The sequence below is a fragment of the Neofelis nebulosa genome, chromosome 2, assembly GCF_028018385.1.
Source record: "Neofelis nebulosa isolate mNeoNeb1 chromosome 2, mNeoNeb1.pri, whole genome shotgun sequence".
Taxonomy (NCBI): Eukaryota; Metazoa; Chordata; class Mammalia; order Carnivora; family Felidae; genus Neofelis; species Neofelis nebulosa.
This window is the reverse complement of record NC_080783.1, coordinates 59,582,313-59,726,491: the sequence shown is the minus strand read 5'-3', so window position 1 is coordinate 59,726,491 and position 144,179 is coordinate 59,582,313. Positions and strand designations below refer to the sequence as shown.

At 40.2% G+C, this 144,179-nt stretch overlaps 1 protein-coding gene and 1 long non-coding RNA gene across 2 annotated transcripts; both read right to left on the bottom strand.

Moving 5' to 3' along the window:
- Positions 1 to 35,517: 35,517 nt before the first annotated feature.
- LOC131502762 (uncharacterized) lies at positions 35,518 to 38,337 on the bottom strand. Its single transcript, XR_009257169.1, has 3 exons — positions 38,230 to 38,337; positions 36,538 to 36,826; positions 35,518 to 36,439 (listed from the first exon to the last, which is right to left on the bottom strand). It is a non-coding gene; the product is annotated as an uncharacterized LOC131502762 (long non-coding RNA).
- A 22,780-nt stretch (positions 38,338 to 61,117) lies between these two features.
- On the bottom strand, positions 61,118 to 120,674 carry SP3 (Sp3 transcription factor). The gene is made up of 7 exons (XM_058713715.1): positions 120,536 to 120,674; positions 119,758 to 119,912; positions 119,090 to 119,212; positions 110,014 to 111,373; positions 71,209 to 71,401; positions 65,584 to 65,780; positions 61,118 to 62,879 (listed from the first exon to the last, which is right to left on the bottom strand). The coding sequence occupies exons 1-7, from the start codon at positions 120,540 to 120,542 to the stop codon at positions 62,563 to 62,565; spliced, it is 2,352 nt and encodes a 783-aa protein (XP_058569698.1). The 5' UTR covers positions 120,543 to 120,674; the 3' UTR covers positions 61,118 to 62,562.
- Positions 120,675 to 144,179: the final 23,505 nt, after the last annotated feature.

The window sequence follows — 144,179 nt, the reverse complement described above, 5'->3', positions numbered from 1 at the left end:
AAGGAAAGAGGGAGAGGGTGGGGCAAGGCAAAGAACATGAGCTAACCAAAATAAAAATAATTGAGCCCAAACACGCCCCGACAGTAGGTTAGGTTACATTTCACCGAAGTATCAAGTGGATTAAAACAAACAAACAAACAAACAAAAAAACAGTGATGGGGCACCTGGGTAGCTCAGTCAGTTGAGCGTCTGCCTCTTGATTTCAGCTCAGGTCATGATCTCACGGCTCATGAGATCAAACCCCGTGTCGAGCTCTGCTCTGGCAAAGCCTGCTTGGGATTCTCTCTCTGCCCCTCCCCTGCTCTAAATAAATAAATAAATAAAAACAAGCAAACTAAAAAAAAAAAAAAAAAAAGACCCAGTGCTGCTAAAGCAGAAGAGGCAAGTATGGCGAGCCCGCTTACCAATCCCCCCACTCCCTTTCTCCTTCAGGTTCCACTGCTAAGAGAAGAACCCCTTTCCACAGCTCTGGCAGTCTGCTCTGTGCCTCACTGTGTTGAGTTCAATACTGTGTGCAATCAGCAGATGCTTACCACCTGGAAATCGTAGACCCATAGGTTTGCCAAGCTGGAAAAGCCCAGGCTAGGTTGCAATTCTAAACCTCATGTCCAGTGTCCCCTTCCAAAATAGAGAAGACCCTCTGGAAGCGGTATGAAAAATCTAGTATAAGCCATGTTAACTTTGCTGAGAAAATGTGTAAATTTCATCAGATTCTTAAAGGGGTCATGCTGTCAAAAAGTCACAGATCACCACCCTGGCCTAAGTTACAGACCAGGAAGCTCTGACCCAGAAAAGGTCAGCAAATACCCCCAAGGAAATAGAGCCAAGGTGGTAAAAGAACCTGAATTACAACCCAATTCTCCTGACTTCTGGCTGCCACTTTTTCTCCTGTACTTACTCTCTTCCTTTTTTCGTTATAAAGAGATTTCCTTTGTGACACTATTTGCTCTAACAGGATTTGACCTGTGGTATTCTGGATGCTTCACTCTGTTACATTTTAAGCACTTTCTATTTGCCTGCTTTCCTTCACCCTAATGATGCCCACAGAGATGTAATTTTCTCACTTCTCTTTTTCTATTATCACCTTATCTGGCCTTTGCCCACTCTCTTTTCTGCTACACATGGCATGTCTCTGGGTGCCCTTTTGTCCTCCCATCTTGATTTTATGAGAAGTATTTATTTCCATGTTTTCTGTATTTGCCTGGATGTATTCTTACAGAGCTGATAGTAAGACTCTTCTGTCTCAGCAGGAAACGATTGCTCATGGCAATTACGCCTGCTGTCTTCCTTTTCATTTTCCTCCAGCTCTTGATGAAATTGTGTTTCCAGAAACCCTATGAATTCTTTCTCAGACTCTTACATAACTCAGTATATTCAGCCATTTCTTTCTCATCCACATTTTTTGTTTGTTTGGTCGGTTGGGTATTTGGCTCAAATTCTCTCCAAATAATTTGGTACCTATTGTATCTTCGGTTTCTCTCACACTGTAGATGGTCTCCTGCATCTGAATGGACGGCTCGAGACTCAGGCACATTCGGTTGGTATTTGTATCATTAACTGCAGAATGAGTCTGTGAACCTGACAGTTGCTGTGCTGCTTGTGACTCTGTTTTATTGATTTGTTGTTTGGGGGGACTGTTTGTTCGCTCTTCTGTGGGGAAGGGACGTTCATTTTGGGCCCAGTCTTAGGGCTAAAGTTTAGAATGTGTTCCTTTGTTCGAAGTTTATGTTCTTTATATCTTTATAGAGTTTGCCCCTTAGGCAAAGCTCAGTGTGTGTGTGTGTGTGTGTGTGTTCTGGGAATAATTCTAGAGGATATTTCATTGGATTTGAAACAGAGGCTCCAACATCTTCTCCATGAATCGATCAACACTTGAGGATAACTTCTCAATTCCACTTCCCCCAACCCCACCCGACCCAGTCCCATCCCCTTGCCCTGCTGCACTCTCAAGATTAGGGTTCCATCCCGGGAAAGAACGCCAGCAAAGTTAAGGCAGAAACCCCTGACAGGCCCTTACACACCACTCTGGGGTTCAGAGGAAGCCAGTAGCATCATGGGAAGGGGCTAGGGATGAGGCAGGAGGTAACACAAGAGAAGATAATCCAAAAGCAACTCGGATTCCTGGGATCCTTTCTTTGGGCCATGAGGTTCACTGATAGTGAATGTTACTTAGGAACAAACAAAACTGATGGCCTCTATCTGTTGAGACAGGGAAGGAGAAAATTCATCCCAAACCCCACCGAATAAGCAAGGGAGTGGAGGAGAGGTGGGTAATACTGAACCTTGGCTGCATTTCCTGGTTAGTTCAGAAGAGAGGGCAGCACAGGTTCTGCGAGGAGGGCATGATGATCCCTTGGAAAGGAGTTGGGAGAGGCAGAGGCAGCGAGGCGGGGCCTAACATCCTCAGAGCTTTCATTATGACAACTGCTCCCATCCACCTCATTCCCCTCCATGCATGGTACCCCCGTGAACTTTGAACCCTGCTAGGGGTGCCATCAAAGTTTGATCGATGTGTAAACTATATTTTTGCTGTAATAGGGAATACATACTGGCAATGTCTGCCCGATAAAATCTTGAGCTGAATGGGTCACAGTATGCAGCCTGGGGTCTGGTACAAGTTCCTGCCAATAGAAGGAAACAGGTTTAGTGTGATGTCAAGCCAGCCTGAAAAAGAGACTCCACATTCAATGCAGCTCACTAAACCTTTGCCCTTATGAATTTATAAGATCGTGTACCCTGCCGGTTAGCAATTCTATGCAAACAGAGTCAGCAAATAAATGATGTGATGACTATTGAAAACTTTTTTCAATGTTCTTATTTTTTTCCTTTGAAGAGGTGTTGACCTTCAAATGCACTGACAAAAAAAAAAAAATTCAAGTATTCAGAAGGCTGCCAGGCATTCAGAAAGAATCGGTGAAAAAAATGATCTGATTTCAGAAAGCTAGAAATTAAAAAATAAAAATAATACCTATACATTCTCTTCCTCCCTCTGAAGATACCCAAAATGTCACCAATAGAAATTTGAGAGGCAGTATAATGGAACAAACACTGGCATCAGAAAATGAAGACTTTGACCCAAGTCTGCCTTTCACATGGCCTATGTCCCTCCCTGGACAAGTCACTGAAATCAGGTTTTCAGCTACTTTTTCCATACAATGGAAAAGTTGAACCTCATCGTTAGCAAGGCCCAATTCAAGAAAACTAAACACATCAACGGACTAAATGTGTTCCTTTGTTCACTCAAAATGCAAATTACTTTACTGATCCCCATGGCAAAAAAATAAAAAGAATCTTCTATCAATTACTTTATGGGTAGGAGACTATGCATGATAATATAACTATGCCTTTATTTAAAAAGTTGGTATCTGGGCGCCTGGGTGGCGCAGTCGGTTAAGCGTCCGACTTCAGCCAGGTCACGATCTCGCGGTCCGTGAGTTCGAGCCCCGCGTCAGGCTCTGGGCTGATGGCTCGGAGCCTGGAGCCTGTTTCCGATTCTGTGTCTCCCTCTCTCTCTGCCCCTCCCCCGTTCATGCTCTGTCTCTCTCTGTCCCAAAAATAAGTAAAAAACGTTGAAAAAAAAAATTTTTTTTTTAAAAAATAAAAAAATAAAAAGTTGATATCTGGACACTTTTAAAGAAGAGACAATAAAGACACTATTTTCTAATCTTTCAATCCTTACAGCTGTCCAAATTACATCAGAACATTCACAAAATGCGTTCACAACCACTATCAAATTTCTTCCTCCAAGACACTGTGAGAGAAAAGTATAATTATCACCTCCATTTTACACGCGGGAAAACTAAAGCTCAAAATAACTTTCTAAGGACAGTGAATTGGAAGCAGAGTTGAAGCTAGAGTTAGTTCATTACAAGGGTGCCTGGTTTGGCTCAGTCGGTTAAGTGCCCAACTTCAGCTCGGGTTACGATCTCACGGTTCGTGAGTTCAAGCCCTGCATTGGGTTCTGTGCTGACAGCTCAGAGCCTGGAGCCTGCTTCAGATTCTGTGTCTCCCTCTCTCTCTCTCTCTCTCTCTCTGCCCCTCCCCTACTTGTGCTCTCTCTCTCTCTCTCTCAAAAAACATTTTTAGAGTTAGTTCATTACATACAATGCACAGTACAATGTGATTTTCTTATACTGTATAATGAAATGTGTCAACATTTAGAAGATCTACAGAGCTCGGTGAACCATTATGGTCCAAATGAACAATGAATAACATAAAGCCATGCATGGGTAAGTGATCCATGCAAAGTACAAGATAGATCAACGGGTTACAATATAACAGAATATGAAAATTTCATCGATCTGTTTTCAAACTTCATATTGGAATTAACCATCTAGAACTACCACTTGTTGAGCTTGAGAGTAGTATCAAGAATGAATTTCCACAATTATCTGAAACAGTTATGACAGTTCTGCTTCCTTTTCCAACCGTATCTGTGGGAAGCTGGGTTTTTTGTCTATACGTCAACTTCGAACAAAACAACACACCCCAGCAGATTAGATGCCAAAACAGATGTGAGAATCCAGTGGTCTTCTAATAAATTAGATATTTAAGACATCTATAAAAATATAAAGTGATGGCACTCTTCTATGTTTTGTTTCCGAAAATAGAACTTTAAAAAAATTTAGAATGTTACTTGTGTTAACAGGCAATGAGACTGTTGCTCTTATTTTTTCATGAATTATTAAATAAATATTTTAATCTTTTCTCAGTTTTAACTTCTAGCATGGCAAATGTGAGTAGATATAATCTCTACAGACAAAATCTCTCTGGGGTTCTCAATAACTTTTAATAATATAAAGGGATCCTGAGACCAAAAAGTACAGAGAAGGAAGGCCACTATATGATGATAGAAGAATCATTTCACCAGGAAGATACAACAATCTCAAACCTGCATGGACTTAAAAAAAAAAGGCCTCAAAATACATAAAGCATAGAGATTGGCAAATCTACCATCATAAAGGAAGATCTAATTGTATCTCTCTCAATTATTGTTAGGTCAAGCAAGCAAAAATGGGTCCAGAGATTGCGTCAGTTGGGTCCTGGCAGCAAGATGATGCCATATTGATATGAAATGAAGAGAGAGAGTTTAATTAAATATTCACCAGGTATGGGCAAGGTCCACCAAAGATGGACGGAGAAGCACATCCAGGGCTAGCCACAGGGCGACAGGGGCTAAACGGCCGAGAAGAAGACTTGGTCACCAACACCAGTGAGAGCTGTGGCTGAAGGAGACGGTGTCTGACAAGCTCTGAGACCTCTGACAGAGGACTGTGTCTTTGCCAAAATGGCTCAGCAGGAGGAAGCTGGAAGAGTTATTATTCTGACCTTTCTCTCTGCATCTTCCCACTCTCCTCCCCATATCTCGACTGGCTGAGCCCAAAGAAGCCCAGGGTGGGGAGTTTTTGATAGAGTTCATACAGGTCAGCCTCCCACAGCACAAATCAGGGTGAGGAAACGTAGAAAGTAAATCCGAAGGGGCAAAAGGAGAAGATTCAACACGGAGATCACTGACCTGAACATCATGTACAGGTCAGTGTGCCAGATGACAGCAGAACCCAGGCTCCAACATTTAGAGAATATGTACTCTTCCAAAGCACAAAACATGGACCGTTTACAAAAACTGACCACAATTCTAGGCCAACAAGCAAGTCTCAGCAAATTTCAAAAAAATCCATGTCAAATAGAACCTGTCCTTAACCACAAAACAATTCAATGGGGTGGGGGGTGGGGGGTGGGGATGAGAAGCCAATAACAAAAAGATGAGGAGGAAACCCACATATTTGGAAATTTTAAGAAGAAACATTTAGAAACTCAAGAAAAAAATCATGGACATTTAGACATATTCAAAAATTGACGATAACCAATTTATGTAAAGAAGCCAAATGTCCATCGATGGATAAATGGATAAAGAAGATGTGGTGTGTGTGTGTGTGTGTGTGTACATATATATATATATATATATATATATATGTGGAGTATTATTCAGCAATCCATATATATATGGATATATACTCAGCGATGTATATACATATATATATACATATATAGAGTATTATTCAGCAATCAAAAAGAATGAAATCTTGCCATTTGCAACAACCTGGATGGAACTAGAGGGTATTATGCTAAGTGAAATAAGTCAGAGAAAGACAAATATCATGATTTCACTCATATGTGGAATTTAAGAAACAGAACAGATAAACATAAGGGAAGGGAAGCAAAAATAAGATAAAAAAAGAGAGGGAGGCAAACCATAAGAGATTCTTAAATACAGAGAACTGAAGGTTGCTAGAGGGACCGGGGGGATGGGTTAAATGGACGAGGGGCATTAAGGAGGGCACTTGTCAGGATGAGCACCTGGCTGTTGTATGTAAGTGATGGATCACTAAATCCTACTCCTGAAGACATTATTGAACTATATATTAACTGACTTGGATTTAAATTAAAAAAAAAAAAGAAAAGAAATATGATAGTGTCACAAATACAGACCACATATCTAATTTAAAAATTGCAGTAGCCATATTATAAAAGTAAAAAGAAACAGATGAAGTGAATTTTATTTTACCCAACATATCCAAAATATCATTTAAACATGAAATATTAGAATTATTAATAAGGTGCTTCTAAAAAAATTAATGATAATGAAAATACTACACACCAAACCTTGCAGATATAGCAAAAATTGTACTCAGAGAGAAATGTATATCCTAAAATGCATAAGCTAGATAATTTAGAAACTAAGAACTAATGAGCTAAGCATCCAATTCAGGGCATTAAAAGAAAAACCAAAAAAGATGATAAAAATATAAACACACAAGTGAATGAAATAGAAAACAAAAGTAAAAGGCGGACGATCCACAAAGCCAAGTGTTGGTGGTATGATAAGATTGAAAAGCAACAAAACAAACTCTTTGTGAAATCGGGCTCTTACAAAAGATGAGCAAGCAAGATCACACAAATAAAATCTCATCCCTGCGTCCCCCTTGGTGGCCTCAGTCCGCACATCTCTAACCTGCAGCCATCAGGTGCTGTGCTTTCTGTGCGCTGGAAGGGTGGGTGGGTGTATTTGAAGTCGCAGCCTAAACCAGCCAAGGACACAACCGATCGGGCCTGTGGAGTTTCCACCCGCCGTGTCCAGGCTGAGCCATAGCTGCTCCGGGTCCGCAGGAGCTGCTTGCCAGCTGAAAGAGCCGGCGAAGAGCCAAGGGGCTGCCGAGCACCTGAAGCGGAAGCAGACAGGGAGCGAAGCTGCTGGGGGAAAGACACAGGCTGCCGACTGGGGAGGCTCAACAAGCAAAAGGCAAATCAGAGGCGAGTCAGTATTTCACCGTCGGCCAGCGCTGCCTTTGCTACTCGTGAGGCGTGTGAACACCCCCATTCGGGGGGATGTGGGGTCCTGGAGGGCTCTCCGTGGCTACAGGAAATCTTTTGTTCATGCTGGTTGTGGAATTGTCTTTTGGTGTTCGTATTCTCCGTTTTTCCTCCCCTGTCTTCTAATACCTTTTCTGCAGGGACCGCAGAATCTCGCGGGCCCCGGTCATGTGTATAACAGAGGCCCATCCACGCGTGCTAAGTCAAGATGTGTAGGTCAGAAAGAAAACACTCACCCAAATCGGCCAAACCCAAAATTTTATAGGCATGGAAGGAAAAAGAATTGCGAGTCAGGTACACAGAGTCATTTGCAGCTCCATGATCTCTGAAGGGAAGCGGCATTTCTAAACCGTAGGTGTGGAACTGAGGTTGGCTAGGACAGGTGCTGTTACACAGGGTACATTATCGCCAACTGGTCACCCATTGTAAATGAGTAATATCAACACTGCCTTGGAAATCTATTTGTTGTTAATGTACCTCAAACCACGGCCAAATAAACTCTTAAAATGGCAATACGGTGATTCATTTTCTCACACCCAAAGCCAGTTCAAGTCCTTTTGACTCTTGAAATGATCAGTCATTAATCTGCTAAAATGTTCCATGTAGTTGGAGAGAAAGCCCTGAATTCCAGTTTATCGGAAATTCAATTTGGAGTTCAATTAAAAATATCAATATTCTTCATTCAGAGAAACATCCCCCAAATAACGCTTTCATTTCCAATTTTAGTTAAAGGAACAGTCTGAGAAATTGCATGTTTTGTTGCTTTACACACCCATTAAAAAGCAGAAATAGGGGCGCCTGGGTGGCTCAGTCGGTTAAGCTTCCAACTTCAGCTCAGGTCATGATCTCATGGTTCGTGAGTTCCAGCACCACGACCGGCTCTGTGCTGACAGCCTGGAGCCTGCTTTGGATTCTGGGTCTCCCTCTCTCTTTCTCTCTGCTCCTCCCTGCCTCACACTCTCTCTCCGGCCCTCAAAAATAAATAAAATTAAAAAAAAAAAAAGAACAGAAATAGACTACAAGTGATTGATACCATTACCTCTGGCGATGACTTTACAATTCTCGCCCTGTTTATTTATAATCACCGTAAGTAAGTGAAATACGCGTCTTTGTTTATTTAATCTTTAAGGAAAGAGACCTCGTTTGTTACCCAGTCATTTCTTCAACCTGATAGAGCTCAGACTTGAAAAAGAATTTTCTGGTTTCAGTATCTGGGTATGATGAGATTTCCATGGACCATTATAGTCTTTCCTATATTTTTTGATCTTTCATCTGGATTGTTTCTGTATATATGTAATGCCATCTCCTTGCTTTTTAATTCTATGACGTGGGAATCAGAAACAATCTTTATAATCTCGAAGTGTCCAGTGAATATACTGCATAATGGTTTGACCGACTGCTCCAAGGTCTGTATTATACAGGCAGTTGTACTCCTACTATCTATCAAACCAAGGATGTAGATAAGGTAATAAACCTCCAGCTAAAGCTTATTACACAGGACTGTAATTCTTCTCAATTCTTCTTAAGAATTACCGTAAGCAAAATACGAATGTTTCCTTGTTTCAGCCTATTTTTCCTCCTTTGCAAACTGAGCATTATTTTCATTAAAAATTGCCATGTAATTCCGTGATAAGGCTTACTGCAAATAGTTTAGAAATACACGTGCAGGCCTGCACTTAGGGTACCTGGGGCTCATCTTATTTAAATAAAAACATGGCCTCTGTGCAAGAGCAATGCTGAATTTTCACCCAAAATTGCATAAGCCTAGCATGTAAATGATGTGTAAATGAAGTGCTCCCTGAACAGGCATTAAGCGAGCATTAAGAGGGAAGACCATAACAGTCCATCATTTCAATGGTCCCAGCCCAGAGGTGCTTGAGTCGCTTTGACACAACAGAGTGTGACAGCTTCATAGGCATTGTTTCAGGCCGCTGAGTCCAAACTCAGTGGAAAAGAGGGAATAAAACTAAGCCCAACGAGTCACTGATGGCTGGACCCCAGCTCTTCGCCCCAGCCAGCACAGTCCATCAGTTTTCTAGATTGGGCTCACCAACTTGATCCATGGGAAGGAGGATTTTATGTAGCTTTGCTTTAAGTAAACGATGACCAGTTGTTGTAGAAATAACCCAATCAGCTAACTTTTTATTTGAATCCAAACTCTGGGCAGTGCTTGTGGGGTGCTCCCCAAAAGGATAAGAAGTGTTCCCTGGAACAGCTTGGAGGGTGCAGTCTCTCAGGAGTCCCTGCTCCAGTCTTTGCCTCACAGGTTGACGGTGTGAAGGGTGAAAGCCTAATGATCATATTTTGCTATGAGTGTTCAGGATAAAAACAGGCTGCCTTTTGCCAGCCAAGGATTAATAGTCATACATCTTTCCCCATTAAAAGAATCCCCATACGACAATCCAACCTCAGTAATAATGCATCCATTCATACAGGAAAATAGATCCAATGCCGTCATCATAGGATCACCACACATCCCAGTACCTACTACTAAGCCTTGAACATGGTAGGTACTCAAATCTATATTACTCAAGTCAACCTTGGGTTATTTCTCAATTATCAAGGATGAGTATTTAGCCTTCATCCACCAACTTTCATCCAACCCCCAAGACCCACATTTGCCCCATGTCCAGCTGGAGGTGGGTGTGAAATCTGTGTCATAGAACCCAGTATCATCAGTCAGTTTGTGAGAAAATTACCCATCATTTGACCTCATTAGTATCATTCTCCACTCCTATCAACAACCCACAGAATAGTTTATTTCTCAGTTATATTGCTGAAGGAATATGTTTTAGGTCTAATAAGGAAATTAAATATCTAGGTATCCACATCAAAGAATATATACCCAGAAAATAAAGGAATAAATATATGTATATGCCTACACAGCATTCACACACACACACACACACACACACACACACATATATATATAAAACACACACAGCATAGCAATCCAACCTCATATATTATTTTCCAAATCATCTTTTCAAGAGCAAATCTTAATTTTCATCATTTTTATGACATTTCTTTTTAATGCATGACTACGATAATGTAATTTAACCTTTTCTTAATATTTAGGATTGACTTTAGAAATTCAAGTTAATGTTCTGTCCTGTAACACAGTGGTGCTCTCAGGGCCTATTAATGTACCTAGGACTCCCTTTTTTGCTAGACTGAAAGGCTTCAATTTGGGGAGAGGGGTGTCTATTTGGGGTTACTTCTTTACCTGCTCAAAGATCTCTGTCTCCTCAGACCAGAGAACCAGAGGTGATCACTTCTCCTTGCTGTCAGGTGTCTGCCTCCAACACTTTTCTTTCCTCCTCATTCCCACCCCCACCACTTTCTGCTTCTAAAATGCCTGTGAGAATGGTTCATTCACTCATTTCTTCATTCTACAAGTATTTATTGAAGTTCTACAATGTGCCAGGCAACGTCCTAGGGATAGCATAGAACCTGGTTCTTGTAGAACCCACAGCCTATGAGTGCACAGAGACATTAGTCAAAGGATCACAGAAATAAATGCAGCATCACCTCTTAGGAATGAGGGAGCGATGGTGCAAGAGGCCCTGAGAGTACCAGGGAGGCCAGAGAAGGCTTCCTTGAGCAAGTGATGGTTGAGCTGATCTGAAGAGTTAATGTCACAAGGAAGGGAGCATTCCTAGCAGAGGGAACACATGCAAAGCTCTGTGGTCGAAGAGAATGAAGACAGCCCATGACACAGGACCCCCGTGGCTACACCCAGGCCTTTTGGTATCCATTCTACGAGCAAAGGATGTATAAGTGGGCGGGGGTGGGGGGCAGGTGACAACCAATTTTGCAATTTGAAAACACTACTTTGGCTGCAGAGGGAGGACAGTTTGGATGTGGGCAATCGTGTGTAGTATATCCAACAGGAGAGTGTGGCACCGTCCAGGGATGGTGGCTTGGACAGAAGCGGGGGCTCTCAGTGAGGGTGCTGGAGACATCCGTGGACTTGGGTGGGAAAACAAGCAACTTCGGAGTGAAATGCAGTACTTCCTTCCACGATGAACGTCAACGCCAAACCACAGCAGTGTCAGCAGCACCTGTGACTCCAGCCAAGAGGAACCTCGGGCACTTTCAGATCACATCACAGTTGCTGCAGACAAATGGAGCTATCCCTTACGCACATCACGACTGGAAAATTACTGTGGCTCTTGGGCTTGCCACGAGATCGGAGGACCCAAGGCATTTATAAAGAAGCCCATATATGATTGTGACTCAACTTTTAAACATATTTTGATAACAATATTTTTAAGATGATTGGTTTCCTTTGTAATCCTCTGTATTTTATTTAATGAACTTAAGTCTCATTCTGAAAAGGAGCCCAGAGGCTTTACCAGACTGCCAAAGGTTTCCGGTGCACAAAGTAAGTGAAGAGCTCCCGTGGGTGAAGGGGCTAGACCGTCTGAGAGCTATTTAGGAGGTCAGTGTGGCATGGCCCGGATGGGTTGAGCGAGGATGGAGAAAGGCACCTGACCGTTCCTAGCGGTCTGGTTCCCGCGAAGGGGTGGGCGGTGAAGGTCTAGTGTTTCACTCAAGACAGAAGATACCAGGAGCTCGCAAGGACATCTGTGGATAAAGTGCAAGGGATTTTGTTAATGGGCTTGAGGGACATCTAGTTTGGCCACCTTTCTCACTTTGCAAGTCTCAGCAGACTCACAGCTAACTGAGAAATATTGGTAAATTGGGTAGGTGTCACCATACATACAAATATAAAAATATAAATAGGAATAGTTATCAAGAAAATTATAAGTTTCACAAACCACAAGAGACTCTTAAATATAGAGAACAAACTGAGGGTTGCTGGCGGGGTATTGGGTGGGGAGATGGGCTAAATGGGTGATGGGCATTAAGGGGGACACTTGGGATGAGCACTGGGTGTTACAAGTAAGTGATGAACCACTAAATTCTATTCCTGAAATCATTATTACAGTATATGTTAACTAACTTGGATTTAAATTTAAAAAAAGGAGAAGAAAATAACAAGTTTCTATTCAAGCAAAACACTTTCCAGTTACAAAGTATTTTTAATACTCACAAATGAAACAGTTACCAAAAAATCTGCCAATTCCTCTCTAACACTGTTTTCCAGAGGATTGACTCTCTTTTTCCTGGAAGACAGTTTTCATTAAAACCTATAGTCAAGCAATGGATGCTGTCTCCCAACATCTTCCTTCCTTGGATCCCAATCTCCATTCTGTTTGTTTAAGACCCAAACTTCTATCGCAGCTCCTTCAAAAAAAATCAGAAACAGCATCAACCCAAATATCCTCATTATTTCTATTTCTACACATGAGCAACATATTGGCTTTGCCAAAACAATTAAACAAACTTAAATTATGACTCACTAGCGAGAGAGTTCTCTGATGACTTCATCCAAGCCTCCTGCCAGCTATCCCATCAGGCGTCTGTTGAATCCTGGACAAGAGGAGGGTTGCAAACAGAGGAGTTTCAATTTGGCGTCCGTCTCCATTCCTGTTTACCTTCAAAATCGCGTACACCTTCTAAACACTAATGCACTCAGATAGAGTTTTAAATACGAAAGTCAGACCGTGCCAGTCTGATTTGCCCTTGGCTCTGCAGAACTTGAGAGGGGTGTTCTCATTGTCTACTCTTTTCCCTTTCACCCGTGGAAAGAACATGTCAGGCAAGAATCCCTTCAAAAGCCTGTAGACAGGGCTTGAGAAAAAGTGGTTTTCTTGCCCTTGTCATTCTCAGGTGTCCATGGACACCGTGCCAGGGTTAAGGCACTTCGTTTTTTCTCTTCGTTTTCTTTTACCCACGTACCAGGCCACAACTCTTTCCCGCAGAAGAATCTCAAAGAAATCAAAACCGTGGGGATTTTACGTCCCCTTCCCCAACAAGCACACTGTGACTATGATTCACCCTATGCTGAATGAGATCCATTTCAGTCGTCCTGCTCTCAAATTTCCAGACCTTCATACAAAATGTAAAGATTTGATTTGATTTGATTAGTGCACCTTCTTAGCGTTCAATCATTACCTTTGATCATGGGCTTGAGACAAAAAACAATTATTTTCAAAGGCATTAACTGCTACTCTAGGCTGCTTCTTGAGAGACCCAGTTCTTCTCTGTACTATAGAGCATTTCGACAAAAACTTTTGCATCAAACTGGTGAGTTTTTAAAGAAAATTCTAGATTAAAGTCTGCTTGGAAGACTGGACTTCCTGGCAGTTGGCTGAGGTTAGGCAGGTGGCTGGCCACATTTCTCAAACTTTATTTTTCCAATTTCCTATTACACAAATGATATAGAGTAAATAAATGTTTAAAGAAGAGAGAAGTTCGAAGAAAATAATGTAGTGAGCTTGTAAGTATCTTCCTCACACAGAGACTGTGACCTACGTTCTAGGGTAGAGGAGGCATATTTGTTCAGTTTGTTTATCTAAGAAAGCAAAACGAAATCTACATGTGTTAGAACTTTTTGAATGGTTCACTGCAAAGCTTGGAAACACAAACCAGCGAAAAAGAAAAAGTATCTCTCGTCTGATACCAGACCCCAAGAAGAGGGCCTCACCAATAATTGAATCAGGACCCCAACACTGTCAAAGATCTCTTTCTCTTCCTTCTCTCCTCCTTTCTATCTGCTTCTCTCTGCTGGCTCACATCATTCTCACAAATCACCTTTACCTTCCAGGCTAGAACCAGAGGTACTTCGGTTCATATATATATATATGATGCTGGGAGTTTGCATATATATATATATATATATATATATATATATATGCATCCCAGCATCAAAGCAAGACAGTGAAGAGCCTCTTCTTCCCTCTGACCGGCTTCTGTTTTCATAAATGCTGCAGAAAGACACCGGTCAGTCTAGTCCTGGACACAAGCCCCTTGTCAGACCAATCATGTTGCCAGGGAATATGGTCTTGTGATTGGCCCAGCTCCCGCCAGCTTCCTGTCCGGTGACAAGCACAATGCCAGGGAGGTGAGGTCAAATTTAAAAAGTGCAACTCCCTTTCAAATCATATATTAGACTAGGAACTTCCCGAAATACAGTCTCAGAAGGAAAGGAAAATGTTAAGTAAACAAAATAATGCCGTTTATGCGGCAATCGTGACTCTAGAGTCTTTACCAGGAAGACTTTGCCCTGGGGTGACACTTAAGATGCCAGAGATCGACGTAAGTTATTTTATACCAAAGCCCTTATTTCCCCCAAAATAAAATTATAATTGTGTGAGTCATTAATAATGATGCAACATGGAAAAGAATAATTCTAGGGCATAAGGAAATGGGGAGATGTTGGTCAGAGGGGACAGAGTTTCAGTTATGCAGTTTCAATTATGAATAAGTTCCAGAGAGCTAATGTACAGCATGGTGACTAGTTAACAATACTGTACCGTGTACCTGAAATTTGCTAAGAGAGTAGATCTTAAATGTTCTCACCATGCACACACACAAAGGTAACTATGTGAGGTGATGGATGTGTTAATTAGCTTGATTATGGTGATCATTTTATAATGTATGCATATATCAAAACATCATGTTGTACACCTTAACTGTATTCAGTTTTATTTATCAATTATACCTCAAGAAATCTAGAAAAAAATCAATTAATTTAATTCCTTTTTAGGTTTTTACACATACACACACACACAGAGGAATAAATTCTATAGTAACATTAGGTGAAGATTTTTTTTTTTAATTTCTAGCATTCTCTGATATTCAAGTAGGTCTCTCGAAAGGTAAAACAAAACATTGAAGGGTTCTTTTTCTCATCATTTACAACAGGCTACATTAATAATTTTAGAGTGCCATTAATAATCTTTCCACATAAAAATAAATGTTCTAAAATTGTCCTAATTCAGCAACGTCAGCAGTGCCCAGGACACGAAATGAAAGTACCATAAACAAGTGTTATTAGTGGAAATGGCTATTTCCTTCAGCTCACAGACATAACAGGGCAACAGCAGGAGGCAGCGGGAAGGCGATTTTTCCACTCGGTGTCGACACCACAACCAACAGACGCACAGGACTCTGAACCGGAGGAACAGGAGGCTAGTGGCCATTGGCACCAGCCAGTGACCTCAGCCCTCCGGACCATCCTCTCCCCGGCTACACAAATGATAGGATTGGGGCAGACAAACTTTAAGATGCTTTCCGGTTCTGAAATATTATAATTCCAACCGAATCAGTTAGCATAAGTGGGATGTAAAGGAGCCATTTGTTTAATGGCTTGGAGGAAAGCCAGCTGTCAGCCTCTCCTTTCCGAAATGTTTATGCCCCTTGCCACCGTCTGGGCACAAGGCACGCACATTGCAGTCCTTGTCCTCAGGGAGTCCGCAGTCTTGGGATGCAGAGGGGAGCCCGGTGTGTACACAGATCACTAGAACGCAATGTCCCGAGGGCTCTGGGGGAGTAGCAGGCAAGGCGCGGGGGAGGAAGTGACTAACCCACCCTGGGAGATGCCTAACAGAGGAGATGCTGTTCAACATGAGCCTGGAAAGGTGAGTTCAATAGATCGTCTGTGCAGATGGCCACGTTTGAGGGAAGAAAATCTGGGCAGGGGAGAAAGCAAGTGCCCAAGGAGCCCAGAATGTTCTGAGAAAGGAAATCTGGAGAGTAGACAGGTAGGGGGACCTCCCTTGTCGATGGGAAGACCCTCCTGGGCTTCCCCGCAGGAGTTAGGCACGTTCAGATCTGCCTCACAGAAAGCTCCCTGGTAGCAATGTGGAGGGTGAGTTAAGGAAAAGGAGCCTGAGGACAGGGACACCGGGCTATTGGGGATGTCCTGCATCAACAGCTGAGCCAGCTGAGAGGATCTGGGTTAAGGCAGTGGCAGGGATGGCTTTGGGGGGTGCGGTGGGGCAGGGAGAGACAGGACAGGTGCTGCCTAGGAAGGACAAGCTTCCCCGGGGCCCATGAACTACCTAATTTTTACCATGTTGGGGAAGAAAAATTTTTCTTGGACCTTCTTAATTTTACTACACAGGGGCCCCTGAATTGAACTAACAAAGGACAAATTAACAGGAGAAAAGTCACAGGACTTTTGTTAGGATTTACGTGCACAGGAGAGAAGAACTGAAACTCAAAAAAGCAGTCAGACCCAGAGATCATGTGCCACTTTAACAAAGGCAAGCGGGGTTGTGCTTCAGAGGCAGATACATCATGGGGGAGTAACCAGAAAACATATAGGTGAACTAATGGGAGATAAGTTATTCTCCTAAGTTCTGTTTATGCAAACTTAATTCAGTGTCAGCTCCCCGTCTTGCTCTTCCTTTCCTGGTGGGAGGAGAGGGTACCTTCAAAAAGGGAAATTTATGCCCTGCTTTTAGGCAGATTTTAAAGGAAGGCAGAGAATTCTTCCCGCCATCTGTTGATTCTCAACTGCCTCCAGCTCAGAATAATCCTTACACCGAATCGGCACATTTTGGGGTGGCATTTTCTGCTCCCTTTCAACTGCATGTGTGGCTCAGAGTTTAACCTCACTGAGCCTCACTTTCCTCACCTCCAAAATGAGGATAAAACTTTGCTGATTTGCAGCTAAAATAAAATGACACAATCCACTTGAACCACTCAAGATAACACTAAGTGTTCAGCAAGCATAAATCATCATCATTTTTGTTATCACACACCGCTATCCGGTTCTCCGGGATGGCACGGGGCCAGGATGGCTGGGCCCACCCAACCTTGCCGTGAGATCAGTGCAGGCTGGGGCTCAGTGGACAGGGGAACCCAGAGTCATCAAAAGTAGAAAAAGCCAGAAAATGAGGGAATAAGTATGTTTGGGGTACCAAGGGTCAAAGCTACAAAAGCCAGAATCCGTCATCTAGGTTAAAACCTGGCCCTAGCGTGGAGGCAGAATGGAGAACCAAAGGCAAGAAAGGCAGGAAGATGTGGGGACTAAGTAGGAAGCCGAAAGCAAGGTTTCGAGAAAGGAAAGAAGGTCCAGAACAGGACTGAAGAGCCCAGAGCCCAGAGCCCAGAGCCCAGGGTGTGGGTGGCCCAGATGGGTCAGAATGGCTTAAAAGACAGGCTGGATGGGAGCAGACATCCCTGACCACCACCCACTAATGACCTTGAGGATACCTCCCAACAAAAGAACAACCTTGTTGTGAAGAATCTCTCCACTCTCCAGAAAAAGAACAATTAAACCTTCCCCCGAAACCTTCCAGGTAAAAGGAAAAACATTCCGTCCTCATTGCCCTTCCCACCCAACACTGACACTATGAGGGAAGAGATCATTGAACAAAATAGGAACTTTTCATTGATTTGCAAAGCCTTGTTCATAATGTTTTTCCTGTTTTAATCCTTTCCCCTGACACTGAGGTAAACACAGTCATCGTGTCCGTTTTACAGAGGAGTAAGGTGAGGCTTAGAGTTGGTGAGTGACCGGGGTGAGGTCATCCAGCCAGTGAGATCCTGGCTGTGCAGTGTAGGAGCACCCCCTGAACCACCTGCCCCCCCTGGGGCAAAATGCCAGGTTGTGGAGAAGCAAGGGGCAGTGACGGAGAGGAGATAAAAGCCCAAGTCTCTTCCTCTGAGACTGGAGGGAATGTGGGGAAGGTTAAATAATGGGCTAAGGAAGTTAACAGCCTATATTTTCTCTGAATAGCCAGGCTTGGTTTGTGTAGAAAAGTTGGGAGTGGAGTGATGGTGGGGGAGCATGAGGCCTTCTGGAAGGAGCCCATTGTGGTGTGGCCTGTGGAGAAGGCATATACTAGAACCTTGCTATTTATCATGTGACCCCGATTCAGCAGCAGGAGCACCTGGGAGGGGACTCTGCCCCCACCCCCACCCCACACACACACACACTCAGATTTACTGAGAATCTGCATGTTAACCGGACCCCCCTGGTGACTCATATGCACCTTAAAGGGCAAGAAATACTGTACTGGAAGGCAAAATACCCAAGCCCAAAGCTTCAGTTTGAGCCCCAAAGTCAAGGGTCTATGGCCGCAATACTGTTTTGATTCTCCTCAAAACATAAATCTCTGGAAGAGACAGAAATGTTTGAGCCTGGGTCAGCAATTCCGGGCATGGTCTAGGTATCAAAGTCCAGAAGACAGGTGGAATGGGATGATTCCACAATGTTCCCTGACAGGAGCAGAAAGCAGAACTGAATGCATAGCCTTGTGCAGGAGAGTGTTCCTGTCACATATTCTGTGGCCTAGGGGGCAGTGTGTCCCATCCCACCCCCACCATCCATCCAGTCATTATTGAACGGCCCCTGTGAGCCAAGCACTATCCCAGCTGCAGGGAAAAACCACAGCAAATAAAATAGGCAAAGATCACTGCTTCCAAGAAGCTTTCATTCTACTAGGAAAAGAAAATAAATTAAGTGAAAATACACTGCATGCTAGATGGTGTAAGTACTACAGAGGACGATAAGCAGAAAAGGATGTGGATGATATCAGTGCTAGTTTGCACTTTTAGGTAGTGGGGCACAGGTAGATCCCCCTGAGAATGTGACATTAAGACCCAAAGAAGATGAGTGTGCAAGCTAGACAGTTATCTGGGGGAGGAGCATTGCAGACAGAATAAACAGCCAGTGCAAGGGTCCTGGGGCAGGAGTGTGCTTGGTTTGCTTAAGAAACAACGAGCCATCTGTGGTCGGAGAGGAATAAACAAGACCAGTAGGAGAACTTCTCAGAGAATCAGCACAGAAGCAGATCCTGTAAACCCTACGGAACCCAAAAGTTTTGCTTTTGCCACTGGTGACATGGCACCTCACAGTGAGGCGTGATGTGGCCTGACTTATGCTGTAGGATCGCTCTGGTGGCTGTATTGAGGAGAGGCAGAAGCAGGGAGAGCAGTGAGGAGGCTGCTGATAGAGTCAAGCCGAGAGAGGACGGGGACCCGGAGTCAGGTGGCAGCTGTGGCAGGGACGAGGAGAGGCTGGGTTCTGGATATTGAGAGAAGGTAGAGCCAAGAGGATTTCCTGTGGGAGGACTCCAGGGTGTTTGGCCCGAGTAACTGGAAAGACGCAGTTGCCCTCATCTGAAACGGGGAAGGCTACAGGCAGAGCAGGCCAAACAAAAAAATCTGGAGCAATAGAGCACGGTTCGCAGCGCTCGGGGAAAACATGTGTCATGTCCTCATCTCGCATGTTCTAAGAGCAAGTGGTGTTTTAGCTTTAGTTGGAAAAAGTGGTTAGGTGGTCCCTCCTCCCCCACTTAAAAGGATAAACGAAAATATCAAATTACCAAGACTTTGCCAAATGTCAACAGTGAGCTGGCACCAAACGCATCTGGGCCAGTACATCGCCCTGAGCACAAACAGTGAAGATCCAGCTCATTGCGATGGAAACCGAGGGCTGGACGTAACCACGAAATCTGGTTACCACTAGCGGCCATGCTTCCTGGCCCGCCCCTGGCTTCCATCTAGATTCTCTCAGAATGAACCCTTTAATGAATGCTACTTGGTTCTCGGCTTCTTCAGTCACCACTGAGCAGGGCCTTTCTCTGCCTAAGGGCCACCAGCAGGGCCAGGAGAAGACCTGTCACCTTGTGGTCACCATGTGTCACCATGTGGTCACACACCAGACAGGTCACCGTGTGGCCATGCCTGATTCACATTTGGAGACCTCTCTTTTCCTTCCAGCTTCGTTGAGATCTAACGGACCTATAACATTGTATAAGTTTAAGGCCTACAATGCGATGATTTCACACGTCTCCATTGTGAAATATTTACCACAATAAGGTTAGTTAACACATCCCTTCACCTAGAACAGTTACCATTTTGTTGTTGCTGTCATTGTGGTAAGAACAGTAAAGTTCTACTCTCGTAGATACATCTCATGCTATACATTGTACATCCCTGGAACTTAGTCGTCTCATAACTTGAAGTTTGTGCCCATTGACCAGCATCTCCCCATGTCCTCCACCTCCTGGCCCCTGGCAACCACCATTCCACTCTGTTTCCGTAGGTTGATGGTTTTAGATCCCGCATACGAAGGAGATCATATATTTGTCTTTCTTTCCCTGTCTGATTTATATCACTCAGCCTCAAGTTCCAGCCATGTGGTAAATAGCAAGATTTCCTTCTTTTCTATGGCTAAATAATATTCTGTTGTATATATATATGCCACACTTTTTTTTTTTAACGTTTTTATTTATTTTTGGGACAGAGAGAGACAGAGCATGAACTGGGGAGGGGCAAAGAGAGAGGGAGACACAGAATCGGAAGCAGGCTCCAGGCTCTGAGCCATCAGCCCAGAGCCCGACGCAGGGCTCGAACTCACGGACCGCGAGATCATGACCTGAGCTGATGTCGGACGCTTAACCGACTGAGCCACCCAGGCGCCCCAATATGCCACACTTTCTTTATCAACTGACCCATCATTGAACCCTCAGGTTGTTTAGATGCCTTTGCTATTGTGAATAACGCTCAGTGGACATGGGAGTGCACACATATCTTCAAGACAGTGAGTTCATCTCCTTTAGATATACACCCAAAAGTGGAATTGCTGGATCACTGGGTAGTTCCATTTTTAATTTTTTGAGGACATGTCATACTATTTACCGTAGCAGCTGCACCGGTTTCCACTTCCACCAACAGAGCGCGCCTGGGTTCTCCCTCTCCACATCCTCGCCAGCATTTGTTATCTCTTATTTTTTTGATAGTAATCATTCTAACAGGTATGTGAGGTGATATTTCATTATGGTTTCAATTTGCATTACCCTGGTGATCAATGACATGGAGCACTTTTTCATGTATTTGTTGGTCATACGTATGTACTCTTTAGGAAAACGTCTATTCAAGTCCTCTGCTCGTTTAAAAAAACTTTTCTAATGCTTATTTATTTTTAAGAGAGACAGAGTGTGAGCGGGGGAGGGGCAGAGAGAGAGAGAGAGAGAGAGAGAGAGACAGAATCCGAAGCAGGCTCCAGGCTCCGAGCTGCCAGCACAGAGCCCGATGCAGTGCTCAAACCCACGAACTGCGAGATCATGACCTGAGCCGAAGGTTGACACTTAAGTGACCGAGTCACCCAGGCGCTCCCTCTGCTCATTTTTAATTGATTGAGTTTTTGTTTTGTTGTCGTTGTCGTTGTTGTTTTGCTGATGTGCTGTTCCTTATATATTTTGGATATTAACCCCTTATCAGATATAAGGTATGCAAATATTTTCTCCCATTCCGTAGGTTGCCTTTTCGTCTTTTTGATTGCTTCCTTTGCTGTGCAGAAGCTTCTTAGATTGATGTGTCACACTTGTTGATTTTTGCTTTTGTGCCTGTGCTTTTGCTGTCCTGTCCAACAAATCACTGCCAAGACTGATGTCAAGGATCTTTTCCCCTATGTTTCCTTCTAGGAATTTTACAGTCTCCATTCTTATGGGTAAATCCTTAATCCATTTTGAGTTAATTTTTGTGAGTGGAGTCAATAGGGGTCCAGTTTCACTCTTTTCCATGTAGATACCCAGTTTTCCCAACACAGGGAAAATTGAAGAGATTATCAATCTCTTTATTAAACATTTATGAAAATCAGAGGCGCCTGGGTGGTTCAGTAGGTTAAGCATCTGACTTCAGCTCAGGTCATGATCTCACAGTTCGTGGGTTCAAGCCCCGCATTGGGCTCTGTGCTGACAGCTCAGAGCCTGGAGCCTGCTTCAGATTCTGTGTCTCCCTCTCTCTCTCTCTGCCCTTCCCCCACTTCCTCTCTGTCTCTCTCTCTCAAAAATAAATAAACATTAAAAATAAATAAATAAAGGGGCACCTGGGTGGCCCAGTCGGTTGAGTGTCTGACTTCGGCTCAGGTCATGATCTTGTGGTCGGTGATCTCGAGCCCCACGTCTGGCTCTGTGCTAACAGCTCAGAGCCTGGAGCCTGCTTCAGATTCTGTGTCTCCCACTCTCTCTGCCCCCTCACCCCCTCTCAAAAATAAATAAACATTAAAAAATATTTTTAAAAATAAGAAGCGATCATGTTCATTGTCAGTTTAACTGAATGTTACAGAGGACTTTCCTTAGTAGAAATGAACAGCAAATGGGTTTATTCAGCAAAAGAAAACAACAAAGATTTGCTAAATGGCTAATTATGTTTTTCAAAACCTCGATTCACTGACACCAAATTCACCAGGTACCAGCAATGCATTACCACTAAAATAGTAGGAGGAAATATATAGACTCTTTGCTGAATAATCCACCAAACAGTGGCACCTGGTAGCTGAGTCGGTTGAGCATCTGATAGCTCACAGTTCATGGGTTCAAGCCCCACGTCAGGCTCTGTGCTGACAGTGTGGAGCCTGCCTTGGATTCTGTGTCTCCCTCTCTCTGACCCTCCCCCACTTGCACATGCTCTCTCTCTCTTTCTCTCTCTCTCAAAAATAAACATAAAAAAATTTTTTAATAATAATCCACCGAACAACCAAAACAACCAAATGATAGAATGTCTCCATCACTGCTTTATTTTTTTATCCAAGGATAATGTAAACTACATTGAAATTACCATAACATTTAAGATTTGTCGAAGCTTTCCGGCTAGAAATACACAACCATAAATTAGATGAACTCACACACTTTGTACTTCCGTGTGTTTTTGTGGGATTTCAGTTGCGCACAGAGTACCTGATTTCTTCGGAGAGTTATCTAGTTCAGGATTTCATCTCTGCTCTTGTACTTAAGTTTCTCCTCTATGTCTTTACTTTGGTGGGGGGAGGGGAAATGAGAGGTCCACAGAGTGTCATGTCATGTGGATATGCAATCAATATTAACCCACGATAATGTAAACGATGTGTTCTTCATACAAACAGGTCTCTGTTACTCTTCATACTCTGAAGAAGCATTCACACACAAAAACACGAAAGACAAATGCTGTAATGCCTTGCAAAATAACTATGCGAGTTTCCAGGAGTATTCACCAAAACAATACCATCTGAATTATTCTAGCCTGGATCCCTGCTGTTTTAACACACAAACACACAACCAGTTTATGTCACCTGCCAAGCAGCCTGTTTGATGCCTGCCAGGGAACGTCTGGGAATACTCTACTGTAGTTGTAAGTGCACATTCCTACTGCTTGCCCATCCCCCCCTTCTCTTCTATATTATCAGACACGATGCTAAGCTGTCCATTGATAGGTCATACCTCCAGCACCCCCAGCAACCGAAGCTGCATGCATGCCTTGCGAAGCCTCACGATTCTTTGCAGTGCACAGAAGACCTCTCAAGTCTCAGTCCCCTTGCAGTTGGGCATGGCCATGTGACTGTCCTGATCGATGGGCTATGAGAAGAAGGGAGTGTCATTTCTGGGATCTTGCAGGGCTATGAGAAAGCAACATTTCCAGATGGCACGGCTACATGGTGGGGGGCCCCTGTTTATCATGGTTTTGAGCCCCCTGCCGACTTGTGGGGAACATGCAGCAGGAGCTAGAAACGAACATTGCTGTGCTGTTTAACACTGAGCTTTGACATCACTTGTTTCTGCGGTCTCCTGATGAACCTAATAACTTTAGCCGGTGTTGCTTCCGAGCCATCTGAACCAGCTATTTCCCTTATCAATGTTCTGCCCATTCTCCAGCAGATCCTACTTCCCCGCCCTGGGGAAGGACACATAAATTGAATTGCACAGATCCAGAATTCCTCCAGGAGGTGACTTCTCCCTCATGAAGCACCCCTTCTTCTGGCCTACCTTAGCACACCTCCCTTGGTCTTCCCAGTCACATTCATGGGCATTCCAGGAAGACAACTGCCGGTAATCCCTGTGCAGCCAGGTCGTACTTGCCAGACCCTGCTCCCAGGAAGCTCCCGTCCAGCCACCAGCTAGCTCCCTCCGGGTACGATCCTGGCCTTCCGGCTCCTCGCCAATCCACTCAAAGAATTCAGTTCACGGCTCGGTTTTTCTTTAAAAAATTTTTTAATGTTTATTGGTGAGAGAGAGAGACAGACAGACAGAGTGTGAGCGGGGGAGGGGCAGAGAGAGAGGGAGACACAGAATCCGAAGCAGGCTCCAGGCTCCGAGCTGTCAGCACAGTGCCCGACGCGGGGCTCAAACTCACAGACCTTGCGATCACGACCTGAGCTGAAGTCGGACGCTCAACCGACTGAGCCACCCAGGCGCCCCATTGGTTTCTCTAAACAGCAGACCAAGAATTGCTTCAGGACTTGCCAGAGATGCTACTTTCTCCCTCTGTTCACAAAGGAACCCTCATATTTCTGCATTTTCTCTCTTTTCTACCATGGAAGGAATCAGCCAGTTTCTACTGAGAGCCAGAAGCCCGAATCTGAAATGTAGGCCTGAGGCCACGGGGATGATCTCATATATCGTATTGTCCATTCCAGCTCAGGCAATTCCCATGCAGATGCTTCCAGCTAGAGCTCCTCTGTGCTCCACTTCTGATTTCCAGGGTTTCCTTGTCTGTTAAGCCTGCCCCCTCCTGTTATTTTTAGATTTGATTTTACTCCTTCAAGAGGGCCAGGGATGGGGAAGGGAGAAACTTTTTTTTTTCTTTTTAATTAAAAGCAGATGACAAAGACAACTCAGTCACGGAAAATAATAGGAGTCACACTGTCTCTCGGGCTCCCAATCGTGCATTTCCGCCATCAGCCTTGACTGAACAGAGCTGCAACAATGCTAATCGAGTCTCCCCTGCCTCTTCTGGAAGATACACATTATCTAAACAGATGTCTGCTGGGATTCCATTAGAAAGCTGCATATGCCATTCTTCTTTTCCATTCCTGCTCACACAATGATTGCATTTTGGAGCTGGAGGGGGACTTCTATGACTACCTCCATATTCCCCAGAAGGAGCCCCGGGCCAAGGGAGGTTAAGGGATGAGACTGGGAAGGTGTGGCGTGCTCAGGTCCCTCCATTCCCACCCTCCAAACACTGAGCCCGTCTGTTGAATCCATGGTTCTCCGCCGCCCTAATAACCAAAATAGACCGAGAGCTCCTTCAGGTGGGACACCTGCTTTCCATATTCTCTTCCTCAGTTCTCAGGTAACTGTACCAGGCAGATCAACGTTCATGGAGAAGCACTGGGTTTTCACACGTTCTTCCATAAACTCTTGTTGTTGCTTACTTCCTTTCCAACGACTGTGCTTTTTTTTCTCTCTCTCTCTCTCTCTCTCAACCGAACGCAGCCTTGTGCATATTCTGTGAGCCTGGACATTTGTTCGCTTGCCTCTTTGCTAACTCAAAACTGTTTGATTCCAGTTTTTCTTAGAAGACTTCATTTGGATTCAGTCTCAAAGTCACATTATCAAATGTGTGCACAGTTAAAATGTTCTATTACCATATACAATAATTCAGTAGTCCTGGTCTCTGTGCTCGGGTAACTTACATAGAACAGAACATAGCACGTGTTCTGGTCATGGCATAGAACTTCGTTTTGCATTGTCAAACTCTTGCCTTTCTTCCTTGTTTCCCAAAGAAGAAGGTCATGGGGTGGGAGTGACCAGATGAAATCACTTACAGGTTATCCATGAGACTAGGCCACAGAAGGTCTGATAAAGACAACTTCTGATCATATCATATGGCAGGGAGGAAAAGCATGTGTTCTAGAATTTCTGTCTACCTCCCTAGGAAAATGAGAACTCTTGACTGTAAAAGATAGAAACCCAAGCTAGCTTGAGCAAAAAGACGAACTTATTTGAAGTGTCCCCTCCCCATCCGGGAAAAGCAAGAATGCCACTGGACATCAGAGACAGCTGGGACCAGGGACTCACAAACTCCCAGCATGCTCTCTTTTCTCTGCATCGGTCTCTGAGGCAGCATTATTTCTGATGTTCCACGCTGATGTTGTCCTCGTCGGGAAACACTGAGCTCTTCCTCATCCTTACCTTAACCATCAGGGAAAGATTAGCTCCCTCTCCCCAGTTCCTGTTGCAAAACTCCCAGGGAATGATTCACTTGGTCTGACGAGGATGAGGTCCTTACTCCCATCCCCGAATATTGGGGGCTTTTCTCAGAAGAGGGGAAATCGTAGAGGGCTCTTCGGTCACCCTAATTCACATTTACCACGATATGCAGCAACGGGCAAGTTTCTTAACATCTCTGAGCCTCGGTTTCTCATTATAAAAGGACAAGTTGGGAGGAGGCACAAAAACAATACCTTCTTCAAAGAGCTGTTGATTTCACATGGATAAGCAGTATTAATGGCTGGTGCAGTGTCTGGTCCATATGAAGCATCAATAAATGTTCATTTTTCCTTCAAGGTGAGTCTTAAAGTCAAGGAAGGAGTGAGCACATTAAAATGGAGAAGAAAAATTTTTGGAGCACAGGGAACCAAATGAGAAATGCGATACAATTCAGAGTAAGAGGCACTATAGGAGTTGTTAAAAGGAGGGTAATTGAGCCTTAAATCATTCCCACCCATAAATCACCCACAAGATCCGTGTTCTAGAAAAAGGGGGAGGTGGGGGGGGGTAACATTAGCTATTGGGAACCTGGAATGTCAAGTTGACCAATGAATCTGTAGCTTGTGAGACATTCTTTGCCATCGAGGGGAAGATTATTTGAGTCAAGTAACATTTTAGGGCCAACATAAAAAGAATTGTAAAAGATTTGGATTTTGATGAACTCTGAGGAGCAAAAGCTGCATTTGCTCATATTCCCTTTATAACTTTCTGGAGTCCAGCCAATGAATATAGCCAGCTGTGCAGTAGGATAACTTGAATTGACTACAAGTTCTACAAAAAGATTCCCTATGTTGTCTTCCCTCATACATTTCATCCTTAAGTTTTATGAGAAGGTAAAATAGACTTCATATTACACATTTCTTCCATAAGATTACTACATCAATGAGGCACTGAAATCAATAGATTGTAAAATTTCCAGTTTTCCCAAAGCTTTCCCAAAGAGTTTAATACATCTCAGATCTGGCTTTTTTTTTTTTTTTTTTTTTTGCATTTGAATCGATTTGACTCCCACAAACATCTGTTCTTGATAAAATAATATGAAACTTAATGTCTTCATGGTGGCACAGAATCAAACTCTACCTCCTCTCCTCACTCCTCATCCTGTTCTTTCATAGTCCCCATGTCATCTGCTCTCCCAGTTTGTAAATGACCATGATGTCTTGCTCTCCAGCATTCACCTGCCCCCGGTTTCCATTTTCCTAGACACACGCGGGCGACCAAAGGTGGTGGCCACAACTCCTCATCACCTGTGGTTCGTGGCGTCTTATACAGCTGAATCTTAACACTTGCCAGGTTCATTCCACTCCCTTGAGTTTGACTCAGCCCAGATCCTGGCTCTAAGACCCACTCCCTCAGTGAAGGCTTCTCTTGACTCTCCCAGCACATGGCACATCCTCCTCTAAGCTCTTACTTACACCCTCAATACTTTATCAGTACTTTAAGCAAAGGCTGCTTAGTATTGCAATTTAATTTTTACGTGCCCATGTCTGGGACCTTGTTGTCTACTTGTTCCCTGGTACCAAGCCCAATGCCGATACATAGAGGCTCCATAAATACATGCATGAATGAATAAATGAATGAATGAGTTGACGGAATGCATTTCTACACAGCTTGGCATTTTTAATCTTTGGGAATTGAGGTCTACGTCAGACTTAAGGCTAAAGACAGCAGATTTTAGCTCAATCTTGTCAGTTACTCTTATCACAAATTATGTTATGGATCTGGGAGACACCAGGATCAGCAGATGGAGGTAGAATTAAACAGGGAGCTGTGGCCAAGCACAGAGATGGGACTGGGGACTAGGGACGGGCAATCATCCCAAACTCTGGTTCAGGAACCGAGTAACCTGCATTCCATCCAGGTCAACCACTGAAAAGCAGGTTCTGTGAACCAGGGCAAGTCATTGATTCTTTCTGAGTTCAAGAAAGTTCATATACATCTACCAATGTGTATACAAAGTCCCCCCCGCGTCAGCAGAACAGATGACTACAGGGCTCAAGAAACATCTAGGTGAAGGCAAGCAAGCCCAAAAAAGAGCTTTCATCATTTGTCTACTATTTCAGAAGAAATGTTCAGGCGCACGGGTGTTTAGGAGACCATCCTTTATGGGCTAAAATGACTAGAAGCAGCCTCCGTAAGTCACTGGAGAATTGGAAATACACTCTCGTCCTCTTGAATGTTCTTCAAGACTCAGTGAGAGGTAGATAGGTCCAAACAGAAAGGATGAAGGCTCTTCCCGTCCCCTCCCCTCGACCCTTCCTGAACACAGTTGAGCACTACTAGCATTTTCATAAATATCTGACTGCTTAACAACCTGGTAAATTGTGGGACTGGGTCCCTGGGCACTGAATGACGGTGACAAAGGACTGAGGAAGAGGAGGAGGGGAGGGAAGGAAGAGGGAGAGGAGAGAAGGAGAGCCAACCTCCTTGAGACGTTCCCATATGCCAAGCTCTGGGCCTCGGTCACTTTCTTACCTCACCTCACAAAGCAGCTCTCTGTTGCAGTGGGCAACCAAAGCCAAGGCCTTAGGAACTTGCCCATGGTCACATCTCTGAGTAGCAGAGGCACTCACCAGTCAAAATGCATAGGCTGCAAGGGACCAAGGGTGTCAAGGGATAGAAAAGAGACCCTGAGAGGGCAGATGGAGGATGCTTGAGGCTTGCTGGGGCCAAATCTGTGGCTTGTGAGACACTTTAAACATCAAGTCACCATCTGGTTTAATCCAGGTGTGACATTGTCCATCATGGGAAAGCAATGGGGGGGGGGGGGGGGAGGTGAGGAGTCATGCTCTGGTGGAGCCCGAGCAGCTGGAGTGAGGGAGAGAGCGTGGCACAGGAGCTTGGGGACAGGGGCGACCTGCCCATGGGCACAGAAGGATTTCCACAATCTGTACACACATTAGTGTGTACCAATAAAACATGAGTCCTAGTTTAACCCCGTGCAGACACAGAGCATAAGGTTTCCTTATGTGTAGAGTAGGAGATTAAAAAAAATTTTTAAGTCCTTTGGCAACCTCTTTAACCCATCTCTAATGAGGTCCCAGATGTCTCAACGGGGCCACAAACCCAGCACATCTAACTGCATCTGTGAGGACATGGTCCCCCCTGTCTCTACCAGAAGGCCATCCTGGGAGCTCTGTTTGGAAGCTAAGGCAATTAATTGTCGTGCATGAACCTGGTGGGTAGAGTGATAGGGAGAGAAGGGGAGAGATTCCTAAAGCATTTCCCAAATTTATCTCAACTTTCACATTTGTGCTGGGAAAAACACACCCAATATATGACCAGCGGGGATAGCTCATTACTTCAATGTTCCAAGTTTTCAATCCGCTAGGCAACTTCTGAGAAAATGTCATCCCCCAGTGAGGGAGGGAGGAAGGGAAGGAGAGGAAGGGCGAGGGAAGGGGAGGGAAGGAGGAGGCCCACAGGAAGGTCTGAGGATTGCTACAGAGCCAGAGTCTCAGGAGAACATGATTGAAAACAAATCACAAGTTTGCCGCTTCAGAGATGTTAACCAAATCATGGAATAAAAATTTGTAATGAAAAATATGGGCTGACATATACATATTGTTTATGCAATACTCTGGCAATCATTCTGCAGAGATGTAAGGAAATCAGAGCACAAAAAGAGGGACATCCATCGCCCACACCTATGCCAGGCGAAAGGGGAAGGGATCTCTGGTTTAAATTTTAAGCCAAACATAGGGCACCTGGGTGGTTCAATCGGTTACGCGTCCGACTTCGGCTCAGGTCATGATCCGGTGGTTTGTGGGTTCGAGCCCTGTGTTGTGCTCTGTGCTGACAGTTCAGAGTCTGAAGCCTGCTTTGGATTCTCTGTGTCTCTCTCTCCATCTCTGCCCCTCCCCTGCTCACTCTCTGTCTCTCTCAAAAATAAAATTGAAAACATTTTTTAATAAAATAAAATAAATAAATTTTAAGCCAAACATCAAACCATTAGTCAATAGTGATAGGGTAACAGTGAAAGGTAACAGTGAAAACGGAGCTGTCTGGATGTAGAATCCACATAAAAGTGAAATGTTAACACTGCAAAGGTCCCAGTCATTGGCCCAGCTTTCACAGTGGTAACAAACAACACCGAGAGAGTTCTTACTATGTGCAGGCACCTGTCCGGATGCTATTTGGTATAACCCACTCAGCAACCCCATATGCAAAGTGCCAACCCCACACCCTGGTCACCAAGGGAGGAATTAAAAGGTCGTGCAAGTATGTGTAAGAGTCAAGGTTTGACTCCAGGCAGCCTGACTCCAGGAGTCCCCTTTGTTTATAATACTATAAACATTTCTTTATGTCCATGTCCCCTATGCTTATAATATTAAACACCAACATTTACTGGGTACTTAGCATGTTCCAGGCACTGTCCTAAGTGGTTATGAGATGGTATTCTCATCCTTTGTTTTTAAATGAAAAAACCGAGGCACAGAGAAGAGCTATAAATGACCCCAGATCTCAGAGTATGTTGTACAACCAGGGCTCAGAACTAAGTAGCCTGGTTCTGGGACTCATGGCCCTGGCCAGTGGATAATTGCCTAAGAAACACACACATCCGGGTTGAGGGAAAGCGTTCACTGAGATCTTAAAAGCATGAGAGAATCCCACTGTCTGAAATCTGATCAAGGTCATGCGTGGGGAAATTTTCCACCTGGCTGCCCACATTAGGGACACAGAATCATGGGAACAAGATGAAAAGCATACCTCTTGATATTTTTGCCACGTGGGCTTGGACCCCAGTTTAACAAACGAGGTACTTTGCCCTCGGTACCACGCTCTTGGCACCCGTGGGATGGTTCTCCACCCAGGTCAGGGCACCCTTGAACTCTTCGTTTTCTCAAAAAGATAGCCCTTCTGTTTAACTTCCCAGGTACATGAATCTGCCCCAACTAGTCCCACACGTAAGTGGATTCCAGCCCTCATCAGTGAACCTATTCACAGACTGACTGCCCGACCTACTCCAGCCCAAACCCCCACTGGATGAAGTCACATTTGTAGAAAGAAAACTTACTCTAGGTTCGGTTCTTGCATTTAGATGGGCCACCAGAAAGCCAAATATCTGGGCTGTGTTATCCTCCCCCACCCCCCTTGCAGAATTTCTTCCCTTGAGTTGCATTTGGATATTTTGCTATCAACATTTACCAAAAATCTTTTGTGAAGCCGTTAAATGAAACTCCTATAGCATCTGCCATAGGAAAAAAATTGAGGATATTGTCTACTGTATCACCCAGTCCCCATAGGAAAGACCCCATAACAAACTTGCTCTTTTTCAAGCTCAAAAAAGCTTTAGTCATCTTGAGGAAATAGTATGTTTTGTCACTTCTGAGCATGAACATTATGTCTTAACTGCCCATCCCTTTTTCTATCTCCCTCTCACTTCTTAAAGCTTCTAGGAAGCTCAGAGTCAAACTTGAAATGGAAGGTATGGACCTTCTTAGTCTCTACAAGAGGCCATAAAACTTGTAATCTTACCATCTCATAGGAAAAAAATTAAGGTATATATTATTTGGTGTAATTAAGGTGTATATTTATTTCCTTATTTATAAGTTCTATGCATGTACCTGATTATATATTATTAGCTGATATTTTATTTTATTTTATTTATTTATTTTTTTTTATAAATTTTTTTTTCAACGTTTTTTATTTATTTTTGGGACAGAGAGAGACAGAGCATGAACAGGGGAGGGGCAGAGAGAGAGGGAGACACAGAATCGGAAACAGGCTCCAGGCTCCCAGCCATCAGCCCAGAGCCTGACGCGGGGCTCGAACTCACGGACCACGAGATCGTGACCTGGCTGAAGTCGGACGCTTAACCGACTGCGCCACCCAGGCGCCCCTATTAGCTGATATTTTAAAGCACAATATACACAGAGGGCAAAGTTCACTGTTTATGACTAAGGATATAAATTCATATTTTAAAATGTCTTCTAATAATTTCAAAATCGTTTTGGCCTTTTCTCTCAGACCTCGCTAGATTGGACTGTCATCACACTTGCTCTTAGTGAAGCTGAGACAGAGCTTGCCCAGGTAGCCCGGGAAGGATCAGCAGATGATACCAGCAAGAAAGGCAAACCAGCAGTTTCTTTGCAGGGATATTTTGAAGATACTATCCTCCTTTTGCGAGGAGATACTTAAGCATGGGTAATAGAAACCAGAATCCGCGGAACTGGACGCAGGTGCACGGCAAGATGCCACAGGTTGCCAACGGCAACCCAGCCAGCCAGCAAGGAGGCTCTGCGGCATCTCTGGGTGTGGAGAGTCTGCCCAGAGCTCCGCAGACACCGTCCGGGAGTGTCACGGGCTGGCCAAGGGAAGCATGTGACAGGCGTGCGTTAAACGGGACGAGATCTCAATGGCTCTCATTTTAAGACGAAAAGTCTCTAACTAAACATTCTGATATGGGTGCTTGCCACACTACAGTTGATCTGATGTACAGATCACGTCCCTTCGGAATCCATCTATCTCTGTCCTCTATCTCGGTTTACCTTATCCTGGTCCTGACCTCCTAGTCATGTGCTCTCCTCTCGGTCACTCTATTTTTAGTCCTACTTACCATTATTTCTGGCCTGGGTCGTCCTGAAATCTTTTATGGAGTGGGAACGTACCTTCCTCCACGTCATGAGCAGGATGGATAGAAGAAACAAAGAGAAGGCTTTTTCTCAGTGTCCATATTGTTCACTTCAGCTAATGGTGTATTTGGGATTCTTTCATGTAAAAGAAGTCTCGGGGGTGAGTCAGGCAGCTCCATGAAATTATCTGGGACTCAGCGGCCTGCAGTCACTCCTAAGAGTGGTCTTCCTGTCTGTCATCTTCCAGCAGCTAGAGCTCCAACCACCACGTCCGTTCTCCAGGCTGACAGCAACAGGACGGAGGGGTGGGGCACCCCCAGCAGAAGGGCTCCATGCCGCTTGCCCTCGCACAGCCTCACCCAGGTAGGAGGTAGAGTGAGAGGGCTGTGAGGGTGGGTGAGAAACAGTAAAAGTCAGGGAGGGGTGCCTCGGTGGCTCAGTCTGCTAAGCTTCCTGCTTCTGGTTTGCGCTCTGGTCACGATCTCATGGTTTGGGAGTTTGAGCCCCGTGTCCAGAATCTCCCCATTTGGGATTCTCTTTCTTTCCTTCTCTCTTTCTGCCCCTCCCCTGTTCATGCTAGCTCTCTCTCTCTCTCTCTCTCTCAAAATAAATAAATAAACTTTAAAGATAATAAGTAAATAGATATGTGTCAGGGAGAATGGAGATTGGGAGAATGATAAGCAGTTTTCGCCACATCTGTTTTAAGATTCGAGATCTTTCAGCGGCTCCTGGGTGGCTCAGTTGGTTGAGTGTCTGACTCTTGATTTGGACTCAGGTCATGATCTAACAGTTCGTGATTTCGAGCCCTGCATTGACAGCACGGAGCTGCTTGGGATTCTGTCTCTCTCTGCCCCTCCCCCGCTTGCTCTCTATATCTCTCAATATCAATTAAAAAAAAAATTTTAAATAAAGTTTAAAAAAATTAAGGTTTTCATTAGCTAAGTAGGACTCAGTATTAGAATGGCATTCAGGAGAATCCTCATTCTAGACCATCACCCTGAACCTAATTTGGATCTTTTTTTGCCCCCCATTCAAAGACCCAGTATCAATTACCACTCAAAGGTATTTAATTTTTTTTTAATGTTTATTTTTGAGACAGAGAGAGACAGAGCATGAATGGCGGAGGGTCAGAGAGAGAGGGAGACACAGAATCTGAAGCAGGCTCCAGGCTCCGAGCTGTCAGCACAGAGCCCGACGCGGGGCTCGAACTCACGGACCGTGAGATCATGACCTGAGCCAAAGTCGGACGCTCAACCGGCTGAGCCACCCAGGCGCCCCGCCACTCAAAGGTATTTAAAGTAAGAATCATCCCAGGAATACATTGTCCACTGTAGAAGCCCTAGAAAGTATGTGAATGCATAGTTAACACAGATGTACAGAAAGGCAAACATTTTTTTGTCTAAGAGAAACCACAATGGGTATCTTCTCAGACACAGTTGCACATCAGGTTTTGCAAACTGGATCCTCCTTCAGTTAACTATTTAGTGAAACTTGCAGTGAATTGGGGTGGGGGAGACCTCCATCTTGTAACATGAATGATCATATTCTAACACGTCTGTGTCTGGATTTGAAACGTTCGCTTAGACTGTTCTAAGTTAGTGCCAGCTCTCCAGACTAAAACGCGGCCTCTGACACAAACCCGAAATGCAAGTGTCACGATGGGCGTCGCCTCCTGTTTGAAGTCTCAGCCACCACGTGTCTCCCAGAGACCCCAGTGGCGAGATGGTCCCTGGGATTTTGCTGCTTTCCCCTCGAACTGACTTCAAGAGCCAGACATATGAGCAGATGCTGAGTGGACAGTCTGCTGTTGTTGAACACGAGTCAGGGACAGAATTCATTGTGCAACGACGCACATCTCTCATCTTTCAGATGCCAAAAGTATAAAAATACCCCAGTGGGTCACTCACCAGAATAACATAGGCAGTGTTCCATTCATGAGCTCACACTGTGCCAGTGACATCACAGGAAGGCCTGTGCAGTTTACAACGAATCAACCAGAGACCCTAAAATAGACAGGCTCTCCCTTCCTGGGCCTCGCCCCTCCCACCAAACCTGGGGTGCTTGCTGGCTCGAGTTTACAGGAAAAGTCCAGGAACCTGGAGAGTTTCACTGAGCTGAAGAGTAAAACATGTTGGGGATGGGGGTTGAATTTAACTGTGTACCTTACGAGTAATGAAATCGCCACAGCAAAAGGTGTGGTTTCCAGAAGGCTGACAGGCCGTGAGCACATTCACTCACCCGCCAGCATTAACTCCAGTGCATGAGGAGGGGAGGGAATCTCTCCCTCTGTTGTGTATTTTCCCCCTCTCCGAACTGCAAGTGAAAAAGGAAAACTATAAAACCAAGAGGCTGCATGTCCCCTGAGACATTTAGATTTAAGCTGGACCAAGCACTGCCCGTGTATCACAGGCCACAATTTCACCCTGGCAGGGAAGTGAACTAAGTGACTTAATGGGTATTTTCCATCTCTAATTTCCATGATTAAAAGAAAGAGGTTGAGAGGGGTACATGTGGAGCCTATTGTGAGTTTGCCAATGAATCCTAATTTAGATCAAAGAGAGTCAATGTGACACTGAACCATAAACACCCTAGTGTGCGTTACTTCAAGGAAGTTGTTAGTGCGTCCCCGATGGCTATTATGTGATATAGTTGCACTCTATAGCCTGCACCCTTTAATTACTAATATAGAAGAAAATCCCATATGAGAGGAAGGAATGTAAATGAGACCTCTGCTCTTTTGAACATTTTATGCATTTGCCAAATGAAAATTTGCTGTGGACTTTGGTTTTCCCTGATCGCTGTTGGTAGTGATCATTTGGCTCATGGGATTAAATCCGAATTTCCAAAAACGATTTCTGATCAGTGCACAGGTTTTAGATCTTTATGGATGCTTTGCACTGAGACATGGATCATCAGAACCAGATTGGGAACGACGTCTTTGAAGTTTTCAAAGGTAGGGAAGAAGCCCTCTTCCGTTCTCATCTTTCCTCACGCTGAGCATTGCTCAGCGCGGGTCGAGGGGTACAGCTGAGAGAGGGACCTGTGGAGGCCAGAGCCTTGGTATCACCCCCAACTCGTGCACTATCCCCAACATGTGCCGGTAGCTCCCGTGTAGAGCGGCTCGTGCTTTAGGGACACGGGTCTCGTTGTTGCGCACGACCACGCCTGCTGACGTGGGGTTTGCTCACGCTAAGATTTAAAAGCACAATTTTAAGAGAAGGATGACCCCAAGGGTGCTCTTGAACAGCGCGATTTTAAAGATATTTCCTTCTCTAGGATTCTTCTACCCTTAGCCTATGGGCACAAAAAGAGGATCGACAACAACTTGGCACTTAAATGAGGGGCTGAGTGTAGGACCAGGCCTTGTACCAAAGCGAAGACACTCATTAGACACAACAGCGACTGAAGATATTAACCATTCCAGGCGATTTGCCGTGACCAACACTGCATCTCGTTCAGTAAAGCAAACTCCTGCTTTGCCATCTGTCTCATACTACAAAGAGATAATAATAATAAAATCGTTGCTTCATGAGTACACCAGGTAGAGGATAATTCTCTGGTAGACCACATCGGTGTTCTTCTCCGAAGGATGCCATATTCTCAATGAGGCAGAGAACACAGGGGAGAGTGCGTGATTATGCACAAACGGGATGCCTAAAATCAAAAACCAGTGCAGCATATGTCAGTATTTAAAGCCCCATCAAAGAAACATCCAACTTTTCAGCTGTAACCCAAATACAAATTTTCCTTACCCTGTCAATTAGCAGATTACACAACTTCTGTAGCAGGAAGACCATTCTGCCAGCAGAGCCGTAGTGTTTGGAATGGGTCCAGGTCAGACAGATGGTGTGGAAAAAGGATGCAATGAGACGTTCCCGATTGGCAGAGTCAACAGTTCTTCCGTGCGGCAAACAGAACCTTTGAAGGGCGGAGCCACAAGGTAAAGTGTGTTTCCCACACCGCGGGAGAAGCATGCAGGCGGCCAGAATCACCAGGGTCATCAGTGACTAGCACAACAATGGGCTGGCTTCAGGGAAGCGTCTAGAGAAGAAAAATAGGCAAAACATTACATAAACGGAAAACTTGTTCTTTGGCATGTAAAAAGCGCCGCCCTCCTCCCCCAACCCTAAGCCAAAGGGGCATAAAAAGCAGAGCTATATCTTCTCCAAAACACAACGGTTAAATTAGTACAAGAAAGCGTTCTTGCTGTCTTTGGAATGCTGGCTATACTATAAACAATCAAATGATGCACCCATGAGGGGAAGACAAAGGATATTTGCTATATTGTTATTAAATTCCACCTGCACATGTCACACTCTGTTTGCAAAACTGGCTCGCTTACCGACAGCACCCATCCAGCTGCACAGAAAAGCTTGATTCAGGAGCTGACTATTGAAGTTACTATGCATAGTAATAACAATAACAGCCCACTGAATTCCAAAAGTGAGCTCTAAAATGTAATCACTCCTTGAGGATTTTTTTTTAATTTTTAAGAATTTAAATTCCCTTTCATTAAGATCAAAGAAGCAAGGCTATTTCATTAACTTAAACATCTTTAGGTCAGTAAAAGTGTCTTTGTAGCTATCTCTTTATTTTTTTATTTTTTTTAAATTTTTTTTTTAATGTTTATTTGTTTTTGAGACAGAGAGAGACACAGCATGAACAGGGGAGGGGCAGAGAGAGAGGGAGACACAGAATCTGAAACAGGCTCCAGGCTCTGAGCGGTCAGCACAGAGCCCGACGCGGGGCTCGAACCCACGGACCGTGAGATCATGACCTGAGCCGAAGTCGGACGCTTAACTGACCGAGCCACCCAGGCGCCCTTGTAGCTATCTCTTTAATAGCAACCGGCCATCGTAAGCACCATCAGTGCACTTAATCCTCTACACAACCCTGCAAAGTGGAATGATTCTCATCATTTTAGAGGTAAGAAATTAAAGACCCAAGAAAGGAGCCTGGACACCCCCTGGCCGTAGCTCGAAGTGCTGCTATTCCAATACCTGGGGTCTGGCTCAAAACCCTGTTTCTCCATTCCCCTATGGTGCCCCCCAAGGAGGAAGTGAATGTTTGTTGCAAGTTCCAAGTCAAACTTCTGTCTCCAAACGGAGAAGTACGGGGCGATGATGTGTGGATGAATTGGCCCAATGCAAAAGAGCCGGTTGGATGTATGTGCTAATTTTTATTCTCGCTACTTCTGGGCCTTCACTAGAAATCACTTCACCGTGAAGTGATTTGTGCCCAAACACAAGTTGGAGTCTTACTTGTAGGCAGCTCTTCCCGAAGGGGATCCTGCATGACCAGGAACCCAATTCCACCCTGCCACCCGTCTTCTGCTAAGAGACAGAAAGATAGGCAACTCATAAGGTGGTCATGGTACGTCTGATCTTCACAGCGCCCTTCTCCACCAAACCCTGATTCTTTTCCTTCTATCTTTGCCCACTCACCTATAGAGGCTCAGGTCTCTATGTTGCAATCGCGTAGAGAGGAAAACACGGAGGTCATTGTCCGAGGCTGCTGGGCTAAGTTCTTTTCAGCTGCACTGGCAAAAGCAGACTCTGGGTTTTCTTTGACATGATCTTTTGCTGGAACAAAATGGGAGAGAACTCGCATGTCATGCTCTGTCTATAATAGCCCCTGATTAGAGAGAATATAGACCTGGCAACACGTTTGATGCTATAGAGACTTCAGAACCAAAGCAAGGTCGACCTGCCAAGCCTGGCATGAAATTTTATGACTAGGACCACTGTTTTACTTCAGAACAACTATAAGAAAGATGATTCAATGATTAAAACAGCAAGTAACTTGGTCGTCAGTTTCAAGTTTTCAACCCAGGTCCCTGCCCTATATCCACACCCTGTGAAGAGAAGGGGGAAAAAAAGCACAAAAGGCTCATAGAAGTAACAATTGCCTATTTTAATGTTGGCAACGGATAAATGACAATTATGTTGTTAATTGATAGTTATTCCAATGAGTTGTCATCCATGTAGATTGTTCAGATTAGCAATGTTGTTTTTGCATTGTGATTAAACCACTGAGTTGCTGCATAAAGGCTGTTGTATTCCATAGTAGACACATTCTAATAACCCAGAAGAGAAAAAGGGCCAAGCCCCTTAAAAGAGGCAGTTGATTTTTTAAAAAGGCTGGGAGATATAAAATCTCGTTAAGATGTGATTTTTAGCCGCATGCTAGATTAATGAAATGCACTGTTTAATTAAGGAAGTTTCTATACAAATGAAGTATTAATAAGACAAAAGGCAGTAAAAAGGGAGCAACACCCGAAGAGGTTTAGAACAAATTCACACCCCAAGACGAAATAGCAGCCACCGACTCTGTACCTTTAAAAAACAAAACAAAACAAAACAAAACAAAACAAACAACAACTCTACATCTTACTTAAATGTTTCTGTGGCTTTCCAGCGTTGCAAACAATTTTGAAGTTTGAAGTTTTTCTACTCTATAGGAGCTTCAAGTATAGCCGCTGATTAGTAACATTAAAAAAAGTGATCTCAAAGTCTGCAGCCAGCCATTCAAGAGGGCTTGACTGATCCCTCCCTGTGGCAGCTGCCCAAATCTTGGGTAGAGAAGCCTGTTGGAATTAAGCAGAACCTAGCAGCCATTTCATGGAATTTCGGCATGAAATTGGACAAAAAGCATCATGTTAAGCAAGCTTCTCTTTATTTCTTCTTAAAGTAGGTCCAGCCAACAAGGCCTGGCAATGACTCTTGCTAAATTGGGGTAATATTCCCCTTCTTATCAACTGTACATACTTTAAAAAAAGGAAAAACCAACTCACCTTTTGGCAGTCATTTGCATCCGTGCAAGTATTCCTACGCTTCAGTCCTCCACCCCTCACCTCTCTCAGTATTGACATTGCTGTACTACTGTCCCACTCGATGGAGCAGTGAACTTCTGTGGTTTTAACCTGCCCAGAATTATTTCCCTTTCTTCTGATAATTGGACTCTAATTTCCGAGAACCACCCCTCATCTACACTAATCCTTATGGTTTAGATGGGACAGTCTCACACAAACACACACACACACACACACACACACACACCCCGTCTCAGGAGTGGACATGTATCTCAGGCCTGACTCATCAGCTTGATCCACTCCTCTGGCCACAGCAAATGGATCAGGGATGAGCACAGAACCCAGCCCGGTAAGAACCAATCTTGGAACTTTTTCTGGAACTCCTAGGAAAGAGAAAGAAGCAATTTGGTCACAACTTTATATGTTTATACCAGGCTTGAGAAAATAGGTAAATATAGTGTAGATAATGAGAGTCCAGCTTCTCACTGTCAGAGAAAAAAGTTAAAAATAAGGAAAGAAAGGGGGCGCCTGGGTGGCTCAGTCGGTTTAGCGTGCGACTCTTCATTTGGGCTCAAGTCATGATCCCAGGGTTGTGGGATCGAGCCCCGTGTTGGGCTTTGCACTGAGTGTGGAACCTGCTTGGGATTCTCTCCCTCCCTCCCTCTCTGCCCCTCCCCTACTTTCACATGAATGCATACTCTCTTGCTCTCTTTCAAAAAATTAAAAAGAAATTAAAAAGAAATAAACTAATTTAAGAAAATAAGGAAAGAAGGGAGGTTAAATGAACCGCAAGATTTTTGGATTGATATTAGAGGTACTAGTATGAATTTGTGGTTTTTAAATATGTACCCAAATGGGGGCACCTGATTGGCTCAGTCAGCTAAGCATCAGACTCTTGATTCGGCTCAGGCCATGAACTCATGATTGGTAAGATCGAGCCCTGCATTGGGCTCTGTGCTATCAGCACAGAGCCTGCTTGGGATTCCCTCTCTCTCTCTCTCTCTCTCTCTCTTCCTCTCTCTCCCCTACTCCTCCGCTCACACTCTCTCTCTCAAAATAGATAGATAGATAGATAGATAGATAGACAGACAGACAAATAAATAAAATACGTGCCCAAATAGATGGATAGGTTTCTGATATACTCAGAAATAAATATGTGTGTGTGTGCATGAGCTAGTGTATTTCATAGCCTTGTTTTTGAGAAGGCCTAGACACAATGACACCCCAGGAATGATAAGCATAACTAAGCACCCAGATCTTGGGTTCCAAATACCATTCTCCAACAAAAGGAACCAGGGCTCCTTGGAGACATGATTGATTCTGGGACTACAAAAGAGAAAACATATGAGTCTGTTGCATCTCAAAGTGCTAGAAAGTTGGGAAGGGTTCAACAACAATGATGGAGGCAGGGTGCCTGGGTGGCTCAGTCAGTTAAGCGTCTGACTTTGGCTAAGGTCATGATCTCATGGTTCTTGAGTTCAAGCCCCGCATGGAGCTATGTGCTGACAGTTCAGAGCCTGGATCTTGCTTTGGATTTTGTGTCTCTCTCTCTTTCTGCCCCTCTCCCCCTCACACATTTTCTCTCTCTCTCTCAAATTAAATAAATGTAAAAAAAAAATAATAATGATGATGGAGGCATATCAAAAAGCATGAAAGAGCTTCCAATAGCCAAAGATAAACCATTTGAAAAACAAAATAAATAATGACATTATTGGATTGTATAATGACAGTATAGAATAAAATAAATGTCCATAAATGTCCACAGAATAAAATAAATGTACAACGTGACTAGTCAGGTTGTAATTTATAGAATAAAATAAAAGTCCATGTCCTGGACATTTATTGGTAATGATACCAATAAGTAATTGAATAAATATATCAATGGAGAAGAGACAGCTTTTTTTACAGAAAACTTCCAGCCAATAAATATAGATGGAATGAGGGAACTAGAAAATTACTATTAGAATAATACAGTAAAAATTGTTGCAGGCAAAATCAATCGATGATTTCCAAAATTAATGGGCAAAAGTTTGAGGAAAAATAAGATATTTGTGTAGTCTCAAAGTATCTCCCCCAAGATATGTATTAATTACAAAGGGAGATATTGTTAACTTTTCATTGGAGAAACCTGGCTGACACCATGTTAAATTAACATTACCAGTAATATGACATCCTGATATCATGTACCCCCAATATGATGGCCTGAGAAGAGTCTATATTATTTCTGAGGTATTCTTTTTTTTTTTTAATTTTTTTTTTTAACATTTATTTATTTTTGAGACAGAGAGAGATAGAGCATGAAGGGGGGAGGGTCAGAGAGAGAGGGAGACACAGAATCTGAAACAGGCTCCAGGCTCCGAGCCATCAGCCCAGAGCCTGACGCGGGGCTCGAACTCACATACCGCGAGATCGTGACCTGAGCCGAAGTCGGACGCTTAACCGACTGAGCCACCAGGCGCCCCTATTTCTGAGGTATTCTTAACACAAATGCATGACCTCAGTCTCATCATGAGAAAACATTAGACTCAAATTGAGCGATGTTTTACAAACTGACTGATCAGTACTCTTTGAAAGTATTAAGGTCACTAGAGACAAAAATGGTTAAGGAAATGTCACAGAATGGAGGAGACTAAGGATATGTGACATCTAAGTAAGACGCGAGATCCTCAACTGGATGCTGAAGCAGATTTCCATGGAAAAAAAATGGCGACCCTCAGTCTTTTTATTTAGATTGCAACTGTATTAAGTTCTTAGTTTTGAGCATTGTACTTTTGCCACCCAGGAAGTTAACATTACTAGAAGCGGGATGAGGGTATTCAAGAACTTTCTGAATGACTTTTGAAACTCTTTCACAAATTTAAAATGATTTCAAAATAGTTTTTGTACTATTTTGTACAGCATGGGGACTATAGTTAATGGTACTGTATTGTGTATTTAAACGTTGCTAAGAGAGTAGATCTTAAAAAGTCTCATCAAAAGAAAACAATTTTGTAACTATAAATGGTGACAGATGTTAACTAGACTTACAGTGGTGATCATTTTACAATATATACAAAGCAAATCATTATGTTGTACACCTCAAATGAATATGTTCTATGTCAATCATACCTGAATTAAATTTTTCAAAAATTAAGATAGCTTTTTTAAAGTTAAAAAAAAATTTTTTTGATATAGAGGTTAAAAGTCAAGGGTCATTTAAGATTACTGAATAATGGCGCAGGAGGAGAAGAGTAGCCAGGGCCTGAAAATAGGAGCTCCTGGATCAAGGTATGACTGAAGCTAACCACGCCAAGACTTTCTGGTTGTTTCTGGACAAAGATGCAAATAAATTTATTCTACAGAACAATAAATTTAAATAAGTACAGCAACGTTGGGAAGAAAGCAAAAGAGAAGTGTACAACAAGGAGAGCAGGTAAGAGTTGCATTCTACAAAATGTTAAAATAGTGTCATTAATATTTTTAAAAAATTGAAATGTTTATAAATACGCTTCTCCAGCTTGCCCAACACTTCTGAATATCACTTCAGGTTATCCACTGAATTCACATTTTGCCTAGCGATACTGCCTACCTAGTGTGCCTGAGATATGCAAGAAAACTCAGCCTGAAACATCTCTCTATTGGCCATGCCATAGGACATGAAATTCACGGTGTCCATTTCCTTTGGAGTTAATGCCCTAAAGATCTCTACTAAAATGGAAATCCTGTGGCCCAACATATAAAGGCCATCTAGGTTCTATCTGGAAGAGTAATAGTTTATCAACAATTAGCAACTTAGCACCAATTTATTAACCAGATTAAGCACTGCCCCCTCAGAGGGTCTTGGAGGAATGGAGCAGAGGATGAGGAAATTTTTTTAATGTTTATTTATTTTTGAGAGAGTGACAGAGACAGAGCGTGAGCGGGGGAGGGGCAGAGAGTGAGGGAAACACAGAATCTGAAGCGGGCTCCAGGCTCTGAGTTGTCAGCACAGAGCCCGATGCGGGGCTCGAACTCACGAACCATGAGATCATGGCCTGAGCCGAAGTCGGATGCTTAACCGACTGAGCCACCCAGGTGCCCCGAGGATGAGTACTTTTTAATGAAAGAACCAAGAGGGAGGAAGAATTTGAAGACTAAGAGGGAAGATCTGGATAATGTGCTGACACTGGAGGTCCAGCTTGAAGGTAGCAGGCGGAGAGAGGAGAGAGGAGCACAGACAAAAGGAATAGGGAAAGAAGAATGGCACAGTGCCAAGAACAAACCTGCCAAAGATGCCTGTCTGCAGCCACCTCTTGCAGTACTAATAGAATCATTGTTCAAAGGGCACATTAGAGGGGCGCCTGGGTGGCTCAGTCGGTTGAGCTTCCGACTTCAGCTCTGGTCATGATCTCATTGTCTGTGAGTTCGAGCCCCGCGTCGGGCTCTGTGCTGACAGCTCAGAGCCTGGAGCCTGTTTCGGATTCTGTGTCTCCCTCTCTCTCTGACCCTCCCCCATTCATGCTCTGTCTCTGTCTCTGTCTCAAAAATAAACATTAAAAAAAAAATTAAAAAAAAATAAACAAAAACAAAGGGTACATTAGATTATGGCTGCCATATACGTTGTGCTGGCTGTTCCCAGGCAAGGGGACAAGTCGGGATTGAAATCCAGCCCAAGATGCTCTTGCCAAGCCGTGAGTCCGGAGGGGGGGCGGGGGGGGGGCTGCATCTGCTGAGAGGGAGGCCTTTCCTGTCGTTGAGCAAATACTTCGCAGTGGCAGCCTTGCATCAAAATAATTGTCAAGCCCTTTTCCCCGGGGGGACGAGAACGTGTTGATACTTTCCTGGTGGCACAATCTCCTTCCACTTCCGGGGAATGTGCCAATAGACCTTGTTGCCTTTCACATCCACTGTGCTCCCAGGCCACTCCCACCCAGTCGCCCTTCTAACACTCAGATGTGTTTTGGAGGTGGTTGCAGGCGGAGGACAGGGGGCTCTGGCTGGAAAGAACTTTGTAGCCTTTATCAAGTTATTTTCAAAGGCAGAACTACTGGAGCAAAGTCTGTGCCGGAAACGTTTTGTGTGCTGGTCTATCGTTCGAGCTGTTCGGAGAAGGACAGTGACAGAAGCTTCCATGCTACTAGCATCCTCAACAAAAATCGCAAGTTAAACATCTTCATCCACTCTTTTTTCTGCTACCTTATGGACTGCAAAAAATACTTGAGTCGAAATTAGGGCAATCACCATGCCCTGTGAGTTATTTCTCCCTACTGTTCTCAGGACAGTGTTAATGTGCACGGCTGCTTCTGATATATTTTGACAAGGAGAAAGTGGCAAATTAGCTCATTATCTCTTTAGAGCAGTGCAGAGACGCTCGGAGAAAATCCCATCTGGCCTTACAGTATCTTACCTGATGAGCAGAACCAGCAAATGCTCACTTTTGTTTTGCCCAAACTCTTTTCTGCAGCTTTTTCTCAGGCCAGTAGTTGAAGCCAGCCTCCCTTTGGACCAGAAGTCATCTGCTGTCCCCTCAGGATTGTGGCCACTTCTGTAGAGCACCACGCACCCATGGTGAGCCCAGATGAGAGCCCAAATTTCACTAGTGAAGGAAGTTCAGGCGATCATCATTAGCATTTATTTCCTGGTTTTTCCTATCCATATTCCCAATCGGTGACGTAATGAAGATGCTGAAGATACAGGAGACAGCCACGTAAGAGCTTTTATCTGAGACACCATCTGCCCTGAAGCTCTTCCTCCCGAGAGTCTGCTGCTGCCCAAAATATTTGCATAGGGCTACGTTCCTGCTGAATGCAAGCATGTTGCTGTAGAAGGACAGCACATTAATGGCCCTTTCTGCAATCACACGTCCATTATTTATTGACCGCCTACTATATTTAATCAGGTCTTCCGCTAAGCCCTGAGGAAACAGTGGTGACCGAAATAGCCATGGGGAGTGTCATGTCCAATTTGCCATTCTTACCTAGCCAACCCTTTCCACCTTCAGTTTTTGTCACTCCGCCGGGAAGCCCTCCCTGAGCCCTAACCCTGATTTAACTGACCCTCTTCTATTCTCCCCTCACATTCTGTGCACACCCCCATGGCACTTAATGCTAAAAGGGAACCCCCAGTCCCCAGGATTTCAAACAGTGGCAAAGGTTAGTTTACATCTCAAAATCTCCTTTCATTTTCATTTCAGTTGTAAAGGACCACATAAAATAACTCTTAAAACGTCACCCTTAAGTGCTACTGAAAGGAGGGGAAAATTGATATTCATTGCGCAAAATCTGGAAAAAATAAAGTCTATATTGCTCATAATGGCAAATGTGGTTGTGGGTCATGAATCTGGTCTAACTCACTAAAATCCATAAAAATAGTTACAACTTGTTCATAAAACACCTCTTGCGAGACTTTCCGTAAGAAACTTCAGAAGGTAATGAAACATCGGATAATGGGGAGTGCTAATTGACTCTGGCAAAGCCCTGAGAGGCTCTGCTTCATCTTCCTTAGGTGCGCCATGAATACTGCCCCCACAGACAGGTGACTTCTTCACCCAAGTTTCCAAGAACCAATAGCCAAAAGAGCCAGAGCCCTTCCTACCATGAGACCTCTAACCTAGATTTTACTTTTGAGTTTAACATGGTACCTCCTCGTGTCTTCCTGCACATTCCTGGGTCATCAGATAGAGTGATTTTGGTAAATAGATCCTATAATTGAGAATTAAGATCATTAAGGTCTCCCAGGCATGTCCCATGTTCAAAATTTAAAATTGAAACCAGGCCTATAATTCATAGTGAAAGATGGAAAACCAAAGGGAAACTAAAGTAGAAAAGAGAAAAAATTCTCACACAGGCTGAGAAAACCCTTTCATGTCTAGCTTCTCTCATAAACTATGGAGTCTTGGGGAAATCACAGTATCTTGGATTCAGAAAAACATTTTTACGCTTTTTCTTCTTTGCATTAAAAAAAAAAAAAATCCATGATAGTCTTGGCCCACTTCCTCAGGTTTTCCAGACCCATGAGCCATTCTGCATCACCATGGCATTTATTATAATCTTGAGCTCTTGACAAAAGTAGAGGCAATTTTCCATCACGGTGAAACATTTGCTAAGTACTGACAAACACAATTTGCACATCTCCAAATGGAGCTAATTTTGACATGATAAAATAAAATAAGATTACTGCGTATTTAGGCTTCATAATGACCCATTTGATTTCACAAAATAATTCAAAGGGAGGTAGGGGAAATCCACCAATTACTAACTGTCAAAAACATATTAAGAGGCATCATGGCCAGTGTAAAGTTATTAAGTTAATCAACGGAAACTTCTGTTCTCCCCCCAGCCAATCTTCTGTTCAATATTGACTCTCTTGACAGTATCCTTTAATGCCTAGGAACTGCTTTAATAATCTTGAAACAGGAAAAAATAATTAGCATGTATTTGTAACAAAAGGTGTATAGACATTGATGCTGTAATTATAGATCATAATAGAGGATATAACTCAACGTCCTAAAAGACAGCTTGCCCGAACACACGTAGGAGATGATTTGGGGATGTGTGCAGGGATGGTGCAGTTGGGTACTTGGAAAATAATTTAGGCGGCAAGCAATGTGGTCTGCTTACCCAAACCACAGAGCGAATGTAATTAAAAGGGGGAATGGAAAATATTGTGGGTTTGCCCCCCAAAAATTGGGCAGGGACTTTTTCTGACTATAATCTTCTCTTGTTACAAACGTCAGCAGAAGGAAGTAGTGATGTGAAGAACATGAAACAATGGCAGATCTGTCCAGGCTATTCCTCTTAACTGCTTGGTGTGCAGACAAACAGTGAGGAAGACAGAGGGAAGTCTGGACAGTAAGGCTGGTAAATTTAGATACTTCATCCCCTTTGATAAAAACTCTGTACCAGTCCCCTTTAGTCTTCCGCTGAATTCAATTGCAAGAAAAAGAAACAAAGAGAAAGGAGATAGAGAAACTCGGGGTTAACATGAAAAGAGAAAGACCTGCTCAAACAAAAACATGGCTCGCTTCTTCTGTCTTTTCTGCTACCACCAGGTTCCTGTAAAAGTATTAGAGAAGCTCTACAATAGAGTACCAGGGAAGGCACCATGTTCTCTCTCATACAGTATTTATTTATACTTTATTCTACTTGGAATTTCTTTCTTCAGGAAGTTCAGATTTTACTTGAGGCTTTCCCATAGCACAATGTCTTGAAGAAAAGAACTAGGTCAGCGTAACTGGGTTGGATGTTACGATCTGACACCACCAGTGTCGGGCTTGAGACCAGAGGCATCGGTCATTCTTCTTTCGTTAAAGTCAGGTTCCCCGAGGGGAGGTAGTGAGCTGGGGGAAGAGCATGAGAATCAAGAGAGGACCCTGGTGCCGGGAGCTGGGGAGATGGGCTAGGCTCCAGCTGAGGGAGCCAGACAGTGAGTTGATTATACATACAGATGTGCAGAGCAGTTCTTTGCTTTGAGCGCAGAATGCCTCTTGCCATCAATTTATTTCTCCCTGGGATGGAAATTGAGACTAATCCAGTCTCCATCTTACTCAGTGGGTCCCATCTCCTCTCCCAACGGACACTTTGCACCCTCCCGTGGTGCGGCAAAGATACAATAGGAACATCTCAGATGGAAGGACCAGAATGCAGGGTCCACTTAATCATCAGGCACAGTAGGCACAGTACCTAGGCTCATAATACATTTAGGGGTCCATGCAGATGTTTTTAATTTGTTTTAAAATCAGGAGAATAATGAATCCAGCAATCATGCTCCTAGGTATATACCCCCTAAAGTTGAAACAGGCATTCGAATATTTACACGTGAATATTCATCGACGCCGGTAGAAAGGTTAAACAACCGAATTCCCACCAGTGGACGAAGGGATGACCAAAATGTGATCTATCCATACAATGATGCAATACTATTCGGTCGTGAAAATATTCAGTCACGTAACTGATAATGTTCCATTGTGGATGAACCTCCAAGATGTGGCGTTAAGTGAAAGAAGCCAGATACAAAAGGCGACATGCCGTAGAATTCCACTTACATGAAATATCCAGAAGAGGTAAATCCATGGAGACAGAAAGCAGATTAGAGGTTCTCGAGGGACTGGGTGAAGGAGGTTATGGAGAGTAACTGCTTAATAGGTACAGGGTTTCTTTTCCAGGTAGCGCTTTGGAACTAGACAGAGGTGGTGGTTGTACAACATTGTCACGAAATTAAATGCCGTTGCATCGTACATCTTAAAATAGTTCATTGTGTGTTATGTGAATGTTATCTTGATAGAAAAAAGAAAGAAATGAATCCAACCTGGATCATATTTACCTTTGTACCAATGTTATCATAAAATACAAACTTGTAGAAAATTTGTAAGGGAGCCCCCAACACAAGAGTGCCTGCAGCATACCGAAGCCATAATGCAGCCTTGACAGAATGCACAAAGCCCAGGTGCAAGCCAGAAGGAACATGAACTATCTGAGGAAGTGAGAGAAGCCACAGTGGCTGGAGCACAGCAAATGAGGGACAGACTCCTTGAGGAAGATGGTCAAGTCAGCAGGGGATCAACCATGGGAAAGACTCAGGATGCTATTGGAAGTGCCAATAAAGAATTTTAAGGAGACTGGTTTTTTGTTTTGTTTTTTTTTTTTTTTAATCCCTCTGGGCTGCTATTTTGGAGAGTAGACTAGTAGGGAGTCAAGAAGGGTGGTTACTTTGGTGGAGTCCAAATAAGAGGATATTGCCATAATCTGGATTAAGACAAAAAAAATAATGGCTGCTGGCAGGAGAGGTGTAGAGAGACGCATGGCTTTGGAACATTTGAATTTTTTTTTTAATTTTTTTTTTTTAAGTTTATTTATTTTTGAGACAGAGAGAGACAGACCATGAACGGGGGAGGGTCAGAGAGAGAGGGAGACGCAGAATCGGAAGCAGGCTCCAGGCTCCAGGCTCTGAGCCATCAGCCCAGAGCCCGACGCAGGGCTCGAACTCACAGACCGCGAGATCGTGACCTGAGCTGAAGTCGGACGCTTAACCGACTGAGTCACCCAGGCGCCCCTGGAACATTTGAAATATCAACAGGACCAATATGGGGGATAAGAAGGAGAAGGTGGTCAAGGCTCATTTTCGCTTTTCTGGCATGAGCATCTAGATGCATATGATGATGCTATTCATTAAGAAAGAAGCCACCTGGGTGGCTCAGTCAGTTAAGCATCCGACTTCGGCTCGGGTCATGATCTTGCAGTTCACGGGTTCGATCCCCATGTTGGGCTCTGTGCTGACAGCTCAGAGCCTGGAGCCTGCTTCGGATGCTGTGTCTCCCTCTCTCTCTGCCCCGCCCCTGCTCACACTCTATCTCTCTCTCTCAAAAATAAATTAAGACATTAAAAAATTAAAAAAAAAAAAAAAGATACTGATAGTCCAGGATTAGGGGCAGACATTCAGAAATTGCGTTTTGAACATATAAATTTTGAAGTACCTGTGAAACTTTCAACAGGGAGAACAAAAGGGTAGTTCAGTATCTTGGGTGCAATTCAAGTGGGGAGCAGAGTAGGGACAGAAAACTTGGTGACTGTCCATGTCCAGAGTAAAAGGAAATCCCCAGAATGAATGAGATCAAAATGAGGAGAGTAAGAGTCCAAAATGAGGAGAGAATTCAACTCAGATCAGGACTTGAGAAAACCCAACATTTAAGTGTCAGAAGAAAAGCTAGGAAAGGAGATGAGTGGAAAGAAGTAGAAGGAAACTCAGGAGGGCCATGGATGTCAAGGAAAGATACTGTTTCAAGAAGAGGAGGACACACAACTGACCCCAACACTTTTGAGGTCAAGCAAAATGTGAATGTTTAAATGTTACATGGTTATGCTGTGGAGGTCATTATCGACCTTTTCGAAAGCTTGTTGTTAGTGGATGGGACAGAAACCAGACGAGAGTAAATTGAGAAGAGGGTGGGAGAGGGGCATCTGGGTGGCTCAGTTGGTTGAGCATCCGATTTCAGCTCAAGTCACGATCTCATGGTTCATGAGTTCAAGCCCCGCATTGGGCTCTGTGCTGACAGAGCCTGCTTGGGATTCTCTCTGTCTCTCTGTCTCTCAAAATAAATAAACTTAAGAAAATTTTTTAAATAAGAAGGTAGGAGAAGAGGGGGTGGACAGAAGGTGGAACAGCTCTTTCAAGAAGTTGTGAAGCTGGAGGAGCAGGTGATCGTGAGACAAGCCAAAGCCCGACTTCACTCACCCTCACTGCCCATTTGGCAAGAGGGGAATGAAGGCACAGCAGAGACTGCTAATTCTTAGAGACCAGGGACGAGCATCAGAGGCCCTTCTGCAGCTGGAGGCTTGACTGCCCAACAACTTGACAGGGGCCGCACCACGACCCTGCTAATTTTGTGACTTTGCAAAGGACAGCGTTCTCCGCCCTTTCAGAGCAAAACCACAGAGAAACTGAAGTTTGGCAGCTTTCTCGCCAGCAGCTCTCAAGTTGTGGGGGGAAATCCTCAAGAACACGAAGGCATGATCACAGTGGGTCCGAGTCCAGAATGCCATCTTCAAATAATATTAAGACTCTGTACAAACAGCAAGCCAGAGGGCAAGTCGGGGAGGGTCAGAGGGAGAGAGAATCTTTTTTTTTTTTTTTTAATTTTTTTTTTCAACGTTTTTTATTTATTTTTGGGACAGAGAGAGACAGAGCATGAACGGGGGAGAGGCAGAGAGAGAGGGAGACACAGAATCAGAAACAGGCTCCAGGCTCTGAGCCATCAGCCCAGAGCCTGACGCGGGGCTCAAACTCACGGACCGCGAGATCGTGACCTGGCTGAAGTCGGACGCTTAACCGACTGCGCCACCCAGGCGCCCCGAGAGAATCTTAGGCTCCAGACCCAGCACACAGCCCGACACGGGGCTTGATCTCACAGCCCTGGGATCGTGACCTGAGGTAAAATCAGGAGTTGGATGCTCAGCCGACTGAGCCAAGCAGGCGTCCCCCGAACACATTGTTAGGAGGACACCCAGCGCCAGTGCTGAAGACGGAGCCCCGCCCCAAGATCCCCTTGCACGTTCCTCCTCACTGTTCACTTCCTTCCACCGCGCCTCTCCCCACTGTGTCGTTAGTTTAAATTCTGGGACACAAGAAACATCAATACTGTCCCTTCATCCTTTGCCAACCGCAGAAGGAACCAGCCCAGCAGAGAGAAGCCCAGATGATACAAGCCTCCTGGTTCTGGGTGGTTTACACCTACTGCCCCTGCCGATGTATAGCATCAGGCAAATGATGCTTTCACAGGGCAGAATGTTTCTTTTTCCTTCCTCAAGAACTGCGATTAGAGAGTTGGCTGTGTGTGTATGTTGCTGCCTTAGAGTCTCTAGTTTCTGTTTCAGGGTTGACTACTGTCTCCAGTGTTCGGGTAGATTCGAGAAGACTTGAACCAGAAAGACAGACCCCCACAAGCAACTTTTCTGGGTTTTTTTTCCCCACCCTGATTGTGGCCTATCAAATAAGCTTTGAGGTTCACACTAGAGCCTGAGCAAGTAAGTCTCTATGTTCTTTCTTTGAACATCATAAAATGTTTATTAGGTGTCCTCATGCATATAACCCTGTGCCAAGCAGACAGAGGGCCTATACTCTGGCTCTTACATACTTGAGGTACGATGTTCCAGATGTCACATCTGTGGACACTTAGCAGGGTTATGCTGGAGCTCCTGGAGGGTAATGTTTAAGGGGGAAAAAAAAAGCTAGCCCTCCCCTAACTTTGAAATAAAGGGAATATGTTGTTATAATGTTAAAGAGTACAGGAAACTAGATTAACAAGATAGAATTTTTTTTTTTTAAGTCAGAAAGGCAATTGTAGTCAGAATGTCATCAGCCTATTCACCTTCAGGACAAAAACTACGAATTGATCATCTTTTTATCCCAAGTGCCAAGCTCATAGCACAACGATCCAATGTGAGAAAGAAAAGTAAATGATAGTCAGAAACAGGGCAGAGATGTCTGTTACCAGAATTTCAGGTTAATACTAAGCTGCCAATGCAGTAAGATAGATTTTTTTTTTCTTAAAAATGTTTGTTGTGTTTTGTTTTTTTTTTTTGAGAGAGAGAGAGAGAGAGAGTGTGTATGAGTGCAAGTGGGGGGAGGAGCAGAGAGAGAGAATCCCAAGCAGGCTCCGCACAGTCAGCACAGAGCCCGACGTGGGACTCGAACTCACAAACCATGAGATCATGACCTGAGCAGAAGCCAAGAGTCGGCCGCTTAACTGACTGAGCCACCAAGGCACCCTGCAATAAGATATTTTTAAAAGTAGAGGTATCAGAATTGGAAATGAAGAGACAAAACTTTTCTTATTTGAGGACTACATGACTGTCTCCATAAAAATGTTATAAAATCTATAGGCAAACTATTAGACCTAGCAAGAGAATTATGTAGGATTGTTAGACAGAAACAGTTTATAGAAATCAATAGCAAGTATATAGATCAGTAGTGACTAATTTACTCATTTAACTTAAAAAAAAAAAAAAAGTGGGGGGTGCCTGGGTGGCTCAGTTGGTTAAGCAGCCAACTTCGGCTCAGGTCATGATCTCGCGGTCTGTGAGTTCGAGCCCCGCGTCAGGCTCTGTGCTGACAGCCTGGAGCCTGTTTCAGATTCTGTGTCTCCCTCTCTCTGACCCTCCCCCGTTCATGCTCTGTCTCTGTCTCAAAAATAAATAAACGTTAAAAAAAAAAATTAAAAAAAAAAGTTATTCCTATAGCAAAAGAACAAAAAACCAAAAAACAACCAAAGAAACAACATAGAAAAAAATGGTAAAAAAGATGTGTAAGACCTTTCAAAGAGAAGATCGTATATAAAAAGAACATTAAAATAGACTTGAATAAGGGAAGATACAGAATGTCCATGGATAGGAAGATAACATTCTTCCTCCAAACTAACATATACACTCAATATACTTCCAATAGAATCCTAACATGATTTTTCAGTGGTACTTGACAGTTTAATCTTAAGCTCACAGAAAAAGCTAGGGATCAAAACAGTCAAACTATTTTGAAGGACAGGTTAGAGGTGAGCAGAGGCTTGCCCTACCAGATAGCAAGATGTGGAAGCTAGGGCACCTACGTGGCTCAGTAGGTGGAGCGTCCGACTCTTGACCTTGGCTCAGGTGATGATCCCAGGGTCGTGGGATCAAGCCCTGCATCAGGCTCTGCACTGAGCATGAAGTCTGGTTAAAATTCTCTCTCCCTCTGTCCCTCTCTCCCGCTTGTGCTCTCTCTCTCTAAAAAAACAACAAAAAAAGATATTAAAGCCATGGTATGGTTGTATGGTGCTCACACAGGGAAGACAGAAAGGACTGGAGGAATAGAGCTACATAAAAATGGAAACTTGATAAATGACGGAAGTAGCATTACAATCAGTGGGGGTAAGTTGGGCCATTCAATAATGTGCCAAGAAGACATCCATATGAAAATAGTAGAGACTTCACACCTAAATGAATAACTTCAAATTGGACTAATAAGCTAAACTGAAAAACAAAATGGTAAAATTTTTATAACACCAGAGAATTTCCTTAGAAAGAAAAGCTGCACCTCACAGATTCAATAAAACTCTCACAAAACAGCAACCTATATACACAAAACACCATAATGCTAGGAAGAAAAGCCCCATGTTGGAAAAATATTATTAGCCCATTGATCTCTAAAATAATATGTATCTAGAATTTATTATGTTTAATTTTTTTTTGTTTACTTATTTTTGAGACAGAGAGAAACAGAGCATGAGAGGGGGAGGTGCAGAGAGCAAGGGAGAGGCAGAATCCCAAGAGGCTCCAGGCCCTGAGCTGTCAGCACAGAGCCCGACGTGGGGCTTGAACCCACGAACTATGAGGTCATGACCTGAGCCGAAGTCAGACGCTTAACCAACTGAGCCACCCAGGTGCCCAAGAATGTAAAAATCAATGCAAAAATGCAAATAATTAAAAAGGCAAAAGGGCAAAGGATTCGAGTAGCTAATTCCCTTCAGAGGAAACATGGATTATAAACTTAATGAAATAGGCTCAACCGCACCAGAATAAAGGGAAATGAGAATCAAACTCATGAGTTACTTCACATCCATCATGTGGGAATATATGGTAATTCTGGGGGTCTGCAAGAGAGGGTTTCCCCAATGTGAAGCTGGCTTATGCAGCTGGCGGGCTGGTCAAAAGGACTACGTGAGTTGGAGTGGGTGTGGGGATGCCGGGAAGAACTGGAGAACAGAGCAGACCAGAGGCCACGGTGCCGTAGCAGCCTATATCCCAGCCCCTGGATGAAGGGCACCACGGAAGGCAGTCAGCTGGGCTTGAGCCTTCTTTACAATATTCCATCCAAGAGGGTGGTCTCCTGTGTAGAAGCCTCAACAGTGAGAGGCTAGGGGGAGTAGCACACCAGGGCAGGGGCTGAATTGCCAGTTAAAGGGTGGAACCAGTAAGAAAAGCACGCATTGTTTGTTACTCTTGTCGAATGCTCGCTTATGCCTGCTGATATCCGTGTCTTTATATACACGTGGCTTAGGTTTTCCGATGCCTGTTTAACTTTTTACCCTTACTTGTTTTTCTCCCAGACGAACTGTAAACCATTTTGTCAAATTCCAAAATAAAATTGCATTGCTTTTCATTGGAAAAAATCTCTGCCAAGGCCAGCAGTTAGACAGTATGGGAACATGTGAACGCCTATACACTGCTGGTAGGACTGTGATTTGGTATGAACCCAGTGCAGACCAACTTGGCAATACTTAACAAACTTGAAGCATATCCTATTGGCCAGTGACTGAAGTTCACGATACATACCTCAAACACTCACACAAGTGCACAAGGAAACATGTCAAGTATTTCATTGCAGCATTGTTTATAAGCAAAAAATTTTAAGTAACTGAAACATGCGTCAACAAGAAAATGGAGAAATTGTGATATACTCAATGAACTACAGCGTTTTTAAATGAATGCTTTAGAGAAACATGTATTCACATGGATACATCTCAACAACATGAATGAGAAAAACAAGTTCCATAAGGTTAATCTACACTATACCATTTATATAAAGTTTCAAAAACATGAAGACAATCCTATATATGCATATATATAAGCATGTAACACAGTTCATGGTATCATTCCGATAAACAAAATTGAGAGCAGCAGGTACCTCTGTGGGTAAAGGGAAAGGAATGGAATGAGACAGGGCTGCATAGATTTCACTGTAGCCAGAACTTTTTAAAAAGAAGCAAATGTGTGTAAAATATAAGATTGTAAAAGCTGGATGGTGGATACACGGGTATTCACTATATTGTTTTCTATATTTTTTTCTGTATGTTTAAATGCTTCATAATAAAAAGGCACAATACAAATAATAGCAATTTTGTTAATGTTTGCTGATAGACAGCTAGCTAGATGAAAGCGAATAAACACATTAATACATGATGGGGATAACTGTTTCCAAATGTAGGAAGAATATTGATTCCTCCAAGGCTTATATTTACTTAATTCTTAGCTATGTATCAGGCACTGTGAGAAATGGTTTACATGCATTAACTTATTTAATCTCCTCCATCCCCCTTATGGAGATAATGCTCCTCCTATTATCATTTCACAGATTGGAAAACTGAGGCTGGGAATGGAATGTAGAGTCCAAGGTCACATAACTAGTAAGCAGCAGAGCCAGGACATAAACCCATATGTGTCTAAGTCTGAAATCTAGGCACTGTGTCTACTGTGAAAAGTTTCACCTTTATTAAACGAGTCAAGATGAAAAGCCACAGAAATTTACCAAGAGCACAAACGGGAAAGATGCAATTTACTGAAGATTTTTAAAGAATCAGGGTGTAAGGAGGACTAAGTAATTGGCTACACACAATTAAAAGTGAGGCCCAAACCAAACCTGTGTGCATAATGAAAATATGAAGGGAAGAACATATATAGCATGAGAGATTAACTACAAAGCTAACATTGGCAAGAAAGCCAATATTCCTTAACCCCCAAAACACAGACAGCCCTTTGATAAGAGTCCTCAAACAGTAGATGGACTTTTCAGGCCTTTTAATCAGTTCCCTTGGGTACATTTCACTGGCCCTTCAAGGCTCACCCTTTCTGACTCACTCAGGCTCTAAACTAAGTTCTCCCTCATCTAAACCCGACTCATCTGGCACTGATGATGGTTTTTTTGTGGTATTTTCTACAGGACCAAGTCATCAACTAATTCAGACCACTTACGTTATGCAAGAAGGAATTGTATCTTATGTTTTAGTTGGCATTATTTGATAACAAGTAACAGCCTCCCAGACTTTAAGAACTAAAGGTGGAAGGCGAGGAACCTCTGTAAGGTTTTAAGGGTATCTTACTGAACCCAAGAGCCCGAAACGTAGACAGGCACAAAACATTGGAACAAAAACTGCGGTTACCAGCAATCAAGGCAGCTGTTCTCGTCATCTTTTTATTCTGGGATTGTATAGTCTTGTCTTTTATTCTTTCTGCTTCACATCCATGTCCCAAATGCAACCTCCCAAGACATCGGTTTCCCTGTTCTAAATTCACAAATCACCTACTTGGCTCCAATTTGACCAGATGTCCACTCCTTGTCCAATCATCTAAACAACTCCTCCCTGAAGGTGGCAGAAATAATCCTCAGAAAATAGGTCAAAAGTTGGGCAGCAATCCTAGAAATTATCTGCTACAACATTTCATTTCTGTTGTCTATTAATCGGATGCTTAGACTTTTCTTGGAGAAAATAGGCTGAATTTCTTTGATGGCCTTTTCCAACTTAAGGTTGGAGCCACTGAATGCTAAATTCAATCAAAATGAATCTAAAGATTCTCTGGTTGGTTCCTAGAAATGTTAAAATAGGATAGAATTCTACATCAGGTTGTAATTTCCTTAAGATGACACTTTCTGTGCTTCATTCTTTATTTCCATCCTTTCTGACGGGGCAGTCACTTCACTGACATTGTCCACCAGCAATTTAGATTCTATAGTTCTCTTTTCATATTTTTTTTTCCATTTAAAAAAAAAAAAACTCCCTCTTTCTGAAGAAGAAAAATCAATGCATGAACTACAAACAATGAAAACCCCCAAGTACTGTCCCCTTCACCACAGAAAAATGTCTTCAGATGTGGAAGGAGAAAAAATTATGAGTTGCTGCTCTAAGCCAGAGGCACTATGATAAATGCTTACATTTTAATCCTCACAATCGTATGAGGGATACCATTGTTATCCCCTTTTTGTGGATGATGAAAATTAGGTTTTAAGAAGGTAAGAAACCTATCTGTTCTCACATATCAAGTAGGTAGCTTAATACGGATTTATAAAAGAAAGAAAGGAATTAAAACCTGGGGAGTGGGGAAAGACTGAAGGAAACCGAGACCTCTCATTCGGCACCCTTTTAATACCGAAAAACTGCATTTAAATATATAATGAAGAAATGATTAAGAATCATGTTACTTAACAGCATATGCAGTTCTTTAAAAATTTCAAATCCAGGGGCACCTGGGTGGCTCAGTTGGTTAAGCGTCTTGACTCTTGGTTTCAGCTCAGGTCACGATCTCATGGTTTGTGGGTTTGAGCCCTGCATCGGGCTCGATGTGCAGAACTTACTTGGGATTTTCTCTCTCTGCCCCTCCTCTGCTTGTGCTCTCTCTCAAAATAAACTTAAAAAAAAAATTTCAACTCCAGCTTAGAGGTCACTTAAATTTTTATAGTTAATATTTATTAATATAAAAATGTACCCATTTTATGAGAAACTTCAACAATTTTCTCATTCCTTACTCAGCATCTGCCTCCTTTATTCTTTACCATCAAATTTAACAGAATAGCTATGCTTGTTGTCTCCATAGCCTCTTCTCCTGTGCTTTCAACCAGTCTTTTACCCAATACTCTCACCAACTGCTTAAAAAGATCAGCAGGCAACTCCTTATTGCCAAAACCAACGGTCTTTTCCTGCTTTGCATCCAACTTAACCTCTCTACATTTTATGTTCATCACCATCATGACACCATCTATGGTTTCTGACAACCTCCCTGATGACTCCTCTTTCTCCCAATTCCTTAAGTCTGACCGTTTTCCAAGGGTTCAGGCTTTAGCTCAAACAGATCCCCATGCAGTGTTCAAACATCTTGGATTTAAATGAGAGCTCTTGCATTTTTCTCTAAGACCCAGGATCCAAAAAGATTAGGAACCACTGGTAAAAATTAAATTCTAAACGCCTCTGCAATCTGACCACCTCCTCCAGCTCTTCCACTCCATTCGTCACAAATCCTCGTCATGTGTAACAAATCACACTGTGCCTTTCCTGACGCCATTTCCTCTGCCTTTCCCCAGATCTCTCCATGCAGAATTCTCCCTCCTCTACATTTCTGGAGCACGTTGCATCCGCTGCTGGTATATATTTATCACAATATATACAAATCTATCCAAAAGACCAAAATCAGTATCTTTGGGTCTTCAACACTTTAGAGAAGGTGATTTCACTTAAAATATCAACCAATTCATTTTGTGCTCAGTATCAGACAAAAGACTTGCTACTCATTTATGGCAAACAGTTTTAAACATAGTATTTGGTGAACCAAATAGTTCTTTTACATTAAAAACATTCTTACCAACTTAATTAAAACTAAAAACCAAACGGTTACTAATAGGGTTAAAGCCAAATGCTATTAGTAGTAATAACCACAAATTTCAAGCAATATTGAATACAAGATTTTTAATAAAACAAAAATTTTGAGATCAAAGATGCTTGCTCTATTTAAGTGATTCTAACCCAGGAGTGTTTATCAGAACCACTTACGGAGCTATTACAAAATACATATATAGTCTCCATCCCCAGAAATGTAGATTTAGGTAAAAAATGCAGCAAGACCTGTGGACGTTTTAAAATGCTCCCAGCATTTTCTGATGCAATACTGGCTAAAAATGATTTTCTATGAAGTATGTTTGACATGCCTTCAACTTATGAGTACACATATTTTTACTATTTAAGTATTTCCACTATTTTGAAGTATCTTAAGCATTTTCACTATTTTGCCCAATGTTACTTACAGGGCACCTGACTTTTGCAACGTATTCCTTTAAAGCTTTATGTGCTTTTTGGTTAATTGCATTACTTCTCAAAGTCATTAAGTCTCAAAATACAGAAAATAAAATTTTCTTGTGATATTTTCTTTAAGTTGAGGTATACAGAGTACAGACATCTACCCGACTAGGTGACTATGTTCTGATAGTTCTGATAAAGAGGAATTATTTGCATGTAAATATACTGAATATGCACCCTCTAGGCCTTCACGAAAATAAAGCAATTGATGAAATACCTACTAAAGAGTATACTTGCACTAAGAAATATACTCTTACACAATACTAAGATTCCAGAACTAGAAAAAAATAGATCAATATATTCAGCACTTTTAAATACAAAAATAGAAATATTTGAAATGACCTAGGCTGAGGCTGAACACTGACTCTTTTGCTAGGTAAAGAGCCACAGCTCACGGACATATTCCTGGTGGGCACTCTTTAACATCTAAAAGTGTAAATAATTTTTAGGACTACTTAACGTTCTTCATTGTATTCATGCTCCAAGAACTGATAAAATATGCTTGGAAACTCATGGATCAAAAGCACTCTATAAACTTACTGTAAAATTTCAGTATTATTTAAAAACATCTCTACTATCACACTCTAGAAAGATTTTTAATCCCCTGACTTAATAGGTATTTTGCTCAAGTGAGCAACCTTCTCACATAATCCTTTTCACACATCTTCAGTAATAAAAAAACTTCTAAAAATTAACTGGAGTTTAAAGATTCAAATTCTGATCCTTGTAACTTCAAAATAATTGTACATTCCATTAATTTCTATAAGTCAAGTAATAATGCCTATTTCACATCACAAGCTTAAGTCTCACATTTAGGAAAGAAAACTCTGCCTGTGTTTCTGTGTATCTAGAGTTGTCCTATGCATTCAAAGATATTATTGACAGTGTCAGACTGGGCCTGGAAAACAATGGAAATCTTAATCTTCACCCCCACTGGAAACACGTGGAAAGTAACTGGATTTTTCATTTAAAAATATCCAAAATACAGTCATATTGTTAACTTTTCCTTTCCTTTTCACTCTGCCCTTATCATGATTAGACCTACACAAACTCAAAACATAACTTTTTCAACTAACTCGTGCCACGGTTACCAAAGTATGTCTTACGTTATCATTTTCAAGAATCTTCATGTAAACTCACATTTTTAATGAATCAAAATATTCTGCACTGCTTTAACTGCGGAAATAAAAACAAGGTTTGCAAAATGGGATTATTACAAAATTAATGTGAATCAATGTGGACTTAGAATTAAAAGATTTTTTTTCAAAAGTTTTATTTAATGAGCTCATTTTCAGGAGAAAATCAGTCATCTGCTAGTGCCTCTACTCCTCCCTTTTCAAGTAAATATCCCTTCTCCCAATAATTTCAGTGTCTGAGATCAAGAATCTGTGAAAAAAGGTGAAGAAAAATGAACCATACAGATTTTTCTTACCCCATACCACTGCAAATATTTTAAATGCATAGGAATACAACAAACTCAAAAGAAAAAAAATAGTGTTTTATTAACTACCACACTGTTATAATACACTTTAAACGTACAATAAGGTAGCCTTTAAGTTTGAGGTGGTCTTAAGAATAACAAATGAACAGAATTCCAAATTTTGAAATAGGTGAACTGCTGCAGTTATAGGTATACATTTAGGAAAATTGTATAGCTCTTACAAGACCAGCAATGAAACTTTATTTTGTACATTTTTTAATAATTGAAAATATAAACAATAATTAAAAAATAAAAAGAAAATACAGCATAATAAAAAACATACATTTCTCAATTAAATGTACTGGATACATATAAATTTTAAGGGAAGAAGCAAAAAAGGAAAATGGTTGATATTTAAGTGCAGACTGACTACCTAGACAAAAAAAAAAAAAAAAAAAAAGACTTAAAAAAATATCATAAACCTCTAGTTTTCTATGACTAATATCCATATGGTTGGAGTATCGTCACTATGGAAGTGATTTTATGTTTGCATATGTTATACTTTACTGGTAATTTACATGATGGCTTTTAAGGCCCTGGCAGACATATGGTTTTTGGAAACAAGATTGGATTAAAAAAAAAAAAAAAAAAAAATCACTGCTAAGATGCAATACACCTTATTTTTTTTGGTCCTCCAATATTCAAGAAAAGGGATAATTCACTTTAACATTTTCTTACCACCCAAATGCCTCAACCTATACATTTTAAACTTTTTTTTTAAACATTGGTTATATTGCCCAACTTCGTTATTGAAAGAATATTAACAAGACATTATTTTGGCAAATTAAATCTTAAACATGGCTTTTCAACAGGATTTTAAAAGGTGACTATCCCTAGAGTTCCATGTTAAAATGTAGTTTTCAAAATCTTACAAGAGTAATGCTTAAAATATTGTACATAGTTAACCTAATTAAAATAATTAGCTTCAAAATGACAAATTGATAAGCTAAGTAAAGCCTACACTATGTAACATTTGCTTGGAAACTTGATTTGTCAGTTATGCATAATAAAAATTCCAGTCATCAAGAAAATTACAAAAATTTTTTTATCATAACATGATTTCTTTCACCCACCAACTTTTTTTTTATCTTACAATAGATAAATACCAACATGTTCTCATTTTTACACTAAACCACACAGGATTGATGCATTTGGTTAGACTACCATTCGCATTGTTAAATTCAATTTTCTCTTTATATAACTTGGTAAAATTTCATTTCTTCTAGATTCCAAAAGTACCTACAAAACCCATGCAATTTTACCATTTTTAATATACTATGGAATATCATACAAAGTAAGGCATTTCAGTGTCATGTATAACCAAGTTACTGTCAATCCAAAAATTTTTGCACATCAATAAAAAGATATCTAAGAACTTAGGAACAATATTCTTCTCACTACTGTATAAAAATAACCACAATGAATAAGTATTTGTGTAATATTTACTCCATTGTCTCGTTTCCAGAAACTGTGACAAGCTGTAAAGGTATTTCAGTGTTGGTAAGGATATCCTGATTGCTGGTGGTGGAAGTATTAACAGTTCCTATCCCTGAAACAGAACCTTGTTGAATATTTGCAAGGATAAGTGTTGTTCCTCCTGCAGTAATCAAAGCATCGTCTCGTGCAGCTTCCACAGATGCCAGCACTGTACTGCTAGAGTGAATACCTTTTTTATTCTGATGTGTTTTAATATGTTTGGCAAGGTGGTCACTTCTCATAAAGCGTTTTGAACATTCTGGACAAACAAATTTCTTCTCACCTGTTAAAAAGAAATTAGGTTACTTAGTTTTTTAAATTCAACATGAATAGACTGATCATCTGCTGAGAAAGAAAATAAGCCAACACTGACAGAGACAGGAAGCAGAGTTCAGTTCCATTAAAAGCGTATTAGTTTCGTGAGCTGTCCTTGCAAGATTTTGTCACATAGAGTACTCTTCCCTCAAAATAAATCTGTCCTCTTTACTTCTGAATGAAAAGTGATCTTCGAACTTATAGACTGATATTTGGATACGACTTGAATACCTCAGCTATGCTAATAGTTTGTTTTGAAACATCTGTTAGAAGACACCGTACAGCTAAAAAATGACCATCTGCAAAGAGCACACTGTTTTAAGCTATATTTAAGGTATTAGCATGTCATATCCACGATACTAAACCTTTTAAATGTGAATTCAAGGAACTACACAGGGTACTTAAGATTAAAGCAAAAACATAGCCTGTGCTCCAATAAGACTGATAATCCCAGGAATAATGGAGATGGCTAGCTGATGTGATTTTAGCTGGAATAGTCAAGAGCAAGCCTGATATACCATGATGTTATAGTTAATTCAAGACCCTGATGCCTAACTTTATTTCCCCAGTATGAATAAAATCCTTTTTTTAAATACAAAAGACTGACTGAACTTCTATTATGTTGAAGACAACTACAAAAGAGAATTACTGGAGGAAAAGGCAAAAGGCAAATCTAAAAGGAATCCAGAGAGAAATCAAGTAGTAAACAAATCTTGTATTTTGTGATTCTCTTCAAAATTCTTACCTATCTCTTATTTCAGCACCTCCACCTTAAGTAGGTCCTCAGCAGACCTCACGCCTGAACTATGGTGCAGTGACATCCTAAGTCATTCCCCTTCTCCTATCCAGTCAGTCAATGGCAGACAAATCTTCCTTAAATACCAAATCGTATCAGTGTGAAACTTCACCATGACACTAAGTGGTACGGAAATATAAGAATAACTTGCAGATTATGAAATAGATTCTCTACTGCCTAACTTAAAAGGACCTCCATAACATAGCTCAATCCTACTTAACAGAAATGTGCTATATAGAATCTCACCTTCACTCATGGCAAATGGTCTCTCACCTCTTCCATTCACATATCATTCTATTCTTCTGGGAAGGTATTTCCCAAAATTTCTTTTGGAATTAATCCTGAGAGATGCTCCATGGAAAATGGCACAACAATCAAAGGAGGCTGGGAAATGCTACACATACTACATCTCCCAACTTAAGAGATGCACAGTCTTCTTAATGTTCAATTAATGGTCCTAAGAGGTGTTGCCTTGAAGGTAGCTGGACTAAACCCTGTTTAACTCAGTGTTTCTCACATTTATTTGATCACAGACTTTTTTGTCCCCTTTTATGTTATTCCTTTTTATATCCTGATCAAATTCCACAGAGGAAAATTCTGTTACCAGGCCACTTTAAGGTCCCAGCCCACTGCCCAACAATGTCTTACTATCCCATGCAACACTGATCTCTGTCTCTAAGTACACTCGATCTATTTTCTTATTTTGTTTGCTGCAGCTTGAAACAGGTTAAACTCATCTGTCTAACCTGACAAATAAGACAGAAAATAAGTAGCACATGTAAGATGTATACTACCAAATACTTCACAGGTTATTTTATATATTTAAAGACAATGTAGAAGGTGTGAAAGTAGAGTGAGAGACAGCTTATTTGCTTACTCTAACAGAGAACCTGGATTTGAATCCAGATCTAGAACCAACACTTTCATTTCACAATAAGCTTTATTGTGACTATAAATATATATTTTTCAATTCTTCAGTGTTGAGCATAGACTGATGGACACCTTGACCATTATATGGTAGCAGGAGAAAACTCTAAGATACATTAAGTTAGGATTTAGTTGGAGTCACTCCTAGGCTCATTTCATGTAACAACCCCCAATACCATGAAAAACAATCAAACAGAAGAGTTCTTCCATCAATAATGCCCTGGTTATTCCTCATTGAAATGTTTTTTGCTTACCTCACAGATACTAAAACAAGAAAAGGTAAAATACTTCAATTTATCAGAAAAAAAAAGAATTATTCTTTAGCATGTTGAAGAAAAATAAAGACAGATCAAGAGTAAAAGCAGACAACTAATTTAAAAGGTTAACATAATAAACAAGAATTGCATAAATGTGGCTTAAGACATTAAACAACGTTACAACAAAACAAAAAAAGCTAACTATGTAAAAAAAAAAAGCTAACCAAAGTCTGCATAAAATAAAATGTTATTTTACAAGATAAACCATATTGGCTTATTTGGAATTACTGTTCTTAAATTGGTATTACTGAAGATAAAAAGTGAATGTAACTAGTCATATTTTAAAAGATTCAGATCAGGGGCGCCTGGGTGGCGCAGTCGGTTAAGCGTCCGACTTCAGCCAGGTCACGATCTCGCGGTCCGTGAGTTCGAGCCCCGCGTCAGGCTCTGGGCTGACGGCTCGGAGCCTGGAGCCTGTTTCCGATTCTGTGTCTCCCTCTCTCTCTGCCCCTCCCCCGTTCATGCTCTGTCTCTCTCTGTCCCAAAAATAAATAAAAAACGTTGAAAAAAAAAAAAAAATTAAAATAAAAAAAAAAAAAAGATTCAGATCAGTAAGATGGGGGGGGGGGGACTTCAAGATACTATGCCCTATAAGTCATTTTTTTTTTCAGTTAAAAGTAAATATTAGTAACCTGTATGTGTTCTTCTGTGCCTCTGTAATTCATCACTTCGAGTAAATCTTTTACCACAGAACATCCAGTTACAAACAAAAGGACGCTCCCCAGAATGCCAACGCAGATGAGCTCTCAGATGTGAGGTCTTCCCATAGACTTTACCACATCCTGGTATATGACAAATGTGTTGCTTCTTTTTTCCAAGATTGGTACCTCTAAAAAACACACAGAGAATAATATATACTTCCATGGAAATATTCAAGTAAACATTACTACTTCTATATTCCCAAGCTGAATTTCAAATCGAAGACGTTAACGCCATGAGGTCAATCAGAAACCAAGACCATTTAAGATCAATTTAAATTTTAAAAAGTGTGTGTGTGTGTGTGTGTGTATATATATATATGTATATATATATATATATATATGTATACATATATATATACATATATATCTAACATGTAATATCACATTATTAATTTTACTTCAGATTTAATGTGATTGCTGTCCAAATGTAAACATGCTCAAGAATTATATAATTTAAAAGGACATTTCACAAAGAAAGATTGTACAAATAAAGCTACTTAAGTATTCTGTCAGAACCATTCACAAATTCAATGCATAGGCCCAATCCATGTCCTAGTGGTATAAGAAACTAAATAGTCTCTTCAAAGTCACAATGTCAGCTAATTTAAAATTAAATAAACCAAGAAATGACTACATAACCAATCACAGGTACAATAAAAACGATAGGCACCTTAAGCAGACTTTAAATTAACATGACTTAAGCATATTTATTCCTTTATTTGTATAGCCACACCCTGAATATACACGGAGACTTGGGAGAAAATCGTAAAAAAAAAAAATCTAGACAAAGCTACTGTCATAGCTCCCTTAGCACTACAGAAAATAAATATAAATCAAAATTATCTTTACAGTTAAAATTCCTTTCATATTAACCATGCAAAGATACCCCAAATTACACATCAGAGATATAATAAAATACAGTTTCTCCACAGCATAAAATTTGACATTTGTTACATTTCAGTATTTGATACCAAGAACAGGGTTTGGGAGATATGTGCTTAGATGAATGAACACAGGTATTTTAGCCTAAGCAAGAAGAAAACTTTTTTGATTCCAGAACTGATATTCAAATAGTATTAAACACTATAGAAAGTGTTATTTCCCAAGCTTTAAAAAAAAAAAAAAAAAAAAAAAAAATTGGGCTGGTTACTAAATAAAAATGAGTTTATAAAAAATAAGACACTTTAGACTCACTGTCAAAATCATATAAACTCTGCAATGTTTCTGAGATTACAAAAAGGTACATTTAAGACCCCCCCGCCCCGACTTCCCCTCCTCCCCCAATCTCATAGTCTAGGTATATAGCCTGTAAACTGTCCATAAGCCTGAAAATCCTCCTTTATATATTATACCTAGCGTTTTTCAATTTTTACTGGAAAAATGCATATTTCCCCACATTTATATTTGAATGTACTCACACTCAGTAGCATGTGAAATTGCCATAGGACAAACAGTGCTAAACGGTGCAGTGCTGGCTGTTAGATGCCATAGGTGTTCTGAACAGGGAGACATCAATGTGGGCTCCAGTAGTTAGAGAAGGCTTCGTGGAAGAGGTGGGTAGGATTTAGATAGAAAGGAGGGAAGGCATTCCAGGCAGAGGAATAGCATAAGTAAAGACAAGGAGGAGTCATGCTGTTGTCTTAAGGGCAAGGACGTCATAATCTAACACAATTCTAGTTTCTGCTCCAGTCCACCCCCAATTTCTATAACTCTCTTCCAAGAGCTGAGTTGAGTGAAACAGGTTTTTCTGGCTCACCTGCAATGCCAAAGTATTAACCAAAGCCAATATTTCATTTAATTTAGTTTTTAAAATTTATTTTATTCTTACACAGCCCTAAGAAAAAAGAGTAATGTTTGTGGTTATTGGTGTACAAACCAATTTCACATATTGTGTTCACCATAGCAATTTCACAGAGAACCCAATTCAGTTCACTCTTGTACTCATGACTTCTTGCCTCCATGCTAAGTGTACCACTCAGGTGAATCCATGTGCTTTTATAAACTCAAAAGTGCTAAATACTTTACTAACTAAGCAAAATTTAGCTTGAGAGCACTAACAAAGCACAAGATTGTAACAAATTACAGCAACAAATCTGGGTTCTCAAAGAACCAAAGAGCTCGGGAGAGGTATTTTCAATTGAATTTTAAGAAAATGAGAAATACTATTTGAAAATGGGACAGGCATCTGGGGGGGGAGGGGAAGATGGGGACAGGATGCACACAAATATATCTAATTTAAGGGAAAAGCCTAACACCCGGGTCCAAATTTCTATTTAAAAAGGAAATTTTATTCAAGATAAGATCTAGATATGTTAGATATGGATTTATGACACGTGATGTGAAGGAAAAGAACTTTCTCAACAAATAAATATAAAGGTAATAAAAGATTTAGTCGTAAGTTTTCTTCTTGATTTACGTAATCAAAACACTAACACCTATACCACCTAGAAAAAACAAACAACTTTGAGTTTCTATTCCTAATTGCCTAAACTTGTTCTCAATAGTTTAGCAATGCCAAGACAGAGTGACACAATAAATAATGCTAAATTCTCAGTATGGGAATTAAGAAAAGTGAAGTAAATCAAGTACTTTCTTTTGCTTGGAATGGAAGAAATGAGACACCAACTGAAATGCTGACAGATTTTGCAAAATAACTTAATTTTTAAAATATGGACTGATGTTTAATCCACACAAACCCCACATAACAATAATGCTTTTAGAATTTATTCTACTTTATTAAAATTACCTGCCTCTTCCACTAGAGTAAAAAGTTTCTGAGGGCTGGTTCTGCTTAATAAATATTGGTTAAATGCCCAGATGAATACAATTTTTAAATATTTAACTATATTTTACACCTTGCTCAAGAAGGTAAACAAAATTTTGTTCTCTGAATATTCCACTTGATATATGTGTATTTTTAATAGCTGAGGGAAAAAAGGCCAATATTCTAAAATGTTTGAAGTACTGCCCACCTCACCTTTGCAGAACCCTTTAGAATGCTCTGGATTTACTATATGCTATGCTTCTATTAATTAGATGCAACAACTGTCAATGATACAATTTTGCCTGTCATGTATACATCAGTTGAAGTTTGTTCAAATGAGCTCTAAGAAACAATAGTTTTTTTTCGTAAGAACTTCCATTTTGATTGCTTAGAATAATTTTAAAAAATGAACTCACAAAAGTTCTAGAAAAAATAAGTCTTTTTTTTTTAAGGTATTTCATAAAGACTGATTCACTAAAACTTTTGTGCATAAAACAAAGTTTGCAAAGTTTTAAGTGGTGGAACTCTTCTTTTACTTGTATAACAATGCATTATACAAACCACTGACAAAGTTGAAAGGCAATGTAAAACTAGGAAAAAATATCTGCACATATGATGGTTAAACACACGAATTAACAGATTCACAAAAGACAATTCACAAAAGAAATCTTAAAATGGTAAAATAACACACCAAAAAATGTTCAATCTCACAATGTAACAAAAAATATACTAAATGAAATAATAATGAGGAATTATTTTTCATATCAGACTTTAAAAGGTATTAAAAAAATGATGAAATCCAGTGTTGGCAAGGGTGTGGGAAAGCAGATACTTTCATACACCACTGGTAGGAGTATAACTTGAAACAGATAGAAAAGCAGACAATTCCCTTTGATCCAACAATTTCACTTCTGCCAACTTACAGTGATGAAGTAATCAGACAAAGGTGCAAAAATGTATGTGTAAGATTAGAATGACAGCAATAAACTCTCAAAAAAGATGTTAAATTCTTACGCATCCATACAACAATATTAACAGCCATTAAAAACTTGATGTAGACTCTATACAGACTTGGAAATATGGTCACAAAAATTTTCAAAATAAGAGCAGACATGTAAACAGTGAGAATGATTCCACTTTAAAAGATATGTAAAGTCTGAAAGGATATATACAAAAATGTTATAATGGTTATCTTGACATGGGGTAGAAGTTTGGTATTGTTTTAATATTCTTCTAGATTTCTGAATTTTTATGAGCACATATTAGTTTAATAAATACAAATCTAAAGGAAGTTCATTTTCAAGAAAATGCGTTAAGTAAACTATAGGCCAGATCTTGACCCTCAATTAGATTGGACTTTCACGAACAAATTTATCTTTAAAGTTCCTCTAAAAAGGAGAGTAAATTTCAGAGAAGTTATTGTCTAACCAAACTTAAATTGGCCAAAACATGTCAAAGAATAAATAATATTTCAAACAAATAATTACCCAGTAAATAAAAATACCTAAGGATCTGATATAGAAGCAAATCCACCCAAGAGGTAGTAAGTACAGTTTAGTGATTAATGGTCTGGAGTAAGAAACTGCGTCTAAATCCCAGTTGCATGTTGCTCTTAAGAATCATTCAACCTCTCTGTGCCTCATTTATAAGACTTTCTAACATCTAAAACTCAGTAAGCCCTCAATGTTAGCAGTTATTAGTCATTGTTACCATCATTGTGAATGGGCTGGCCAATGTACAAATCAACTAATGACACCAACTCGAAGGCAGATAGGCTCTATTTCTATTAGCTTAAACTCATTAACTGTGTTAATAGTATATTTTGTCTATTTATGGCATATTTCTGAGAGAGATGTGTTAAGGCTTTTCACTATGACTAGGGATTTGATTAGTATGTCATTAAGAGTCGTATCAGTTTCTGCTCTCTATATATTTCAATGTTATGGGGGGAAAGTATCATAACTATTAAATCTCCTTTGGTGAAAACTTCGTATTATTAAGAAACCTACCCCTATTTAACCATGTGATGATTTTCACCCTGATCCTTCGTTGTCTGACAGTAACACTGCTATCCAAGTTTTCTTGTTAACATTTGCCTAATAAATCTTTTTCCACCCCTTCAACATTCCTGTGCCAATTTATCTGAGATGCTCCCTATAATTAACATAAGGCTGGATTTTGTTTTTAAAATGCAATCTGAGTTTCAAGGTCTTAATTATTAAGCTTAATCCATCCACATTTAATATAATCAGTGATCTGTTTTGAGTTTTTCCTGTCATGTTATTCTGCCTTAACATTTATTTTTTTAAAGTACAGAATTAAAATACTACAGTTCCACTTTCTTAAAAAATTCCATCATTAAGGCTTATTATTCATTTCTGTTGAAAATAGAAAATGTTTATGCTTATCAACTATTTCTGAACTTATTTTTATATAACTGCTATTCTCAAGCTAAAAATCAACTCTTTATCTGTATTTAGGCAAATCTCATTGCTGGTTTGCAAATAGGCTAATTTCTCATATGGGCCTGTTAAATGGCATCTGTTACATTTCTTTTTAAGGCAAATTAAGTAACTTTAGTTTTAAAAAAGGCACTTCGATCTGAAAATTCTATCTTATATATTTTGTCCCCTAACTTTTTCTACCACACTCATACAGACATACACACAAAATGATCATGTAATGAGAAATTTCCCATAATTAAGTGATACCGCATGCAGTATTTCAAAAATTAGGGTGATGATATTAGCAGTGTTAAAAAAAAAAAAAGAGTATGTTTCATGTGTGCATACCTCCCACCACCTTCTTTACAGTTGGGACAGGTGCAAGCTACCCTTCGAAGTCTTTTTCCTTCTTGATGTTGTTGGTCCCCTTCTTCATCTACCACCTGCACTCTTAAGTGTGTTAGATCATTGGTATTCAATGTAGAATCACCACTGAGCTGCCACTCTTCAGGATCAGGTTCTTCTTCCTTGATCCTAATATCTAAAGAAAAAAGCAAATACAGATGAGAAGCAGCCCACTGGCCCAAAAAGCATGAGATGTGAGCCTCTCTAAGGTAAAGTGAATACTATGTAAAAGTCAAAAATCATGTCTATGGAACATAACCATTGGTCCTAAACATAATCATTGGTTCTCATTTCTATCTTACTCTAAATATCAAAGAATTCAGCCAAAAAGAGAATAAAGCGAGCATGAGAGCTTGCTTTTTAAAAGATTTATTAAGAAAAGTAATTTTCATATGTGGAATTTAAGATACAAAACAGATGAACATAAGGGAAGGGAAGCAAAGATAATGTAAAAACAGGGTGGGGGACAAAACATAAGAGACTCTTAAATACAGGGAACAAACAGGGTTGCTGGAGGGGCTGTGGGTGGGGGGATGGGTTAAATGGGTAAGGGGCATTAAAAGGAGGACACTTGTAGTACTAGGTGTTATACACAGGGGATGAATCACTGGAATCTACTCCTGAAATGATTATTACACTACATATGCTAACTAACTTGGATGTAAATTAGAAAGAAAGAAAGAAAGAAAGAAAGAAAGAAAGAAAGAAAGAAAGAAAGAAAGAAAGAGAAAGAGAGAAAGAAAGAAAGGGAGAAAGAAAGAGAGAGAGAGAGAGAGAGAGAGAGACATTTTTTTTTAAGCAAGCTAAGGCTAAATCACAAGCAATCTGAAACTTCAATTATATACTCGTTCAGCTAATCAATAAATCCAACAGTCAATTCAGATTGGAGCAAATTCTAAAACCCTTCACAGCCTATATCAATCGTTCCTATCAATAGGTACTATGGGAATGCAAAAGAAGGGATCATTCACTTGAAACTGTTACTCACAAATCTAACCTTTAAATTAAGTCATCATTACTAAAATATCTATAATGGCCACAATGTCACTATGGAAGGAGACAGAAATATGAGAGACAGTTTCTATTTTCGAGGAGTTTTATTACAAACCCGATTGGGAAACAAAATGAGGAGGCAATGGTAAGGAAGAATGGACATGGCAGGAAGTTGTGTCATTTTCTCAGCAGAGCCAAACATCTTTATATCGATAGTGATACAGTATCATTTTCTACATGAAAACGAAGAGGTTTTTCATCTCAGAAAACTTTTTTAAAGAAACAATACAGGATTTAAAACAAACACTGAATATAACCATCTTTGGTAAAGCAAATTCTCAGATTTTTATTCTGATTTATGTAGTAAACTAAAAATCTTAATGGAAAATTATTATTTTAAATCCAAAATTAGTCACTAATAACTGGGGCAAAAATAGCTTTAAAAAAATCAAATGTGTCTTGTAACTGCTTAATTTAAACTAATGAAAACTAGAATGTATAACCAACAACCAAGAAAAACACCTCAAACAGTGTAAAACTAGTTTATTTTATCAGGATAACCACAACAAAGTATCGGGGGGAAAGTAGGAAGAAAGGGAAGCATGGCATGGGCAACAGGGTAGAGAGCAGTGCCATTCACCAAAATAGGAAATACTGGAGAAAGACCAAGTAGAATTAAAGAAGGACAGTTAATGAGTTCAAGGTTCAAGACCATGGAGTCTGAACGAGTACAGAAGCAGGACCTATACCTTTGGAGCTCAAAATAGAGGCAAGTGCTGGAGATACAGAAATTATCGGTATATATACAGTGATGGGAGTCTTTCCAAAGAAGTAGGTTAGATCACTCCACGGCTATAAAGAGGATGAGAAAAGAAAGTAGCCAGTGAGGAATACAAACATTTAGGGAACAGGCAAAAGAGGAGGAACCTGCAAAGGTAATTAGTATCCAGGAAAATGTGCTACATCAATGAAAAGAATGTGTTTCAAGAAAGAAAGGAAGTGGTCAACATCCAATACTGCAAATAAGTTAAGAAAGAAACTAAGAAAGTGGGCAAGAAGTGAGAATGTGTTTAATAACAAGTACAGACAAGTTTTTCAAGAAGTCTGGTTTAAGAGAGAGACAAAAATATGGCAATAGACGCTTGAGAGGACCAAAGAGGAGAATTAAGGGGAGGGAGTGTTTTGTTTTATTTTTAAAGACACAAAAAACTTGAACATGTTTAAATGCTTATGAGAAAGATCTATTACAGAGAGACTGGTTGAAAATACAGGATTTTGAAACCCCTAAAAAGTGAGGAGGGGATGATGACCCATAGACCCTACAAGTTCAGCTGATGGAGCACAGCCACAACTCCCTCTATTACATGAGGTAAGAAAAGATACAAGCACATTCGTTCATACCATAAGTAATTAGCTGCTATGTGCTGTGAACAATGCTAGACTCCAGATGCAGAGAGAATTCGATGGCTAGAAATTGAAGGAAAATTGGTTTCTATTTCCTCAGTGAAAAGATGAAGAATTACACTATATATAAAATTCCTCCAAATACACAACATAAATGTGTATTGACTTCTGTTCCTTTATAATCTGATGCCCATCTGTATCACTATGACCAGATACATAAGTACTTGCACAAATATTGCATAATACTAGCTTTGTAAGTTAAAGAAAAAACATAAGTACATGGATACCACATATACAGAGTAGAGTAAGTTTGAAGTCCACACATGAGGCAGTTTATCAGATGTTTTTAAAGCTGCTCATCTTACATTATTTGTGATGAGGCAGCAGGTAAAAAGGAGGACAAAATACTAATATCAAGGATGGATAAAGCAGTCTAGAGAGACAGAAGACTTGAAGACACCAAAGAGAAGAAAAAAACAGCAATTGATGAGAGAGGGCAAGAATGAAATGCAACTTAACTGAGGGAATGAAGATATTATATAGCACGTTCCTGCCCCCCATTGCTAGTTCTCTTACTGGAACCTACAAAATACGTTTAAACATTGTGTCGTGGACATAAATACTCACAATTTAGTGTCCTTTCTTACTGAATCTGAATACAGCACAAGCAAAAATACTTCACATGTAAATTGAACCCATCTTGTCCACCAACCAACCTTCTCCTGGCATCTCCTTTAGTTGACAGCATTACAAGTCACCTAATTTTTCGGACTATCAACTCTAAGCTGAGTCCTGTCAGTCCATTCCCAGCCTCTCATCTTCCTCTTTTGCTAATCCATCTTCTCCACAGCCTCTAAAATGTTCTTCTTAAATAAAAATCTAATGACATCACCTTCCCGATAACCATACTTACACTAATTCTCTATTTTCTACAGTATAAAGACCACACTCATTAACTTGGTATTCAAGAATGTTCTCAACCTGGCCCCAACCTGGTCTTCCAAACCTCACTATTAAAAGCACTGAAATTCTCAGGGCTCCTGGGTGGCTCAGTGGGTTAAGCATCCGACTCTTGATTTTGGTTCAGGTCATCATCTCACAGCTCATGGGATCAAGCCCCACACACATCAGTGGGAGCCTGCTTGGGATTCTCTCTCTACCCCTCTTCCACTTGCACTCTCTCCCTCAAAATAAATAAACAATTAAAAAAAAAAAAAACCACTGAAATTCTCACCATTTTCAGAATACATGCCCTCTCTCAATGTCACTCCCTTGTGTGTGCATCTTGCCTGGACTGTTTTCTATCTCTTTTCCTTTTTCATCGAACTAACCTCTATTTATCCTTAAAGGCTACTTCAGATGTCATCTCTTTTATATATACTTATGGCAGAATTATATTTATTGGCTCATACATCCCTTCAGATATTGAGTGCTTCACTCCAAAGTGCTCAGAAAATACAATCTGACTAAATGAACAAAAACTTCCCCCTAAGGAGGAACTTCCAATATAGGCAATAATCTACCTGGAGAGACTTTGCCCTCTGCTTTTCTATGCTCCTTCTATCTGCAAATAATACATAAAGAGAAGTGGTTTTTTTGTAAGATTAAAAGTCATTTCATAGGGACAGGACCACTAAGTGTTCACTAAAAATAATAGATTAATTGCCCAAAATGTGTTACACCAATTTTTAAATCACTCCACTTGTTCATACGCAATCTGGGGTATTTTAGAATCTTAATGATAAAATTAATTAATCCAATAAATTGGAAATGATTCCCCTTTGCTAACTGCATATCATTTTAATTACAGACACCTTAAAAATAAGTCTCCAGTACTAGGCAGTCAAAGTTACATCTTCCTCAATAGCTGAGTGTAGACGACAGGAAAATATTTTTTACTGTGCTCTATTAATGTCTTACATGTGGTACCTAATCATTCTTAGAAATCTATTTATAAGGCTCAGAGGAAAGGGAAGTAATAATCCATCAAAATAGACCATACAAGTATGAAGAAGTACCCAATATTATTAGGTATCAGGAAAATAAAAAGCAAAATCACAATGAGGTACCATACCACCACAATGGCTAACATTCAAAACAGACCAGGCCAACTGTTGGCAAAGTAGTGGAATAACTAAAACTCTCCCACACTGCTAGTGGGTGTATAAATCGGTATAATTTTAGAAAACCTTTTGACCACATCTTCTAAAACTAAACCTATGCATACCCTATAACCCAAGCAATTTCACTCCAACAGAAATGCATACACTAAAAATTCACCCTAAATGAAACAATTCCAATGTCCACCAGTATTAGAATGGAAAATAAATCATAGTATATTCATTCATACAGTTAAATGTGTTAAAACAATAAAAATTAACAACCTATATGCAACAGGAATGAATGTCACAAACATAATTTAAAACAAAAGGCTCACATTTTTTCTCTCTCTGTCTCTCTAGAAATTCTATTTTTATATAAAGCTTAACACAGGTAAAACTACTCTACGGTGACTGCCTATCTTTAAAAAGGGGTAATAACTGGGTCTAAGGAGATTGCTGGTTTGTTGATAATGTCCTATATTTTAATCTGGGTAATTTTTCCTAGGTGTTCATTCTATAAAAATTCATCAAGGTACACACATATGATTTTACATTTTTCTGAATGTGTATTATACTTCAATATAAATATTATTCTAAATAAAAATTTTTTTGAGTAATGTATAGATTACTTAGGAATTCTGTGTCAATCAGCTTCTTTTGTTGCGGCTTCATCTCTAGTTCCTTATAATCAACTAACACCTTCCCCCAACATAGGAATTTAAAACAAAACAAAACGAAACCTTTAAGAGATGAGTGTGCTCTAAAAATTAAGTCCATAAACTGAAGTTTAGAATATAATATTATTCACTCAACAAGTATGTGAGTGACAATAATGTGCCAGGCACTGTTGTAGGTTCTAAGGATAAACAGTTAATACAACAGTTACCTTCATCAAGTTTCCTATTTAGTTGCGAGAAGACAGAACAATTAAGTAAATACACAGCATTTTAGGTGATAAAGTGTAATGAGAATGGTAAAGAGAGCAGGAAGTGAAAGGAGTGAAATACTAGCTGTTTTAAATAGAGGGGTCAGAGAAAACTGCCTGGAGGCAAAGGATGAGCAAGGTGGAAGAAAGTATTCTGGGCAGAAGGAAAAGCAAGTTGGATGCATGTTTGGTGTATTCAAGGAAAAGCAAAGAGGCCTGTGTGGGTAGAATGAAATGAATATGGAGAAAGTGTAGTAAGAGATAAGATCACAAAGTAAAAATGTGGAAGAGGAGGAGAGATGATCATATATGATGTTACACATTGCATATTACCTCACCGACCATTATAAGGACTTTACATTTCATTCAGAGTGAGGGAAGCCACCAAGGCATTAGGAGTAGAAGGGTGATATAATTTAAATTACATCTTACTAAAATAAATTCGGTATCACTCTGGATGCTGCATTAAAGAGACTGTTGGGAACAAGGGCATAAGTAGGGAAACTAATTAAATTAGGGAGCTAATACATAATTACCAAAGCAAAAGATGATAGTGGCCTAAAATTAAGGTGTTATTGAGGAAGTAGTAAGGACTGGCCAGTCAGGTAGAGTCCATGACATTTGCTAACAACCTGTTTATTACTAACAGGTTTTTTTGTGAGGTGTGAGAACAAGAAAGGAGTTAAAGACAATTCTAAGGTTTTTGTGCTGTGTAATAAAAGAGATGGAGCTGCCATTAACTGAGATAGGGTAGACTGGAAGGTGAAAAGATTGTGGGAGAAGGGTGCCAATCAGGCCCCCATTTTTGGATATGAAAGTTTGGAGGTGCCTATGAAATAACCAAATGATGATGCTCATCAGGCAGTTGATGGCTCTGGAGTTCAGGCAAAAGCATGCCCTGCAGATATAAATTTGGACATCCATCAGCATATACAGCTGATTATTGAGAGTGACTTGGAATGGAATACAGATAAAAGGAAACCCTGGGCACTTCAACATTCACAAATAGAGGAGACTAAAAGGAACCAGCCAGAGACACGAGGAAACTAGTGTCCAGAAAGCAAGTGAAGCAGTCATTTCAAGAACATAATCATAGGTGTCAGTGCTTGATGAGTCAGGTAAAATGAAGACTGAGAAATGACTTTTGGATGTAAAAATGTGGTAATCACTGGTGATCTTGACAAAGACTGTTACAGTAGAGAAGTTAGGACACAATCCTGCCTAGAGTAGATTGAAAGAATGAAAGATGAATTGCAAACAAGTACATACGACACTTCCCAAGAGTTATGCTGGGAAAGCAAGCATTCTAAGAATGTCACTGAAATTCCTAAGCTAGCCAACAAAGGCAGATTTAGCATGTCTAGTAGCAAATACATGTATTAATATATACTAACAATATAAAAAATGAATATGCTTAAAAAAACAAATGTGCTTATTTGAAAGGACTTTGGGTATATAAGAAAAAACAAGTTTAAATGCAAAAAAAAAAAATTGAAGCAATATAAATAGAAATTCTCAAAGAGGGGTGCCTGGGTGGCTCAGTTGGTTAAGCATCTGACTGTTGATTTTGGTTCAGGTCATGATCTCATGGTTGGTGGGATCAAGCCCCATGCCAGGCTCTGCACTGACAGCATGGAGCCTGCTTGGGATTCTCTCTCTATTCCCCTCTCTCTCTCTGCCTCTCCCTGCTGGTGCACATGTGCAACGCTTTCTCTTTCTCTCAAACATTAAAAAAAAAGAATGTTAAAATAAACAGCACTTTTTTTTAAGTTTATTTATTTTGAGAGAGAGAGCAAGTGGGGGTGGGGGGGGAGGAGAGAGAGAGAATCCCAAGGGCTAGAACTCACAAACCCCAAGATCATGACCAGAGCCAAAATCAGGAGTCAAAGGCTTAATCAACTAAGCCCAGGTGCCCCAATGGCACTCTTTTTAAAATTATATTTATTCTCTACCTCAAAATGTTTAAATTTCCTTTTCATCTGGCTTGGTATATGGCAGTATTGTCTCACGTTTATGGTTGTTTTCATGGCCTACCATAATAAAACAAAATAGGAAGGGAGGGAGGGAGAAAAAGAGAAAGGAAGGAAGGAGGAAAGAAAGTTTGGCTGCTTTTGTGGATTAGGAAGATAAAGCCAGCCAGTGGTCTCCAAATCTTTGATTGGCACTATTAGTAAAGCTGTGAATATGCACCCCATAAATATTAAGCATATACACTCTAATTGACTATAAAATGTTAGAAAACAAATACATGTAAGAGATTAACAATTTTAATTTTATTGTTAATTACAATGGCTCAATATTAGATAATGCCACAACAAAATATTTAGGGCAAGATTCAATGTTATCAATGGCAGATAGAAAGTGACTACTCTGCCATTTTCTTGGGTGTTCAGTGATAACTTCATTTTCTTTGCTAGTCAATGCATGGCTTCTTTACATGGATATTAAAGACACTTGTCCACTTTAAAGGTTATTTAGTTAAAATCAGAAAATATAAATTCATTCAATTCAAGGATATATAAATAGCAATATGCAGCATCATGCTAAAAGCATGTAAAAAGAGAGAGAGTGAGCAGGCATATCATATGTAACACAAACAGAGCTGACATGGAATCAATGAAGGCACTAGTGGTAATCTGTATGTATAATCAATATTAGTCAGGCATTAATAACCCAGGACATCACAGATTTCTATTAAAAATATTACCAGAAAATGCTAAACGCTTCCTCCTAAGACTATTTATCAACAGAGCTAATAGAATATTTAAGATACATTCTTAACTGGTTTATCAAGTCTGGAATATGCATATTTAATTTAAGTAAATAATACTAGATAAATATGAATTACCATACTGTTGATAAAATGAGATATTCTCCTTTATCAATAGTATATCATTAGGATTTTTGTTGTTCTTATCAAAGGCTTTCATATTCTGCCTTCAATTTTTTAAGCTCTGACGAAATTATTTCATTTGATTCTAAAGTTTATTTTATTTACATTTTCCCTTTAATCAGTTTCACCTGCCATAAAAAAAAAAAATCACCTGAACAGAATTATAGGATAATCCTACAAGATCTCATATATTATTTTAATTAGATTTTCACATTCATAATTATTCAGATTCCTAAGGATATGTGAGAGCTACCAAGTCTCTTTTTCCAATTTTTCTTTCAAGGAGCTAGTTCTAAACTCCAGACATTGATTCCTAGAAATATAACTGTGCTAGTCTAATCAAAAGAAATTAACACTTTAGGGGAAAGTTTTAAAACCAAACTTTATTCCTTTACTTATTTTAAACAAAATATATGTACATATATTATCTGTGCTTTAACATGAAGCAATCTCTTTCCCACAAATCCTATCTCTCTAAACCTAGATTATTCTTCTATGACTGCTCCCTTCCCCCTACTTAAAATTAATCTTTCATCTCTACTAATCTTTTTCAAATCCTCCCCTTCTCTTTTTTATAGCAGTTTTCAGAATCATCTTCGAAGCTTTTCTACCCAAGTGGAGATTATACAATAGGATTATTCATCCTAGTAAATATAGACAAGAGAAGCTTTTATCAGATACACACACAAATGTAAACATAATTAGAAATAACTGATTTTCTAATATGCCTTATAGAAGACTTCACTTTATAACCATACCACAAATATATGAGAAAAAGGCTATGTGACTTGCAATTAATATACTGTAAACAGTAAAATATTAAGTCTCTGTTAAAGGGAGATGTGTTCTATCAAATAACACTTAAGATTTACTCCTTGTTCAGACACTACTGTAAGCACTTAATATATATTCCTCTACTTAATAGATAAGAAAACAAACATTAGTAGTTTCAAGTAGTTAGAAGTCACATAATCAAAAATGGATAGAGTCAGAACACAAGGAAAAAAAATTATGCAAAACATACTCCAACTATTGCTAAAAATCGGTTCTCTACCGGGGTTAGTTCCCAGGAAAAGTAGCTTAAGTAAAGTTAGCTTCCTTACATATGAATATATGTCTTTAACTGTAGTTTGATCAAATGAAATTAATGTGACTTTTAAAATCTGGGGAGAATAAAGAAAATGTTGTATATACCTACAATGGAATATTGTACAGCCTTACAAAAAAAAAAAAAAAAGAAAAGGAAATCCTGTCACATGCTACAACATGGATAAACTTGAAAACATTATATGCTAAGTGAAATAAGCCATTCACAGAAGAACAAATGCTGTATGATTCTACTAATATGATGTATCTAAAGTAGCCAAAATCACAGAAACAAAGTAGAAAGGTGGTTGCTAAGCACTAGGGAGAGGGAAGATGGGAAATGGATACAGAGTCTCAGTTTTACAAGAGGAAGAGCTCTAGAGATCTGTCCCATGAAGGTTGAGTGTTAACTACAGAACTATACACTTAAACATGGTTAAGATGGCACATTTAATGTCATGTGCTTTTTACAATAAAAAAAAAAAAATCTGGAAAAATCTTCCCTGTTGCTTCCCACCATAGAGGACTTCATTTGAGGAACCTCACAGATAAAATCTTCAATGTCACAGATAACAAGTTCAGAATAACTGTAAAGGATACACATCAATATAAGACAGTACTGCAGACAGTATAAGGCTCCTCCCTTCCCCCATAAGTTTTACAGACTAGTTTTCCTCTCTTCCTCAGATAAGAAAAGACTACTTAAAAGTTACTCTAAAGTTTAAAAACAGACTAGTTTTCCTCTCTTCCTCAGATAAGAAAAGACTACTTAAAAGTTACTCTAAAGTTTAAAAAAAAAAAAAGATAAAAGTTGTTCTCTGCCACATCCCCAGGTTAAAAAAACCAAAAAGGATGACAGTTTCCAATAATCCTTGACTGCTAAGGAACAGCAAGAAAGTGATCTGTTACAAGTGGTTATCACAACTCTCTCTGTTACAAGTGGTTATCACAACTCTCTCTATTCATACCCTAATAATACCAAACATTCATTCTAACAGTAGATTCAGTTTTCGGAGACAACTAAAGATGAACTGAAGTGACATATTACGAATATATTAAATACTTAAACTGGGAGATAAAACATTGCTCTTTATTCAAAACTGTGACCCTAACATAAGCTGGATCTTATAGAAGTTAATTAACATTCTTACCACCTAATTTCTAAATATTCTATCCCTGGAAACAACTTCCTAGTCTAAGTATATGACGACAAAATTACACTTAAAAAAACTCTTTTTCCTTAGTAAAAAAGCAAGGGTGGAAATCTACAAAAACAGCAATCAAAAAGTTATGTATGATTCTTTAACCTCACCTCACACAATCCTATTCTCAGTTTTCATGCCAGCTACCCAATAAACTTCTTCCATGTTCCGATATATACATGTTTCATTACTCATCAAGAATGCAAGCAACAAAAAAAAAAATCTACATTGATTTCATTACTAAGTCATTCTCATTTCATGTTGCAAGAACTCTCTTCTAAAATACATGGTTTGCAATCCTCTCTTAAAATATCTCTTTACCAATACTGAGTTGCATGTTAACTAAAATTTTTAAAAATATATTTCTTTAAAAAATAGTCATTACAGATTTCAGTTATGCTTTTTAGATACTACATATTATCATAACTTCTTGAAATACAATGGCAATGGAATACAGCATAATATAAACTCATTTTCTCAAATTTAAATAAGGTAGGCTCTTTTCATTAAGTTTTAATTATAAAAACTTAAAATTAAACACTGGAGAAGAGTGTTATCTACTACTTCAATGTTTATTTGTATACCACTTTATTTTTGTTAATGTTTATTTATTTTTGAGAGAGAGAGCACACGCACACAAGAGAGGGAGGGACATGGGGGGTGGGGGTGGGGGACACAGGATCCAAAGCGGGCTCTGCACTGACAGCAGAAAGCCCGTTTGCAGGGCTTGAACTCACGAATCATGAGATCACAATCCGAGCCGAGGTTGGACACTCAACCAACTGAGGCTCCTGGGTGCCCTTCGAATCACTTTAAAAATACACTGAAAACTTCTAAAATTCAAAACCTTCAAGGCATGAGTTGTTTAGGATGGTAGTTTACAAGATAACCACAGGGTACCATATTCTGAATGGAAATCTCTCCAGAAATAATTACACACTTACCTACTTTCTTTAGCAGAACCTGAAAATATTATTTAATCTTTAATGACTGCAATTCATTATTAAAATAATTTGGTACTGGGCAAGCCCTAGAACACTGCACTAAGTCCAGAATTCCATTTTTTTATTTCATATATCTACTTTTTTTTTTTTTTTGCCTTCTTCCCAACTCTAGTGATATCAACCCTGTCTCCCAAGCTACACACCCATTATCCTTTCTAATGTGTATCTTCTAACCCAACTTGAAACTGGAAATCAGCCAAGTTTGTTAAAAATTGTATCTGAATACTGGAAAAATTAGGCCTAAAGAATCTGAGGCTTCTCCTAAGGCTTCTCCTGAGGCTTCTCCTAAGAAACTCCAAAAACTATGCCACAGTGGCTATACCTGTTGCAGCTTAAGGGCTTTCAAACTGTCTTTAAAGGACACTATAAACTGTAAATCTGTCAGTAGAGAAAATGAATACGTAGGGTCCCAGGTCCTCATGTAAATCAGAGCAACTCCATGAGGTCAGTTTTACATACTGAGGTTCTGATAGCCATATTGCTACCACTATATGGCTAGAAAAAATAATAGTTTGGGGTTTTTTCCCCTGCCTCATTTAAAAAAAAATTCTCCATTTAAACAAAAGATTCCTTTTCCTCAATGTCTCAGAAATGCCTATTTTTCCCCCTAAGGATTATTCAACAACACTTTCTGTGGATTTTCAACAATCTTAACTTGAGTTGCTATCATCAGGAATAGGAAACCACACCACCTATGTACAACTTTGAACAATTATGTTTAGTTGTATGTTAAAAGTTTCACTGTTTTTCTATCTTTTCCTTTGTCTTCTACCTAACATCATCTCTTTGCCATACCACCTACATAAGAGGAGCACCTTGTCATTCTTGGGCTTGGTTATCACAAGGAAAATAAACCGAAAAGCGGCACCTCAGCAGTTTTAGAATTTATCCATTTTCCTTTGCCCTTAGATTCCAATGTCTTCAATCCAAACATTTAATGAGCACCTACTGTCACTAAAATTATAATCTAACCCATCAATCAGGACTAGTAAGGTTGTGCTACAGTAATAAACAATCCCAAATCTCAATGGCTTGACACAACAAAATTATTTATTTCTCACTAATTTTACATATCCAATTCAGATTTGCAGGGGGGATCGGCTGGCTCATCAGTCCCCCATGAACCTAAATGCTACCTGACACACACTTCCAAGACTGCCTTGATGAACAAGGTAAAAAGGAATGTGGTAAACCACATCCTGCTTTTAAATTTCAATTCGGTTTATTGGCCATAATTCACATGGCCACACCTGACTTCAAAAATGACAGGAAACATCAAGAGAACAGAACTGGACTATTTATGAAGAATCCTGACTCCCAAGTCCCCTTCGTGGTCAAACATTTAATTTATTCTCCTTCCTACAAGAGGAATACACCTGTCCCCTACCTGTAGAACACAACCTGAAAATTCCATCTAGTAATAGCATTAAGCTCAAAGACCAGGATCTGTTGATGGTATGGAAATAATCTATCAGATCCAGATGTGGCCCCTCTTCACAGAAACCTATTTACTAAAACAAGTTATCTACCTCTCCCTACACATAAAAAATACACAATGATATATGTAAATATAAGTATAACCATAAAAATGAGGTAAGAATGAGGTTAAGTATAACCATAGAAAACCACTCTCACTCAAAAGAAAGGGAACAGGAGACACAACAGTCAGTGGTTCATAGTAATTCATAAACCTCGCTGAACAGACGGGGTGGGGGCAGGGTATATACTCTGATCACTAGGAGGAGTTTCTCAGCAGTGTTCTCTATGCCTCTTAGCTCTACCCTCCAGGACGTTTTTCCTTGTCTATTATCCTGCTTACCACAAATGAAGTGGACACAGAATGTGCCTCCCCAGCTAAGCAGAATTCTCAGCCTGCTGGTACAAGGTTAAGGGGCAGGGACTAAGAACATTAAATCTCAATCAGTTACAATTTTTTCACACTTTTTTCATGCTTGTGGTTTCTTCAGCTATACAACTCCCTGAAAAACTTAGAAGGCTTCTTATATGTTTGATTCTAGCCATTTCCAAGTGCCAGTATCTAGACCACAGATTTTTTTTCTAGATACAGCTTACACTGACTAGATTTGCTGGCTTTCTTGTCACATGAAACTGTGTCTCTCTACTTAATTGTGAGTACTTAGGGCTTACCTTTACCTGGCTTTAGTAGGGAAGCCATACTTTCATCTCTTTTCCCTAACCAAAATGAATTAGTAGGCCGTTACTCTGAGTCACCTTAATGCATTCAGATATTTTAACAATAGATGATGGTCATCACCTTGTTTGGATCCTTGCCATAAGACTTTTAATTATTTTCTCAAAAGGCTTCTCAGTTTCATCTCTTACTGACTGAATGTGAGAACCAGTTGCTTCTTCCAATCCTACAAATCCCCAAATAGCTTCTCATTCCTACATGCAAACCAGCCAATCATTTTCTAGCTCATTTCCTTCTTATATCTTGTCAAATGGAGCCAACAGCAGTTAAAATACAATTTGTTTTCCAGCTTCATCCCCTAAAGCTACAAATGCATTAGGTATATTACTTGTCCTCAAGTTATTGCAAACGACTCTGCACAGCATCTTCCCAGCCTCTAGTATCAGTTTCCTTGCTGCCTGATCCTTGAACCACATCTGAAGAGTTTTTGTTAGAGCACCCTACAGTATTAATTTTGATTTTAGTCAGAGTAGGCTACACAACACAGGTGCTGCCCAACAGAAACACAATGCAAGTCACTTACGTAATTCTAAATTTTCTAGATGCCACATAAAAAAACTTAAAAACAGTGAATTTTAATAATATGTCATTTAACCCAATATATTCAAAATAATTACACTTCAACCCATCAACAGTACAGAAATTGACCTATTTTACATTCTTATTTTCTTGCATACTAAAATGTTCAAAATCCAGTTTGTATCTTACACTTAATCATATCTGAGTTCAATCCAGCCACAATTTAAGTGCTTCACTGCATCAGACAGCTAGTGCCTACCATATTGAACCATGCAGGGCAAAATTAGGTTGCAGGAGCAATAGCAAGCAAGCCCTGAAATCTCAGTGGTTTATCTTTTTATTCATGTCCATCATAGGTCAGCTGAGGGTGTGCTGCATGCTTTCCACACTTAGGGGTCAAGGCTAGCAGAGTAGTCACTATGGTCTGTTTCATTGGCCAAAGTAAGCTATACGGCTACACCCAAGTTGGGTGTGCCCAGAAAGAAAACCAGAAACAATAGGTAGATAGCACTAATGACTACCATCTCCATTTTTTAAATCACATTTTAAAACTTTCAAATTACATCTTCAAGGAATTGGAATTCAACATTTTTCTTTTTTTCCAATATACACCCACTTCAAAATGCAAAACGATAAAATGGTAAACTACTTCTACTACTAGCCAGTTAAAACAGGAACTCTAGAATACGTATAGTTTCTTCACTATGGAACATAACTTTTTCTTCAAAAAGGATTCTGAAGATTTGGTAAAAGCAATTGAAAAGATGCGACTAGAACTCAAAATACTCCTTTTACTTCAATTGTGGCAAACAAGTACTTTAAATCTTCTTTAACTTCTCGTGCCAACCCTAAGTGATTACTGCTGCTGAAACAAGTCCAGGCTGAAGAAAAATGGTAGGGGAAAAGCCACATTCCTCAAAAGTAGGGTGAAAGAAAAATAAAGAGAGAAATAATGTTACTCAAAATTAAGGATATTTTTCAAAAAGATTTCCTTATGGTCCTTATCAGTTAACTTTCTGCCATTTAACACTGTAACATAAAAACCAATTGCCTACTTATTTATCCAAATTATAAGGTAATACTTCAAAGCCTGATGTTTTATTTTCACAGGTTTAAGGTGAAACCCCCTTCCTCTTATAAATAAATGCTTATATTCTATTCCACCTTCATTTAAGCATTCAAAAAAAGAATTTTAGCATATTAGAGGACCCAAGATAATAGCTGGATTTGATGAAATGCTGGGAATTAAAGAGTATCCTAGTGAGTTACATGTAGTAGGCAATAAACAAGTTATCACAAGAAAGGGCTTAGGTAAATAAGAAAGCAAATTTTCCTTAGGAAATAAATGCACTGGTATATATGTGGACTGGTTTCATATAGCATTTAATTCCTCCTTACAAAATCTTTTCAAGTCTGGTGTTCTAACTTATTAAAAGACTAGGATAAAATAAGCTCTTTCAAATAAAGCAGAGGTGATAACAGAACCAATAAGCAATCCATGGAGATGCATTTCTGAGAAAAAATAATCCGACAAGTCAAATCTCAACCAACAAAACATTCAAAACCAAATCTATGGAGTCCAAACTAAATTTTCTGATGCCAGACATTAGAATAAATGCCTGTCCTTCTGCTACCCAAAGAAATTATTACCCACTAAAACTTTATAATCCTACAAGATTATCCTAGAAATGGTAGAAAATATAGCTTTTTCTGTATGTTTTATTGATGCTACCAAGGCAGCTAACTGTAGTCTCCCTCCCTAAAAATCTCCTGAAAATCTTTCTAAGTCTCTTGTCCAGTTTACCTACTCTCATGACTTCATGTCCATCACCTCTACAGAATTTCAGTCCTCTATGTCTACTACCAACAGTCATTTCAACCTAGAACTACAAATTCAATCCATTAAAACTGCTTTCCCTTTGCTTCCCCTAGATCAGTTTCCCTTCCCAACTCTTTTGAAATGTCTAACATTCTTACTTCCTTACTTTATTCCTGTATAACTGAAATAGCTTCCTACCTTCTTTAGTGCTAATTTCTTCCCATTCCAATCTATTCTTGAAGTATGCCTTCCAAGAACTGATCAATTCATGTTATTCATCTATTCAAAAACCTTCAACCTTTTAACCTTCAGTTAAAAATATTAAAATCCTCACCAGTAGTATAGTCAGTGCTCCCCAGTCTTACCCAAACGTGTCCTATCAGCCACCAGTCCCCAAACAACATCCCAGCCTTTTCTTCAGCTATTACAGTATTTCCTGAAGTGTTCCTTATAATTAACCCAACAAAATACGAATCTTTAGAGATACATAATCTAAAAAAGAAAAAGGATGCTACTTCATTTCCTTAAACAGTCAAGAGGTTTATTTTCCACAGGATTTCTCAGAAACTTTACATGTTAAAGAGAATTTTCATAACTTGTTTAATAATATCTAATAACATCTCACAAACCATTTTTTTGGGAAATGCTAGGCTGTCTCCTGGATAGGCTGCCTCTATGCTCTTAATGCTTTTTGCCTTGTTGGTATATACCTTCCTTTCATTTCTCTACCTATACAAATTTAGATTCCTCTACAGAAGTTCTGGAAGTTCTCTGTTCTCTGTAAGTCTTCCCAGACAACTGGAGCCCTCTTTGAACTTCTACACAATTATCTGTAACATACAATTATAACATCACACTGATTTATACTGTCAATTGTACATAGGTTTATATAGTTGATTACTGTTCCATGTGTCTGATTTAAATACCCCCAACAAATCTGTAAGCTTCTTGGAAATAGGAAAATATGCATCCTTCTCTTAACCACATAATATCAAAATTAAGGGCTATCTGACTTACTTGACAAAAGACAGTTGCACTCTAAGAAACCTGTTCAACTCCTCTCTTGGGCCTTAGTTACTATCCCTTTGCCAGAATTTAAACAGCAAAAGCATTTATAAAAAATCTATCTAGTTTTTCCCTTTCATGTGTAAGAAAAATCAAGAATATTTCATTGTAGTTTAGTATAACTGGATAGTGTCTAAAATTTATCACTTATCTTCATATTAAAGGTGATAAAGCAGGGAAACAGTCTCAACGGTCAAAATCCATCTCCCAGGTTTTCATAGAACCATACAACCTCTTGACACTTGTGATACAACCATGTCCAAGCTGTTATTATGAACAAGGCTCACTAACCAAAACAACACAGGGGATTTTAAACACCAAAATTAAAGTCCAATCTTATAAATTTCTTTTTTAAAAACTCAGCTATCCATAATGTCCCCTAATAAAAAACAGGAGAGAACAAGACCCACATTTCAAGAAGCTTTTTGGTATAGAAACTTCAAATATATACAAAATTAGAACAATATAATAAACCCCCAATGTACCCATCATGCAGCTTCAACAATCAACTCTGGGACAATTCTGTTTATCCATACCCACATTGTCTCCATGTTACTTTGAAACAAATCCCAGATATAACATTTCATCCACAAATTGTTCAGTATGCATTGCTCAAAGATAAAGAAGTTACATTTTTAAAATCTCTCATCACGTTATTCTTAGAATATACAAAACTTAACAGAGTTAAAAAAAAAAAAAAAGACTTCAGGTGAAGTCATTTAATTCTTCTAAATTCCCTCACATTCAGGCAAGACTAAATCTAAAATTCCTTTTGCTTCTATTGGCTTTTTTCTCCACAGGTTTATAGGTTGGTTTCTGAAACAGAATTCTAAATGTAAAGAGTCTGTTAAAAGCTACAAATTTCGCACAATTACACAACTCAAAGTGGCATGAAATAAACAGGTACCACGCATCCCATACATCGGAACAAAGTTAACTGTTTCAGAAGCAAGCAGGTAAAATTTACCTTATATATTACCAGACAAATCTATGTTTGCTCTGTATCCATTACTGATATTTGTTCATTTATTCATTCTCAAAAAAAAAAAAAAGAGGGGCGCCTGGGTGGCTCAGTCGGCTAAGCCTCTGACTTCAGCTCAGGTCATGATCTCACAGTCCATGAGTTCGAGCTCTGCGTCGGGCGCTGTGCTGACAGCTCAGAGCCTGGAGCCTACTTCAGATTCTGGCCCTCTCTGCCCCTCCCCTGCTCATGCTCTGTCTCAAAAATAAAAACATTTAAAAAAAATTTTTTTTAAAAAGAAAGAAAAAGAAAAAAGCAGACGTAAAAATGAGTGAGAAATGACTACTGAATTCCAAAAGGAGACAAACATGTAACTATAATACAGAACAAGGGAAATAGATGCTATTAAACAAGCAGTAATTTAAAGGAGGCAGGAGGCTCTAACGGCTATGGGACAAGGTAGCATCTAAGCTAAGACTTTAAAGATGTCAATCGGAAGGTTACTCCTCTCTGCTCCCAAAGTACTATCAGTTCAATGTTAGTACATCGTTTGCCACTTTATATTACAATCTTCTACATGTCTGCTAACCCAATGGTTCCCAAAGGGAAGAAGAGGAGTCCTGCCCTCCCGAGGACATTTGACAATGTCTGAAGCCATTTTTTATTGTCATGACTGTAAGGTAGGGAGTGCTACTGGCATCTAGTGGGTAGAAGTGAAGGATGCTGCTAAACATCCTAAAATGCACAGGACATCCCCCACAACAAACAGATCAGCAGACCCAAAATATCAATGATGTGGCTATTGAGAGACCCTGGTTTAACCTGTTAGACTGTGAAAACTTTAGTGCATCTTTGTATCTCCAGCATCTGGCAAAGCAGAAATTCTGTAATTATCAGCAGACTCAACAGACCTCAATTTAAAGGTAATGGAATACAATTTTATGTATCAATTATACCTTAATACAGCTGAAAAGGCAAAAGAAAAGCCAGTGAAGATTTCAAGGAAACCAACAGCATGGCCTGTCTTTAGGGAAGAGAACTTATGCAAAGAATATATTGGTACAACTTCCAGTATCCTCCAAAATTGTAAATGCATACATTGTAGGGGGTGCCTGGGCAGCTCAGGTGGTTAAGTATTGATTCTTGATTTTGGCTCAGGTCTTGATTTCAAGGTCTTAAGACGGAGCCCCACCACAGGCTCCGCGCTGGACAAGGAGTCTGGTTAAGCCTCTCTCTCTCCCTCTGTGCCCCTGCCCCGCTCACACATGCTCTCTCAAAAAAAAAAAAAAAAAAAAAAAAAAAAAAAAAAAAAAAAATTAAATACATGCACTGTAACCTCTAATCCAGGAATTTTGCTCCTAGATATTTATCTTTCAGATATGTTTACTTTCTCTAAGGGAAAAAAGAGTACATGTATATAAGGATATTCACCACAGTATTAGCTGAAATATGACTGAAAATAAATACCCATCAATAAGAATCTTATTAAATAAATGACAAGATATTCATTCAGTAGAACACTGTTGTTGCCATTGCTAAGAATGAGAGAGCTTTACACTTAAGATCCAACAAAAAAATTTTTAATGCAGAAGAATGAGGGTGTATAGCATGATACAATTCTAAGAAAGGCAGAGAACATATAGGTAAGGTATGTTAATGTCTGTACATGTATCCTTCCACTAGAAACATTTCATGCATTAAAAACATCCATACTTCATGTATCATACATTATATAATATATACATTATGTACTATATCACACATAATGTATCATATGTTAAAAATACTATACTAGTGTCATCTATACTTCATTAATAAGCTTTAAAAAAAAACCTGGTGGTGATGGCTATCTCTAGGATAGGGAACTGGGTGGTTAAGATAAGGAGGGAAGAAAACTAACTTTTAATAATTATCCTTTTATACTTTCTGAATTTGTGCCTTGTGCAGGTATCGTTTATTCAAGAACTAAATACATTTTTTAAAAGAATTTTAAATGCACTGGGGGAAGACTGAGGCATGGAAAAAGATTAAATGTTAGAAACAAGAGCCTAGCTGTAACAGTAAAAGCCAAACTACCGATATGAGAATGGAGAACAGATCACAAAAATATGGCAGAGATGAAACCAAAAGGACTTAGAACTTTCTACAAGGAAACAGACAAGAATTAATCATGCACCAGCATCCAAACTGCTGGAGAAAAAAAAACCAATTGTGGTAATTACTTAAGTAGGCACCCAGTCACCCCTGCAATTCTACATTTCATCAGTAATTTTGCTTTCCAATTCTCTCAGATGACCATTTTATATCTTCTTCCTTCTTAAATTTCTATCACCTGACCTCCTCGCCCATCTCAGCTTGTGTCTTATTACAAAGGGAAATCAGAAGCAGAATGACAAGAATTACCTTATCTTCCCACCACATATCTGCATCTGTAAGGCTCTATCTTATGTCCTTCCTGTCAAAACATGTGATTATCCCTACTTTTATCAGCGGCCAACCCCTACACCTGTGACCTGTATTTCATCTTGCTTGCCCTCTTAAAAATTTTCCTCTATTATACCTTCCTTCTTTCTGCATCAGTTTCTCACTCTTCATTGACACAGGCACATGAAAAACCCTACCTCGACCTCAAGTCCATCTCCAGCTACCACCAATTTCAAAATTCCTCTTAACAACAACAACAAAAACCTTAAAATATTAGTCTGTAATTACTACTGCTACTTCCTCTTCCCTTAAATCTCCTTTTATGTCATTCTATTCAGCCCTCCTCACCACTTGTCACCAACAACCAGAATCCCACTTCTCTATCATCTTACATACCTTCCACAATATCTGAAAAGAACACTCTCCCCCATTCTTAAGCAGTTTATTCACTTGACTTCTTGGATATTACTCTCTTCTTGGAAGTTACTATTTCCTTTGCTGGCATCTCCTCTAATTCTCACCCCCTGAATGCTGAAATGCATAGGATTCAGTTCCAAGGATTTCCCTCAATTTTGGCTGTTTTAAGTTTCAGTTACTGAGTTTCTATTCGGCTCTTTTACAAATTTACTATGTCATTTTTGTTATAGTCTCTAACTCTGTTAAAAAGTGCTTAAGCTTGGGGGTGCCTGGGTGGCTTAGTCAGCGATCTTGTAGTTTGTGAGTTCAAGCCCCACGTCAGGCTCTGTGCTGACAGCACAGAACCTGGAGCCTGCTTCCGGTTCTGTGTCTCCCTCTTTCTCTTCCTCTCCCCTGCTTGCAATCTCTCAAAAATAAACACACATTAAAAAATTTAAAAAAAAAAACCCTTAACTTTAAAAAAAAGTGCTCAAGTTTGGCTTTTATCTCCTAGACCACAGTAAACAGCTTGTGTTAGTCTATGTTTGATAATTGTAGTATCTAGAGTTCAAATAAGTCTTATTTCTGTTGTCTGACAGGTCTCACTTATGCTGTCTCATCTTCTCATATGCCTGGTTACCTTTGATTCTGTGCTAGACATAACATTTAAAAAATCTAGAAAAATAATTTGAGGCTCCGAATTATACTACTTTCCAAACTCTTCTTTACCTACATTCTCTACTAAGTTATTAATTTTCAAAACACGTGCACTTGAAAATCACTTGGGAACTTATTTAAAATAGATCTTTCCTGGGGCGCCTGGGTGGCTCAGTCGGTTGAGCGTCCAACTCTTGATTTTAGCTCAGGTCATGGTTTCACAGTTTGTGAGTCTGAGCCCAGTGTTGGGCTCTGCGCAGAACCTGCTTGGGATTCTCTGTCTCCCTCTCTCTCTGTCCCTCCCCTGCTCACATGCTTTCTCTCTCTCAAGATAAGTAGATTTTAAAACAAAACAAAATAAAACAGATCTTTCCTAAGCCTCATGCATGGCAATTAAATTAGAATTGGGAGGAAGTAAACACAAGTTGTTGGCATTTTTTAAAAGTTCCCTGTGAGAGCCTACCATGCAGCCAAATATTGAAAAGCAATGATCCAAAAGATTTCATCTGGTCACATCTATCTACATTAATGACTCCCAAAGTCTTATCTCTAGCCCATCCACTGTTTATTGAACCATCTATTTGGGATATCTAAATAAGCATTTCATATTTAACAACGCCACAACAGAAGTCCTAATTCTCCATTTACTCCACCTTTCCCCACTTTCCTTATTACTAGCCTAGCCAAATTCAGTATCCTCTTTTGCCTATATTATGGCACTAGCTTTGTGCTTAAACTAGCCATTGCAATTCCCACCCCACCCCCGATCCCCATCTGCCACAGAGACCTTCCTATTAAAAAATAAATAAATAAAAATCCAAATACCTTACCATGGCCTATATCCTCTGGCCCCTGCCTTCTTCTAATCTCATCTTCCAACACCTCTCATTCACTAAACTCCAACCCCCTCAGTTCATTCTCCCATCCAGGAACATTCACTCCTCTAGATCTCAGTATGATAGGTTCCTTTCTTAATGTTCAGACCTGTACTTCCATTGTATTTCCTTTTAAGGAGGTTATTTCCTAAATATCCTACCTAAAATAACCACCAATCTCCATGGGGTTTTTTCATGTTCCCTACTATTCCATAACCCTATGTTATTTTCTTCATAACACTAATTATCTAAAATTACTGTTTACTTTTTTTTTTATCCACTAAAACACAAAATTCATGAGAGTGAGGACTTTGTCTCTTTACTATAGCAAGGAACTTAAAAAAACATTACCTGGAATACTTTAGCATACCCTCAAACATTTGATGACTGAATGAATGATGATAGATTACTCTCATCTAGGTTGCTGGGAGGATGATGTTACTATTCATCAGAGGAAAATTTATGAGATTTATGAAAAGCACCACATGTCAAGTACGCTCATAAAATAAAATTGGATACAAAAACTATCCCAAGAGGGGCGCCTGGGTGGCTCAGTTGGTTAAGCAGCCGACTTCGGCTCAGGTCATGATCTCGCGGTCCGTGAGTTCGAGCCCCGCGTCGGGCTCTGTGCTGACAGCTCAGAGCCTGGAGCCTGTTTCAGATTCTGTGTCTCCCTCTCTCTGACCCTCCCCTGTTCATGCTCTGTCTCTTCCTGTCTCAAAAATAAATAAAACGTTAAAAAAAAAAATTAAAAAAAACAAAAACTATCCCAAGAACCACTAAAATGACCAAGTATTTTAGAGACTGGCTTTAATAAAGTAATTCTCTTAGATTAAAAGTAATAGGGCACTATAGATCAGTGTATCAATGAAAGCATACTAATGAAAATCACACATTAGGTGATTTCCATTTTGCTGGGTCTAAGAATTCTAACTTGCATTATTACTAGTGGCTACATTATGGAAAAAATGTGGCTAATAACAAATTGAATATACTACTTAAAAAAATGAGAAAAATAACTTAAAAACAGATCCAGAGATCATTTGTTAAAGATGCATCTAATGAGTTGAATTAGTTGACCTAAGATTCCAAGATTTAAACTGCATAGCTACATCAGAACAATACTGCTATTATATTTACCAATGTTAGATAGATATTTGAGACTTCTGTATCATCCTCAAAGAATTATTCATGGATGCGTGAGCACTCTATTTCCATAGACTCTAAAAAAAAAGTGTTACCAAAAACATACATTAAAAATGATTTTACTTTGGAAGGTATATAATGTACTCCAGATAAAAATTACGAATTGAAATTTCCAATGTCTTGCAGAAACTCGAATTATACTGGATGATTTGTAAATCAATAGAAATTAAAATCAAAAACTATGCTCCAAAGTTTCTAAATTATTTTGCTCAAAAAAGTGTCCAGTAAAAACTTTCATATACCCAAAATTCACCATGACCAAACTTAAAAGCAAATGGAGAAAAAATTTATGGTATGTAACAAGAGTAATGGCCTTAACATATAAAGATGTCTTAAAGGAAAAAAAAACAAGATATCTTACAAATCAGTGGGGTAGAAACATGCCAAAAAAAAAAAAAAAAAGGAAGGCAATTTACCAAACACAATTTGCCAATAAAGAGGCAAATACATTCCAGTTCCCTAATAATAAATGAATGTGTTAGATTCTACTTATGCCCTCCAAAGCTTTGCCCATTTGATAAAATGATTATCCCAGTATGAAAGAAGTATGCAAAAGTATAATGCTGGTGCAAGAGCATTTTTGCAATATATAGAAAAGCCTTAAATAATTAACATTCTTTAACCCAACAATTCCACTTTTAGTACTTCTGCACGAGTAATCAGAAATGTGAGCAAAGATTTCTATATAATAGGAAAAAATGGGGAATAACCTAAACATCTGACAATAGAAGATTAGTTAAATCATGGAACATCCATACAAACATACTTATCTACAAATAATCATGTAGAAAACTGTGGGAAAATGCACATAATACATTGTTTGAAAAAGTTACAAAGCTGTTGTGTACATGACCTCAACTTTATCGAGACACTTAATAATATATAATATGCACAGAAAAACAGACTAGAATATTATGCAGCAGATTACTAGCAAATAATTTACCAACTTTACTGGCTGTGGGATTACTATTTTTTTTGTTTCCTTTTCAGAGCTGTCCTGAATTTCTGAATCTAGGACTCTTGTTACGTTTCTTCTTTCTGATTTTCTGCTGGACAGATAATTTTCTAATGGACTGATATAATTTTCTATCTCCTGGTCTAATTTAGAAGTTAAAAATTACATTTTTATTCTTGTTACTTATATAAAAATTATAAATTTCTACAAAAAGACTAAATCTATTCTCCATAAAGATCATCCTCCTAAAAATGGCAAGAACCTTTACCCACACCTAGATTCCTTTATTTTCATACTTAGCATTCCATTTCTTTTTCAACAATATAAACATTAACTACCAAAAATGAATGCTATATATTAAAACATAATTGATAAAATGAGTTCATAATGATATCCCCCAAAAATAAAGAGAATCTTTGATAGGACTAGGACACCAATTCATCCAATTCATTCAAAAACAGATAAATTTCTTAAAAATGAATTTAATAGCTTATCTTGCCTTTTTTTTTTGAGCAGCAGGCAAAAGTTTATTGGGAATTATAAGATTGGAGAATAAGAACAGTAGGAAAACTCTCTTTACAGAGAGGGGATATTCAAAAGCTAAGGCCCTTATCTTGCCTTTTTTGTACAAACCTTTTTTTGGATAACCAAATAGCTAATAAGGGAAAGTTTTTTTATGGGAGAATCAAAAGTCGTAACACAAAAAGATTCAGAAGATTAGAAAAATCACCATTGTACAAACCTTAACGAAATAATCCAAAAGACGATGAAAAGCTGTTAAAACCATTAGTTGAGAAGCGGAGAGCTGGAGGCACATCAACCAATAAAATAGTTTCTGAATCCTAATTTGAACAAATTAATCCTAAAAAAAGCCTCTACATTTAAAAAAATTTATTACTGAAGTATAAATTGGCATACAGTGTCATATTAGTTTCAGGTGTACAAAATATTGATTTGACAATTCTATACCTTACTCAATGCTCACCACAATAAGCGTTAGTCACCATCTGTCACTATACGTTATTACAATATTATTGACTATTTTACACTCCCTACGCTGTACTTTCATTTCCATGGCTTATTTAGTTTATAACTGAAGTTTGTATCTCCCAATCCCCTTCAACTATTAAAAACACATTTTTTTAACCAACTGGGGAAAGTTAAACATTATAAGGATATTAGGTAATATTAAAAGATTACTAGGAGCACCTGGGTGGCTCAGTCAGTTAAGTGTCCAACTTCAGCTCAGGTCATGATCTCATAGTTCATGGGTTCGAGCCCCGTGTAGGGCTCTGTGCTGACAGCTCGGAGCCTGGAGCCTGCTTCAGATTCTGTGTCTCCCTCTCTCTCTGCCCCTCCCCTGTTCGTGCTCTGTCTCTGTCTCTCAAAAGTAAATGTTAAAAAAATTTTAAAAAATTAAAAAAAAGATTACTAGAAATCTAGAGTATGGTAAATAATATTGTGCTTATGTTTTTAAACATCCTTATTCATCAGAGCAGTTTTCAAACATCTTAAATCTTTTAAACTCATGATCACTTTTATACTGTCAAGGAGCTTTTGTTTGTATGACAATGTATGTCAAGGAGCTTTTGTTTGTGTGAGTTATACCGATTTGCCAGAGGATGGGGTGAGGGAGAATAGCTGACTATGAAGTGGTACGGGGAACTGGTAGGAGTGATGAAATGATACTGGATCTTGAGTATGGTGGTGATTACACATAAGTGCATGTGGCTGTCAAACTGTGCAGAATTATGCACTAAAAAGGATGAATTTCTCATTTAAGTTATGTCTGTATAAAAAATGAGAATGGTAATGCAAACTGGTGCAGCTACTCTGGAAAACCGTAGGGAGGTTCCTTAAAAAACTAAAAACAGAACTACCCTACGACCCAGCAATTGCACTACTAGGCATTTATCCAAGGGATACAGGTGTGCTGTTTCGAAGGGACACCCCCACGTTTATGGCAGCACTATCAACAATAGCCAAAGTATGGAAAGAGCCCAACATCCATCGATGGATGAATGGATAAAGAAGATGTGGTCTATATATACAATGGAGTATTACTCGGCAATGAAAAAGAATGAAATCTTGCCATCTGCAACTACATGGATGGAACTAGAGGGTATTATGCTAAGCGAAATTAATCAGTCAAGAGAAAGACAAGTATCATATGACTTCACTCATATGAGGACTTTAAGGTACAAAACAGATGAACATAAGGGAAGGGAAGCAAAAATAATATAAAAACAGGAGCACCTAGGTGGTTCAGTCGGTTAAGTGTCTGATTTCAGATCAGGTCACGATCTCACAGTTTGTGAGTTCGAGCCCCGCATCGGGCTCTGTGCTGACAGCTTAGAGCCTGGAGCCTGCTTCGAATTCTGTATCTCCCTCTCTGTTCCTCCCCTGCTCATGCTCGCTCTCTCTCTCTCTCTCTCTCTCTCCTTCAAAAATAAATACAAACATTTTTAAAAAGTTTTTAAAAAATAATATAAAAACGGAGGGGACAAAACTTAAGAGACTCTTAAATATAGAAAACAGAGCTGCTGAAGGGATTGGGGGGGGTGGGCTAAATGGGTAAGGGGAATTAAGGAATCTACTGAAATCACTGTTGCACTATACACTAGTTTGGATGCAAATTAAAAGATTAGTTAATTAAAATTTAAAAAGTTAAAAAATAAGAAATAGGAAAACATTTAAAATTTTTATGTACTCGGGGCGCCTGGGTGGCGCAGTCGGTTAAGCGTCCGACTTCAGCCAGGTCACGATCTCGCGGTCCGTGAGTTCGAGCCCCGCGTCGGGCTCTGGGCTGATGGCTCGGAGCCTGGAGCCTGTTTCCGATTCTGTGTCTCCCTCTCTCTCTGCCCCTCCCCCGTTCATGCTCTGTCTCTCTCTGTCCCAAAAATAAAATAAAAAAACGTTGAAAAAAAAATTTAAAAAAAAAAAAAAAATTTTTATGTACTCAAAGGGCCTTTGTTTACATAAGTATAATCTATCAATATTTACCATATTAGGAATCAAAATGGGGAAAACTTAAAGCTGTATTAATTTTAAAATAAACTCATTAGACGTTAACATAAATAACATTTTTATGGAAAATATATTTTCAAAATGTGAGAACAGTATTAAGTCTTTCCAAATCTCTTTAATATCTAGCTTATTAGGAAACAACTAGATCTTTATATAAGCTCCTATGTTCAATCTGTTATCACCCATTGTGTATAGCTTCAGGAAACTCCCCTGCACACTATATGTGAAGTGAGAGTAAAAAGGGCAAATAACATATTAGTATTATTATGAAAATACCTTTGATCTCACAGACCCCCATGAAAAGGGTACCAGGGACTCCCAGACCACATGCTGAGAGTGGTCCACTCCATTAACCACATCCATTTTGGGTTAAAATTACACAATTCTGAAATTTTACTTTAAAATACTCCAGAAGAATAAAATTTTAAACAGCAGAAATAGAGGAAACAAGAATGACAGAACACTGATAAATGTTGAAACTAGGAGGTGGTTACATTAAAGTTCACTATACATTTCTCTGCTTTATGAAATTTCCCACAACTCTCAAATAAGTTACAAGTATTTTATTGTCAGTTAAACTTAATTTTTTTATTTTAAAGAGAGCGAGCAGGGGAGAGGAGTAAAGGGGGGAGAGAGGGAGGGAGGGAGGGAGACAGAGAGGGAGAGAGGGAGAGAGGGAGAGAGAGAGGGAGGGAGGGGAAGGGGGGGGAGAGAAGCTTAAGTAGGCTTCACGCTCAGTGCACAGCCTGACACAGGGCTCGATCCCATGACCCTGGGGGATCAGGACCTGAGCTAAAATCAAAAGTCAGACACTAAACCAACTAAGCCACCCAGCTGCCCTAAACTGTTAATTTTTTTTTAAGCTTTATTTATTTTTGAGAGAGAGAGAGAGAGACAGAGACAGAGCATGAGTGGGGGAGAGGCAGAGAGAGGGAGACACAGAATCTGAAGCAGGCTCCAGGCTCTGAGCTGTCAGCACAGAGCCTGATGTGGGACTTGAACTCACGAACCACAAGATCATGCCCCAAGCCGAAGTCGGACGCTTAACCGACTGAGCTACCCAGGTGCCCCTAAACTGTTAATTTTTTATCCACTTCTGTGCTCACTATTATTTCCACATTTCCCACTCATTTCCTCTGGAACCATTTTTCTACTTAATCCTTCAGTAGTTTAGTGAGGTCTTTGAATAGTAAACTCTCAGGCCTTGAATATTTAAAATGTCTTCATTACATCCTAATTCTTGAGTAGAAGTTTAATTGCATATAGAATTCTTGACTGCTGGTTATTTTCTCTGAGTACTACGAAGATATTACTACACCATCTTCTGGCATCTGTGTGGCTGATGATAAGTTGGTAGGTCTGCAATTTCTATGTAAGTAATCTGTCTTTTCTGTTAAAATTTAAGATTATCTTTCTCCATAGTTTTAGTGTAAGTCAGGGGTGAACTTATTTTTGTTTTCCTTAATACCTGAAGTAAAATTTTCATCTGTGGACTGTATTTCTTCAACACAAGAAAATTCTCATCCATTATCTCAACGAATACTACTTCTCCTACCATTCAATCTATTCTCTTTTTATAAAATTCCTATGCTGGTGGCTCTCGATCTTTCAAGTCTCCTGACTGCTTGTTCATTATTTCTATGCTGTCTTGTGGGCAAATTCCTCAGAACATCACCATTCGCTCACTCTTTTCCTAGGTCCAGCCTAAAGATTGCCCTATTTCCTCCTTCCATTCCTCCACAAATTTATTTCACCTAATCCAAAACAATGCTGACAAGACACACCACCACCAGTAAAAAAGAAAAAGCACTATCAATTAAATATTGACATGCCATGGATTGTGATATATACTCCATGTTTCAGAAATATTAAATGTTAAACAATGTGTGTTTTAGAAGCAATGAAGTATGTTTAGCGTTTCTAGGATTTCTGATTATTGGTTTACATATCTACCCTTGTTTTACAACTTCCTTTTTGTCATTAACGATTAGAAACATACTGATCTTATTTTATTATTTTTTTTTTTAGAGAGAGAGCACGAGCAGTAGAGGCAGAATCTTAAGTAGGCTCCAAGCCCAAAGCATAGCCCGACAGGGGGCTCGATCGCACAATCCTGAGATCATACATGACTTGAACTGAATCAAGAGTCAAACATTTAACCAATTGAGCCACCCAGGTGCCCCTAAACATACGGATTTTAAATTAAACTCTTCAACAAGCTGTTCTTTCTTTAATCTGACATGAATTAATTTCCTAATTATTGATTTTATTGGCTACCTTTCATAGATTTTTGCATTCACCAAGCATTTTAGAATTTTGGTTTTCAAGTTTATCTTCAGTAAAATTTTTCTCTCTGTATCCCAAGTCTGGAATTGTTGCAAGTGCCTCCACAAATCTCTCTGGCCCCAGCACGGATCCAGATCTTATATTGGATTTAAAGGAAATATTAGGGATATCACAAATCCAGACTCTGAGCTAACAGTTCAGTGTTTCAGACTGGTTCAAATGCTGGTCAGATTGTGTTCCTGTCCTCCTATTCCCTGTAACTTCTTCACATTTCTCTAAGTGTACAGCCTCATTTAAGCCATACCTTGGAGTAACAGAGACCTACACTGTTTTAAACTCCCCTCTAACAAAAAGGAGCTGTACTCCAGCTCTTGGTTTTGGTTTTGTTTGTTTGTTTGTTTGTTTGTTTGTTTGAGGGAGAGCACACACATGCAAGGAGGGAAGAAGGGCAGAGAGGAAGAGGGAGAAAATCTTAACAACCTTGATGCAAGGCTTGATCCCACGACCCTGGAATCATGACCTGCGCCGCAATCAAGAGTTGGATGCTTAACCAACTGAGCCACCCAGACACCCTCCAGCTGTTGGTTTTAAGCAGTGAATCTGATTCTTGGCTCTTCCTTCCTCATGTGGGGTTACTTTTATCGATATTAATAGAAAATTAAATAGGATATAATTCCTGACTTAAATACTTAGCAGGTATGTTCATCCTGTTAAAAAAAAAAAAAAAAAGGAACTAAAAATTAAGCAGGATTAAAAAACTGTACAGGCAATAGAATTATAATATTAAAAAAACATACGTGACACCATGTTTTATCTTGAGAAGAGATTAGAGACTTCCACATTCTACGTTAAAATTTTCAAAAAGAGGGGCGCATGGGTGGCTCAATCAGTTAAGCATCCAACTCTGGATTTCGGCTTAGGTCATGATCTCACACTTCATGAGATCAAGCCCACCATTAGACTCTGCACTAACAGCTCAGAGCTTGCTTGGAATTCTCTCTCTGCCCCTCCACTTCTTGCATGTGTGAGCACTCTCTCAAAATAAAGTAACATTTAAAAAAATTTCCAAAAAGAAAAAACTATTTCCATAATGTTTTTATTTTCCATACCAATCATGTACTACACTTTTATAAGCAGATCAAGCAACTTCAAGAAGTACAGAAAATACACACAACTGAATGAATAAAAAGTACTGGGGAAATCAGAGTATGAATGATTTTCCCAAGCTTTAAAATAAAAATTTTAGAAATTTCCAAAATTTAGTGAAAGACCATGACATGCATATACAGTATATAGATCACAAACGAAGAGTTCGTAATTAGAAACAAAGCAGAGTATACTGAATAACATCTAACTAAAAGATCCTCAGATTGTGTTTAATGAAACACTTTAAGGTCTACATAAAACAGTAGCTAGGTTGATCCTCTATTTGTATAAGAGGGCTAAAAGATTTACCAATTACCTTAAGTCATCATGGATCACAGTCATTCACATTTTTTTTCCATTCTTTAGCTCTACAAAGACTGCATTTCCCACCATACATTCTGCTTTTCAAGCAACAGTTTTGGCCTTTTAGCAGCATTTGTCCATTCCTATAATCAGCCAATTCTGACATGTGATTAATTAGATAAAACCAAAAATTATTACTTTCACTTTGTTATAATCACCAATAAAAATGTTTCAGAAGATATTTCCCCCTACACTTACCATGAAAAAAATACAATAAGGCTAGTACCTTCCTCCAAAAAATGAAAGAAAAAAAACACATATTGATGTAAATTAAATAGCTGAACATCAAATCAGTGTAGTATAGCAAAAAACAAAACAAAACAAAAAAACAGAAAACCCACAAAGGCTAGTTGTAAAAGCCTTGGGCCAGTTTCCTTCTCTACCCAAATGTTAGAAAAGTAACAAGATTATTGCAAGAAAGAATTACATTATATATCTAAAAACACCTAAATAGTAGTTGACACATTTTTCTCTTTTACCCTTGCCTTCCAACACTTAACTATGAAAGTTTTAAAAATCCAACTTTTTGTAATGCTTCCATTTTCTCCCTGTAATTTTAAAAAGCACATCTACCAATTAGTCCACAACTATGCAGTTATCCAAGGGTAATAGGAAATTCCAAACATGAGGCTTTTTGCTCTAAAGAAGTAATGAGAGGTGCGTGGGTGGCTCACTTGGTTAAGCATCTGACTCTTGATTTGGGCTCAAATCATGACCTCAGGGTTTGTGGGATTGAGCCCCACACTAGGCTCTGTGCTGCTAACGGGAGCCTGCTTGGGATTCTCTCTCTTCCTCTCTTTCTCTGCCCCCTCCCCGCAACTCGTATGCACACGCTCTCTAAAAATAAATTAAAAACCTTAAAAAAAAAAAAAGAAAGAAGACAGACTTCAAGCTGTATTACAAAGCTGTGATCATCAAGACAGGATGGTACTGGCACAAAAACAGACACTCAGATCAATGGAACAGAACAGAGAATCCAGAAATGGACTCACAAACATATGGCCAACTAATCTTTGACAAAGCAGGAAAGAACGTCCAACGGAATAAAGACAGTCTCTTTAGCAAGTGGTGCTGGGAAAACTGGACAACGACATGCAGAAGAATGAACCTGGACCACTTTCTTACACCATACACAAAAATAAGCTCAAAATGGATGAAAGACCTAAATGTAAGACAGGAAGCCATCAAAATCCTCGAGGAGAAAGCAGGCAAAAAACCTCTCTGACCTTGGCCACAGCAACTTCTTACTCAACACATCTCCGGAGGCAAGGGAAACAAAAGCAAAAATGTACTGGGGCTCATCAAAATAAAAAGCTTCTGCATAGCAAAACAAACAATCAGAACTGGAAAGCAACCGACAGAATGGGAGAAGATGTTTGCAGACGTGTCAGATGGAGACTTGGTGTCCAGGATCTATGGAGAGCTTGTCAAACTCAACACCCAGGGGACAAATGATCCAGTGAAGAAATGGGCAAGGGACGTGAATGGACACTTCTCCAAAGAAGACATCCAGATGGCCAACCGACACATAAAAAAATGCTCAACATCACTCGTCATCCAGGAAATGCAGATCAAAACCACAACGGGATACCGCCTCACACCTGTCAGAATGGCTAACACTGACAACTCAGGCAACAGCAGATGCTGGCAAGGATGCAGAGAAAAAGGATCTCTTTTGCACTGCTGGTGGGAATGCAAACTGTTGCAGGCACTCTGGAAAACAATATGGAGGTTCCTCAAAGGATTAAAAACAGAACTACCCTACAACCCAGCAATTGCACTACTAGGTATTTACCCAAGGGATGCAGGTGTGCTGTTTCAAAGGGGCACATGCACCCCAATGTTTACAGCAGCGCTATCAACAAACAGCCAAAGTATGGAAAGAGCCCAGGTGTCCACTGATGGATGAAAAGATAAAGAAGATATGGTGTGTATATATATACACACACACACACACACACACACACACACACACACACAATGGAGTTTTACTCGGTGGTCAAAAAAAAGTGGTCTTGCCATCTACAACTACGTGGATGGAACTAGAGGGTATTATGCTAGGTAAAACTGGTTGGTCAGAGGAGGACAGATGTCATGTGACTTCACTCATATGAGGATTTTAAGAGGCAGAGAAGATGAATATAAGAGAAGGGAGGCAGGAATGATATGTGAACAGGTAGGGGGACAAAAACATGGGAGACTCTTAAATGTGAAGAACAGGCAGAGGGTTACTGGAGGGGTTGTGGGAGGGGTGATGCGCTGAATGGGTGGGGGGCACTGGGGAGTTTACTCCTGAAATCACTGTTGCACTGTATGCTAACTTGGATGTAAATTTAAAAATAAAAAAGAAAGAAGCAATGATTTCCATAAACCTTTCTTCCTACCTCAAACACCTGACTGAATTTTAAATGTGCCCAGTCTTGAAGGATAAATTTGTATTTATATAACAAAATCTGGTAGAGAACTAAAATTTGAGAGCCTGAGTAAAGGCAGTCTTGGTGTGAACTCTGGGGACATTTTCTGACCAGAAAAAATGTTGGAAAAAGACATAAATCCATACTTTGTCTCTCCCCACTGATTTTCAAATACACAGCAATGTAGACAAAATAAAACTTCAAAAAACAGAACTTCTCTAAAACAGCACGCATTTCTCAACGGGAAAAAAACAGAAATATAATAAGTGAGTGGGGTTGCAACTTGGGGCATGATGAGCTGCTCTATGTTCAGTCTGGTTTCTAAGGGATAAGAGGCACTAAACATACCCATCATGAGAAGGGGCCCAGAGTCAGATGCACTGCCTTAAACAGGCAGGAGCTGGTCATTTTTGTTAAAGGGAAACTTAAGAAAAACAAAAAGTCAAAGAAATTCCAGAGCCCCAGTAAAAAATCTGTGTCTTCTCATTTATTGTAAAATTGTTACATACTTAACAAAAACAAAAATTCAAACCAATGATGTAGAAGTATTTGAAGCATTTCATCTGGGCATACTATGCTCTAACACAGATTTAAAAAACCTTATTCTTATTTTCAACTAAAACACATCCTAAAATAATTTATCTTGCTTCTTGCCAATTAAAACTCCAACACACCAAGGGATAGTTTTCCTATCACCAAATCTCCCCCAAATTAAAATTTCCTGGGTTTCATTGCTAAATATGCTGTTGTATACTATGCAGCATTTATTCTCATTTTACTTTCTCAAAAATTTTCCCCATTCCTTTAAAACTGGAACAAAATTCACTTTTAATGGCATTCTTTTATTTTACCCTTCCTTGCCACCATTCAATAAACTAAATTACCACTTTAAAAAGTCCACTTCATATTTAATTCCTACAGTGTTGTTATTCTGATAGTATTTTAGAAGTAATGTATTTGAAGTATTTGGTGCTTTGTAACACTGATTTATGACCAACATAAATCCACAAAAATCACAAATAAATTCCCTAGGGATGTTTTTCTAACATGTACAGATCTCCACAACCTTAACTTTATTCAAGCTTTAAAAACTGGTTTCGAAAAACTACCAGCTAAATCTTCAGAAGTCTGTCATTCTCAAATTTTTTGGTCTCAGAACTCCTTCTAAACTCTTAAATATTACTGAAGTCTCCAAAACTTTGTTTGTGTAGGTTATATGTTTTGATATTTACCATATTAAAATTTATGACAAACTGTAATTGTTTTGTTTAAAAATAGTAAATTATTATGTCAACATAAATTAACATTTTATGAAAAATGATTTTCCAAAAATATAAACAAAAAGTTTAATGAGACACCATATTTTACATTTTTGTGAATATCTAGGTTAAAAGAAAACAACTAGAGTCTCATACTTGTTTCTACATTCTATCTGTTTGCAACATGTGGTTTGGGCTGAAGCATAGAATATCTAGTCTTACAAAGATACGTGGCTAGAAAAGGAAGAAATAATTTGTCTTTCAATCAATTGTGGGTATTCTTTGATACTGTATCAAACTTGACAAGTGGCAGTTTCTTCTAAGTCAGTGGCAGTGTAAAATCTGAAACCATATTGATAAACTTTCCATACACTTGTTACAGGTGTATCTCAAACTTTGAATGGATCTTTATACTGCTGCATGATTTTGTAACATGAACTGGTTATCTGACAACTACTGGTTCACTGAGTTATCACACAGATCTTCCAAATGTTGGCACATTTTGCTATAATACAGTATCAAATCCTATTTATTAATATCATATCCATCTCATCAAAAAAGTAATTAACAAGCAATCAAGTTCACAGAAATAAACTTGAGTTTTCCAAAATTCTGATTTTCACTGGAAAACCCAAATTTTATCATTGGTAGCAAATACTGTTAGGCTTTTTTTCTTAAGTGATAGGCTCACTTAAATCTTTTTTTTTTTTTTTTGAGAAAATATTTGCACTTAAATACATGAGTCTCTCAATAACCACAGTTTGTCAGTTGTTCTTTCAAGTAAAAACACTCTTTCACAAAAATAGCATTTAGTTCACCTTGCAACTCACACAACTGCACAATTGGAAAAGAAATGTTTTTAAAGATAATCATCTTGTTTATGGTATGACGTAGAAATTGCTTCATTAAAGCATACTTCCCATTTTGTCACAAAGAATATTACAAAGACATAGCAGGAACTGCAAATTAAATACGAGACAGCACTTCACATCCACTAGGATGGCTATAATCAAAAAGAGGGGTGCCTGGGTGGCTCAGTCAGTTAAGCATCCGACTTTGGCTCAGGTCATGATCTCACCACTGGTGAGTCCAAGCCCTACATCCAGCTCTGTGCTGACAGCTCAGAGCCTGGAACCCACTTTGGATTCTGTGTCTCCCTCTCTCTTTGTCCCTCCTCCACTCACACTCTGTCACTGTCTCTCTCTCAAAAATAAATAAATATTAAAAAAATAATTAAAAAATTAAAAAAGATAGTAACGGGTGTTGGTAAGAACGTAAAATGGTGAAATGGTGCAGCCGCTTTGGAAAAAGTTTGGTAAGCAGCTCTTCAAAATGTGAAACATAGTTACCAAACAATCCAGCAATTCCACTCCTTAGTATATACCCCAAATAAATAAAAACATGTCCACATAAAAACTGTCCTCAAATGTTCACAGCAGCATTATTCACAATAGCCAAAAGGTAGAAACACAGTCTGTCAACAGGTAAATGAGTAAAATGAGGTATATCTATACCATGGAGTATAATTCAGCCACAAAAAGGAATGAAATACTGGCCCAGGCTACAATACAGATGAAACTTGAAATTATTATATTAAATTAAAGAAGTCAGACACAAAGAAGCCACAAAATGCATGATTCCACTTATCTGAAATAATCAGCAAATCCAGAATAGGCAAATCCAAAGAGACAGAAAGTAGATTAACAGTTGCCAGGGGTTAAGGGGAGGGAGGGAATGAGGAGTGACTGCTGATGGGCATGGGTTTTTTTTGTGGTTTTTTTTTTTTTTTTTTTGCGGGGTGATGAAAATGCTCTAAAATTAGATGGTGATGATGACTGTACAAGTGTGATTACATTTAAAAAAAAAAAAACAACAACAACACTGGGGCGCCTGGGTGGCTCAGTCAGTTGAGCGTCTGACTTCAGCTCAGGTCATGATCTCACGGTTCGTGAGTTCGAGCCCTGCGTTGGGCTCTGGGCTGATGGCTCAGAGCTGATGGCTCAGAGCCTGGAGCCTGCTTCCGATTCTGTGTCTCCCTCTCTCTCGGCCCCTCCCCCATTCATGCTCTGTCTCTCTCTGTCTCAAAAATAAATAAACATTAAAAAAAAAATTAAAAACAAAAAAACAAAAAACAACAACACTGAATTATATACTTTAAAGAGTGAATTGTGAACTTTACAGTATGTGACTTGTACTTCAGTAAAGCTATTTTTTTAAAAAAGACATGCAGCACTCGAGTCAAGATTTAGTAAAAACAACTATTTTGACTGGTTCATCAAGGTCATTCTTCAGTGAAAATAGCATTTTTCTTTAACTGCAAGCACATGGTCATGAAGAATACAAGCCTGGAAGTGGTACTACTTTCATTTTTGCCAGGACAGAAGCCATTTTAGCCACCATCAGGGAAATGTCAACATGATGAAAAAGGCAAATAACGTCAGTATTATGACAAGTGGTGTCCTTGACATCAAGGACCTCTGAGAGGGTTTCTGGGATCCCCCAGGGATCCACAGACCATGCTTTTATAATGGCTGCTCTAAACCACTGCTTCAGGAGGCTCAAATGCAATTAAAGTCTTGCCAAGTACAGATCTGAGGCTTCAGAACAATTCTAATTTTCTAAGCATATATGACAAATTTCTTCAAAGAAAAAAAGTAATATCTATGGTGATGGGAATTACTTCAAAAAATTAAATTCAAGTGTCCTAATGTAAGAGCTTGGAATCTTTGACTCACTCAGGTTATAATAGTAGTACAATCAACACAATAACCCAAATACAAAATAGAAGAGTAAAACTAAGGATTTAGTGCACATCAAAACACTCAATAAAACATTATCTAAAGAACATTAAAGTAATAATGATACCATCTCTTTTACAACTGTTTAATTTCTACACAACATTCGAAAAACAGACTTCTGAGATTTCTACCCATACTATCAATAACCATGTATCTAGCACGGTTAAATTTAATGCTCAGCTACATACCTGTAAGAATAAACTATCACAAAATCAAAGAATTTTAGGTCTGGAAGGCACCCTAGATATAGTCACCTAGTCCAACAACCCCATTTTATATAATGAGAAAACCAAGTTTGCAAGAGAAAAAGTAACTTGGCCAAAATCACAGCTAGGTAGTAGGGGAGACAGTCTTGGCTCCCAGTGCTATGTTTTCACCATGCCAACCTAATTCCCCAACCAAAAATAATGCATAAAACATTTAACTTACATCACACCAAGCACAACCAAGACACCTTACCCGCCAAATAAAAATTCTGTAATGCCACCAATCAACACCAATCAAAGGTGAAAACAGATATAGAATTGGGGAAAAACTACAAACATACTTGGCATAATGGAGAAATGAATCCTTGACTTCAAAACTTTTCAGTGAAGAACAATCTGGAAGACACTTTGATGTCTACCTTTCATACAAACATAGGGAAACGTATCATCACCTTTAAAGATACCCAGATACTGAAAACACCTTAAACTAAAAAATATCCCTACATGTTAACAAATCACTGATCTATGGCATGACATGACTTAAGACTCACCTGCAGGACTGTCAGCATTCTCTCCTGGGTGTAGCTGTATACCAGTAGAATCTATAGAGTTCACTGTAACTGTCTGTAGATTTGGCAACTGACCAGTGCTTAGACTAACTGGAGTTGAAGTCAAGGCTCCACCTGCTGCAACTTGACCAAGCGTGAGTGTCTGAACAGGCGTCAAAGTTATTTGCTGGGCAGCAGTATTCTGTATTTGTAAATTCTGCAAGTTCTGGACCCCTTGTACTTGAAATGTTTGCCAAGTTATCTGTCCAGAAGGGGTCACTGTCTGTGCCTGAATTAAAAAGGTTCCAGGATTCAGCTGCAACTGAAGATTTTGCAAAGCCTGTTGTGATATATTTTGACCACTGGCTTGCACACCATGGATTGTCTGTGGTGTAATACCTTGCACAATTTGGGCTTGACTGGTTGGCTGCTGAGACTCTTGAAGTTGTAGATGTTGTACAACAGGCTGAGCTGTAGAAACCTGAATATTCTGAGCCTGTGTCTCTTCAGAAACAGGCGACTGGATATAATTTCCCTGAAGATCTGAAGAATGGACTTGCCCACTAGAAGTAGTCAAGCTATTTGTGTTTTGTTGTAATATACCTGTACTATCTATAGTAACAGGCAACTGTGATGAAGAAGATGTTGGCACAAATAAATCTGTATCAGTATTAGTTTCATTAATATCAGGAGAAACCCGCTCACCAGTCCTTTCTGAATTGTCTGAACTATCCATAGCTTGTCCTGTGTTTATCAAATGTCCATCGGCATTAATGCCTGCAGTCATTGTCTGAGAACTGCCCGAGAGTCCCAAAGAATCTAGATCGACACTATTGATTGGTACAAAGGTAATATTTCCTGGCAGACCAAGAGGCACATTCGCAACTACTTGGGTTTGGCCAGGAAAAGATGAACCACCAATTGCAACTCCCTGAACCTGGACTTGACCAGTCTGTGGTATGAGATTCTGGATATTAGCAGGAGGTGTTCCAGAGGCAAGCAAGGTTTGATTAGAGCCAGGAATGATCTGAATTTGACCACTTTCTTGATTTATACCCCCATTATCTGAAGAGCCTGTGAAACCAATCTGAACTTGCTGACCATCTGTTGACTGAATCTGTGGTATTACTTGATATTGAACATTGGACACTGTACCATTTGATGAATCTGATCCTGGTGCAACTGAAAATATTTGCTGATTCTGCAAATTCTGAAGGGGAAGGACATACTGCCCACTCGAAGTAGCAGCACTTGGAATCTGTACTAGATTACCAGCTTCATCTTTTATAGTTGTAGGTGTGGCTGACAAAACCTCCCATCGGTTTGGTGCTCCTCCTAACTGTGCAGAAGCCAAATCGCCTGTCTGGATAAAGAAAACAAAAAATGTTATGTGATATATGTCTGTGAAATATTTGAATCAATCCTCAAAAAAATCTTAAAAACTGACATAAATCCTACTACCTGAAATTAAAAGTTCTCTTAGTAACACAGTAGACTTCAAATACTGAGACAGTACTATATAAACCATAATATTTACTATTATTTCCAATTTTGTTAATTATTACAAAGATAACCCATGCTATTTGAGCAGGAAAAAAATTCAGAGTATTCTTTGTTTTATGACCACACACTGGTCTTCTATTCCCTCACCTATGGTCTCTAATCTATACAGTTAAATAAATAAAAATACAGGTGGCTAGAAAAGATTATGAACCGCTCAAACCAAACATTATCACAAACACTGAGGAGTTCAAAAAATATATATACTAAAATACGTATCACTAAATCAGGTACATTATATTTGTGTACAAAAAGGAAACATAACCAGTACAGTGTTATCAAATCATCTAAATAAGAAAAATTAAGATTTGTGTATTACTGCTATAAACCTTAAGTCAAACTATTAAAGCTCCCCTTTTATGGCACATATTAATGTCCTCCAGAGTAAACTCTTGGCTAGGACTATCCCATTAGCAAGCCATCATATTCTTTACTTTTCCCATGAACTACAAAAAAAATATGAGACCTTAAAATTTTTTAATGAGGAAAGATTATTGCCCTGTGACCACATGGCAAAGTCACTCCACCTGAAAGGTTTTTCCAGAATCTAAAAGCTGGAGGATACAGACATGATTTTATCTACCACTCTATTTATGTTTGCAGGAAAATGACAGACATATACATTGTGTATTCTGTTATGTAACAGAATTTAGTTATCATCCTCATATTTTACAGATTGAGCAACACAGGAAAGCAGAAAGCAATAAAATCTTACACATCAACATCAAAGGGCAAAACTTTTTAAGAAAATAAAGGTAATGTCTCACATTGGAGCCGTTCTTTTAATGCCAAGTACTATGATAGTGATTTATGAGATTATTATCTACTCCTTACAACAATTTTGTAAGGTAGGTGTTATCACTATTCTCATTTCACAAATGAAAAACTGAGAAAAATCACACAGCTATCAAATGGCCAAGATAGGATTTAAAACTAGGCCAAGTCTAACTCCAGAACCTAGACCTTTAATTCATACCAAACTTGTCTCCCACTAGGATCAAGGGTAAAGACACAGAGAATAAGACCTTATATGAATTACCCTTAAAATAGTCATTCCTATGCCACTTCCTTCTCCATCTATATGTGAATTCCTATGACTGTGCTTATCACCAGACAATGAAAACATAAGCAAATCTAGTCCAGCATTCTCAACCTAGGACCCATGCTTGGGCTTCAAGGGATCTCTGAATCCTCTAAAATAACACAGCAACTTTTTGAGAAAGTACAACTGGGGAGCAGAAGGATAATCTAGGGTTACACTGTATTCTCAAAGGAGGTCTATGACCATAGAAAACGGTTAAGGCATATACTGTTCTCTCAGTATAAACCAGTCCACAAAACTTAATGCAAATATTGTAGAACCACATTTTAAAAGTTTCTTAAAGAAACTCACTACCTAATTCTCATGCAGATGCGTAGTTGAAAAGCATGTTATTTCAATGGATGAACCACAGTTTAATAACTCAATTCAAGACATTTGAGCATATGTGCCAAGTTGAAATAAGCATGAGTAAGCACATGAAACACACACTCTCTATTTTAAATGGTTCACAGTTTATCCAAGCAGACACAGAAATACATGCTACTACTATGTGAATATAGGTGTGCACTAGCCATAGAAGGGGAACATAGAAGATTGGGGGGGGGGGGGGGGGGAAGGTATCACACGAGATATTTAAAGTACTCTTAGAATAAATTTGTGATTTCACTGTAGGCATTTAGGAAAGAGAGATAGGGGCATTAATAAAGGCATAAAAAAATATTCACAAACAAAAGGAAATTCTAAAGAATGGACAGTTTGTGGAGTTCAAGAGAATCCAGAAAAGGCTCATATTCATAGAGAAAAGTAATGGGGAACAAGACATTTTTATCAAGGCCTGTAGTTAATGGCTTTGTAGATCCTGCTAAGGAGTTTGGACTTTATCCTGCAGATAATAAATGAAAGCTATAAAAGGTTTTTAAGCAAGTGATGCAATCAGGATCTGTGTTTTATAAAGATAAACTAAGGCCCAGTGAAGGAGACTGAAAGAAAGGCGGAAGAGACTAAAGACAGATAAACTGTGGGACCCAGTACAAATGTGTAAGCTTCAACTAAAATAATCATCTTTTAAATACAAACATTTAAACTTATCAAACTTAAATTACTAAAATGAAGACCAGTCATTAAAGTTGCATGTCATTCTTCAACTTCTATCTGGTATAGGCATTATAAGCTTAAGTCATCATTCTCAATATCTGAGTAATAATTCATGTTTCATTTCAGTTTCTTGGCATCTTAAATAATCTAAAGACATTTACATCTAGACTTTATACTGAAATCTACCATAAAATATGTCTAATATCCAATCTTTATCTTCCTAAGGTTGTTGTTCACCTCTGAATTTTGACCAGCATTAAATTTACAATTATTCAACTTATATCAAAGAATACAGTATCTCAGGTACAGATTGTTTTATCATACTGGCATTTTATCTTTTTCATTCTTTAAAAAAAGTCAAATTTATGGCATCTGAAGTTTTTTTTTTTTTTTTACAAAATAGTAGTAAAGGCAAATAATCAACCATCAGTGAACAGCTTTTTAGTCAAGAAATTCCTTGAAAATAAATATAACTACTCAAATGACAAATCTGAGTAAGTACTATCCAAGGATCCAGACGTTAAATAAAATAAATTGTGGTACCACTTTTCCCAAAAATGCAGGTCATTAATTGAAGGGAAATCCCCAAACGTTAAGTAACACAGCATGATGCATCTGAACTTTTTGAATAAACCTAAGGAGAAATGCATACATAAGAAATATTTATGAAGCACAAACCCAGAGGGAAGAAAAACAGCAACAAATAATTTAACCAAAAGACAGGTAAAAGGGATCTTTTAAACGAAATAAATTTAGTTTTAAAAAATTTATCAATATTAATTTTTTTAATAGAATTGGAGGAAAAACACTGATTCAGAAAACTATTAGACTTTCATGGTTTAAGCTATAATTATGTTTGGGGGAGGTAAGTATATTACATTATAAAGAAAAGAACTGACTTCTAGCTAAAACTGTGGAATTGTGTGTGATTTAAAGCAGGACTCAATTTTCTTACGTTAAAAATGGGGGTGGGGGGGCACCTGGGTGGCTCAGTCGGTTAAGCATTCAGTTAAGCATTCGACTTCAGCTCAGGCCATGATCTTGCAGTTGTTGAGTTCGAGCCCTGCGTTGGGCTCTGTGTTGACAGCCTGGAGCCTGCTTCAGATTTTGTCTCCCTCTCTCTCTGCCCCTCCCCCACTGGTGCTGCCTCCCTCTCTCTCTCTCTCTCTCTCTCTCTCTCTCTCTCTCTCCCCAAAATAAATAAACATTAAAAAAAATTTTTTTATGGGAAAACTGGGACACCTGAATGGCTCAGTTGGTTAAGCAACTCACTCTTGATTTTGACTCCGGTCAGGATCTCACCGATCTGGAGTTCAAACCCTACTTCAGGCTTTGCACTGACAGGGCACAGAGCCTGCTTGGGATTCTCCCTCTCTCTTTGCCCCTCCCCCTCCCCCTCCCCTGTTTGAGCCAGAGAGCCCACACGACCGCTCTCTCAAAATAAGTTTTAAAAACTTAAAAAAAAAAAAAAAAAAGGGAAAATTATTACCTCACAGGATCTTAAGAATCAAAATAAAGCGTTATGCTTTATAAACTATAAAGCACTATGCTATAAACCACTATGCTATAAAGCACTATCCTAAAATCCTATCATTATGATTACTCAGATTATGAGGACACAGCATGATTTGAATGCCTAGTACAATCCCTGGCATAAAGATCAGTAAATATTTATTGAATGAATAGTTAAAAGTATTTACTTTAAAATCGCTGCAAAGAAAATGACAGAAAGGAATGGATCAATAAAACTGACCTTGAGATATTAAAGTCTTCTATGAAAAACTCCCAATTTTAAACCAATTTCTTTCCATAATTCAACAGTAAGTCCCCCCAAACTTTCAAAACTATAGAGCCTTTACTAAGCCCATTCATTTGTAAGAGAAATTTCATTAGCAGCACCCCACTCAAAGAGATGACGATTCATAAAATCAAGAGACCAAAGTAAAAACATGTGATGTTAAGCTATCGGAAACACTAATGTTAGGCTTATTGGAAACACTACAGAAACAAAAGAAGAGAGACCTAAAAACACATAACCCAGGCAAGAACTAGCATTTGGTTTAGGTTCAAGATAACTCTCAGGAAAAATCCACCAGTGTTTGTCTCAGTAACTCTTCATATTCTTATCAGACAACTAACAAACACCAAGCTGACATGGAAGTTGGCATTATCGTAAAAAGTTGTAGCTTGAAGGTACTCTTAGGTCTCCCTCTGTACATAAACACATAATCACACCGTAAAAAGGACCAAAACCAAGAGTAGCCCTAGGACGTTGCTATAGCAATTCATTACAAGGGCTTTCTCCAGTGCAACCAGGCATAAAAATGGAGGGGGGAGGAGCAGTTGAATGGGGGAAAAAAAAAAAAAAAAGAGGCTATCTTCTCAGATAATACCTGTGGAAGGGGGGAAAATGCATAGCACTTATTGCATAGCATTTGGAAAGGATTATTAACTTCTCAGTTCCCACAAATGGCTTTGTGAAAGCCAGAACCCGGCAAGGACAAAGTGTTACTGGAAACAAAAACAAGTGTGAAGCTAAGGTGGAAAGAAACTAAGAACGACTCAAGTTTCTTAAAATCTTCAAGGAACACTAAAGAACTCAAACCAACTTCAAATAAAAACAATTACCCAATTAACTGATCACAACTTGAAGTACAAATGAAATAAGCAAATAAATAATCCAGAAACTCACATAAATACAGATTGGACAAATTAATGTGACATAAAGGTCTACTTATATTTCTTGATTTTTAAACAACTTTTAATAATAAAGTACAAAAAGGGCTTTGACATCAAACCAACTTTGGGAGTCCATGCTGTGGAACATTACAGTTGAGAATGCTTTATGATTAGACCTATTCAACACTGGTCTGAAGGTAACCAAACATTCTTGGCCAGGATCCAGAAAAAAACCCTATCATATTATAACAAATTCTAAATTCAAAATACTTAAAACAAATCTCCAGTGTAGCTCACTGGCTTTTCAATGCCCTTTTAATCTTAAAATACCAAACTCAACTAGCATAAAGTTGAATTTTATGTGTACATTTCCACTTGATTTCATACACAATACTATATGCAATGTGTTACCCTGGATTAGACCCTGGAACAGACAATGGGCATTAGTGGGGAAAAAAAATAAAATGAGAATGAAGTCTGTAATTTAGTTAATAATACTGTATTATTGTTACTTTCCTAGTTTTGACAAACGCACTATGGTTATATTAACATTAGGGGAGGCTGGGTGAAGGGTATAACTTTCAGTTCTATCTTTGCAACTTTTCTATAAATATAAAATTATTGCAAAATAAAATTTTAAAAAAGCACAGCTACAAAAGCTCTTAACAGGCCTCTCATGATTCCCAGTAATTTGAGTGATTACAGTTAGATTACCTAAGCACATTTTTAAGTAGAAAAAAATGCCCATAAAAATTGCTTAAATTTTTTCATTTTCTGAGATGTACATGTCTGAAATTCATTTTTAAAATGGAAAACTAATTTTCCCACTTGCTAAGGCAAACATACTCAAGCCAGTCTTGCTAATTCTACTCGGTGAAAAAAATTTATGCATGCATACCAAACATACAAAGAAAAAAGTGCTCCTACTGATTCTAGTTCACGTTCATCTGGCGGGAAATGTGATGTCAGTAGAGATTTGGTAACTGAGAGGAGGAGTCCAAGAGGCAAGGAAACAAGCTCCCTACAAGTATATGGCCACAGGAGGATGAGACTAGAGACAGTGTTCTACTCCTAGGGCTGAGATTCCCATCTACAAGTACATATACATATACATATTTTTCACCCATAACTTCCTCCTTCACTCCTCCCCTCCCCCTCCCCTAACAGTGAGCTATATACACTTGCTAAGTTGTGGTTACAAGTTTTTGTTCTAATTGAAAATATTTTAAAAGATAAGTAGAAGCAATCTGCTTCACAATTTTACTTGTACAGTGGTTTTTTAAGATAAACAATTTGTTTTGGCTCTATGGGCCTAGAGGAATAATTCATTAAAAAATGCTTACCAATCCATAAGTTTAAAAGTAACAACACCTCTCACAAATATAATTTTATGCTTTTACATTTTAATCAGCTTACAAAAGCACAAAACCTAAAATACTTTTTAAGACATTAAAACTACTCATATACCTCTACAATATAATTTGAAGCACTAAAAATACAAATACAATATTTAACAATATAGCTTAACATTAGCTTCACTTTTAGTGCCTAGACATACTAAGAATTTCCTGCAGACTATGCCAAATATCAAACTTTTCTGTCTATAGTGACTATTCAAAATATCTCTACACAAATCAATTCCCATAATCCACCTCAAAAAAAAAAAAAAAAACAACTGGGAGAGGTTTTAATTATTTAACAAGTGAACACATCCACATGTTTAACGCAACAGCGACGATTCAAACAGATAAAATTCACAACTGATTGTCTTAAAAATTCTGTCTAGCTAATTTGTATTAAGCACTCATGAAACACACTGACCAGCTCCACCCTCTGCCCCCAAACTAAAAACACTACAAACAGGATCCCATCACGTTGTATCAGACCGGTAATCATAACAAAATGGAAATACAGCTCTGCCAATCACATTCAACTGTAAGTACAGTATACGTTAGTATGCATGTAAATACAATTCCTTACATGTACTTTTGTTTCTAACACTGGTATTCCATATTCAATTTCAAAAGCCAAAGTATCGTGTAAGTAACTTCGCGGATTTCAACCGTCGCGAATGTTTCACTTACTCCACTTACGAAAAATCACAAATTTAAGTCATCTGCAAAAACTAAAATTCATCAATTTAGAATGGCCACTAAAAAAAAAGCACTCACAAAGTATTCACTGCTGCATACAGAAAGGTAATTCAAAGACTAAACCTTCATTCCTTTTTTGGTTTCTTTTTAGTAATTTAAGATTTAAATCAGTAAGATCTAGTAAGTTGCAGCAGAAAAAGCTCCAGGTTCAAAAACACTAGAAACTAAAGACACTGCCTCTATAGTTGATACTATCTATGGCCGATAGGCTGTGCTTGAAAATTTTGTAGTGTTCAGCGAAGGAGTTTTCAGCACTGATATGAAATGCTCAAACATCCATTTTGGAGTCCTCCACCCCCGCCCTCTCTGACTTCATTTTGTAGTGAATTTGGATCGAGGCGCCACAGTGACAATTTAGAGAAAGCCGGGGCTGGCCTCTGATCCACAGAGGCACGCGAAGGAACCCGAAAGGGTGCCCCAGCTGCGCGATCCGTCCGTATCGCGGAAGACGCGGGCGCCCGGGAGGCCTTTTGGGCAGGCGGGCGCGCCGCAGGCCCGGGATGGCGGGCCCAGGGCCTTGGCGGGGGCGGGCCGCGCGCGCGAGACTTACCGCTCCGGCGGCGGCGGGGGCCCCGGCTGCGGCAGCCGCCTCCTCCTCGTCGTCGCCCGGCGATGGCGGCCCTATCTTGCTGCAGGTAGCGGCCAGCAGGGCGAGCGGTGACGGCTGAGTGTCCTACCCCCGATGGGCGGGTTCAGAGAGGGAGACAGGGGGAGGGGGTGGCGGTTAGGGCCGGGCCGCCGCTCGCACAGGAAGTGCGCCTCGGTCCTCGCAGCCCGCGCTCTCCTCCTCCTCCTCGACTCCGGCTCGAGTCCTCCGGCTCGAGTCCGCCGGCTCGCACGCACACCAGCTCCACCGTCCGCGGGAAGGCGGGCGGCAGGCTGCGCGCCGGGCCTCCACCTTCCGCCCGGAACCCACCCCCGGGAGGGCGCACACGCTCTCACGCTCGCGCGCGCACACGCACATACACACACACACACACACACACACACACGCGGGCGCGCGCGCGCACACACACACACACACACACACTCACATACACACACTCACAAAAAGGCGGCGGGAGGGGGAGCGCGGGCGGGGTCGGAGCGTTGGCGCCTCGGGCGGGCAGCTCCCGGGGCGGGGGGAGGGGAGGAGAGAGGCGCGGAGGGAGGGGAGAGGCGAGGGGAGGAGAAAGCGGCGCTAGGGGGGAGCCGGGCCGGGGCTCAGCCGCTCCTCACCTGGGCCGCCGCCGCCGCCGCCGCCACCGCGCCGTTTCCGTGCTGCTGCTGCTGCTGCTGCAGATACTCGCCGTGGCCGCCGCCGCTGCCGCCGCCGCCGCCGCTGTCCACGTCCAAGGCAGCCATTTCCTCTTGTTTCACGGGCTTTTCGGGAGCTGCAGGCACAGCGCGGGGGGGTGGGGGTGGGGAGGAAGGCGGGTGGAGGAGAGGGAGGGGGCCCGCGGGCCGAGGCGAAATTACTCCGAAAGCCCGGACCGAGTCCCCTTCCCCTCCCCCACCCGCCCCCCGGCGGCGGCGGCGGCGGATCCCTCCTCCTCTCCTGCTGCTGCCCCCGCCCGCCGCTGCCTGTAACCCTCCTCCTCCTCCTCTTTCCCTCCTCCTCCTCCTCCCCGCGCTGCCCCTGCCCCCTCTCCTCTCCTCTCCTCCCCTTTCCCTTCGCGCCGCTCGCTCTCACTCGCGCTCGCTCCTCTCGCACCGTCAGTCACTCACACACGCCCGCCCGCCGCCCGCGCCCGCACACGGGGGGATGCGCTCCCGGCGGACCGGGCCGCCCGCCCCAGGGCCCGGCAGGGACACGGCGTTGCTGGGGCTTAAGGGGTGGACGGTGGCTGGCCGGGAGGGGAGGGAGGCGGAAGGGAGTGCGGCTTTCTGCCTCTCACAGACACTCGGTCGCACACACGGGGCCGGGAGCCGGCGGCGGCGGCCCCGGGCTGGCTGTGGTCGGCGGCGGCGGCAGCGGCGGCGGCAGCAAGGGTTGCTCTCTCTCGGCTTTACGTACCGGTCATAGTGTGTTTAGGGCACCTCAGGCGGGGCTCCCCGCCGCCTTACACATGGTGAGGAGCGAAGGCGGCGGCGGCGGGAGAGGATGCGGGAAGCGGCGGCGGACACGGCCGGAGCGGTCCGGGGATTTTTTTTTCCTATTTTGATTGACTGTGCGGGAAACACAAAAGGTGGAGCCTCCAGCCCAAAAGGGGGGAAGAGGGTGACAGCCCGCCCGGAAGTCCCGCCTCTCTTCTCCGCGCTCATTCGCCGCCACGCTCTTGGTCGGCAGTGCTCATTGGGCCGGATGCCCGTCAGTCGCTCGGTCAGCCGGCGCGCTTCCTGTTTGCCCCCGGGTGGAAAGAGAGAGACAATAAGCGGCCGTGGCGGCGTAGGTTCCCGAGAGCGGCTACGGCTCGACTGTTACCCCGCTGTGCCCGCCTTGCTCGCCGGCTGCCGCTGCCAGGCCCCAGACGCAGGCCTCTTTCACCTCGCAGGTGCTTGGAGCAGGCCCAGCCAAGCTGTAGAGAGCTGGGCCGGGGAGGAAATCCGTCCCCGGCGGCCCCGGTTCCACTCGACGCTTCCTCCATCCCGACAGCAGCCTCCGCCGGTTCTCCCCAGGGCCTCACGCTCTCGGAGCCGCCGCTTTGCGCTGCCAGAAGGCCGCCGCCGCTCAGCCCCGGGGCTGCCGCTACGGCCGCTGCAGCTACTGAGCAAACCAGACCCGCCCCACGAGCCCGGGGGGAGGGAGTTGGTATTGGGGGAGACACCCCCTCCGAGGCTGGAGGAGGATTTTCTCTCTCACACATTCAGCTCTTAGATTCACAGTCAGAGCCATCTCGTTCCCATCCCCCTTAGCCCCAGGTTTTCCACGCGTCTCCCACGCGTACCCTGGAGGCAGGCATTGAAAACAAAAATCTCAGTTCACCTCACTAACGGGAGAACTTTTTTCATTCTGGCCAGTGGCACCAAAACAGGCACTTAAAGTGTATCTCATTTGGTACGTAGCGAGTATATATATTCAACGGGGCAGAATAATTTTTTTAATCCACTCAATCATTTTGCTGGTCAAACATACATTATTCCCTGCTTTTGGATCGTCTTGGTAACAAGTCAACATCCGAAAAAACCCACCAACTATTACCAACATCTTAAAAACAGTGATTCTTAGTATTTTTTCTTGGAACATTTTAGTTATTTACTTTAAAATCTCATTTCACGTATTGGATTAGTTTAACACTACTTTGCCCTAATCACCCTTCATATCTTGCTTTTGTCCCGGAGGGAGGGTAATGCTTAGGCTTTGTGTGTGTGTGTGTGTGTGTGTGTGTGTGTGTGTGTGTGTTTTGCCAACTAACATTTCTGCGTATGACCTTTAGATCTAATTGCCAAGAAAGGTTAAATTCAAGAGGTGGAAACGCTGTCCACAATAACCCTTTTTATTAGAAATCTAACTCAAACAAGAATTAATGTTTCAATTATTGTATTTTGTGTGATAGTTGTGCAGTCCAAGCAATTGAACTAGATTTTGTGTGTGCTAACTAAATACAATTCTTAGCCCGTTTGTGAGACACTAAATTTGCACCTCAATTCTAAGGCACTTATACTTGTAATCTATACTCATAGGATCAAAAACACTATATTTGGCACTTAATGTACAAAAGACATAACTTCTAGGGAAATAACCTAAAAACCACAAACATGCAAAAACAAGACTTGAAATTCAGAATTTCAAGTTGAGCTCATCTAATAGTAAGACCTTTGGTCTCATATTTAAATAGAAGAATAACTTTAAAAGGCGAGTAGTATAAATGCTGTACTATTTTACCCTTAAGTTTTTTAAAGGAAAATTAAAGCATCAGAATAAGCTGGCTTGGGATGGGGGGAGGAATGGGAGGCTTGAGGAGGAGGACAGACCTGAGAAAAGTGGAGTAGGAGAGGAGGAACGTCACGGTATTGTCACTTTTCTGGCATGGATATGTTGGATAGAGGATCATTCTGTCCCTAGAAGAGGGATTTTCAGCTGTTTCTCTAAGAGTGGCAATGTGTTTTATGAGTCTAAGATACCACCTACGTGCCCCTTTTACAAAGTCTTAGTCCAGCCACCTATAGAGAGCAAAGTATTTGGCCACAGGAATTCATTTCCTCATTGGTGCCAACTGACAAATGGAATGCAGAAATCATTTTCAAACCTCTTTGGTTCATAGACCATTCTGACAAGATGCAAAAATACCTCACTCATTTAATCTTTCTGAAAAGGGAAAATAACCTACCAGAGCTAACTATTCTGCTTTTAATGCAGCGCTTTTAAGAGCTATATATACCAAAAGTATTACTACTACATAATTAGATTCAGAGGACCCCCTCAGCCCACACTTAAAAGAGTGATCGTCATGCAATATCTTAAGGCTGGAAATGAAGACAGTCTCTGGACAGAATACCTTTTTCTTGGCTATTCCAGCACTGTAGTCAAATCTTGAAGTACAGCTTATGTTAATTAAAAGATAGCAGGGTTTTCTCAGTAGAATCTACTGCCACATTACATAAGAATCCAGAACTGCAGTTGCTTATTACGAAGGGAAGCACCATGCTGGACATCATTTATACTTTCTCCTTTGCAAAGATGATTTCAGGAAGTTCTGTGCTGGCCACTGTTTTACATCACAGTAGGAGATCTGGGTGTTACTATATTTTCCTTTATCCTGAATTTCCTCACTTATTTTTGTATCGTCTATGTCTTTGTGTAAAGTTTTCTGAAATCCTTTGGAAACATAAATGTCAAAGGGCCTAAAAGATTTCTACACCCAATCCATGAACTTTAACCCATCTTCAACCCCCTTTTTCTCTACAAAGAGAAGAGGCTACTAAATAATGCTTGATTCACATCTGTAAGAGCCTAGCCATTCTGTATTAAAAACAGCAACAGCCCCGATGAACTGCGCCACAGCTGAAGGACTCTTCCCTTTCCCTCATAGTCTCTACTGCTTCTCTTCCTTCCTGAGCATCTGTGAGTGGACCATATGAAACTGCCAATACTCAACTATTTTCATCTAAATGGCAATTTTTAATAGTTATACCTAAATCAATGTCTCTTTGACATAACCTTTGTTGCTGTGATTGTGACCCTCCTCTTACCTACCCCTGGATCTCTTTAACCTGTTCACACTGGATTTCAAGAATCTTCAAGTTCCATTTACATAATCACTATCATATTTCAGAAACATTCTGGTTGATATTGACTAGTATACTTAACCCCCTTCATACTTTCTATCTTCCCTACCTTATTAAAAATATACCTCAAAAAAGAAAAACAAAAAATATATACCTCAAAGACATATTTCTTATTTTTTCTTAATCTACCAAAAGAGAGAGTATTTTGGGGCTTTTCCTATGTGCCAACTCCTTCACATTTTTAATCCTCACAGCCTTAGGAGATATGTATCATAGACTTATCACTTTATAGATGAGGAAACTGAGGTTAAGCAAGATTAGGGGACTTGTTCCGTGTTATTTTTCAAATAGGTGGCAGAATCAGGATTTAAACCCACATGTGTCAGTTTCACCAATCAACATATCAAGTTTTCTTAAATCACCAGTTTAAGAGTTTCATCTACCTATTATGGAAAAAAGAAAAAATAAAACACAATAGGGGTACCTGGCTGGTTCACATGGTACAGCATGGGACTCTTGACCTCAGGGTCCTGAGTTTGAGCCCCACAGTCGGTGTAGAGATTTATACTCAAAAACAAACAAACAAACGAACCCCTCATACACATATGCAATAAAGTAGATAAAATAGGTACATATGTATAAGGAAGATCATTTAAATTTTTTTTTATTTTAGAGAAAGAACACACAAGGGGGGAGATGGGTCTGGGAGAGAAAGAGGCTCCATGCTGAGCGCAGAGCCCCGGAATCACAACCTGAGCCAAAATCAAGAGTCAGATGCTTAACCAAATGAACTACCCAGGTGCCTGAGGAAGATCATCTTTAAAGCAAGTCTTAGGGTGTGAACTCCATGTGTCAGGGATCATATTTTGAATGCTCTAACCAATACCTAACACATTGTGGATGTTTAAAATTAAGCAGAAAGATTGTCAAGATAATTATCTTGTGGGAAAACAAATGATGAATTAAACCAATAAATACTACATGATAAAATTTGTTCAACCTTATAATAATCCTCCTCTTTCAAAATCACTTTTCCCAAGTAAGTTAGACCCTCATTTTCATTCATTCATTCATTCATTAATATCATCCTAGTACAAAACGACTCATCTTTTCATAATTCAAGGGATCTCATTCTCTCGATCTAACTTATTGACATACCTAGATATTCTAAACTTTCTAATTGCCCATAACACTTATGAAAACATCTTCATGTCAGTCTAGGAAGCTAAGTGCACTGACAGATTTCTGAGTCATTGCAATTTTCTGAAAAAAGATGGTTTAAGTATTTCTACCTTGTTAATCTGTCTTCAAATGGGGCATCTGGGCAGCTCAATCGGCTAAGCATCCAACTCTTGGTTTTGGCTCAGGTCATGATCTCACGGTTCCTGAGTTTGAGCCCTGTGTTACCCCAAACCAGGCTCCACACTGACAGTGCAGCACCTGCTCGGGATTCTCTCCCTCTCTGCCCCTCGCCCCCCTCAACAGAAACTTAAAAAAAAATGTGTCTTTGAATTATAGTGTCTTCTTAATTGCCTTTCTTAGAATAATATAAGATGCCAGAAAGTCTCTTGGTTGTAAATTAGCAAATTGATGAGGTAGCCATACTTAACAAATGACACTACTAGCCTGATTCCACTAAGGTATGATGTCCTTAAATGATGAGAAACAACCTTCAACCTGAACTATATTCATACTTTATTTCATGATTCACTGTCTTTTAATAGAATTTTTTCTATCCTTTAATCCTGTAATCCAGACATAGCCATCAACTACAGTGGATCCTTGAACAACACGGGTTTGAACTACATCAGTCCACTTTATGCAGATTTTTTTTCAGTAAATACAGTACAGTACTGTTTTTTCTCATGATTTTTTAATATCATTTCTCCGCCTTACTTTATTGTAAGAATACAGTGTATAATATATATAACATACCAAATATGAGTTAATCGACTGTTTATGTTATCGGCAAGGCTTCCAGTCAACAGCAGGCTATTAATAGTTAAGTTGTAGGGGATTTAAAATAGTTAGGTTGTAGGGGTATATGCAGATTTTCAACTGTGCAAGGGGTCAGCGCCCCTAACCCCATGTTGTTCAAGGGCAAACTGTATTCCCAAAAGAGCCAACCATACCCAAGGCCTAGTTAGAGAAAGTAAGAGAAAAGGGGAAAAAAGAATCAGGTGGCAGGGAAAAAGCTGGATAGAACTCTATAAAGTATTGAAAACAGTTTTTACCTGAAGGAATAGAAGTTTTCCAATTACCACTAAAATGGTTGAAATGTCACACCATGTCATCATTCCATTTCAACCCAAGAGGTGGAGTACAAAATAAATGCAATTATACATACACATACATCTATATATATTATATTTATAATATATAGTATAATCCACAATGATTAATAAATTATGGTGTATTCATTAAGTAACATTTAAAATAAATGAAAAAAGATGATTCATTATGGATAAATCTCAGTAACGCTAAGTGAAAAAAGCTTGTTACAGCAGGATAAACAATATAAACTTTATATATATGGAGTTGAAAAACATACCAACTTATATTCTGCACTACATGTGGAATAAAACTATAACATCTTGCATGGGAATGATAGACGCTAAATTTTATTTTTTTAATGTTTACCTTTGAAATAAAGAGAGCACAAGTTGGGGGAGGGGGGGTGCAGAGAGAGGGAGACACAGAATCCAAAGCAGGCTCCAGGCTCTGAGCTGTCAGCACAGAGCCCAACGTGGGACTCAAACCCATGAGCTGGGAGATCATGACCTGAGCTGAAGTCGGACGCTTGACTGACTGAGCCACCCAGGCGCGCCACAAATGCTAAATTTTAGGTGGTGACAATCCTGGGTGTGGAGAGGAGAATGAGATCTGAATGGATTTCTCAAGAGGCTTTGTATTTGCAAGTAAGTTTTACTTAAGTTATGCTGAGTATGTTATTCTGGTATTGTCCCCTATTACTACTGTTTGCCTGAAATACTTCATAATCATAACTTTAAACAAAGAGAATAAATTAATAAATGAGTCTATGACAGAGTAGTAAAATAAACATGCCCAGGCAACTGATTGACTGAAGGAGTGGAGGGGAGGGAGAGAATGATTCACATATGACTAAGTTTTCCAGCTTTAGTAACTGGAAAGATGCGTTAGAATAAGGAATGTAAAAAATGGGAATGGGTATGGGTTGGACAATCATGAGTTTCATTTTAGATGTGTTGAGTTGGAGGGGCTAGGAGAATATCCATGAGATATCTAAGAGACTATTGTAAATTTGAACCCAGAGCTAAAAAGAGAAACAAGTGTAGGGCATGGACTTGGAAGCCTGTGAAATAATAGAAAAAACATACATTGGCCTCTGCACCTGGCTCCTGGCACAGAGCCCCTAAAACTCTTGTGATTTCCTAAGCGATAAGAAGGTACATCTAACTCTAGGTACATCTTGTGTTCAAATATTTGATCTTTGACCCTGGATCTCGACACAGAGCACCTAAATCCCTTGGAATGTCCTAGATGATAGGAGCATCTTTTGTTCTAATGAGGTGACTTGGGGTGGGCTCCTGGACAGGGCCTGGTCACTAGAAAGACCAAGCCGTGATTAGAGGCTTAGAACTTTCAGCCCCACCGCCACCCCCTGGAAAGGTACTGGAAAATGCGTTAACAATCGGACATGCCTATGTGATGATGGCTCCATAAACATCCTCTAAGTACAGAGTTTGAAGAGCCTTCCAGGTTACTGAACTCATGAAGTTGCTAGAAAGGTGGCATGCCCAGAGAGAGTATGGAAGCTACGCCCCCCATTCCCCCTGTCTTGCCCTATGTGTCTCTTCATCTGTTTATCTGCATCCTTTGTGGTAAACTGGTAAAGGTAGGTAAGTGTTTCCCTGAGTTCCGTGAGACATTCTAGCAAATTATCTACTCCTAGGAGGAAGTTGTGGGAACCCTGATTTATAGCCTGTTGGTCAAAAGAACTTGCAATTCAGGGCACCTGGTGGCTTAGTCTGTCAAGCGTCTAACTCTTGATTTGGGCTTAGGTCATGATCTCATGGTAGTGAGATCAAGCTCCATGTCAGGCTCCCTGCTGGGCATGGAGCCTACTTCCAATTCTTTCTCTCTCCCTCTGCCACTCCCCCATAGGAACATGCTCCCTGGTGCTTTCTCCCAAAAACAAAACAAAACAAACAAAAAAAGAAAGAAAGAAAGAAAGAAAGACCCAAAAAACTGGTGAACTGGGCTCTAACATCAGGACAGTCTTGCGAGATTGAGCCCTTAAACCATGAGGTCTGACACTAACTCCAGGTAGATGGTGCCAGAACTGAACTGAACTGTAAGGCACTCAACTGGTGTTGGTTGGTGTGGGCATAAACATGCACATTTGGTACCAGAAGGGAGAATGTTCTGAGCATCGTGAATGTGAGAATAAAGAGAAAAACCAGGGAGCTTTTCCTAGATGGAGCCCTTACCATCTTCATAGGTGCACTTGACTTCAAACATGAACAGTCTCCCCATCCTTAAAAAGCCTCCTTGTGACTCTGAAGTTTTCTTGAATTATTGTCTTGTTTCTTTCTTTCCCTCCCTTCTCCGAGAGGTCTCAATAACTTTCTACCTACTGCCTCCCTAATTTAATGCTATACTCAGTTTCTGTGCCTACCATGCTACTCAAAATTGCTGTCTGAAAGGTTGCCAATGACTTCCTCATTGCAAAACCATGGGTTCCCCATCTGCGCTGATTTTCATTCTTTTTCAGGTTTCTTAGCATTTGACACTTAATCCTTAAAACTCTCTCCTCCCTTCAAAGGTCATCTGCTCTCTGGTTTTCTCCCAAATGAGTATTTCTCCATAACTTCTCAATGCTGTCCAGTAATGTTATCTGTGATGATGGAAGCACTCTGTTCGCACCTACCACGTGGGGCTATTGAGCACTTGAAATACAGTGAGTATGACCAAAGAACTGAATTTTTCATTGTATTTAATACTCATTAATTTAAATTTAAATGGCTGTGTGTGGCTAGTGACTACCATATTGGACAGTGCAGCTTTCAAGTTTCTTTTTCTCCTCCTAGGTCCTAAATACAAAAACATTACTTCAGACTCAGTTTTTGATTTCCTGAACTTATCTTTAAAACTCATCCTCTGGAAGCTGAACCATTCTCGGAACTTCAGCCATGTCTCTAAATTTAATCCCCAAATCTTATCTTTAATTGCCTCCTGTCACCTTGACTTCCTCAAGCACTAAAAATTCTCTTAATCTCTTCGGGTGCCTGAGTGACTCAGTTGGTTAAGTGTCAGACTTCAGCTTAGGACACAGTCTCATTCACGATCTCATAGTTCATGAGTTCGAGTCCCGTGTCGATCTCTGTACCGACAGCCTAGAGTGCCTACTTTAGATTCTGTCTCCATCTTTCTCTGCCCCTCCCTGGCTTGTGCACGGTCTCTCTCTCTTTCTCTCTCTCTCAAATATACATAAACATTAAAAAAAATAAAGGGGTGCCTGGATGGCTCAGTCGATTAAGCATCTGACTTCGGCTCAGGTCATGATCTCACAGTTCATGAGTTCAAGCCCTACGTGGGGCTCAGTGATGACAGCTCAGAGCCTGGAGCCTGCCTCAGATTCTGTGTCTCTCTGCCGTCTGCGCCCCCCCCCCCCAGGCTCTCTGTCTCTGTCTCTCTCTCTCAAAAATAAACATTAAAAAATTTTTCTTAATAAATAAGTAAATAATAAAAAATAAAAATTCTCTTAATGTCTCAACATTTACCTCAAACTCAGAATATTCAAAGCTGAACCCATAACTCTACGGAACCAGCCCCCCTTTCCCTTATGACATTCCGGTCTCTGACAACAGTGTCCTCAGCATTTTCTCACATGCCCACACGTGAAATTACCCATCACATCTCTTTCTTCTCCCATTGGCAGCCTGTTACCAGGTGCTAACAAGTCTTCCTGCAGAATGTCTCAGCTATCTACCCATTGAGCCCACAAAATTTACTGAACCCCACCCTGCCAGATACTGCGTGACCTTCACCCTCAAGAAGCAGATAATCTAATTAAAAGACAAAATATTAATAACATATGAAATTCAGATAATATAGAAAAGAAATAACAAAGTCTAAAGTTCACTAGATGCGTTGTCAAAGCAGTGCCCTCTGAATTGAGAAATCACTGAGGGGCAGTCAGCTCCTTCTGAAAGAGATCAAAGCATGCTCTGCCCTGGGCTGGCCTTCCGTAGCTCTAGAGAGTACTCCAGACTTTCCCTGAGCCTTTCTGTTCTGCATCTGCCGCCAAAGTAATCTTCCTTTACCTTGCTTTAAAATGTTAGTGGTTCCTGGGGTGCCTGGGTGGCTCGGTAGGTTAAGCACCTGACTCTTGACTTTGGCTCGGTCGTGCTCTCAGGTTTGTGAGTTCAAGCCTCGCATGGGACTCTGTGCTGATGGTGTAGAGCCTGCTTGGGATTCTTTCTCTCTCATAAATCAACATAAGGAAAATTTTTAAAAAATGTTAAGTCATTCCCAAGGTGTAACAAACACAGGGTCTCTCTTGCAACTCCTCACTGCCCTGTGTTTAATCACCCTTCCCACCAGGACTGTGCTTCCCACTCTCCTGCTCTCATACAAATTCTCACATGCCTTCAAGCTTCCTTTCAAGTCTTAACCTCTGCCGTAAAGCCATTGCTTCCAACAATTGGTTATTCCCTCCCCTTTAACTTTCCGTTACATTTGAATATGTACCCTTAATTCAAGACAGGGCTGTCACCACTGTTTAAATTATATACATATTGTGTACAAGCATGATGTATCAGCTTCCCTGACTTCCCTGAATCAAGGAAGGAGAGGGATATGGTTTGAAAACAATATAGCTCTTCATTTGTCCCCCTGGGACATTTTTCTTAAAGCTATGGCATGAACTTATTTGAATTTCCAATATTAAAGAAGAATGGTAGATGTGTATGCTTTATCAAAACACCTATCTTGTTTAATAAAAGAGTTCAAGAAACAGATCTACGGCGGTGAGCGAATCGAAGATAACCAATAAATATCTGTTGAATTATTCACTGATTTCAATAAACCACACATCTGGATTGTTGGGATTAAAGTTTCGGACTTCTTATTTTAATGGAGAAACTGCTAATAAAATGAGCGGCCACAAAACTAGGATTCACCAGCTGAACAAATCATCAGAAACTCATAAGGAAATCTTTAAATGTGTTTGTTATATGCCATTTGAAAGATATACAATATGTGTAGCATATATGTAAGTTATAAAGCATAATAAATAATCAGTTACGTGACCCGGTCAACTAATTTATTTCTGGTATTGACAGGCCACTCATAATTTAAGGGTTCTACCATACTTGAGAGCAAGTGTCATTATATTTGCTCTAATTATATATATTCCAGTGAGTTATTTGCTCAGTCTAGTACATTAAAAATATAATTAATATTTTTATTGAAATATTAACATTTACATGAATATTTAAATTCTGCAGTCAATATTCCTGCCTCACTCATAGCATTTGAATGCTTTTTATTTATTTCTAGCACAATCATGTACACATCTAATGAGTTTTTCCTTTTTTTTTTACTCTATTTTGAACATTCTGATTTCATACTACCGTGAGATAATCTTTCTACTTCATATTTCCTCCACACTGAACTGAATAAGCCACTTATCTGCTTATGTTACTAGTCTAGTCAAGTCATTTCATTCCTTCTTTGTATTGACTGTCCCTCCCTCTGGTTTTGTATGACCAGCTTACTGCATGTTCCTTCTTCTAAGTCAATGAGATATAAAATGAAAAAAAAAAATGGTCCTAATATTGATCCCTGGAGCTTTGTAATCCATCTGTTCCAAACTCTTCCACACGTTGATATCAAAGTCAGTGTTTAATCTACTTAAGTAGTTCATCCCTATACCATACTTCTCTAACTTCTAGATTAGTTGTTGGTATAGTATTCTTTTCATGGTGCTTTATCCCAAGTAATTGGCTCATGGCTTCCCTCGGCTGATATTTGTCATTATATTTCACATCACCGAGGCAGATGAGATGTGAATCCATGCTGACTCTTTGAATTAAATAATAGCTTTCTGATACTTCCAATCATTGATTTTCTACAAAGTTTACCAAGGTCTTATCCTCCATGGAAATTATACTTGATACTTCTAAGTTTTAGGGGCACGTGGATGGCTCACTTGGTAGAGCATACAACTCTTGATCTCAGGGTTGTGAGTTTAAGCCCCACATTGGATGTAAAGATCACTTAAAAAATAAATACTTTTTAAAAATTAAAAAAAAAATAATTCTGAATTTTATATGCAGGAGAAAAGGATATTTAGGGAATGATCAATAATTTAATGAGGGTTTTGTTTATTATAACTGATATAGACAGTCTATAAGAATTTTAAGTCACCTTTATTGGTGAATTCAAGCATCTATTAAGAATCAGGAAAAAATACCCGAAAAACAAATAACCCAGTGAAGAAATGGGCAGAAAACATGAATAGACACTTCTCTAAAGAAGACATCGGATGGCCAACAGGCACATGAAAAGATGCTCAACGTCGCTCCTCATCAGGGAAATACAAATCAAAACCACACTCAGATACCACCTCACGCCAGTCAGAGTGGCCAAAGTGAACAAATCAGGAGACTATAGATGCTGGCGAGGATGTGGAGAAACGGGAACCCTCTTGCACTGTTGGTGGGAATGCAAATTGGTGTGGCCGCTCTGGAAAGCAGTGTGGAAGTTCCTCAGAAAATTAAAAATAGACCTACCCTATGACCCAGCAATAGCACTGCTAGGAATTTATCCAAGGGATACAGGAGTACTGATGCATAGGGGCACTTGTACCCCAATGTTTATAGCAGCACTCTCAACAATAGCCAAATTATGGAAAGAACCTAAATGTCCATCAACTGATGAATGGATAAAGAAATTGTGGTTTATATACACAATGGAATACTACGTGGCAATGAGAAAAATGAAATATGGCCTTTTGTAGCAACGTGGATGGAACTGGAGAGTGTGATGCTAAGTGAAATAAGCCATACAGAGAAAGACAGATACCATATGGTTTCACTCTTATGTGGATCCTGAGAAACTTAACAGAAACCCATGGGGGAGGGGAAGGAAAAAAAAAAAAAAAGAGGTTAGAGTGGGAGAGAGCCAAAGCATAAGAGACTGTTAAAAACTGAGAACAAACTGAGGGTTGATGGGGGGGGTAGGAGGGAGGGGAGGGTGGGTGATGGGTATAGAGGAGGGCACCTTTTGGGATGAGCACTGGGTGTTGTATGGAAGCCAATTTGACAATAAATTTCATATATTAAAAAAAAAAGAATCAGGAAAAAATAACTTGAAATACAATAGTCAAAATCTAGTAGTCAAAACTCCATAGAATTATGCCTAAAAAGACTGAGTTTCAGTGAATGTAAATTATATCTCAGTTTGTTTAATGGGAGAAAAAATCAAATAGAGAAAATCTTCACTTTACAAAATCTGATAGGAATACTGAAAGTGAAAGACCAGAAGAAGCGCATAGGGACTGGAACCTGTACATAGGGGAGGTTTAACTCATCATGGAAACTTTTTCGAGGAGGAGATGAGAGCATATGAATAAAGGCCAAGCAATGAATATTTTGAAAGCAGGTAAAATCCATCAATAAAGCAATGGAATGGAAGGAAGTATAAACTATTTAAAGCTTATATGTTCAAAGTGAAGGCGTAAAAAGGCAAGTGAATAAACCCACAGGGTTCCCCACAAACACATATCTCTGAACACAGCAAGATAATAAAAGAGACCAGTATATATCTGGATATATCTGCTTTGTCCACTCAAAAGCAGGGATGAGCAGAAAACTTAGCACAGAGTAGGACTTCACTACATTTATTCGATAGATGGATATTTAACTTCTTTAGCCAATTATCCCATTATTAGTCAGTTGTCCCTAGTTTGTTTATATTTTGTTTTTAATTTGTTTTGTTGGTTTTTAAAAATTTTTTTTTAACGTTTTTATTTATTTTTGAGACAGAGAGAGACAGAGCATGAACAGGGGAGGGTCAGCGAGAGGGAGACACAGAATCTGAAACAGGCTCCAGGCTCTGAGCTGTCAGCACAGAGCCCGACGCGGGGCTTGAACTCACGGACCGCGAGATCATGACCTGAGCAGAAGTCAGCCGCTTAACCGACTGAGCCACCCAGGCGCCCCAATGTTTTGTTGGTTTTTTGATTAATGTTTTATTTATGAATACTTTTAGACTTATAAAAAGTTATAAAGATAATGCAGAGTTCCCATCTACCTCTAAGCCAGTTGCCCCTAATGGGGACTGACCAATCATCCCAGTTTTCTTGTGACTGCCCTGGTGTTAGCACCAAAAGTCCCATATTCCAAGAAATCGCATTCCCAGGCAAACAGGGATGGTTAGTCACCTACTACGTCAACATCTTAAATTACTGTGGTCTTTGCGTCAAAACTAAGAAACCAACACTGGGGAGTTACTGCCAACCAAACTCCAGACCTTATTTGGATTTCACCAGTTTTTCCAATAACGTCCTTCTTTTCTGTTCCAGAATCTGATTCAGGATACCTGTGTCTAGTTGTCATGTCTTCATGTCCTCTGTCCTGTGACAGTTTCTCACTCTTTCCTCACTTCTTATGGCCTTGACTTTTTTGAGGAATAATTGTGAAGTATTTTGTAGAATCTCAGTTCGGATTTGTCTGATATTTTTCTCATATTTAGACTGGTCTTAGGAGCTTTGGGACCCTAATTTATTTTTTAATTCTGCAAAGGTCATGCTGATTTTCTTGGCTCCACTAGCCACGGTGGACTTTAAATTCTTCAGAATATCGTTTTAATTTTTAAAAGATAAAATCACTTGTCCAAGAGTTAGAGTAAATTTTTTTATTATAGATATAGTTCTCACATTACTATTCTACAAAGGGCAAAATCAAATTGCTTCAAATTCAAAAACTTCTTCTTTAAACTTTGAAAATGACAGATAACTCGGACTCATTACCCACAGCCTTCTCCACTGATAACTATCCTCAGAGGGTAAAACTACATCACTGTTTGGCTAAACAAAGGTAGGAAGGTTTATTTTTCTTTTCTTTTTTTAATATTTATTTTTGAGAGAGACAGAGACAGAGTGAGAGTGGGGGAGGGGCAGAGAGAGAGGAAGACACAGAATCCGAAGCAGGCTCCAGGCTAGAGCCTGACACGGGGCTCGAACTCACGGAGTGTGAGATCATGACCTGAGCTGAAGTCGGACGCTTAACCGACTGAGCCACCCAGGCGCCCCCAAAATATGGCACTTTAAAAAGTTGCATTTCTTTGACTACAGTGGAGGTGAGCATTTTTTTATATTATTCCTGAAGTATCATCGACACCCAGGGTTATATTAGTTTCAGGTGTATACCACAGTGATCTAACATCTCTGTTGTAAGTTATGATATGCTCACCGCAAGAGTAACTGCCATCTGTCAACATACAACACCGTTACAATAGCATTCACTATATTCCCTATGCTGCCTTTCATTCCCGTGACTTAATCATCCCATAACTGGAAGCCTGTATCTCCACTCCCCTTCAACCATTTTGTCCACCCCCTCCTTCCCTCTGGCAAACATCAGTTTGTTCTCTGTATTTATAGGCCTGTCTCTGCTAGGGTGAGGTTTGCTTTTCGTTTTTTGTTTTTTTAACTTAAATCCACAGTCGTTAACATATAACGTAAGAATGATTTCAGGAACAGAATTTGGTGATTCACCACTTACATATAACACCCGGGGCTCATCCCAACAAGTGCCCTCCTTAATGCCCCTCACCCGTTTAGCCCATCCTCCCACCCGCAGGGTGAGCATTTTTATATGGTTAGTGCCGTTTGTATTTCTTACACTACACTTGTTTACACACTTTAAAATCCAACGTCCAGGGTGCCTGCTGGTTGAGCCGGTGGACTGTGGGACTCTCCATCTCGGGATTGTGAGTTCAAGCCCCACGTTGGGTGTAGAGATTACTTTTAAAAATGAACTTAAAATAAATTTAAAAATAAAAAAATAAAAATCCAACTTCCCCTCAGGGCATCCATCACTTTCTTCTTGATTTAAAAGTGCACATTAACGACATTAAACTTCTCTCGTAGAGGTTTCAAATACGTACATTTCTTTACCTGTTTTTCGTTTGCCTTTTAATGATGTTTTGATTTTCAGAGGTATGTAGTGTTCTCATTTGTTTTCTGCCTCTAGTGGATGTTTTCGGGTTTTTTGTTTGTTTTCGTTTGTTTTATGGTGAGCTCAGTCCTGAATCTTGGTTGTTCTAGTTCGGGGCAGCTCGTGTGAGTCTAGGAATCCCGCAGTGCGACCACTTCAGCACAGGTTCGTATGTTCTTTCCTAGTGAGGCAATGCCCTGAGTCCTCCCAGTCCCAAGCTTTAGGAAAGAAAAAAGAAATAAATTCAAAAGCCCACTGCCCTGAATGTTGCCAAATTCGGGCCTCCGAGGAAAAAAAATTCCAAAGACAGTAATAACTCAGTTAAAAAAACAAAAACAAAAACAAAAAAACTCTTTTAAGACAATTCAGCTCCCAAGCCTCAAAACTGTCCGTTTTAATAGCTGTAGGGCTGTACCGACTGGGGACCCCCAGCCCACCGCTTGTGAGTACCCCTGCCTCCAAGTCCTTCCCAGGCTCCTTGCTCCCTCCAAACGGGGATGAGAGTCCAGCCTCTGAAGTCAGGCTCCGTGGGGCCAGGAGTTCTCTTTCTATTTCCCCTTCTCCTTGCCTCCATTTTAGGACATCTCAAGTCATGACAATTTCAGGACAAATGCCAGGACTGAAAGTTATTAAAAAGAAAGACTTAAACACCTTCTTCCTCTTTTCTTTTTCTTTTTTTAAATGAAAACATGTAAGATGGCTCACGTTTTACATTAAACTTAAGCCAAGAAAAAATAAATAAAAGAGAAAAACTTAAGGTAAGAAGAAGGCCTGGCTCACATACAGTAAACGTAGTCACTTTTGCACCGTGCATCAAGGGGCCTGGGGAAGGCCTCCTCCTCACACATTCCCCAGAATGTCTCCCTGCCACAAACTCACCATAAATGGTTCCTTTCTCAAGTGCTTGACCCGATACCCAGATAGAGTGGGTATTTGTGAGTAACTGTGAAAAATGTGATCCTTCTCGGAAGTACTGGGGTCTGTGAACCAGGTGTTTGTCCTCAAGTCTTGAGAGACGCAGACTGCCCTACAAAAATAAAGCTCTGCTTATGGTTCTGCCTGACCTGCCCTTTCCAGTTGAGAAAGGGGCCTCGACGGAGACGAGAGCCCCCATGGCCTTGATCAAGGTGGGAGCAGGAACTCAAGCGCATGCTTACTCTGCCCATCGGATAATCCGTCCTGATGGCGATACCACACTGATATTAAACGGTATAAAAAATAGGAAATGGAATACGGTTTTGACGCTAACCTACTCACTGGTCCCAGAAGCTGCTTTCATCCCGAAGCTGTGCATCAGAACAACTCAACATTCAGCCAGCAACCCTAGGTCGCATCGCTGATTCTAAAAGGCTCCAGCCCAGCTCCTGCTCAATGAAGCTGTGTTATAGAAATATTTTCTTTAGCACTTGTAAACTGCTTGCTTTCTAGAGTTTCCTTGTTGGTGACCTTATTTTGCCATTCAGCTTCAACATTAATTCAGCACGGAAGGGAAGTGGAGGGATGTCCCAGCCTGAGCCCAAGCTGGGCTCAGAGCCAGGATTCAGATTCGTCCGGGCATGTCTGATGGACCTGCCAGGAGTCTCTCAGCATGAGGGTTGGAGGAAACTCATGGAAAACAACATCCTAAGGCAGTGGGTGTGGGGGATACATCACAGGTATCAGAATCACCAGGGAAACTTGTAAAAATATGTACACCCTGCACAAATGTGTCCCTCATCCTGGTCGTGTGTGTGTGTGTGTGTGCGCGTGTGCGTGTGTGTATCTATGTACACAAATGGATGCACACTAGCAGGAAGCACTGCTTTGGCACCAAAATTGGCCCCGAGATTTATGTAGAAATATTTTCTGTATTAGCCAGCACCAGGGGCACTGAGTACTCCAGAGAACACAGGGTGGCTTCTCTGCACATGAGAGTTCCCTGGGCTCTGGCAGTGTGGCCCTGCTCTGTAGCTCTGAACACCAATGGCTTCCACACTTCAGGGACTCGCTGCACCAAGAATTCTTAAACTGGAGATCCTGGCTTCCTGGGAAGCCAAGAATAGGCTACCAGGGTCCCATACACTTCTGAAAAGTACTTACTGGGAGTACGCTTTTCTGGAAAAGTTTCTCTAAGTGTCTCAGATTTTGAGAAAAGGAGATGACCCTCAAAAGGTCAAGAACTAGAAACTGCCAAGAAAACATTGGGCAAGCAGATGTTATAAGATTGTAAGAATGTCATAATGACGGATATAGGCAAAGCCAGAAAGACTGTGTTTGGTTTTGTTTGGTTTTGTTTTGTTTTGTTGTACTTTCAGTTAATGTGACTTATTTTTACCTTGAGGCATCCATGACCTGGTGAAACTCTGGTTACATGAAAACATGAAATCCCACCTCTGCTTCAAGCCCACCTCAAGTGTCTCCACCTCCCTCCCACTCCTGAAGCCAAAAATCACCACTCCCCTGGCCCAGGCCTTGTTTGTGTACCTCGTATAACAACACTTTTACCTTAGATTTTCGACCTGTGTGCACACATCACGTCCCTTCTACAAACTGTAACCTTTGAGAGTAGGAATCATGCCTTCCCCATATTCTCCCTCTTATGATGTCAATAAGCATATTGACTTAGTTCTCAACAGACGAGGGAATGAACAAATTACAAATCCGTCCCATCTACCAGACCTTTTTATTCCCTTTTACTGAAAGACTAGCCCTATTTCCTTGTAAATTATGCATTTCAAATGCATTCCTTATAATTTATATTGTCAGTCAATTGATTTACTTCTTTATGCATCGTGCATTAATTACCTGCCTTACCTGTTTTATTTGGTTGTAAACTGCCTGAAGGGTAAGGATCACATGTAAGGCACACTACGTAAACCTACGAGCCTCTTGGGAGGAACACACGGGGCTAACCAATGTGTTCAGCGTCCTAGACGGCAGGCTCAGGCTCGCGAGGAAATCTTTCGTGAGAAAACATCCGCCAAGGTAGAACAGAGGTGGGTAGAAAAGAAAACAAAAAACAAAAAACAAACCACAACTGCTAGTAGGAACAAAGCTAAAGAGTGAAATCGTCAGGTTACAGAACTGACTTCTAAAGAGGAGGTAAACCAAAGAGAGAGCAGCCTGAAGCTGCGTGAACGACAGCTCAAGGAAGAGGCCCAGCCTCCGAGGGGGTGTGGCTGGACTACAGTTCAGAGCTTTGGTGTTGGCTCCGCACAGGTTCTGGAAGGGCTGCCAGCTTTTTTCTAGCCCGTTACCCTGTTTGGTTTGTTCCCTGTTTGTGCCAGGCTTTTCTTGTGTTCAAAAAACCCTGACCGCCATTATTACATGTAAAATGATGTTAATGAATCATTTCAGTCTGTTTTCAGAGTAGAACGCTGGCAGGGTATTTTTAAAATTTTTTTCTTTTGATGTTTATTTATTTTTGAGAGAGAGACAGAGTGTGAGTGGGGGAGGAGCAGAGAGAAAGGGAGACACAGAATCCGAAGGAGGCTCCAGGCTCTTAGCTGTCAGCATAGAGCCCGATGTGGGGCTCGAACTCACAAGCTGCGGGAGATCATGACCCCAGCTGAAGTCAGACGCCTACCGACCGACCTACCGACCGACCGACCGACCGACTCACCCGAGCCACCCAGGCACACCAGCTGCAGGGTATTTTTAAACGGATCATCAGAGAGAGGCACGGACAGAAACACGGTGGCGCTCTCTTTCTCTCCTTTACTTCTCAGTTTAATATTTACTTAACTTCCATATCCACCCACACATTAACACACCCTTCATTCCCTACAACCGAAGGCTCTAGAAGATTGCGTGATCTGCTGACCATTTTAGCTTAATGACTGAATTGTTACAGTATGATTATTCTGGGGATGTTTACTAGCTGAGGGTGGGCAGCGTCATAAATATGACACATAAATATTCCACAGGCAAGAGTCAACCTAGGGAAAGCGCAAGTGGGAGGAGGAAGGCCAGGCCAATTAGTGGCTAGGTGGATAGGAGCTTAGCTAGTGGTTCCAAATTAACCATGACTACTCAGATACCAGCCCCAGGACACAGGGGTAATTTCAGGTTGAATACAGCTAAATAAATGAGATAATCTTCCATTGTGTATATAGTTTGTCACAAGTTTAGAGTGTTCATCTTTCAGCAGCATGCGTTGGGTGCCTATCTGTGGGAACCATAGTTAAACACAACGGAAATCCTTGGATGATCTGTCAGTCCTGGTGGTAATTTTGCATCTTCTCTCGATCTTCACTCTTGGAGGTCATTATCTTGCCTGTCTCTATTATTTGCATCTCTGGACCCCCAAATAAGTTTGTTTTCAGCTAAGTCTTTGGGGGAGCAGAGTCCTTGCATGTCTAAGTCAGACTGTATGTAGTTCAATTAGAATTTTTTTAAAAATCTGTGTGCCATAAGCTAATCCATTTATAGGTTTTTATCATTGTTTGCTCAGTTTACTAGGATGAGCCAATTTTGAAAGTGTCCAGTGTTGTCACAGCTGGGCTGGACTATGCTAACAGAAAAGAGAATTCCTCTAGATCTCATTCGATATCGGAATTAGGAACAACAGCTGCCTCAGCCAATACGGCTGGTGAATATGGGGCAGAGAGAGCCCAAAGCCTGGGAAGCTTGAGCTTGCTTACCATTTCACATGTTCTCTTCAAGAACCCTAACAAGGGGCGCCTGGGTGGCTCAGTCAGTTGAGCGTCCGACTTCAGCTCAGGTCACGATCTCGCGGTTCGTGAGTTCGAGCCCCGCGTCGGGCTCTGGGCTGATGGCTCGGAGCCTGGAGCCTGCTTCCGATTCTGTGTCTCCCTCTCTCTCTGCCCCTCCCCCGTTCATGCTCTGTCTCTCTCTGTCTCAAAAATAAATAATAAAACGTTAAAAAAAAAAAAAAAGAACCCTAACAAAATGTAAAAGTTAGTAGGAAGCCATAGGATCCAAGACATATGTACATAATTCTTTAGCTTCTAAGTCCTTACCAACTAATTAATTAGCAGTTAAGCAAAGCATGGATCTGGTATCAGAAGACTTACATTCTTCATGTACAGTTTTATGACTTGAGGCAAGATCCTTCACTTTTCTGTGCCTTGGCTTCCCCATCCATAAAGCAGAGACAATAAAACCTGCCTCATCTTCCTCTCTATATTGTGAAACTTAAGTGAGCAAGCCTGTGAAGGCTTTTTAGAAACTGTAAAGAAGTGTAAAATTGTAAGGATCATTATCAATTAACATTCAACCTGAAAACTTTCCTAATTGAACTCCATCTTAAATTTAGCAGCAATATGAACTTAAAACTCTGCTTTGGGAGGAGGGCTTACGTGCTTATTTTAAAATTCAAAGAAATAAAACCAATTCCTATTGGTATAATCCTATGAATAAAAATACATTTTCTTTTTATTTATTTGTTTTCTTTCTTTAAAAAATTTTTTTAATGTTTATTTTATGAGAGAGAGAGAGAGAGACAGAGCGCGCACTAACGGGGCAGCGGTGGAGAGGGAGACACAGAATCTGAAGCAGGTTCCAGGCTCTGAGCTGTCAGCACAGAGCCTGATGCGGGGCTCAAACTCACGAACCATGAGATCATGACCTGAGCCGAAGTCGGACGCTTAACTGACTGAGCCACCAGGCGCCCCAGTTTTCTTTCTTTTTTAAATAAAAAATACAATTTCGTTGGAGGGAAAAAGCCCATTGGGGCAAGTGTTTTAATATACAGTTTAGGGAGCAGATACTGTTTTCTCAATTGCTGAGTGCTAGAGCAAAATGAGAATCAGTAGTACCTGCCCATCCTTCCAAAGGGCTCGCAAGTTGGGCTGCTAAGAAAATCTTGCTCTTTCAGATCCTCTGCTTCCATTTTCCACCATGGAAATGTTTACTTGGTCCCAAATCACGGAGACCCAAAGCTTTGGCACTTTCAGTCCCTTTGATCACAAACTGACGGTACAGATTTGGATGCTCAGGCAAGTTGACTGATGGCCAAATATTTATGAGTATGCACAGACCTGAGGGATACCCTTCTAATGCAATAATTCTTAAGTCCACATGTGCCAACCTCCAGGGCGTAATTAACATTATTTTACTTTATTTTGTAAATTGCACCCTGTGCAACACAGCCCTTGGGGGCTTCTAGAGAAAATGAGCACATTATAACAAATAAAATATTACAGAACAACAACTAATAGCTTAAGCAAATTAAAAATAAGAACCCATAAAATAGTCTTGTTGCTGGGCCACAGGGGAGGAACAAAGTCCTTTAACCACTAAGACTGTTAGACGCTTTAAGACTTTTCCTTCTTTCATGCAAGAGGAGCAGGAGAGGGAAGAAGGATTGGAAGAGGAAAACCACAAGCTTCATTCAGAGTGCATTAGTTCCCAGCAGGACCACAAAAGGCCCCTGAGTTATGGTAAGGGACCAGCACTTTCCTGATGCCCATAGTTAGGTAAGGTCATATTTGGTTTCTTGAGATGTATGGTCCAACTTTCAACAACTAACTAAAGACTTCTGTGCTTCACTTTCCCACCAGACTCAGACCTGATGTCATTTTCTTCATTTTCCTAAATAGGAAAAGTTCCAAATTATTTAAAAACTTAAATAGACCTTATCTATCCTATAGGTACAAATAATAACACCAACCATAAATATATAAATAAGTGCACACATGCACACACACACGTATACACGTACACTCCCACATCTGTAATTGAACTTCCAGAGGCCCTTCTGCAGATGACAATATGGGCTAACAGAAATAATCTTCTAGCCAAATACAAAGCCAGTCCACTAGGCATTTTTAAAATAAGAGTGTACTCTAATTTTTCCTTAAGCCTCCACAAAGTTTTGCATTGCTATCAAAATATTTTTGGAAATTCTGTAATGTTTCTCCTTTTCCCTTGGCTTCTTATTTCTGGCAAGGACTAAACCCCAAAATATCTTTCCTCTGGGACACTGAAATAACTGTCCCAAAGCAGCTGCCAGAGCCATAGCTATTCAGAGATTTGGGACAGATTTCCAAGGAAGGCCACTTAAAATTTTTATTGTTTGAGTCAAAAGCCCCACTTTCTGAGATTCTCAAAGAACAGGTGTGAGGGGCGGGGCTGGGGGGGTTGCTGTCTCCTGGATTCTCTTATTTTCGTTCACAACTCAGTCTGCTGTTTCACTTCTGTTTCTTCCCTCCTCTTGTCTGCCGCCCACCCTCCTGTGGGTTCTATTTTAGATCCAAAGAGAAAAAACAACCCACCACTCCCTCTCCCCACCCCACCCCCATCCCCAGGGCTCTGAGGTTGTATTTCTCCTCTGCTGACTTTCCAAAAGCTTCCTTATTCTAATGGTGCCACAGAACTGGGTTCTTCTTACCCAGGGCCACCTCCCTCAAGTTTAGAACTATGCAGCGGGCGTATCTAGTAGATTAAGAGAAGAAAGAGGTCTCTACCACCAAGCAAGCTGCCTGACTGGCCCAAGCTGGGGGTTTCCTGCAGACAAATAAGGTTTGGACTTGTTATGTAGCACACAAGGACCTTTACATCAGTGGTTCTCAGCCCTACTCGCGTCTCAGAAGCGCCTGGGAATGGTTCCCAAAAATACCTTTGTCAAAAACAAAAACAACAACAAAAAAAACCCCAAACCAAACATAACAAAACAAAACAAAAACCTTTGTCCAGGCCTGTTGAACTGAATCTCTGGCCTGGGCCTGGGCGTTGCAATTTTTTTAACAGTTCCCAGATGATTCTATTGTGCAGCAGGATTAAGAACCACCGATTTAGATTCCGCTTGTGGAAGTTATCCAACCCCGAGCTTACTCCCTTCCTTCCAAATACACCCCAGGAGATTCCTCTGCCTGCTCTCACACCAAAGATTTCTGGGAGCCAGGAAATGGAGTATGGTGGTCTAGGGAATGCAGTTTAGTTTTAGAAAAGAAGAGGGTTGAAGAGAAAGGTGACACCAAGGCATGGAGGAGCCTGGTCCTGGTGGTCCTCCCGGCCCCCTACATGTAGGGGCACACAGCTGGTGTACATGAGGCCCCTCCTCTCCCTGGGGCCCGATCCTCTTAGAACTTGGCAGATGAGGCACTTGAAGCATCATGATGCTTTCTTGCCTGCCTGGGAGAGGGGAAAAACTAAGTTGTGGGGGACACCGGAGACTCACAAACTGTGATGCACAGACTCAGGATAAGAACACATCCCAGCCAGCAAAAGGACAACTTAAAAATTAAGTCACATCTATCCTGTAAGTGTTAGGATACAATAACAAGTGTGATTTTACATGCAGATTATAGCCAGAGAGATGGACACATAGCTGCTGCCTTG

Coding starts and splice junctions, on each gene's coding strand:
- SP3 (XM_058713715.1), bottom strand. Junction 119,213..119,757: donor CGGCGGCGGCGGCGGCCCAG/GTGAGGAGCGGC, acceptor CATCGGGGGTAG/GACACTCAGCCGTCACCGCT. Junction 71,402..110,013: donor GAATGCTGACAGTCCTGCAG/GTGAGTCTTAAG, acceptor TTTTTTCTTTAG/ATATTAGGATCAAGGAAGAA.